The 116,694-nt window shown below is 49.6% G+C and overlaps 1 long non-coding RNA gene and 1 pseudogene across 1 annotated transcript; one reads left to right on the forward strand and one right to left on the reverse strand.

Moving 5' to 3' along the window:
• The first annotated feature begins 43,391 nt into the window (after positions 1-43,391).
• LOC149428977 (uncharacterized) lies at positions 43,392-108,492 on the forward strand. Its single transcript, XR_016310651.1, has 3 exons — positions 43,392-43,496; positions 58,674-58,735; positions 108,359-108,492. It is a non-coding gene; the product is annotated as an uncharacterized LOC149428977 (long non-coding RNA).
• LOC149428978 (U2 spliceosomal RNA) lies at positions 70,657-70,772 on the reverse strand (annotated as a pseudogene).
• Positions 108,493-116,694: the final 8,202 nt, after the last annotated feature.

The following is a 116,694-nucleotide window of genomic DNA, read 5'->3' on the forward strand; positions in this document are numbered from 1 at the left end:
ACGGCATCCGACGCTTTGCATTGCACTTGGTGATGGAAGGCTTGGATGCAGCTGCTCGGCCATGGAAACCCATTCCATGAAGCTCTCTACGCACTGTTGTTGGGCTCATCTGAAGGCCACACCAAGTTTGGAGGTCTTTAGCTATTGACTCTGCAGACAGTTGGTGACTTCTGCGCACTGTGCGCTTCAGCATGCGCTGACCCCGCCCTGTCATGTGACGTGGCCTACCACTTGGTGGCTGAGTGGCTGTTGTTCCCAGTGGCTTCCACTTTGTTATAATCCCACTAACAGTTGAGCGTGGAATATTTAGTAGCCAGGAAATGTCATGGATGGACTTATTGCCCAGCTGGCCACCTATCACGGGACCACGCTTGGAGTCACTGAGCTCCTGAGAGCGACCCATTCTTTCACCGATGTTTGTAGAAGCAGTCTGCATGCCTAGGGGATGGATTGTATACACCTGTGGCCCCATTTATTCTCTCCTTAGTACAGTGCAGTCGTCCTGTCCCCTTCACAGAAAAGCACCCCCAAAGAATGATGTTATCACCCCCATGCTTCCCAGTAGGGATGGTGTTCTTGGGATGCAACTCATCCCTTCTTTTTCCTCCAAACACGACGCGTGAAGTTTAGACCAAAATGTTCTACTTTGGTCTCATCTGACCACATGACTTTCTCCCATGCCTCCTCTGGATCATCCAGATGGTCATTGGCAAACTTCAGACGGGCCTGGACATGTGATGACTGGAGCAGGTGAACCTTCCATGCAATGCATGATTGGAAACCATGACGGCGTAGTGTTCTACCGACAGTGACGTGTGAAACTGTGGTCCCAGATCTCTTCATGTCATTGACCAGCTCCTCCTTGTAGTTCTGGGCTGATTCCTCACCTTTCTTCTCATCAGTGATACCCCACGAGGTGACATCTTGCATGGAGCCCCAGTCCCAGGGAGACTGACAGTCGTCTTTAGCCTCTTCCATTCTCTAACAATTGCTCCAACAGTTGATCTATTTTCACCAAGCTGCTTGGCAATTGCCCCGTAGCCCTTTCCAGCCTTGTGGAGGTCCACCATTTTGTCTCTGGTGTCTTTTGACAGGTCTTGCCCATGGTAGTAGTTGGCATCTGACTGACTGCAGGGTGGACAGGTGTCTTTAAAGAGCTCAGACAGGTGATACTAAGTGAGATGAATGAGTGGAGTAGAGGGGGACTTTATAAAGGTGCAGTAACAGGTCTTTGAGAGCCAGAATTCTTGCTGTTTCTCAGGGGTTCAAATACTTCTGTTCAGCCGTGCGAGACAAATACATTCTTTACAAATCATTACAATGTGATCTCCTGAATTCTGTCCTCAGAGTGGGAATCCCCTGCAATGTGAATGTCAGACCCTCCATGATGGAGAAGTGGGAGAACTTGCAGAATCGCAGGGGGTTCAAATACTTCTGTTCCTCACTGTATATAGATATGGAGGTCTCCAGCCAGATCATGGCTCATCCTGTTCTCAGACCTCCATTGTCCTGACACTGGACAGGTTTCTGCTGCATTTTCCTCCCAGGTTTCTCTCAACCATATGCTAATCCCCGGGAGACTTCAACCCCCCCCCCCCCCCCTTTTGCTCGGCGAGCAGAACGATGGAAATTAAATATATGTTGAGGAATCAGGGCAGAAGGAGCTGACATAACAATGACCAATTAACCTTATTGTCCTCTCCCGTATTATTGAACATCGGCCTTCTGAGGACTCCGGGGATCCGATAATGAGCAGCTGAAAGATATCATCACTTTATTTACACCTTTAGAAATGTATTAATATCACTTAAAGGATCCGTCCACCCAGCAGTGACATCTCAGGTATAGGTGGGTCTTAGGGACTCGTCATCCATCGTTCCTCGCTCGGTTCCCGCCTAACCCCGAAGTTTCAAGAATGTTCCCACTTTTCTCTTCTACTGACCATCCAACAGGGAGAATGGAACCAACTGGTGACGTCTGTGTACAGACCAGGGAAGACTAATACGGGGGATCTGGACCTCAAAGGTTCCTCATTCCTACTGTTACCCTATTTTGGACTTTCTTGGTACCAGAACAAGTCATTATCGATGTGTAGCGCTAACCTCTTGAGGGCCACTGGATTTGTTTGGGTTCCCCTTAAGCTCTGCGCAGCCAGGCAACACGCAGTTTCCACATTTTCTCTCTGAAGCAGTAAAACAATCCTTGAGCTTATTTTTGTTGTTTTTATTAAAGGGTTAAGAACATGGATGGGGTCTAGGCCAGGGGCAGACTGACCATTCGGGCACTCGGGTAATGCCCGAGGGCCCGGGGTCAGTAGGGGGCCCCATGATATGCCCCTGGTACCTTTAATTGGCTTTTTCATAGGCTTTTTTTTGGGTGTGGGCAAGGACACAGGGGCCCCATGATCCCCTATTGCCCCATGAATTGTCAGTCCGCTCCTGGTCTAGGCGTATGTAGGATGCCCAAGGAACTGTAGAACGTAAGGACAACATCTTAGCAACTGTGTACAACGTGTGCAGAAAAATCAACGACTGTCTCTTTTAAGGAGCCCTGAGTCCCCTTTGGTGTACCTCCTCAGACCCCGGATGAAGCTCTCCTCATCCAACAGGCTGTCCTGGGGGTGTCCCTGGGCAAGGGTTTCCAGAATCTTGCATTGAGCAGTCCCAGATGAAAGCTAGCTGGGCATTGCACCTCACCGCCCTCTCTCTTTTGTGGCACAGGGGGTGTAGAAGCACTCACACTGTCCTTCCCTGTAGCTTGATGGGTTGCAGTTGCTTTGGTTGGTTGGGTTGCAGTTGCTTCCAGCCCTTGTGCTGGGCTGGCTCCTTCCCTGCTGACAAGACATCTTTCCTAGGAGACTGTTGGGCAGTGGAGATCCTTCTGTCTGCTCCAGCCTGTAGGTAAGCCCCCCTCCTTGGGGCCCCATCCCAGGCTCCACGCTCAATCTTCCACCCGACTCCAAGAAGAAGCCCAGCAACAGTTCAGGCTCTTCCACATTTAAGGGTGGCTTTCAGCCACCATGCCTGGCCTCCTGCCTAAGGGATTGGCCAAGTTCCCCTAAACATGCAACTCCAGGCTTCTTCCCCTCTTCTAGAAAGTTCTTCCTGTTTCTAGAAGGGCATAGACCAACAAAAAGTGACGCATAATTGTGAAGTGGAAGGAAAATGAGAAATGTTTTTTCAAAATTATTTACAAATGAAGATCTGAAAAATGTGGCGTCTTTGTATTCAGCCCCCTTTATTCTGATACCCTTAACTAAAATCTAGTGGAACCAATTGCCTTCAGAAGTCCCCTAATTAGTACATAGAGCCCCCCTGTGTGTCATGTGATCTCAGTATAAATCCAGCTGTTCTGTGAAGCCCTCAGAGGTTTGTTAGAGAACATTAGTGAACAAACAGCATCATAAAGGACAAGGAACACACCAGACAGGTCAGGGATAAAGTTGTGGAGAAGTATAAAGCAGGATTAGGTTCCTGCAGCAGCGGAACGCTTGGATGTGAATGAAGACTAACATTTTATCTCTGCTGGGGAGAGTCGCCGTCTCTATTCATCCCGATGGTACTTGTGGTTCCACCACAGCTGCCTTCTCCAGTCTATGGCTCTGTGCTAAGAAATGACAGATCCCAGCACACCATGAAAACCTGGTTGTATACATGTAGCACAGGGCCACTGGGGGAGCTGGGACTTGTAGTACCACAATGGAAGTCTTCCATAGTCTGTGGCTCTCCAGGTAGTGGGCAACTACAGGTCCCAGCACATCATGACAGCCAGGTTGTATACGTATAGCACAGGGCCACTGGGGGAGCTGGGACTTGTAGTACCACAATGGAAGTCTTCCATAGTCTGTGGCTCTCCAGGTAGTGGGCAACTACAGGTCCCAGCACATCATGACAGCCAGGTTGTATACGTATAGCACAGGGCCACTGGGGGAGCTGGGACTTGTAGTACCACAATGGAAGTCTTCCATAGTCTGTGGCTCTCCAGGTAGTGGGCAAATACAGGTCCCAGCTCACCTTTCCAGCAATTTGAGCTCCATTAACTCTTAGATCGGACTACACGGACCAGCCTTCCCTCCCCACCTCCATCAATGAGCATGCCCTCCCCACCTCCATCAATGAGCCTTCCCTCCCCACCTCCATCAATGAGCCTCCCCCCCCCCCACCTCCATTAATGAGCCTTTTTTCCCCCACCTCCATCAGTGAGCCTTCCCTCCCCACCTCCATGAGTGAGCTTTTCCCCCCACCTCTATCAATGAGCCTTCCCTCCCTACCTTCATCAATGAGCCTTCTCCCCTCCTCTATCAATGAGCCTTCCCTCCCCATCTCCATCAATGAGCCTTCCCTCCCCACCTCCATCAACGAGCCTTCCCTCCCCACTTACATCAATGAGTCTCCCCCCCATCTCCATCAATCAGCCTTCCCTCCCCATCTCCATCAATGAGCCTTCCCTCCCCATCTCCATCAATGAGCCTTCCCTCCCCACCTTAATCAACGAGCCTTTTCTCCCCACTTCCATCAATGAGTCCCCCCCCACTTCCATCATTGAGCCTCCCCTGCATCTCCATTAGTGAGCCTTCCCTCCCTATCTCCATCAATGAGCCTTTCCTCCCCACCCCCACCTCCATCAATGAGCCTTTCCTCCCCACCTCCCCCCACCTCCATCAATGAGCCTTTCCTCCCCACTCCTACCTCCATCAATGATCCTTTCCTCCCCACCTCCATCAATGAGCTTTCTTTCCCCCCACCTCCATCAATGAGCCTTTACTTCCCATCTCCATCAATGAGCCCCCCCTGCCCCCATCTCCATCAATGAGCCTTTCCTCCCCACTTCTATCAATGAGTTCACACCCCACACCCCCATCTCCATCAATGAGCCTTACCTCCCCACCTCCATCAATGAACCTTCCCTCCCCACCCCCATCAATGAGCCCTCCCTCCCCATCTCCATCAATGAGCCTTCCCTCCCCACCTCCATCAATGAGCATTCCCTCCCCACCTCCATCAATGAACCTTCCCACCCCACCCCCATCAATGAGCCTTCCCTCCCCATCTCCATCAATGAGCCTTCCCTCCCACCTCCATAAATGAGCTTTCCCTCCCCAGCTTCATCAATGAGCCTTCCCTCCCCACCTCTATTAATGATCCCCCTTATCACACAGTCCTCCCTCACAGTGCCCCCCAATTACACAGTTCCCCCCTCGCAGAGTCCCCTCAATCACACTGTTCCCCCTCACAGAGCCCCTCAATAACACTGTCCCCCATCACAAAGCCCCCCATTCACACAGTCCCCCATCAAAGAAACCCCCAATAACACAGTCCCCCAATCACACAGTCCTGCATCACAGAGCCCTCCAATCACACATTCCCCCGTCACAGAGCCCCCCAATCACACAGTCCCTCATCACAGAGCCCTCCAATCACACAGCCCCCATCACAGAGCCCCCCGATTACACAGTCCCCCATCACAGAGCCCTCCAATCACACAGTCCCCCATCACAGAGCTCCCCAATCACACAGACCCTCATCACAGAGCCCCCCAATCACAAGACCCTTTACAAGCCGTGATCCAGGGCAAACTGGGTCATGTGCTCACACCACCCCGGGGAACCCAAACAGCACCCTGGTCGGGAAGCCAAGGAATTTGCTGCTGTAAATGCTGCCTAATTTCCAATGTACATGCCAGCGATTGAGGGACCCCACACCATCATGGGACTCCCCTAAAATACATCCCAGCCCTTTATATGGGTGCGCAAAAATGCCTTGGCCCCCACAGGCCCCCTGACAAAGCACCTTTTCCCCATGTGGATGAAGATTTGGGTAAGAGTCTCTTTTCTATTACCATGGTCTGGTGGTTGTGGGGGGCTGTAGATGGGGGGCCTATCGGGATCTGGAAGCCAACTTTCACAATAAGGGGGGCCCCAGATACAGCCCTTTCATGTGAATTCATGAAAAAAAGAAAAGTAAATAAAAAACATAATTTTTGACAAATCCTTTATAAAAAAAGAAAAGTCCAATCCTGTTGCTGACTATCACCAAATGACAGCTCCCAGGCAAGTACACAAAGGGGTGGAGTCTCCCACGTGGCAACACCAAATATGCCACGGCCATAGTGGGTCAATGTCATTGCCCAAATATGGTCATGTGGCTATATTTGGACAGTGATGTCACGGTATCCCCACCCCTTTGTTTACATGGCCAGGGATTTATTTGTTTACCTGGCTGGGAATTCAAGGTTCAGTCCATGTTTGGGACTGCCAGTCACTGATCTGTGTAATCTAATCGGTGGGATCGATATTTCACCTTTTCACCTGACACGGCTCTGAGCGATCCCGCCGCTCCCTCCGCTCAGATTCTTCATGTTTGAGAGAAAAAAAATCCACTGGAATCCAGAACTGATTTTACCCGAGCGAGAATCCACCATCATGTGCTGTCCAGGACCGATGGAATCCGGGACCATCCAAGGTCCCTCCAAGGACAACCAGTGCTTACATATACTTCCTGAAAGAGGACCTTCACTCTCAGAGGGCTCCTTCAGACATTATACTGTCCCATGTAGTCACCCACCACGGGGTTACCTGCAGTTAGGGGTACACTCTAATGTCCCCTCCCCCATAGTCATATCAGTCTCTGTACCAGAGGAGCTTACACTCTAGTGTCCCCTCCCCCACAGTCCCATCAGTCTCAGCACCAGAGGAGCTTACACTCTGCACCAGAGAGGTTGTGCTGCAGGTGCTCTCCCTCTCCAGACACTAGGGGGCCAGGCCTGCTCGCCTGGCCCCAGAAACATGGCCTCTTCTGGGCTAGGCTCAGACCATGCTCCCCCTGAGGGACCCAGCTTGCCTTCCCATACTTTACCAGCACCTGAAGACCTTGGCTGTGGCCCTAAAAGTGGGGAATCCCTCCCTGTCTTTAGAGAGCGGGTTGCTGATTATCTGGTGAGAATCGCAAAGGAGGAGGAAAAGTTGGTGAGTCTGAAAACTGACTACAAGAAAAAGAAAGTTCTCCATGACAAGTCATGGAGCAGCAAGAGGCAGAGCATGAAGCCGGAGATGAAGGGTCTGGAGGACGTCATGGAGCAGCAAGAGGCAGAGCATGAAGCCGGAGATGAAGGGTTTGGAGGTCGCCATTAAGAAGCAGCAGAATCTGGTAAAGACGCTGAAGGAGAAGAGCGGAGCTTTCAGAGAAAAGTTCCGGAATGAGGAAAGGTTCAGGAAGATGAAGGGAGACTCCGGTAAGGATCCAGCATCGGAGGTGGCAGTACGGGTGGAGAGTGAGGAGGGGGTCCTGGATGCTGCCCCTGCTATCCCATCCACCTCAGGATCTGCTTCCCTGGAGGAAATGTCAGCCTCTGCTTCCCTCCCTCCCTCCACAGCAAGCTGGAGGATCAGCACAGGAGGTAGAGGAATATGGCGGAGGACTGCTAAAGTACATTGAGGAATTGGAGTCTTCCCTAATTGGAAGAACTTTCCGCTTTTCTGAGGACTCTGAGGATGAAGATGACGGTGAGGACTCTGTACCTGGTCCTGTAAAGGAGAAAAAAACAGAAAAGCTGCGCTTTATTAAAAGTGCCAGTTTGGACTCCAGTGTGGACAGCCATGTGCACTGCAGTGTTTTGGAGGGAAATCCTCCTGTGTGTGCACAGAGCTCTGCAGGGAAGATGGCTGCTGTGCCTGCAGGACTGCACTCTGCTGGGACTGAGGACTCTGATACCAGGAACCCTGGGACTGTGGACTCTGCTGGGGGGAAGGTAAAGGGGGGATCTGACACACTTGCTGGACAATCCCTGCTGATGGCTGCAAATGCAGCAGAAAATGGTGGGAGGGAAATTGTCAGCAGCACTCTGAAAGGTGTTGCTGAAACCCAGGGGAGAGTGACCAGGAGTGGAAGGCTTTTGCCTAAGAGGAGTATGTTGGGGGAGGGGGAGACAGGAGCATCTGGTGTGAGTGGGCCTGCTGGGAGCAGTAGTGCCACGAGTGAAAGGAAACATATGGATAAGAGTGCTTGCAATGCTGGAAAGGGGAATGCCTGTGTGTTGGTGGATGGAGTGACTGCTGCTGCCTCTGATGGTGGTTTGCAGAGCGGGGGCTCTGAGGTTCCTGCAACCAATGGGCGGGGTGCAGCTTTAAGGTCCACTACATCTAATGCTGCAAATAAGACCTATGCTGGGGCTCTGGCTGGGAGGAGGGGGTCACATCATGCTGTCAGCTCTGGGGGGAGGTCTGCTGCAGGTCTGCCATCTGCACCCCTGTCCTTCAGGAGGAGGAATTTGGTGCAGCTCAGATGGGAAGGTGGGGGTGCTCCCCCGGTCAGGATGTCGGTGGTGGACAGGATTTTGGAGATGGGGTTTAGGGCGGATGACATCTTCGCCTTGATCAGCCCTGTAGGATCCTCTGAATATGATCTGTCCTTTGTGCGCCCCGAGTCTCTGGATATATTCTGGGAGAAGTATGAACACATGTATAAGGGTCTGCCGGAGTGGAGGGGACTTGTCCCAAAGGTTGTCTCACGCCAACCTCTAGTGAAGACGGTCACCATTCTAGTACGGAATGAGTCCATTCCTTCGGCTGACTTGGCTGTCTGGCTGAGGAGATTTGGGGAGCTACTTGCACCCCTGAAGAAGATTGTGGATGAGAGAGGGATATGGACTGGTGGGTGGTCGGTGCAGATGAGGTTGTATGTGTGTGGGAATGTGGTCCAGCATCTGCCCTCCTCAGCCTTCATTGGGAAGGACAGGATTGTGGTGTTCTACCCTGGACAGCCCAAGCTCTGCAATAAATGCGGTTCTCGGGGTCACTTCGCCTCCTCATGTCCAGAGATGAAGTGCTCCCTATGTCAGGATCTGGGGCATCTGGTTCTCGGGGTCACTTGGCCTCCTCATGCCCAGAGATGAAGTGCTCCCTATGTCAGGATCTGGGGCATCTGGTTCTCGGGGTCACTTCGCCTCCTCATGCCCAGAGATGAAGTGCTCCCTATGTCAGGATCTGGGGCATCTGGTTCTCGGGGTCACTTCGCCTCCTCATGCCCAGAGATGAAGTGCTCCCTATGTCAGGATCTGGGGCACCTGGCTAAGGATTGTAATATCATCAGGTGCAATCTGTGTGATAAGGTTGGCCATTCGTACAACCGGTGCCCTGAGGCCATGCACAACCAGTCAGCTTTGGTGGAAGAGTTTTTTCGTCTGGACATGGAGGAGGCAGAGGAGAGGGAGGCTGTGCCAGGGGTCCCCAATGTCTCTGTCCCTGTGGTCCCAGTGTCTGATGGTCCCTCTAATGTGTCATCTCCTTGTGTTGTGCCCCCTGAGTCAGTGTCCGTGGATGTTGTGTCTGATCCTCCTGTGTCAGTTTCCCCAGAGGTAGTGGGGGCTGTGGAGGGAACTGGACCAATGTGTATGGTTGCACCGACCCCCCCCTCCCCGGCGTCGGAGGGTCAGAGCGTGTGAGGCGCTGGGGGGTGGAGTGAAGGATGGTGGGGGTATTGGGGTGAAGGTTGGGGGGACTGCTGTGGTGAGTGGAGAGAGTGGGGTGGATGATGTTGGTGATGGTGGAAGGGAAGGGGAGGGGGCTTTGCGGTCCGGTCTATCAAATGATGATATGGAGTGGTTGGAGGCAAAAAGGAAGTCTGGGAAGAAGAAGCGGAAGAAGGATGTGCCTGTACCTGACCCTGGGAGGGTGGAGGTGTCAAACACATTTGAAGTGTTATCTGAGGTGGAGGATGAGGGATCTTCAGGGGATGAGTCTCTGGTTTCCATGGAAGAGGAATCACAGAGGACTATGAAGCGTGTAGGGTCTCCAAGTAGGGAGGGGGGTAAGCAGGCTAAGAAACGGGTACCTCGATCATCCTGATGGCGGTTCCCACTCCTTTGAAGGTGGCGACCATTAATGTCGCCAGCATAAAATCAGTAAGCGCTCGTAACATGGCCTTATTTTTGCTCAGCAGGTTTGATGCTGACATTTTCTTTTTGCAGGAGACCAGGTTGTCCAGTTTGGGGGATGTTCATATGGCGAAGAAGGAGTGGAGGCGCGGCCCCTCCTTCTGGTCTCTTGCGGCCGAACCTTACACTGGAGTTGCGGTACTGTTTTCCGGCATGGTAACCTGTCGGCGGATTATTGAGGTAGAAATGGGGAGATGCATGGTCTTAGACGTCTCCATGGGGGGGCAGGACCTGCGCCTGATTAACATCTATGGGCCCCAGACAAAATGGGACAGGAAATGCCTCTTCATGAAGATCAAGCCTTTCCTTTTTACAGCCCAGCAAGTTGTCTTCGGTGGTGACTTTAACACCGTCACTAGGACTAAGGACAGGAGAGGGACCGGAGTCAGGCTAGACTGTGACGGCTAGAGAGGCAGGTCTGGTTGATGTGCACATTCATTGCTGCCCAGACGACACGGGATTCACTTTTCAGCGAGGTTCTAGTCAGAGCAGAATAGATAGGTTTTTTTTAAAGGGGAACTCCGCCTTCTCGGCACCAGTGTGTCAGGCGGTAGAGTTTTCCGATCACTGTATTCTGTCTGTGACTCTGAGTGGCCCCGATACACCACCTAAGGGGAGGGGTACCTGGAAGCTGAATTCGGCACTCCTGGACGATGAGAAGGTGAGTCAATCCTTTGAGGATTTTTTTCAGGCACAGGTATCAATCATGGACGTTTGCAGCAGTAAGTCCGAGTGGTGGGAGCTTACAAAACGAAGGATCGTTGGGTTTTTCAAGGCCATAGGAAGGAATAAACAGCTTGATAAGTATGTCACCTACCAGCGTCTGCGGAGGAAGCTCGATCGGCTTGTCTCGAATAATGGAGATCCAGAAGCGATCTCTGAGGTTAAACTCTTGCTCAGGCAGTGTCAATATGACAGGCATGCCTCTTTGGTTCTGGAGAGGGATTATGGGAAATATCACTCTCCCGACCCTTACCAGAACTGCAAACAAGGTAGAGCAGTTAAGTCAGTTGTAGGCCTGGTTGACAGTACGGGTTCCCTGACAAAGTCCAAGTCAGGGATCCTGGAAACCTCCAGGTCATATTATGCTGACCTCCCGGGTAGGAGGGACCTCGATCGGGCGAGCATGTCGGGTTTTCTGGACTCTACTCCAGGACTGGGAAATGGCAGTTCTCTTGTGGGTTTGACAGAGGACATCACGGCAGATGAGGTGGTGAAAGCTATTGATCAGCTTGCCATGAAGAAGTCGCCTGGGCCAGACGGATTGACAGCCGAGTTTTATAAGCACTTTAAGGTGACTCTGGCCCCATATTTGGTGGAGGTGTTTAATGGCCGTCTGAGAGAGGGTTCGCTCTCTCCCTCCATGCGACAATCTGCAGTGATTCTTCTGTCAAAGGGTAAGGATTCCTCGAGAATTGAGAATTGGCGGCCCATTAGCCTTCTCAATGTTGATAGGAAGATATTGGCAAAAATTATTTTCTGGCGTTTATCGTCTGTTGCGGGCAATTTACTTTCTCGCCATCAGCACTGTTCGGTTCAGGGAAGAAGCACTTTTTCAGCGGTGTTAGCTGTCCGGGAGGCCCTGGAGCGGTGCAGGGCTGCAGGCTGGGGAAAGTTCCTGCTGGCATTGGATCAGGCCAAAGCTTTTGATCGAGTCCATCATGAGTACCTATGGCTGCTTCTTGGCAAGTATGGCCTGGAGGGGGGCTTTATCGATTGGCTAAAGACCTTATACAGAGGGGCTGAAAGCTTCATGCTTGTGAATGGTTGGATTGGACGGCCCTTTGAGGTTGGCTCAGGTGTGCGTCAGGGGTGTCCTTTGAGTCCTCTGCTATATGCGTTTGTAATCGATCCCTTCATTCGGAGGTTAGAGAGCGGACCGTTGTGTGGAGTTCCTTTGGGCATTCCTGGGGAGCCCCCTCTGAGGGTCGTGGCCTATGCTGATGACGTGTCTGTTTTCATCTCCGGGACGCAGGAGGCAGAGGAGGTGGTCTCTGTGATGGAACAGTATGCTGAGGCAGGAGGTGGAGGAGGTGGTCTCGGTGATGGAACAGTATGCTGAGGCAGGAGGCGGAGGAGGTGGTCTCGGTGATGGAACGGTATGCTGAGGCAGGAGGTGGAGGAGGTGGTCTCGGTGATGGAACAGTATGCTGAGGCAGGAGGCGGAGGAGGTGGTCTCGGTGATGGAACAGTATGCTGAGGCATCTGGCTCAAAATCAGGATAAGAGTGAGGTTTTCTGGATGGGAGAGGAAGGCGAAGGCTTTACCCTTCCGGACGCCTTCCCAGAGCCCCAGCAGGAAATTAAAGTATTAGGCATCAGATTTGGTCCCGGTGATTACGGCCTTGCAAATTGGGTAAGCAGGCTACAAGATGCCGATGCCAAGGTGGCCAGCTGGAAGGATTGGAAACTCTCTTACAGGGAAAGGATTGACCTGATTAAAACTTACCTGATCCCGGTATTTCTGTATGTCAGCTTTGTCTGTGTTTTGCCAGTGTCTCTCTATGCGAGGATCTACAGTTGTTTCTTCCAGCTGTTATGGGGGCACAAACTGAACCTCATTAAGAGGTCTGTAACCTACCTTCCCAGGCGGATGGGTGGCCTAGGTATGGTCAACCCGGTGGTTTTCTTTTCTCTGATGTTTTTGAAACATAATTTTGGTAGCATGCTGGCAGAGGAACCGCCTGGGTGGGTTGGTATTTTTCAGTCCTGGTTTAGGCCTTTTCTACGGAGCTGGGAGAATGGTGGGCCAGTGAAAAGCCTGAGGGTCCAACATGGTAAGCTCCCGGCTTATGTTGCCCCGTGTCTGAAAATGCTTCGGCAATGGCGAGTGACGGCGGAGGAAATTAAATCTCTTCCTAGGAAGGCCCTGGAGAGGAGGGTTGTTGAATCTGCCTTTAGCGAGCCATTGGCCTTGAGGGATTGCCCAGGCCCGGTTATGAGGGAGGGTCTGCGTTTGATGAATCTGGAGAGAATCCCTTTAAAGTTTCGGGATTTGGCCTGGCTCTCGTTCCATGGCAGACTCTATGTGAAGGGCAACCTGAAGCATCGCTTTACGGAGAACCGTGGTTGTCCAAGAGTGGAGTGTGGTGGAGTGGAGGAGACGATGGACCATTTCTTGCTTCAGTGCCCCTTCAATATAGAAGTCTACAAGCGGGTGGGTGGGGCTCTGGGGATCCCTTCCTTTCCCGCTTGAGTTACGCGGAGTGGTCTTACGGAGCCTTTCAGACTCTCCGGGACTTTGATTTTGAGACACTTTTTCTAGTTAGCTTAGTAGTCCGTTACCACACGTGGAATGCACGGTGTCAGGTTTCCATTCGCAAAAAAGTCCTTCCTGTCGAGGTGGTGGTGAACAACATTCTGGGTGAGGTTGGGAAGATTCGGGGTCTTGAGAAGGACAGGTGGCGGCCGGGAGCCTGGACAAAGGCATGGAGGAATGTCAGGTCCCCGTAGCTGCTGTCTGTCAGTCTCTGGGGGCGTGGCTTCTCTTTCTGTCCTTTCACGTCCCCTAGATTTTGTAACATCAGATTTTTGAAGAAAGGCTGCATGCATGGGATCGATGTATGGGATGAATGTGTGGGATCGATGTGTGGGGTGAATGTGTGGGGTGAATGTTTCATCCTTTCTTACCCTGAGGGGGTGTTTAGGTGACGGTCAGGATTTGTTATTTTGCTGAAGTAAGCTGGTTTTGTTTAATTATACATATTTTATTCTGTATATATGGAAATATGATTTTTATGATGTTTTTTGTTTGCAAGATTTTAATAAACAAAAATTTACACTCTAATGTCCCCTCCCCCACAGTCACATCAGTCTCTGTACCAGAGGAGCTTACGCTCTAATGCCCCCTCCCCCACAATCCCATCAGTCTCTGCACCAGAGGAGCTTACGCTCTAATGCCCCCTCCCCCACAATCCCATCAGTCTCTGTACCAGAGGAGCTTACGCTCTAATGTCCCCTCCCCCACAATCCCATCAGTCTCTGCACCAGAGGAGCTTACGCTCTAATGCCCCCTCCCCCACAGTCCCATCAGTCTCTGTACCAGAGGAGCTTACGCTCTAATGCCCCCTCCCCCACGGTCCCATCAGTCTCTGCACCAGAGGAGCTTACGCTCTAATGTCCCCTCCCCCACAGTCACATCAGTCTCTGCACCAGAGGAGCTTACGCTCTAATGCCCCCTCCCCCACGGTCCCATCAGTCTCTGCACCAGAGGAGCTTACACTCTAATGTCCCCTCCCCCACAGTCATATCAGTCTGTACCAGAGGAGCTGACACTCTAATTACTATCATACATGTATATCCCGGATCTATGTTCAGGATTATTACATAAATTTTGGCGAATCTCCCTCTGATCTCCCCCCCTCTCCCCCCCCCCCCTATATTTCCTCCTCGCTGGCGGTCTGACGCTCCGGGGGGGAGGAGCTCCGGGATCTGTAAACTTTGATCCAGTTGGCAGCCACAACGGCCATCTCCGCCATCAATACAATGTACACAAGGCGGAGCTTCCCTGCCTGCAGAGATCACAGAGACACCATCCAGGTATCAGTGCCATGTACACTGGGGGTCTCCCCTCCCCCGGTGATCAGACTGTACATTGTAACTTTGTAGAAGGAGGAGGCGGCATTCCCTCAGTCTCCCCTCCCCCGGTGATCAGACTGTGCATTGTAACTTTGTAGAAGGAGGAGGAGGCATTTCCTCAGCCTTCCCTCCCCCAGTGATCAGACTGTACATTGTAACTTTGTAGAAGGAGGAGGCGGCATTCCCTCAGTCTCCCCTCCCCCGGTGATCAGACTGTACATTGTAACTTTGTAGAAGGAGGAGGAGGCATTTCCTCAGCCTTCCCTCCCCCAGTGATCAGACTGTACATTGTAACTTTGTAGAAGGAGGAGGAGTCATTTCCTCAGTCTCCCCTCCCCCAGTGATCAGACTGTACATTGTAACTTTGTAGAAGGAGGAGGAGGCATTTCCCAGGAACAGTGGATTGTTTCAGAACAGATCTGGATATATTCCTGAATGCACCCAATATATCTGGATATTACATTTATAAATTTATAGGTGACACCAGAGATCCGGGGAATGTCTGATTGTCTCCGGGGGGGGGGGAAGGGGGGGTGGTGGATAAGGGAGGAATTACCCCCCCCCCTCCCCCCACTGCAGCCAATTTATTGGGTTTTTGTGCCTTCCTCTGGTCAGCTGTAGGATTGTGGATTTGGAGGTTTTCTATTGGTTGAATTGGGTGGATTTGTGTCTTTTTTTTATATGTAGCCATGTGATGCCGACAATACATTGTGCCACCTTTAGGATCAGCCCAGGACCTGACGTAGGAGCAGAACGTGGACCCTGTGCCTGTGGTGTGGCTGTCTTCTTGGACCGATGCCGAGAGATTGGAGCCGTCCGAATGTCTGATCCGTGTTTTATATGATACTTGTTGTGGGTTTCCTCCTCCTCGGTCAGCCATGGTCTCCTCCATCCCAGATCTGAGAGTTCACCTTCTGTCCAGAATACACGTCACCCACCAATCACAAAGCTCTACCGCCGGGGTAAGGATCTCTATGTACCGATGGGGGCTGGGATGTACAATTCCCTATAGGTGTGTTGGGGGGCGCTGGGCTCCAAGGACGGAGAAGAACGGACCTGAAATCTAAATGAAAGCGGCGGCTCTATGGCCAACGGGGGAACCTTGGGGGTCCTTGGGGGTCCCCGGAGAAACGAGAAGAATTTCATTGACAGACGAGAGTGTCAGAGGTCTGACCAAAGTCTCGAAGGCCAGCAAGTCTTTACAGTGCAAGACTGAAGGTCAGAAGAGAACGCCAACACATTTCAGGGGTCAGAAATCCCACCTCATCGGGGCTTTAACTCCTCTCTGCCAACCCCTCCACTCAATGTCCTCCACCCCCCTCTGCCAATCCCTCCACTGGCCTCCACTCAGTGTCCTCCACCCCCCACTCAGTGTCCTCCACCCCTCTCTGCCAATCCCTCCACTGGCCTCCACTCAGTGTCCTCCACCCCCCTCTGCCAACCCCTCCACTGGCTTCCATTCAGTGTCCTCCACCCCTCTCTAGCAATCCCACCACTGGCCTCCACTCAGTGTCCTCCACCCCTGTCTGCCAATCCCTCCACTCAGTGTCCTCCACCCCTCTCTACCAATCCCCGCACTGGCCTCCAATCAGTGTCCTCCACCCCTGTCTGCCAATCTCTCCACTGGCCTCCAATCAGTGTCCTCCACCCCTCTCTACCAATCCCCGCACTGGCCTCCACTCAGTGTCCTCCACCCCTCTCTACCAATCCCCGCACTGGCCTGCACTCAGTGTCCTCCACCCATGGCTGCCAATACCACCACTGGCTTCCATTCAGTGTCTGCTACCCCTCTCTGCCAATCCCCCCAACTGGCCTCCATTAAATGTCCTCCACCCCCATCTGCAAATCCCTCCACTAACTTCCATTCAGTGTCCTCCATCCTCATCTGCCAATCCCCTCACTGGCCTCCATTCAGTGTCCTCCACCCCCATATGCCAATCCTCCCACTGGCTTCCATTCAGTGTCCTCCACCCCTCTCTGCCAATCCCTCCATTGGCTTTCACTCCATGTCCTCCACCCCTCTCTGCCAATCCTTCCACTGGCCTCCACTCAGTGTCCTCCACCCCCGTCTGCCAATCCCTACAACCGTGGCAGAATGATGGCACCAGAAATCTCAAGAGACATAGCCGTGCACTGGAGCGATTGTGGCGTAAAACCAAATCCCAGCAAGCATTCACCCGATATAAATCTGCTTTCTTCACATACAATTCCTCCCTCCATTTTGCGAAACAAGCTGACTTTGTCACTCTCATCAATAGCTTGTCATCCAGTCCTCATCGTCTCTTCTCTACTTTTAACTCTCTACTTTCTCCACCTCCACCCAGCACCTCACTCACTGCTCATGAGATTGAAAATCATTTCAAAAACAATATTGATGCAATCCATAGGGACATCTCCACTGCACAGACATCCATCCCACTTACCTTATACTAAACCTCCCTCAACACTTTCCTCTTCTGACCTTCTACTACCGAAGAGGTCACTAAGGTTCTCTCAGAAGCCCGTCTCACCACCTGCCCCCTGGATCCTGTCCCCTCACAACTACTACGGTCACCCTCTTCTTCCATCCTATGCTCCCTCACTCACATCTTCAATCTCTCCCTCTCTACTGGCACCTTCCCCTCCCCTCTAAAGCATGTGCACATCTCTCCCATACTTACAAAGCCCTCCCTGGACCCCACCAACCTGAACTACTTAAGACCCATCTCCCTGCATCCATTTACCTCTAAACTCCTAGAACACTTAGTCTACGATCGCCTGAGCTCCTCCCTCACCGAAAACAACCTTCTCGACCCTTTACAGTCTGACTTCCGCTCTCTACACTCCACTGAAACTGCCCTACTAAACCTCACTAAAGATCTCCAACAGATAAAACCAATGGCCACTACTCCGTACTCATCCCAACCAATGGCCACTACTCCGTACTCATCCCAACCAATGGCCACTACTCCGTACTCATCCCAACCAATGGCTACTACTCCGTACTCATCCCAACCAATGGCCACTACTCCGTACTCATCCCAACCAATGGCCACTACTCCGTACTCATCCCAACCAATGACCACTACTCCGTACTCATCCCAACCAATGGCCACTACTCCGTACTAATCCCAACCAATGGCCACTACTCCGTACTCATCCCAACCAATGACCACTACTCCGTACTCATCCCAACCAATGGCCACTACTCTGTATTCATCCCAACCAATGGCCACTGCTCCGTACTCATCCCAACCAATTGCCACTACTCCGTACTCATCCCAACCAATGGCTACTACTCCATACTCATCCCAACCAATGGCCACTACTCCGTACTCCTCCCAACCAATGGCCACTACTCCGTACTCCTCCCAATCAATGGCCACTACTCCGTACTCCTCCCAACCAATGGCCACAACTCCGTACTCATCCCAACCAATGGCCACTACTCCGTACTCATCCCAACCAATGGCCACTGCTCCGTACTAATCCCAACCAATGGCCACTACTCCGTACTCATCCCAACCAACGGCCACTACTCCGTACTAATCCCAACCAATGGCCACTACTCCGTACTCATCCCACCCAACGGCCACTACTCCGTACTCATCCCACCCAATGGCCACTACTCCGTACTCATCCCACCCAACGGCCGCTACTCCGTACTCATCACAACCAATGGCCACTACTCCATACTTATCACAACCAATGGCCGCTACTCCGTACTCAGTCCAACCAATGGGCACTACTCCGTACTCAGTCCAACCAATGGCCACTACTCCGTACTCATCCCAACCAATGGCCACTACTCCATACTAATTCCAACCAATGACCACTACTCCATACTCATCCCAACCAATGACCACTACTCCATACTCATCCCAACCAATGGCCACTACTCCATACTCATCCCAACCAATGGCCACTACTCTATACTCATCCCAACCAATGGCCACTACTCCGTACTAATCCCAACCAATGGCCACTACTCCGTACTAATCCCAACCAATGGCCACTACTCCATACTAATCCCAACCAATGGCCACTACTCCATACTCATCCCAACCAATGACCACTACTCCGTACTAATCCAAACCAATGCCCGCTACTCCGTACTCATCACAACCAATGGCCACTACTCCGTACTCATCCCAACCAATGACCACTACTCCTTACTAATCCAAACCAATGCCCGCTACTCCGTTCTCATCACAACCAATGGCCACTACTCCGTACTCATCCCAACCAATGGCCACTACTCCATACTCATCCCAACCAATGGCCAATACTCCGTACTCATCCCAACCAATGGCCAATACTCCGTACTCATCCCAACCAATGGCCACTACTCCGTACGCATCCCAACCAATGGCCACTACTCCGTACTAATCCCAACCAATGGCCACTACTCCATACTAATCCCAACCAATGGCCACTACTCCATACTCATCCCAACCAATGACCACTACTCCGTACTAATCCAAACCAATGCCCGCTACTCCGTACTCATCACAACCAATGGCCACTACTCCGTACTCATCCCAACCAATGACCACTACTCCTTACTAATCCAAACCAATGCCCGCTACTCCGTTCTCATCACAACCAATGGCCACTACTCCGTACTCATCCCAACCAATGGCCACTACTCCATACTCATCCCAACCAATGGCCAATACTCCGTACTCATCCCAACCAATGGCCAATACTCCGTACTCATCCCAACCAATGGCCACTACTCCGTACGCATCCCAACCAATGGCCACTACTCCGTACTCATCCCAACCAATGGCCACTACTCCGTACTCATCCCAACCAATGGTCACTACTCCGTACTCTTGACTGCTCCACGGCTTTTGATACTGTTGACCATCCCTTCCTCCTCAAAAAAACTCCACTCTTTTGGCCTCCAAGACTCTGCTCTCTCCTTGTTCTCCTCCTACCTATCGTAGCACTCCTTCAGCGTTACCTATAACTCTGTCTCCTCCAATCCACTTCCTCTTTCTGTTGGGGTCCCTCAAAGTTCTGTCCTTGGACCCCTTCTCTTCTCCATCTACATCTCCTCCCTCAGTCACTTGATAACCTCCCATGGCTTTAAGTACCATCTCTATGCTTATGACATACAAATCTATCTTTTTACTCCTCACCTCACCCCTTCAGTCTCCTCCTCACCTCACCCCTTCAGTCTCCTCCTCACCTCACCACTTCAGTCTCCTCCACACCTCACCACTTCAGTCTCCTCTCGCATTACTAACCTACTAAGTGACATATCGGCATGGATGTCACTCCACTTCCTCAAACTCAATCTTTCCAAAACTGAGCTCTTAGTGTTCCCTCCAGCCTGTAGCCCCTCCCCCGACTTCTCCATCAAGATCAAAAACACAGCCATCAGTCCCTCCCCTCATGCCAGGGTACTAGGTGTCATCCTAGACTCCCATCTGTCCTTCCAGCCCCAAATCTAATCACTGTCCAAATCTTGTAGACTTCACCTCCGCAACATCTCCAACATCCGCAACATCTCCAAGATACGGCCGTTCCTAACCTTGGAAACCACTAAGCAACTTAACTACTCCCTTGTTATATCTCGCCTTGACTATTGCAACTCCCTCCTCATTGGCCAACCTCATCGCAGGCTATCCCCTCTTCAGTCTATCATGAATGCTGCTGCCAGACTCATCCACCTTACTAACCATTCTGTATCTGCCACCCCTCTCTGCCAATCTCTCCACTGGCCTCCACTCAGTGTCCTCCACCCCTCTTTGCCAATCCCTCCACTGGCTTCCACTCAGTGTCCTCCACCCCTCTCTGCCAATCCCTCCACTGGCCTCCATTCAGTGTCCTCCACCCCTCTCTGCCAATCCTTCCACTGGCCTCCACTCTGTGTCCTCCACCCCTCTCTGCCAATCCCTCCACTGGCCTCCATTCAGTGTCCTCCACCCCTCTCTGACAATCCCTCCACTGGCCTCCATTCAGTGTCCTCCACCTCTCTCTGACAATCCCTCCACTAGCTTCCCATTGTCCAAGGAATAAAATTCAAAACATTAACAATAACATATAAAGCCATGTATAACTCCGCACCAAATTACATCACCAATCTTGTCTCCAAGTATCCTCCAAACCGTCCTCTCCGCTCCTCCCACAACCTCCTGCTCTCTAGCTCCCTTGTCTCCTCCTCCCATGCTCGTCTCCAGTACTTCTCCAATGCCTCCCCTGGAACTCTGGTGTCATTCTGGAATCCAACCTATCCTTCCAGCCCCAAGTCCAATCTTTAACAAACTCGTGCAGACTCCACCTCCACAACATGCAGACTCCACCTCCGCAACATGCAGACTCCACCTCCGCAACATCGCCAAAATCCGCACGTTCCTAACCCCAGAAACCACTAAACAGCTCATCCACTCCCTCATCATATCACGACTCGACTATTGCAACTCCCTCCTCACTGGCCTGCCTCGCCGCTGGCTATCCCCCCTTCAGTCCTTCCTGAATACGGCTGCCAGACTCATCCACCTTTCCAACCGCTTTGTTTCCGCCACCCCCCTCTGCCAATCCATTCCACTGGCCTCCACTCAGTGTCCTCCACCCCTCTCTGCCAATCCCTTCACTGGCCTCCATTCAGTGTCCTCCACCCCTCTCTGCCAATCCCTCCACTGGCCTCCACTCAGTGTCCTCCACCAACCTCTGCCAATCCCTCCACTGGCCTCCACTCAGTGTCCTCCACTCCTCTCTGCCAAGCCCTCCACTGGCTTCCACTCAGTGTCCTCCACCCCTCTCTGCCAATCCCTCCACTGGCCTCCATTCAGTGTCCTCCACCCCCCTCTGCCAATCCCTCCACTGGCTTCCGATTGCGCAACGGATCAAATTCAAAATCCTAACCCTGACGTACAAAGCCGTCCACCATACTGCCCCGAACTATATCACCGGCCTAATATCCAAGTACCGCCCAACACGCACAGTCCGTTCCTCACAAGACCTCCTTCTCTCTAGTTCCCTGGTCTCCTCCTCCCATGCCCGCCTCCAGGACTTCTCCAGGGTGTCACCCATCCTCTGGAACTTTCTGCCCCAACCCATCAGATTATCACCTACTCTCCTCTCCTTTAGGCGCACCCTGAAAACCCACCTCTTCAGGGAAGCCTACCCCACCCCCTGCTAACTTGCCGATCTCCTCCACTCTTCCTACCACTCCATCCCCCACAACTATCTCCTCCTGTACCACCATCCCCTCCCTCCTAGATTGTAGGCTCCAAGGAGCAGGGCCCTCGATCCCCTCGTGTTTTGCATTGTATTGGTATTGTTCTGTCACATGTTCTGTCCCCCTTTGTAATGTACAGCGCTGAGCGAACTATCGGCGCTTTATAAATACTGTATAATAATAATAATAATAATTAACACTCTCATTACCGCATTAACAATCACAATACCTGATACTCACAATACCGCATTAACACTCTCATTATCGCATCGCAAAGGTGTGTTTCAGGCTTAAAAGGTTTGCATAGATTTTTTTTTCAACAACATATCTTTCCTGCAGATGAAGTTTCCCGAGTCGTGGGTGATTTTGTATCTTCTACTGATAAGCAATAGTTTTCATATTGGTATTGATCCGGCCGTAGTGGTCGAGTCAGACAGAACCATTGATTGGTATTCCTTCCCATTAAGGTGCCATGTTGTCCTTGGTATCACAGGAGGCTTTGATTGTCCTCATTAATCTCCATTCACATTTGTCTGACTTTCTAACTTGGACACCAATTATGGACTTTTTGGTTATGGATGACCCAACCCCGCAGTGATTTCTCTTCTAGCCATCTTCATTGTACGCCCCCCCCCCCCCCCCCCCCGCCTTGTCCAGGTCTACATGTATTTCTTATAGGAATGCTAGTCACTCTTCTGGTGGAATCCTACAAATGTGGTGACACCGACCTTCACCCCCGGGGGGTCGAACCTTCTGGTCCCATCAATCCTCCATAGAATGGGTAATGACATACCATTCCGACTTTCTACTATGTGGAAGGGGGGCACCAACATATTTGGGCAATGGAAACATTATTTATTTATTCATTTTTAATCATTTACTTATAGCAGACATTTTGATATCACCGCCAGTCTACACAGCTTTTTTTTTAATATTTCTCTATGAAAAACCCTTCACTGAGCTCCGACCAATACATCCTTGCTTGTGCATTGCAGGAACTGTTGCCTCCACACATGGCAATGATCTCCTCTATGTGCAGAATCCCAACACATTGTACAATGGAGCCCAATGCACGGCACTCAGTAAATCCTGCATCGTGGTGCGCCATGTTGTGTAAAAAGAGTTGTGCGCATTTTTTACATCTGTTTTAGTACGTTGGCAGGCCACTTGCAATGAATGAGCTGCCTTAAGGCTGAAGTTTTATGTCTGGAAATGTCTACATTGTTGCAGCTTGGACCATTGTAAGTATGGATGTGCCATATCTGTGGGATCCCAGTGGAAGCTGTAAATCTGTAGTAGGTAGGTACCACTACTACAGGGATCTCCACCAACTTCCAGGTCCTGTGCTGAGTGGCTGCCAGAGGTGGACTGACCATTCGGGCACTGCCCGAGGGCCCGGGGTCAGTAGGGAGCCCCATGAGATGCCCCTGGTACCTTTCATAGACTTTTTGGGGTGTGGTTTGAGTGTGGGTGAGGACACAGGGGCCCCATGATCCCCTATTGCCCGGGGGCCCCATGAGTTGTCAGTCTGCCCCTGGTGGCTGCCCTGGTGTTTCGTGAACATAGAAGGTCACTTGCTCAGCATGCGCACCATTTCGTAAACACTTTGCATTTTTCTCAACAAAGCTTTCTCTGATTGGACGAGGGTGAGATTGTGATGTCACCACCCTGTCTCTCCAGCTCATCCAATCAGAGAATGCCGTGCATTCATTGGGAAAGTGTAACGTTTTACCCAAATGGTACCCATATTGAGCAAGCAACCTCCTGTGTTCACAATGCAGTAGGGCAGCCTTAATGCACTTTAACCCGCTGCAGTGGAACATTTAAAGGGGAGCTTCAGCAGCCCATTTCTGGCTGCTCAGATCCCCCCTCCTGCACCACTATTATGGTGTGTGTGCAGATATGCCAAAAGGACCCTTCCGAGCCATCAGGTCCTGACAGAGCCCCGTGGTATATATGTGCATGCACCAGATTTTTCCCAACATGCGTGCAAGGATGGCGAAGTTTTGGGACTTCCATGCTACTCGTCTTTGTGCAAGCGCAGGAGAACCACACTTGCGCTTATGTGATGCAGGGTTGTTGAGACCCAAAGCCATGCAGCACGACTGTGCATGTGCAGAATGTGGAAGGGGGGTCCAAATATAAGTCCTGCCTAGGTGAAAAATTCAAAAGTGCTTTCTGGTTGCAAAATAAAGCTTTAAAAAAAGGGGGAGGGGAGGGGCAGGGCAAGTGGAGAATAAGTTTAGAGTGCAAGTGTGAAAGTGATGGAATGGGGAAAGGCCTAAGAAGAAGGATGGAATGGGGAAGGATCTAGGAAGAAGGATAGAGTGGGGAAGGGTCTAGGAAGAAGGATGGACAGAGGAAGGTCTGGGAAGGAGGATGGAATGAGAAAAAGTCTAGAAGGAAGGATGGAATAGGGAAGGGTCTAGAAGGAAGGATGGAATAGGGAGGGTCTAGAAAGAAGGATAGACTGGGGAAGGGTCTAGGAAGAAGGATGGAATGGGGAAGGGTCTAGGAAGAAGAATGGCATGGGGAAGGGTCTAGGAAGAAGTATGGAATGGGGAAGGGTCTGGGAAGAAGGATGGAATAGGGAAGGGTCTAGGAAGAATGATGGAATGGGGAAGGGTCTAGGAAGACGGATGGAATGGGAAAGGGTCTAGGAAGAAGGATGGAAAAAGGAAGGGTCTAGGAGGAAGAATGCAATGGGGAAGGGTCTAGGAGGAAGGGTGGAACAGGGAAGGGTCTAGGAAGAAGGATGGAATGGGGAAAGGTCTAGGAAGAGGGATGGAAAGGGGAAGGGTCTAGGAAGAAGGATAGAATGGGGAAGGGTTGAGGAAGAAGGGTGAAACAGGGAAGGGTCTAGGAAGAAGAATGGAGCGGGGAAGGGTCTAGGAAGAAGGATGGAATGGGGAAGGGTTTAGGAAGAGGGATGGACAGGGAAGGGTCTAGGAAGAAGGATAGAATGGGGAAGGGTCTAAGAAGAAGGATAGAATGGGGAAGGGTCTAGGAAGAAGGATGGAATGGGGAAGGGTCTAGGAAGAAGAATAGAACCTGGAAGGGTCTAGGAAGAAGGATGAAATAGGGAAGGGTCTGGGAAGAAGGATGGAATGGGGAAGGGACTAGAAAGAAGAATGGAACCTGGAAGGGTCTAGGAAGAAGTATGGAATGGGGAAGGGTCTAGAAAGAACGATGGAATGGGGAAGGGTCTAGGAAGAATGATGGAATGGGGAAGGGTCTAGGAAGACAGATGGAATGGGGAAGGGTCTAGGAAGAAGGATGGAAAAAGGAAGGGTCTAAGAGGAAGAATGCAATGGGGAAGGGTCTAGGTGGAAGGGTGGAACAGGGAAGGGTCTAGGAAGAAGGATGGAATGGGAAGGGTCTAGGAAGAAGGTTGGAATGAGGAAGGGTCTAGAAGGAAGGATGGAATAGGGAAGGGTCTAGAAAGAATGATACAACAAACAAACAGTGTGCAGAGGGTCCTTCAGAATTTCTAGAAAGAATGATAGACTGGGGAAGGGTCTAGGACAGTGGTTCTTAACCTTGTTGGAGTTACTGAACCCCACCAGTTTCATATGCGCATTCACCGAACCCTTCTTAATTGGAAAAATAAAATATGATTTTTAAAATTCAAAACATAGGTATATATTTATACATAGGTGCACAAAATGAACAAAACCATTAAAACATGATTTTCACACAAAAACAAAAACATAATAATGAATATTTACTGCACAAATCATATGAGTCGGGTGTGGGTCTTCACCTCCGCCGAACCCCCGAGACTGACTCACCGAACCCCTGGGGTTCGATCGAACCCAGGTTAAGAACCACTGGTCTAGGAAGAAGGATGGCATGCGGAAGGGTCTAGGAAGAAGTATGGAATGGGGAGGGGTCTGGGAAGAAGGATGGAATAGGGAAGGGTCTAGGAAGAATGATGGAATGAGGAAGGGTCTAGGAAGACGGATGGAATGGGGAAGGGTCTAGGAAGAAGGATGGAAAGAGGAAGGGTCTAGGAGGAAGAATGCAATGGGGAAGGGTCTAGGAGGAAGGGTGGAACAGGGAATGGTCTAGGAAGAAGGATGGAATGGGGAAGGGTCTAGGAAGAGGGATGGAAAGGGGAAGGGTCTAGGAAGAAGGATAGAATGGGGAAGGGTTTAGGAAGAAGGGTGAAACAGGGAAGGGTCTAGGAAGAAGAATGGAGCGGGGAAGGGTCTAGGAAGAAGGATGGAATGGGGAAGGGTCTAAGAAGAAGGATAGAATGGGGAAGGGTCTAGGAAGAAGGATGGAATGGGGAAGGGTCTAGGAAGAAAGATGAAACCTGGAAGGGTCTAGGAAGAAGAATGGAACCTGGAAGGGTCTAGGAAGAAGTATGAAATAGGGAAGGGTCTGGGAAGAAGGATGGAATGGGGAAGGGTCTAAGAAGAAGGATAGAATGGGGAAGGGTCTAGGAAGAAGGATGGAATGGGGAAGGGTCTAGGAAGAAAGATGAAACCTGGAAGGGTCTAGGAAGAAGAATGGAACCTGGAAGGGTCTAGGAAGAAGTATGAAATAGGGAAGGGTCTGGGAAGAAGGATGGAATGGGGAAGGGTCTAGAAAGAAGAATGGAACCTGGAAGGGTCTAGGAAGAAGTATGGAATGGGGAAGGGTCTGGGAAAAAGGATGGAATAGGGAAGGGTCTAGGAAGAATGATGGAATGGGGAAGGGTCTAGAAGAATGATGGAATGGGGAAGGGTCTAGGAAGACGGATGGAATGGGGAAGGGTCTAGGAAGAATGATGGAATGGGGAAGGGTCTAGGACGACGGATGGAATGGGGAAGGGTCTAGGAAGAAGGATGGAAAAAGGAAGGGTCTAGATGGAAGAATGCAATGGGGAAGGGTCTAGGTGGAAGGGTGGAACAGGGAAGGGTTTAGGAAGAAGAATAGAACAGGGAAGGGTCTAGGAAGAAGGTTGGAATGAGGAAGGGTCTAGAAAGAAAGATAGAATGGGGAAGGGTCTAGTTTTGAATACTATTTCCCCTTTGGAGATATTTTCTCACCTCCTGTTCTCTTTCACACCTGTCAGATAGAAAACACGTAATGGGGATAAAGAAGGCAATAAAAACTCAGCAAGGGTTCTATAACTCTTCCCCATTCAATCCAGGCTGAAAAAAATGTTTTCCTGCAGTTGCACTTTAACTTCTAGGTGGAAGCAATTTCCACCCCCTCTAAATATATGGTGATATAGAGATCACTTTATTACATTTAGAACAACATTAATAACAATAAAATAGTGCTTCTGATGAGTCACTCCGGATATTAGTAGGTCGGTTGGTTGTGGTGACCCATGACCCTGATCTTTCCAAGTGGTTAAAAAAAGCTCTAGAACAAGTCCTGCCGGATTTGTGAGTGTGGCGCGCACCTCCGTTCAGTCTGTCCTCCGCTGTATTATGTACAGGGCTGGTGATCAGGCTGGGTGGCATAGTTGGGGGCTGTGTATATTGCAGATACCTCATGGAACATTCGGGGCTATGCCCACAGCAGACAATTCTTCATATTTGCATAAAACTCATTAAAGTCCTGGTATCTGTCCTGCAGATCTCACCGTGATATTTACATGGAGATCACTGCACTCCTCCTCGACGGTGTTCACAGCCAAGATAGATTGATCGGTGACTTCTGCTCTGGGATTAGAGCCAGCATTGACTGTAGACATAAACCCCAACACTATCCGGATATCGAACACGGCCTTTACAATTGGCTCTATCAACTGTAAAATGATTTTTTAAAAAAAAACAACTTACATGAAATACATGAACAATGGACTTTAAAAACTACCCGTGCAGCGGGACCCGGAGGAACTTTACCAACTTCCAATACTCAACCAAATCTAAGCAGAGCCTCCACAAAGCCTCGACCCGACTGACAGAAGAGACTAAACCACACAACTTACAGGACAATTATCATGGGAGGGGAGGAGTTGTAGGCCTCCCCCAGTAGTTTGTGTCTCTGCCCCTCCTACAATGGGGAGATTTCCCCCCCAGTAGTTTGTGTCTCTGCCCCTCCCACAATGGGGAGATTTCCCTGCAGTAGTTTGTGTCTCTGCCCCTCCCACAATGGGGAGATTTCCCCCCCAGTAGTTTGTGTCTCTACCCCTCCCACAATGGGGAGATTTCCCCCCAGTAGTTTGTGTTTCTGCCCCTCCCACAATGGGGATATTTCCCCCCAGTAGTTTGTGTCTCTGCCCCTCCCACAATGGGGAGATTTCCCCCCCAGTAGTTTGTGTTTCTACCCCTCCCAAAATGGGGAGATTTCCCTGCAGTAGTTTGTGTCTCTGCCCCTCCCACAATGGGGAGATTTCCCCCCCAGTAGTTTGTGTCTCTACCCCTCCCACAATGGGGAGATTTCCCCCCAGTAGTTTGTGTTTCTGCCCCTCCCACAATGGGGAGATTTCCCTGCAGTAGTTTGTGTCTCTGCCCCTCCCACAATGGGGAGATTTCCCCCCCGTAGTTTGTGTTTCTGCCCCTCCCACAATGGGGAGATTTCTCTGCAGTAGTTTGTGTCTCTGCCCCTCCCACATGGATGAGATTTCCACTCAGTAGTTTGTGTCTCTGCCCCTCCCACAATGGGGAGATTTCCCCTCCGTAGTTTGTGTCTCTGCCCCTCCCACAATAGGGAGATTTCCCCCCAGTAGTTTGTGTTTCTGCCCCTCCCACAATGGGGAGATTTCCCTGCAGTAGTTTGTGTCTCTGCCCCTCCCACAATGGGGAGATTTCCCTGCAGTAGTTTGTGTCTCTGCCCCTGCCACAATAGGGAGATTTCCACTCAGTAGTTTGTGTCTCTGCCCCTCCCACAATGGGGAGATTTCCCCCCAGTAGTTTGTGTCTCTGCCCCTCCCACATAGGGAGATTTCCACTCAGTAGTTTGTGTCTCTGCCCCTCCCACAATGGGTAGATTTCCCCCCAGTAGTTTGTGTCTCTGCCCCTCCCTCATAGGGGAGCTTTCCCCCCAGTAGTTTGTGTCTCTGCTCCTCCCACAATGGGGAGATTTCCCCCCAGTAGTTTGTGTCTCTGCCCCTCCCACATAGGGGAGATTTCCCCCCAGTAGTCTGTGTCTCTGCCCCTCCCACATAGGGGAGATTTCCCCCCAGTAGTCTGTGTCTCTGCCCCTCCCACATAGGGGAGATTTCCCCCCAGTAGTCTGTGTCTCTGCCCCTCCCACATAGGGGAGATTTCCCCCCAGTAGTTTGTGTCTCTGCCCCTCCCACATAGGGGAGATTTCCCCCCAGTAGTCTGTGTCTCTGCCCCTCCCACAATGGGGAGATTTCCCCCCTGTAGTCTGTGTCTCTGCCCCTCCCACATAGGGGAGATTTCCCCCCAGTAGTCTGTGTCTCTGCCCCTCCCACATAGGGGAGATTTCCCCCCAGTAGTTTGTGTCTCTGCCCCTCCCACAATGGGGAGATTTCCACTCAGTAGTTTGTGTCTCTGCCCCTGTGGTGGGAAGATCTCACCTCCAACTTCTCCAAAAGATACAATAAACCAGCTTATCACCATATTAGCTGCCAAAGGTATACTGGCACTTCAGGTTTGGGTGGAGTTAGTCTTTACCGGGTTTTGTTTTTGATCAATGTGAGGACAGCCACTGCCTATCCCAGCCAAGGCTTCCAATCAGTGCTGAAATGTGCCATGATCCTATTCCCACAGGCTGCCATCGCCATGTTCCTGGAGGCTACCATTGCCCTGTTCCTGGAGGCTGCCATTGCCCTCTTCCTGAAAGCTGCCATCGTCCTATTCCTGGAGGCTGCCATTGCTCTGTTCCGGGAGGCTGCCATCATCCTATTCCCACAGGCTGCCATTGCCCTGTTCCTGGAGGCTGCCATCATCCTGTTCCTGGAGGCTGCCATTGCCCTCTTCCTGAAAGCTGCCATCGTCCTATTCCTGGAGGCTGCCATTGTCCTATTCCCAGAGGATGCCATTGCCCTCTTCTTGGAGGCTGCCATTGCCCTGTTCCTGGAGGCTGCCATTGCCCTACTCTGGAGGCTACCATTGCCCTGTTCCTGGAAGCTACCATTGTCCTGTTCCTGAAGGCTGCCACCGTCCTATTTTTAGAGGCTGCCATCATCCTATTCCTGAAGGCTGCCATTGCCCTGTTCCTGAAGGCTGCCACCATCCTATTTTTAGAGGCTGCCATCGTCCTATTCCTAGAGGCTGTCATTGCCTAATTCCTGGAGGCTGTCATCGTCCTATTTTTGGAGGTTGCCATTTCTCTATTTTTTTTTTGGGGGGGGGGGGGTGCTGTAGCCGTTTCCCTATATTTGGAGGCTTCCATTGCTCTATTCCTGTAGACTTCGATTGTCCTATGTCCTGGGGTCTACCATTGCCCCTGTTCCTGGAGACTGCCATTGTCCTGTTCCTAGAGGCTCCCATTGCCCTGTTCCTGGAGGCTCCCATTGCCCTGTTCCTACCAGCTGCCATTGTCCTGATTCTGTAGGCAGTAGTTGCCCTCTTCCTGGAGGCTGCCGTTATCCTATTTTTGGAGGTTGCCATTTCTCTATGTTTTTTTTGGTGGGGGGGGGATACTGCAGCTGCTCTATTCCTGTAGACTTCTATTGCTCCTTCTGGAGGCTGCCATTGCTCCTATTCCTGGAGACCGTTCTGTCCCTATCCCTGAGAAGGGGTCCCTCAGAAATATGACAAATATGAGTTGTAGGTTGGGGAGTTAAATCTTGAATGTGAATGCTGCAGGCATCACAGACAGTTCTCATTGCAGACTCTGACTGGGGGCTACCATCACCAACTCCTGGAATCCGGGCAGACCTCTGCCATATCCCTCGTGCTGGTCCGGGAACTAGCACCAGTTCTGGTAGTCTCCAGTGCCGGATGAGACCACCAACTCTGACACCCACGAGTCGTCTTTACAGGTTCCCTTCTCTTATCTGCAGCTCATGACTCCGGTGTGTCTGTCCGCCAAGTTCTCACCTCCTACAGGTGATCCACAAAACGTGTCTGACTTGGTGCCTTGGTCCTTCCAGTAGTTTGTGTCTCTGCCCAGGGGCAGACTGATGACTCATGGGGCCCCCAGGCAATAGGGGATCATTGGGCCCCTGTGTCCTTGCCCATACTCAAATCACACGCAAAAAAGCATATAAAAGGTACCTGGGGCATTTCATGGGGCCCCCTACTGACCCCGGGCCCTCGGGCAGTGCCCAAGTGCTCAAATGGTCAGTCCGCCCCTGTCTCTGCCCCTCCCACAGTGGTGAGATTCCCCCCCAAGTAGTTTGTGTCTCTGCCCCTCCCACAATGGTGAGATTCCCCCCCAGTAGTTCATGCCTCTGCCCCTCCCACAATGGTGAGATTCCCCCACAGTAGTTTGTGTCTCTGCCCCTCCCACAATGGTGAGATTCCCCCCCAGTAGTTCATGCCTCTGCCCCTCCCACAATGGTGAGATTCCCCCACAGTAGTTTGTGTCTCTGCCCCTCTCACAACGGTGAGATTTCCCCCCAGTAGTTTGTGTCTCTGCCCCTCCCACAGTGGGGAGATTTCCCTGCAGTAGTTTGTGTCTCTGCCCCTCCCACAATGGGGAGATTCCCCCCCCAGTAGTTTGTGTCTCTGCCCCTCCCACAATGGGGAGATTCCCCCCCCAGTAGTTTGTGTCTCTGCCCCTTCCACAATGGGGAGGTTTCCCCCCAGTAGTTGGTGTCTCTGCCCCTCCCACAATGGGGAGATTCCCCCCCAGTAGTTCGTGCCTCTGCCCCTCCCACAGTGGTGAGATTTCCCTACAGTAGTTTGTGTCTCTGCCCCTCCCACAATGGGGAGATTCCCCCCCCCCAGTAGTTTGTGTCTCTGCCCCTCCCACAATGGCGAGGTTTCCCCTCAGTAGTTGGTGTCTCTGCCCCTCCCACAATGGGGAGGTTTCCCCTCAGTAGTTGGTGTCTCTGCCCCTCCCACATTGGTAAGATTTCCCCCCAGTAGTTGGTGTCTCTGCCCCTCCCACAATGGGGAGAGTCTCCCCCAGTAGTTCCTGCCTCTGCCCCTCCCACAGTGGTGAGATTTCCCCCCAGTAGTTTGTGTCTCTGCCCCTCCCACAATGGAGAGATTTCCCTTCAGTAGTTTGTGTCTCTGCCCCTCCCACAATGGGAGGTTTCCCCCCCAGTAGTTGGTGTCCCTGCCCCTCCCACAATGGGAGGTTTCCCCCCAGTAGTTGGTGTCTCTGCCCCTCTGCGGTGGTCCTTCCTCCCTCCACTGAGTACCTGTGAATTCTGCAAGGTCTTCCACGGTCACATTGGATTCCAGCACTGACACGGCGGGGTTATTTACTAACACGGCGCGGTGAAGAATCTGGTGCAGTTCATGGTAACCAATCGGCTTTCAGGTTTTATTGCCAAAGCTTCATGGAACAAGCTGAAGGTAGAAGCTGATTGGCTCCCATGCAAAGCTGCACCAGATTCTGAGTGCTCCAGTTTTAGTAAATCTTAGTGGGTAGTACAGATATTCACTGACACGGCAGTCACCCGGGGCAACCAAACTGCGGCAACTGAATGCCTGCCATCACTCGCCGCACTTTGTCACCAAATAGCCCCCCCAATCCATCCTACAAGGTGGGAGTTCAGTATAAAGATCTCCGAATGTCCCCATGAGTGCTGCCCATAGTCATTGAAACTTCTGTTCTCCATTCATTCATTCTGCATTCATTCTCCACTCATTCATTCTCCACTCATTCTCCATTCATTCTCCATTCATTCTCCTTTCATTCATTCTCCACTCATTCATTCTCCACTCATTCTTCATTCATTCTCCATTCATTCATTCTCCACTCATTCATTCTCCTTTCATTCATTCTCCACTCATTCTTCATTCATTCTCCATTCATTCATTCTCCATTCATTCCCCCACAGAGAATGGAGACGTACAGTGGGTAAGTGATCATCTCCTTCAGGACAGTTTGATATGTGATCCTCAGCCCATACCGGGACATGGATCGCATACATTGATCGCAGAATTCCGGCTCTCAGCAGCTTCATACTTATAACACATTTCTAGCATAAGACAGGAATTTACAATAAAAAACAAACGATCGTTTCCACCAAAATTCAACAGAAAATTTGGAAATTTCAGCAAAATTTGCCAAATTGCATTGGAATCGATGGAAAAGGTGAAATCAAGACCGTGGTCGGTGGACTTCAAGGGTACGACTGGCTTTGTGGAGCCAACAATAGACCTTTATTTCAACGTGGTTTTGGTGCACCTAACATTTAAAGGAGACGTACAGCCAAAGCTTTTTTTGGCTGTACTTTCCCCTGTGGATCACAGGAGTGCGGTTCATTCTGCACTCCTGTGACCAGGGGCGGGCTGACCATTCGGACACTTGGGCATTGCCCGAGGGCCCAGGGTCAGTAGGGGGCCCCATGAGTTGCCCCTGGTACCTTTCATAGGCTATTTTGGGTGTGGTTTGAGTGTGGGTGAGGACACAGGGGCCCAATGATCCCCTATTGCCCAGGGGCCCCATGAGTTGTCAGTCCACCCCTGCTTGTGCCCTCTTTTCAGCTGACAGCGGGCTCAAGTCTACTGTCTGATGAGGTCACTCAGCCGGTCCAGGCTGGGGAAAGATCCCAACTTCAAAGTCGGGATCCACCCCAGAGTCTGGAGCGGCACCAAGCGCAAGTTGCTGAGAGCCCGAGCCAGCTTCTCCCTCCCCTTCTACAGCCGAGTGCTGGGGGAGGGGCTGAGCAGAGAGCGGTGACTGACAGTCGTCACTCTCTGCTTAAAGTGGAGAGGTGAACTCGATAATCGGTGGTCATGTGATCGCTGAGTTCTCACCCTTAGAGCCGGTGGGGGAAAGATGCAGCATCCACCTAGGTGAGTACAAAAAAGAAAGAAAAACCTACTTCTCTGTTAACTCGTAGCAGGGCTGCTGTTAGAAACCACGGGGCCCCATACAGCCAACCTGACAGGGCCCCCACCCCCTCAAAAAAAAAAACACAGTTTGCTATGGGGCAGTTATGAATGAACACAGCGAATGATTGGTACTCATTGTAATCATCACAATGATGACAAATCACGGCTTGAACTATTTTGCTTTGCATGTAATGAGTCTCATATTAGTTTCACCTTTTAAGTTGTTGCACTGAAATAAATGCACTTTTCACCAGATTCTCATTTTTCCAGTTTCACCTGTAGATATATACAGTTGTGTTGAAAATACTAGCCATCAGACATCACTAACCGGATCAATCACTCTTTTTGGTGGAAATGATATTCCTACATGGCAAATAATTTCCTAGCAGGTGTAGTAGAGTCATAGAAATCCAACAGACCCGACAGTCATGACATGCATGCTGCTGATTCTGTGTCATTGATTCACTCATTGAAAGGGGCGTGTTCACAATAATAGCAGGGTGGAGTTCTATTAGTGACGTCATTCATTCTTTGATAAACAGGTGGCAATTATTGCCCTTATTTAAGGAAGGAAGGCAGCAAATGTTGGACATGCTGGTTACAGTGCATTTCTCTCCGAAATTCTGAGGAAAATGGGTCGTTCCAGACATTGTTCAGAAGAACAGCGTACCTTGATTAAAAAGTGGATTGGAGGGGAAAACATATAAAGAAGTGCAGAAAATGATCGGCTGCTCAGCTAAAATGATGGCAAATGCTTTAAAATGGCAACCAAAACCTGAAAGACGTGGAAGAAAGCGAAAAACTACCATTGGAATGGATAGAAGAATAGCCAACATGGGGCGGACTCAGCCAACAATCAGCTCCAGGAAGATGAAAGAAGGTGTGACGTTCCCTGTGAGGACTCAGCCAACAATCAGCTCCAGGAAGATGAAAGAAGGTGTGACGTTCCCTGTGAGGACTGTTACAATTAGAAGACGCCGATGTGAAGCCAAGCTATCTGCAAGAAGTCCCCGCAAAGTCCCACTGTTGGGAAAAAGACGTGCTGAAGAGGTTACAATCTGCCAAAGAGCACATTGACTGGCCTAAAGAGAAATGGGGCAACATTTTGTGGACTGATGGAAGTAAGATTGTTCTTTTTGGGTCTAGTGGGCGGAGACAGTTTGTCAGACAACCCCCAAACACTGAATTCAAGCCACAGTACACTGTGAAGACCGTGAAGCATGGTGGTGCAAGCATCATGATATGGGGATGTTTCTCATACTACGGTGTTGGGCCTATTTATCGCATACCAGGGATCATGGATCAGTTTGAATCCATCAGAATACTTGAAGAGGTCATGCTGCCTTATACTGAAGAGGAAATGCCCTTGAAATGGGTGTTCCAACAAGACAACGACCCCAAACACACCAGTAAACGTGCAACATCTTGGTTCCAGACCAACAAGATGGACGTTATGGAGTGGCCAGCCCAATCCCCGGATCTTCATCCAATAGAAACTTGTGGGGTGACATCAAAAATGCCGTTTCTGAGGCAAAACCAAGAAATAGAGAAGAACTGTGGGATGCGGTCCAATCATCCTGGGCTGGAATACCTGATCACAGGGGCCAGAAGTTGGGGGACTCCATGCAACACAGATGTACAGCAGTTCTCAGAAACAGTGCGACTACAACCAAATATTCATGAAGTCATTCAAAGGAAAGCAAAATCTTCAAACATTTCTCAGTTTATATAGTGAATGTTGGAGTTTGTAAAGAAGAATACAAACACTGCGATTTTTTTGAACCGTCTAATATTCACTTTTCTTCCATTTTTTTAGAGGAACGACACAAATTTGATGTATTTTTCTTCATGTTGTGATTTGGAATAGAATGTGTCGTGTTCCCAATGCATTTGTGTGGATGGAAATAAAAGGATTAGAAGGATTTGCAGCTTTAGTCACTTTTATCATCACACGGATATTATTCTGAACACAACTGTATATATATATATTGTATGTTGAAATGCGTTTTTATTACAAAATATGTAAAAAATATTTTTAAAAATATGTTTCAAATATACCGCATGTCTTGAAAAGTACAAATCTACATTTTTCGGAATGCATTTACAAATATATGTTAAAAAAAAATCTGAAGAATGTATCGGTATTTTAAAAATATACATTTTTAAAAATATATATATATTTTTAAATATATTCTTCATATTTTTTAACATATAAACCTATTTCCTATTGTGTTCTGAGAGTGGGGGGGCTTCTCTGCCAGAAGATAAGTAGACCCCCCCCCCCAAACGTTATATATCTCTGAAAGCAGAGACCCTGGAGAATAAAATGACAGGAGTTACAATTTTTTGTGTCACACAATATTAGCACAACTATTTATCAAACCCATATTTTTTTTAATAAAAAAAAACACAAAAAACGCTAAAGTTAATTTTATTGCATGCAAACACAATAATATACCCATGTCACGGATTCCCCACACACACCGGCAGCGACTAACTAACCGGGGCACGCACGTGCGGCCGTGACTTGGGGTAAGAGGGAATAAAGGGGACATAAGTTTGAATATATAAAACCGTATATAAGACCGGCCGTGATATACTTTCACAGCCCGCACTACCTCTGGCCACCACCGGAGGGAGACTCCACTCCAATCCAGATGGCTGACCACACACACTGGCAGATACAAATCTTATATACAATCTGGTGCACTGATTAGAGTTGAGGAGCAGCTTAGCAATCACAAGCCTTCTAGGATCCCTCCAGCTAGAACCCCGGTGATAATCACTCTTCCACTGTCTACACCCCCCCACACCAGACACACCACAAAAGGTAGCCTGCCAACACCCAACAGTTTATCCGCAGAACGGTCTGCTGGGACACCCCACACACACACAGTTCTCCGTCTGGCAGATCTGTTACCCTTACAATCTGCACGCAATCTGCCAATACGAAGTGAAATTGCATACAGATTGACAATGAACTTGACCGAGCGTATAAAGACACTAAAATACAATGCAATCTAATCTCTCCGGAGATCTGAGCCTGAGCTTAAATACACAGAAGTCGCTTATTCATTTTAAGATTTAATATCCCTAAAGTGGGCGGAGCATAAAATATGTACAAAGTATAAAAAGTTACAGAAAATACAAAAATACGAGAAGACACACAAATGACTATTCACTATAAAATAAAAGGAAATAAAACTTTTACCGAGATCTATCCTGCGACTGGAGCAAGTCAGAGCGTCAGCAATCCGTCAGTCAAATAGAAACGGCTCCATACGAATCACGTCCATATCTCCAGTCCTCAATTTATGGGAATATGGACGTGGGCTGGACATGAGTCCTGGGCCAATTGCCTCTGGGGGGTGTTCCTGTACCCGCCCACAGGATGTCCTGGGTGCTGACCTGCCCCAAGTCAATTGGAGCAAGACCGGCTTGAATCACCAAGTCGGGGATTGAATTTCCGACACCAGCGCATCAGTCCGATCGCGACAGTACCAATCACTGTTCCGCTGTCGCCCTCCAGCGCCACATAACCATTTCCTGGCATTCTACCTAAACCACAAATATAGTTTTTATATGTCGATGCAGCCCACAGAGTGCCCCATCAGAAGGAAGTATTTTCATCTCTCTGCAACTAATATTTTAGCTTTTATGAGGGATGAAACATTCTCCTTTGATGTATGGATATAATTTAAAGCTCTGGTCTCCCACTGTCATGAAGCCAACCTGTCTCCAGCCGTTTCCTCTTTTACTTCAGGAAGGTGGCAAAGTCTGATTATAGACAAATCTTATTGGCACTTAGGTGTCACATCCGGAGGAAGCTAGATCACTTCAGATGCTAATTAGTGACCATCTGTCTCTGCACACCTCTGACTGAATATTTCTTTAATGACAAAGCATGCAACTACATTTATGATTACATATTGCTACAGGTCACATCTTATCTACTCAAATCTGTACATTTATGTCACATTTATGTCACATTTATGTCCCAACCCATCTTTTTGGTAAAATATAAAAGATGATGTCATGTTGAGTAAATAGATACCCAACATTTCAAGCCGTAAAATGGTGCTTACCGCGATACGTAACATGAACAGCCATTGGTTTGATTTATAGGTGCAACCAATTGATGCGTTTACATATATGTGTGAATGTATATAGGGGCGGGGGCGGGGCTTTGCATGTTTTTACTGTTTGTTACTTTAATTTTTTAAGCTTTTCTTTTTTTATGTAATTATATTGCTATTGCAGCCAACGCATGTGATCGCATATCGCAAATGACAGGCCCTCTTTATGGATACAAAAGGGACTCTAAACACTCTCCTGCCCAGTCCTAGGAGAGGGTCTTTATGAGGGGGGGGGGGTGTTGATTGGCTGTCCCACCAGCTACCGATGACAAGACATGACAAATTTGAACCTATCTGATCTGCCAGGTCCAGGGACTTAAACACAGGTGCTGGGTGCAGGACTGGAAATAGAGGTGGTGAGTGCAGGGACTGGTAATAGAGGTGCTGGGTACAGAGACTGGTAATAGGGGTGCTGGGTGCAGGGACTGGTAATAGAGGTGCTGGGTGCAGGGACTGGTAATAGGGGTGCTGGGTGCAGGGACTGGTAATAGAGGTTATAGGTGCAGGGACTGGTAATAGAGGTGGTGAGTGCAGGGACTGGTAATAGAGGTTATAGGTGCAGGGACTGGTAATAGAGGTGCTGGGTACAGGGACTGGTAATAGAGGTGCTGGGTACAGAGACTAGTAATAGGGGTGCTGGGTGCAGGGACTGGTAATAGAGGTGCTGGGTGCAGGGACTGGTAATAGGGGTGCTGGGTGCAGGGACTGGTAATAGAGGTGCTGGGTGCGGGGACTGGTAATAGAGGTTCTGGGTGCAGGGACTGGTAATAGGGGTGCTGGGTGCAGGACTGGTAATAGAGGTTCTGGGTGCAGGGACTGGTAATAGAGGTTCTGGGTGCAGGACTGGTAATAGGGGTGCTGGGTGCAGGACTGGTAATAGAGGTTCTGGGTGCAGGGACTGGCATTTTAGATGCTGAGTGTAGGGAGAGATGGTGGTGCAAGGACTGATAGTACAGGTGCTGCTTTCAGGAACTGGTAATCTGGGCTCTGTGTGCTGGGATTTGTAGTCTGGGTGCTGGATGCAGGGACTAGTAATCTGGGTGCTGTGTACTGGGACTGGTAGTCTGGGTGCTGTGTGCTGGGATTGGTAGTCTGGGTGCTGGAATGCTGGGACTGGTAATCCGGGTGCTGGGACTGGTAATTTGGGTGCTGTGTGCTGGGACTTGTAGTTTGAGTTTTGTATGCTGGGACTGGTAATCTGGGTTCTGTACGCTGGGACTTCTAGTTTGGGCTCTGTATGCTGGGACTGTTAATCTGGGAGCTGTCTGCTGGGACTTTTAGTTTGGGTTCTGTATGCTGGGACTGGTAATCCGGGTTCTGTATGCTGGGACTGGTAATCTGGGTTCTGTGTGCTGGGACTTGTAGTTTGGGTTCTGTATGCTGGGACTGATAATCCGGGTTCTGTATGCTGGGACTGGAAATCTGGGAGCTGTGTGCTGGGACTGTTAATAGGGTGCTGGGACTGGTAATCCGGGTTCTGTATGCTGGGACTTGTAGTTTGGGTTCTGTATGCTGGGACTGGTAATCTGTGTGTTGGATTCTGGGACTGTTAATAGGGGTGCTGGGTGCAGGGACATGTAAACAGGTTTTGGGTGTCGGACCTATAATACAGGTACTAGGTGCATGGACTGGGAATGAAGGTCCTGGGTGTGGGGACTGCCAGGCATGTTGGGGGATGGAGGACCGGTTGCAGGGACAGTTTGTTGATTTACGGTCTGAGACAAGGAGGAGTCCCCAGCAGCACTGAGCACTTTGTATTCCGCACACACTGTCCCTACAATGGACGGACGGCTCTGACTCCAGGCATGTGGCAGGGACTGAGGAAAGGTTGCCAGGACTGCTAGAATATTGTAGGTGCCGGGGGCAGGGACTGTTATTAGGGGGGCAGGGACTGTTATTAGGGGGGCAGGGACTGTTATTAGGGGGGCAGGGACTGTTATTGGATTGTCAGACTTTGTATTCCGCACACGCTGTCGGTACAATGGACGGACGGCTCTGACTATCAGGTATGTTGGGGGATAGGGACAGGTGTCAGGGACCGGTATTGGGGTGCAGGGCCCGGTATTGGGGTGCAGGGCCCTGTGTTGGGGTGCAGGGACTGGTATTAGGGTGCAGGGCCCAGTGTTGGGGTGCAGGGACTGGTATTGGGGGGCAGGGACTGGTAGTAGGGTGCAGGGACCGGTGTTGGGGTGCAGGGACGGGGACCAGTCTGGGGGATGGGACTTTGTCGGTACAATGGACGGACGGCTCTGACTCTCAGGTATGTTGGGGGGATAGGGACAGGTGTCAGGGACTAGTATTGGGGTGCAGGGTCCAGTGTTGGGGTGCAGGGACGGAGACCAGTTTGGGGGATGGGACTGGTACAATGGATGGACGGCTCTATCAGGTATGTTGGGGGATAGGGACAGGTGTCAGGGCCCGGTGTTGGGGTGCAGGGCCCGGTGTTGGGGTGCAGGGACTAGTATTGGGGTGCAGGGCCTGGTGTTAGGGTGCAGGGACGGGGACCAGTCTGGGGGATGGGACTGGTACAATGGACGGACGGCTCTGACTCTCAGGTATGTTGGGGTGCAGGGCCCGGTATTGGGGTGCAGGGACTAGTATTTGGGTTCAGGGCCCGGTGTTGGGGTGCAGGGACTAGTATTGGGGTGCAGGGCCCGGTGTTGGGGTGCAGGGACGGGGACCAGTCTGGGGGATGGTACAATGGACGGACGGCTCTGGCTCTCAGATATGTTGGGGGGATAGGGACAGGTATTGGGGTGCAGGGCCCGGTGTTGGGGTGCAGGGTCCGGTATTGGGGTGCAGGGCCCGGTGTTGGGGTGCAGGGACGGGGACCAGTCTGGGGGATGGTACAATGGACGGACGGCTCTGACTCTCAGGTATGTTGGGGTGCAGGGCCCGGTGTTGGGGTGCAGGGTCCGGTATTGGGGTGCAGGGCCCGGTGTTGGGGTGCAGGGCCCGGTATTGGGGTGCAGGGACGGGGACCAGTCTGGGGGATGGTACAATGGACGGACGGCTCTGGCTCTCAGGTATGTTGGGGTGCAGGGCCCGGTATTGGGGTGCAGGGACGGGGACCAGTCTGGGGGATGGTACAATGGACGGACGGCTCTGGCTCTCAGGTATGTTGGGGTGCAGGGCCCGGTGTTGGGGTGCAGGGACTAGTATTGGGGTGCAGGGTCCGGTATTGGGGTGCAGGGCCCGGTGTTGGGGTGCAGGGCCCGGTGTTGAGGTGCAGGGACGGGGACCAGTCTGGGGGATGGTACAATGGACGGACGGCTCTGGCTCTCAGGTATGTTGGGGTGCAGGGCCCGGTATTGGGGTGCAGGGACGGGGACCAGTCTGGGGGATGGTACAATGGACGGACGGCTCTGGCTCTCAGGTATGTTGGGGTGCAGGGTCCGGTATTGGGGTGCAGGGTCCGGTATTGGGGTGCAGGGCCCGGTATTGGGGTGCAGGGACGGGGACCAGTCTGGGGGATGGGACAATGGACGGACGGCTCTGGCTCTCAGGTATGTTGGGGTGCAGGGCCCGGTGTTGGGGTGCAGGGACGGGGACCAGTCTGGGGGATGGGACAATGGACGGACGGCTCTGACTCTCAGGTATGTTGGGGTGCAGGGCCCGGTGTTGGGGTGCAGGGCCCGGTGTTGGGGTGCAGGGACGGGGACCAGTCTGGGGGATGGGACAATGGACGGACGGCTCTGGCTCTCAGGTATGTTGGGGGGATAGGGACAGGTATTGGGGTGCAGGGTCCGGTATTGGGGTGCAGGGCCCGGTGTTGGGGTGCAGGGCCCGGTGTTGGGGTGCAGGGACGGGGACCAGTCTGGGGGATGGGACAATGGACGGACGGCTCTGGCTCTCAGGTATGTTGGGGTGCAGGGCCCGGTGTTGGGGTGCAGGGCCCGGTGTTGGGGTGCAGGGACTAGTATTGGGGTGCAGGGCCCGGTGTTGGGGTGCAGGGACGGGGACCAGTCTGGGGGATGGGACAATGGACGGACGGCTCTGGCTCTCAGGTATGTTGGGGTGCAGGGCCCGGTGTTGGGGTGCAGGGCCCGGTGTTGGGGTGCAGGGACTAGTATTGGGGTGCAGGGCCCGGTGTTGGGGTGCAGGGACGGGGACCAGTCTGGGGGATGGGACAATGGACGGACGGCTCTGGCTCTCAGGTATGTTGGGGTGCAGGGCCCGGTATTGGGGTGCAGGGACGGGGACCAGTCTGGGGGATGGTACAATGGACGGACGGCTCTGGCTCTCAGGTATGTTGGGGTGCAGGGCCCGGTGTTGGGGTGCAGGGCCCAGTGTTGGGGTGCAGGGCCCGGTGTTGGGGTGCAGGGACGGGGACCAGTCTGGGGGATGGTACAATGGACGGACGGCTCTGGCTCTCAGGTATGTTGGGGTGCAGGGACTAGTATTGGGGTGCAGGGCCCGGTGTTGGGGTGCAGGGCCCGGTATTGGGGTGCAGGGACGGGGACCAGTCTGGGGGATGGTACAATGGACGGACGGCTCTGGCTCTCAGGTATGTTGGGGTGCAGGGACTAGTATTGGGGTGCAGGGCCCGGTGTTGGGGTGCAGGGCCCGGTATTGGGGTGCAGGGACGGGGACCAGTCTGGGGGATGGGACAATGGACGGACGGCTCTGACTCTCAGGTATGTTGGGGTGCAGGGCCCGGTGTTGGGGTGCAGGGCCCGGTGTTGGGGTGCAGGGACGGGGACCAGTCTGGGGGATGGGACAATGGACGGACGGCTCTGGCTCTCAGGTATGTTGGGGTGCAGGGCCCGGTGTTGGGGTGCAGGGCGTGGTATTGGGGTGCAGGGTCCGGTGTTGGGGTGCAGGGCCCGGTGTTGGGGTGCAGGGCCCGGTGTTGGGGTGCAGGGACGGGGACCAGTCTGGGGGATGGGACAATGGACGGACGGCTCTGGCTCTCAGGTATGTTGGGGTGCAGGGACTAGTATTGGGGTGCAGGGCCCGGTGTTGGGGTGCAGGGACGGGGACCAGTCTGGGGGATGGTACAATGGACGGACGGCTCTGGCTCTCAGGTATGTTGGGGGGATAGGGACAGGTATTGGGGTGCAGGGCCCGGTGTTGGGGTGCAGGGCCCGGTGTTGGGGTGCAGGGCCCGGTATTGGGGTGCAGGGACGGGGACCAGTCTGGGGGATGGGACAATGGACGGACGGCTCTGGCTCTCAGGTATGTTGGGGTGCAGGGTCCGGTATTGGGGTGCAGGGCCCGGTGTTGGAGTGCAGGGTCCGGTATTGGGGTGCAGGGCCCGGTATTGGGGTGCAGGGACGGGGACCAGTCTGGGGGATGGTACAATGGACGGACGGCTCTGGCTCTCAGGTATGTTGGGGGGATAGGGACAGGTATTGGGGTGCAGGGCCCGGTGTTGGAGTGCAGGGCCCGGTGTTGGGGTGCAGGGCCCGGTGTTGGGGTGCAGGGCCCGGTATTGGGGTGCAGGGACGGGGACCAGTCTGGGGGATGGTACAATGGACGGACGGCTCTGGCTCTCAGGTATGTTGGGGGGATAGGGACAGGTATTGGGGTGCAGGGCCCGGTGTTGGGGTGCAGGGCCCGGTGTTGGGGTGCAGGGCCCGGTGTTGGGGTGCAGGGACGGGGACCAGTCTGGGGGATGGGACAATGGACGGACGGCTCTGGCTCTCAGTGACAGAAGCAGGAGGAGCTCGGAGGGGGGGGAGGAACTCCTTCACACGGGGCCGTCCTTGCTGCTGGATGATGCAACTTTGCCTTTAAGAAATAGCAGCTCAGTGACAGTTCGGGGCCAGTGAGAGCTCCGGAGTGCTGAGGACGGGGCCACTGCAGCATGGTAAGGGGCCACCTTCCTGTCACCCCCCATGTGAGAGCCGCACATTGTCTCCATCTCCGCAGAGATCCATCCGAATGCCAGACATCAGAGGGACCTGTGGACTGTTCTCCTCCAACAGACCCACAACTACTGCACCGGGGTCAGAGCCAGGACCTGCCGGGACTGGGGGGTGCACACTGTGTGGGGTGTCAGTCTGGGGGGGGTCACACTATGTGGGGTGTCAGTCTGGGGGGTGCACACTGTGGGGGGTGTCAGTCTAGGGGGTGCACACTGTGTGGGGTGTCAGTCTGGGGGGTGCACACTGTGTGAGGTGTCAGTCTGGGGGGGGGGGTCACACTATGTGGGGTGTTAGTCTGGGGGGTGAACAGTGTGTAAGGTGTCAGTCTGGGGGGATGCTCACTGTGTGGGGTGTCAGCCTGGGGGTCACATCATGTGGGGTGTTAGTCTGGGGTGTGCACACTGTATTAGGTGTCAGTCTGGGGGGTGCACACTGTGTGGGGTGTCAACCTGGGGGGTGAACACTGTGGTGTCAGTCTGGGGGGTGAACACTGTGGTGTCAGTCTGGGGGGTGAACACTGTGGTGTCAGTCTGGAGGGGTGCACAATGTGTGAGGTGTCAATCTGGGGGGTGAACAATGTGTGGTGTGTCAGCCTGGGGGGTGCACACTGTGTGAGGTGTCAGTCTGGGGGGTGCATATTGTGTAAGGTGTCAGTCTGGGGGGGTATATACTGTCCGGGATGTAATTCTGTGAGGGGGGCACATTTTGTGAGGTGTCTGGGGTCTGCACACTGTGTGAGGTGTCAGTCTGGGGTCCGCACGCTGTTTGGGGGTCAGTCTGGGATCTGCACGCTGTTCGGGGTGTCAGTCTGGGGTCTGCACACTGTTTGGGGTGTCATTCTGGGGTCTGAGTGCTGTTTGGGGGGTCAGTCAGGGGTCTTCACGCTGTGTGAGGTGTCAGTCTGGGGTCTGCACACTGGGGGTCAGTCTGGGGTCTGCACACTGGGGGTCAGTCTGGGGTCTGCACACTGGGGGTCAGTCTGGGGTCTGCACGTTGTTTGGGGTGTCAGTTTGGGGTCCGCATGCTGTGTGAGGTGTCAACCTGGGGTCCTCACGCTGTTCGGGGTGTCAGTCTGAGGTCCTCACGCTGTTCGAGGTGTCAGTCTGGGGTCCTCACACTGTTCGGGGTGTCAGTCTGGGGTCCTCACGCTGTTCGGGGTGTCAGTCTGGGGTCCTCACGCTGTTCGGGGTGTCAGTCTGGGGTCCTCACGCTGTTCGGGGTCAGTCTGGGGTCCGCACACTATGTGAGGTGTCACTCTGGGGTCCTCATGCTGTGTGAGGTGTCAGTCTGGGGTCCTCACGCTGTTCGGGGTGTCAGTCTGGGGTCTGCACATTATTTAGGATGTCAGTCTGGGGTCCGCACGCCGTTTGGGTGTCAGTCTGGGGTCCGCACACTGTTTGGGTGTCAGTCTGGGGTCTGTACGCTGTTTGGGGTGTCAGTCTGGGGTCTGTACGCTGTTTGGGGTGTCAGTCTGGGGTCTGTACGCTGTTTGGGGTGTCAGTCTGGGGTCTGTACGCTGTTTGGGGTGTCAGTCTGGGGTCCTAATGCTGTTCGGGGTGTCAGTCTGGGGTCCTCATGCTGTTCGGGGTGTCAGTCTGGGGTCCGCACGCTGTTTGGGGTGTCAGTCTGGGGTCCGCACGCTGTTCAGGGTGTCAGTCTGGGGTCTGCACGCTGTTCGGGGTGTCAGTCTGGGGTCTGCATGGTTGCAGTGCTGGGCTCTCCAGTGTCCCTGGCAGTGCTGGGCTCTCCAGTGTCCCTGGCAGTGCTGGGCTCTCCAGTGTCCCTGGCAGTGCTGGGCTCTCCCCTATCCCTGGCAGTGCTGGGCTCTCCCCTATCCCTGGCAGTGCTGGGCTCTCCCCTATCCCTGGCAGTGCTGGGCTCTCCCCTATCCCTGGCAGTGCTGGGCTCTCCCCTGTCCCTGGCAGTGCTGGTCTCTCTTGTGTCCCTGGCAGTGCTGGTCTCTCTTGTGTCCCTGGCAGTGCTGGGCTCTCCTGTGTCCCTGGCAGTGCTGGGCTCTCCTGTGTCCCTGGCAGTGCTGGGCTCTCCTGTGTCCCTGGCAGTGCTGGGCTCTCTTGTGTCCCTGGCAGTGCTGGGCTCTCCCCTGTCCCTGGCAGTGCTGGGCTCTCCCCTGTCCCTGGCAGTGCTGGGCTCTCCCCTGTCCCTGGCAGTGCTGGGCTCTCCCCTGTCCCTGGCAGTGCTGGGCTCTCCCCTGTCCCTGGCAGTGCTGGGCTCTCCCCTGTCCCTGGCAGTGCCGGGCTCTCCCCTGTCCCTGGCAGTGCCGGGCTCTCTTGTGTCCCTGGCAGTGCCGGGCTCTCTTGTGTCCCTGGCAGTGCCGGGCTCTCTTGTGTCCCTGGCAGTGCCGGGCTCTCTTGTGTCCCTGGCAGTGCCGGGCTCTCTTGTGTCCCTGGCAGTGCCGGGCTCTCTTGTGTCCCTGGCAGTGCCGGGCTCTCCCGTGTCCCTGGCAGTGCCGGGCTCTCCCGTGTCCCTGGCAGTGCCGGGCTCTCCCTTGTCCCTGGCAGTGCTGGGCTCTCCCTTGTCCCTGGCAGTGCTGGGCTCTCCCGTGTCCCTGGCAGTGCCGGGCTCTCCCGTGTCCCTGGCAGTGCCGGGCTCTCGCGTGTCCCTGGCAGTGCCGGGCTCTCGCGTGTCCCTGGCAGTGCCGGGCTCTCGCGTGTCCCTGGCAGTGCCGGGCTCTCGCGTGTCCCTGGCAGTGCCGGGCTCTCGCGTGTCCCTGGCAGTGCCGGGCTCTCGCGTGTCCCTGGCAGTGCCGGGCTCTCGCGTGTCCCTGGCAGTGCTGGGCTCTCGCGTGTCCCTGGCAGTGCTGGGCTCTCCATCCCCCTCTGTTGTTGTTGCCCCCCTCTTCTCCCAGTAATTTTCCATACCATGTGTAGTGGGCGGGGTCTGTCAGCACAACAGGAGCACCACGTGGCAGCTGATGTAACTCGCAGTGCCTGACAGACGGAGCCACTGACATCCCCTCACTGATACATTGTAACACGCACTGACATCCCCTCACTGATACATTGTAACACGCACTGACATCCCCTCACTGATACATTGTAACACGCACTGACATCCCCTCACTGATACATTGTAACATGCACTGACATCCCCTCACTGATACATTGTAACACACACTGACATCCCCTCACTGATACATTGTAACACACACTGACATCCCCTCACTGATACATTGTAACATGCACTGACATCCCCTCACTGATACATTGTAACATGCACTGACATCCCCTCACTGATACATTGTAACACGCACTGACATCCCCTCACTGATACATTGTAACATGCACTGACATCCCCAGCACTGATACATTGTAACATGCACTGACATCCCCTCACTGATACATTGTAACACACACTGACATCCCCTCACTGATACATTGTAACACACACTGACATCCCCTCACTGATACATTGTAACACACTCTGACATCCCCTCACTGATACATTGTAACATGCACTGACATCCCCTCACTGATACATTGTAACATGCACTGACATCCCCTCACTGATACATTGTAACATGCACTGACATCCCCTCACTGATACATTGTAACATGCACTGACATCCCCTCACTGATACATTGTAACATGCACTGACATCCCCTCACTGATACATTGTAACATGCACTGACATCCCCAGCACTGATACATTGTAACACGCACTGACATCCCCTCACTGATACATTGTAACACGCACTGACATCCCCTCACTGATACATTGTAACATGCACTGACATCCCCTCACTGATACATTGTAACACGCACTGACATCCCCTCACTGATACATTGTAACATGCACTGACATCCCAGCACTGATACATTGTAACACGCACTGACATCCCCTCACTGATACATTGTAACACGCACTGACATCCCCTCACTGATACATTGTAACACGCACTGACATCCCATCACTGATACATTGTAACACGCACTGACATCCCCAGCACTGATACATTGTAACACGCACTGACATCCCCAGCACTGATACATTGTAACACGCACTGACATCCCCAGCACTGATACATTGTAACACGCAGTGACATCCCCAGCACTGATACATTGTAACATGTACTGATATCCGGAGCACTGAGACATTGTAACACGCACTGACATCCCCTCACTGATACATTGTAACACGCACTGACATCCCCAGCACTGATACATTGTAACATGTACTGATATCCGGAGCACTGAGACATTGTAACATGCACTTACATCCCCGGATCAGTGCTGTCCGTAGAGGGGATTAGTGCTGTCCGTAGAGATATCAGTGCTGTCTGTAGAGGGGATCAGTGCTGTCTGTAGAGGGGATCAGTGCTGTCTGTAGAGGGGATCAGTGCTGTCTGTAGAGGGGATCAGTGCTGTCTGTAGAGGGGATCAGTGCTGTCCGTAGAGATATCAGTGCTGTCCAAAGAGATATCAGTGCTGTCCAAAGAGATATCAGTGCTGTCCATAGAGATATCAGTGCTGTCCATAGAGATATCAGTGCTGTCCGTAGAGGGGATCAGTGCTGTTTGTAGAGATATCAGTGGTGTTTGTAGAGATATCAGTGCTGTTTGTAGAGGGGATCAGCGCTGTCCGTAGAGGGGATCAGCGCTGTCCGTAGAGGGGATCAGCGCTGTCCGTAGAGGGGATCAGTGCTGTCCGTAGAGGGGATCAGTGCTGTCCGTAGGGGGGATCAGTGCTGTCCGTAGGGGGGATCAGTGCTGTCCGTAGAGGGGATCAGTGCTGTCCGTAGAGGGGATCAGTGCTGTCTGTAGAGGGGATCAGTGCTGTCCATAGAGATATAAGTGCTGTCCGTAGAGGGGATCAGTGCTGTCCGTGGAGGGGATCAGCGCTGTCCGTGGAGGGGATCAGCGCTGTCCGTAGAGGGGATCATTGGTGTCCGTAGAGGGGATCATTGGTGTCCGTAGAGGGGATCATTGGTGTCCGTAGAGGGGATCAGTGCTGTCCGTAGAGGGGATCAGTGCTGTCCGTAGAGGGGATCAGTGCTGTCCGTAGAGGGGATCAGTGCTGTCCGTAGAGGGGATCAGTGCTGTCCGTAGAGGGGATCAGTGCTGTCCGTAGAGGGGATCAGTGCTGTCCGTAGAGGGGATCAGTGCTGTCCGTAGAGATATCAGTGCTGTCCGTGGAGATATCAGTGCTGTCCGTGGAGATATCAGTGCTGTCTGTGGAGATATCAGTGCTGTCTGTGGAGATATCAGTGCTGTCTGTGTAGGGGATTAGTGCTGTCTGTAGAGTGGATTAGTGCTGTCCATAGAGATATCAGTGCTGTCCGTGGAGGGGATCAGTGCTGTCCGTAGAGGGGATCAGTGCTGTCCGTAGAGGGGATCAGTGCTGTCCGTAGAGGGGATCAGTGCTGTCCGTAGAGGGGATCAGTGCTGTCCGTAGAGGGGATCAGTGCTGTCCGTAGAGATATCAGTGCTGTCTGTGGAGATATCAGTGCTGTCTGTGGAGATATCAGTGCTGTCTGTGGAGATATCAGTGCTGTCTGTGGAGATATCAGTGCTGTCTGTGGAGATATCAGTGCTGTCTGTGTAGGGGATTAGTGCTGTCTGTAGAGTGGATTAGTGCTGTCCATAGAGATATCAGTGCTGTCCGTGGAGGGGATCAGTGCTGTCTGTAGAGGGGATCAGTGCTGTTCGTAGAGGGGATCAGTGCTGTCCGTAGAGGGGATCAGTGCTGTCCGTAGAGGGGATCAGTGCTGTCCGTAGAGATATCAGTGCTGTCCGTGGAGGGGATCAGTGCTGTCCGTAGAGGGGATCAGTGCTGTCCGTAGAGGGGATCAGTGCTGTCCGTAGAGGGGATCAGTGCTGTCCGTAGAGGGGATCAGTGCTGTCCGTAGAGGGGATCAGTGCTGTCCGTAGAGGGGATCAGTGCTGTCCGTAGAGATATCAGTGCTGTCCGTAGAGATATCAGTGCTGTCCGTGGAGATATCAGTGCTGTCTGTGGAGATATCAGTGCTGTCTGTGGAGATATCAGTGCTGTCTGTGTAGGGGATTAGTGCTGTCTGTAGAGTGGATTAGTGCTGTCCATAGAGATATCAGTGCTGTCCGTGGAGGGGATCAGTGCTGTCCGTAGAGGGGATCAGTGCTGTCCGTAGAGGGGATCAGTGCTGTCCGTAGAGGGGATCAGTGCTGTCCGTAGAGGGGATCAGTGCTGTCCGTAGAGGGGATCAGTGCTGTCCGTAGAGGGGATCAGTGCTGTCCGTAGAGGGGATCAGTGCTGTCCGTAGAGGGGATCAGTGCTGTCCGTAGAGATATCAGTGCTGTCTGTGGAGATATCAGTGCTGTCTGTGGAGATATCAGTGCTGTCTGTGGAGATATCAGTGCTGTCTGTGGAGATATCAGTGCTGTCTGTGGAGATATCAGTGCTGTCTGTGTAGGGGATTAGTGCTGTCTGTAGAGTGGATTAGTGCTGTCCATAGAGATATCAGTGCTGTCCGTGGAGGGGATCAGTGCTGTCTGTAGAGGGGATCAGTGCTGTCTGTAGAGGGGATCAGTGCTGTCCGTAGAGGGGATCAGTGCTGTCCGTAGAGGGGATCAGTGCTGTCCGTAGAGGGGATCAGTGCTGTCCGTAGAGATATCAGTGCTGTCTGTGGAGATATCAGTGCTGTCTGTGGAGATATCAGTGCTGTCTGTGGAGATATCAGTGCTGTCTGTGGAGATATCAGTGCTGTCTGTGGAGATATCAGTGCTGTCTGTGGAGATATCAGTGCTGTCTGTGGAGATATCAGTGCTGTCTGTGTAGGGGATTAGTGCTGTCTGTAGAGTGGATTAGTGCTGTCCATAGAGATATCAGTGCTGTCCGTGGAGGGGATCAGTGCTGTCTGTAGAGGGGATCAGTGCTGTCCATAGAGATATAAGTGCTGTCCGTGGAGGGGATCAGCGCTGTCCGTAGAGGGGATCAGCGCTGTCCGTAGAGGGGATCAGCGCTGTCCGTAGAGGGGATCAGCGCTGTCCGTGGAGGGGATCAGCGCTGTCCGTGGAGGGGATCAGCGCTGTCCGTGGAGGGGATCAGCGCTGTCCGTGGAGGGGATCAGCGCTGTCCGTGGAGGGGATCAGCGCTGTCCGTGGAGGGGATCAGCGCTGTCCGTGGAGATATCAGTGCTGTCCGTAGAGGGGATCAGTGCTGTCTGTAGAGGGGATCAGTGCTGTCCATAGAGATATAAGCGCTGTCTGTGGAGGGGATCATTGGTGTCCGTAGAGGGGATCAGTGCTGTCCGTAGAGGGGATCAGTGCTGTCCGTAGAGGGGATCAGTGCTGTCTGTAGAGATATCAGTGCTGTCTGTAGAGATATCAGTGCTGTCTGTAGAGATATCAGTGCTGTCCGTAGAGATATCAGTGCTGTCTGTAGAGTGGATTAGTGCTGTCCATAGAGATATATCAGTGCTGTCCGTAGAGGGGATCAGCGCTGTCCGTAGAGGGGATCAGCGCTGTCCGTAGAGGGGATCAGCGCTGTCCGTGGAGGGGATCAGTGCTGTCTGTAGAGGGGATCAGTGCTGTCCATAGAGATATAAGTGCTGTCCGTAGAGGGGATCAGCGCTGTCCGTGGAGGGGATCAGCGCTGTCCGTGGAGGGGATCAGCGCTGTCCGTAGAGGGGATCAGCGCTGTCCGTAGAGGGGATCAGCGCTGTCCGTAGAGGGGATCAGCGCTGTCCGTGGAGGGGATCAGTGCTGTCTGTAGAGGGGATCAGTGCTGTCCATAGAGATATAAGTGCTGTCCGTAGAGGGGATCAGCGCTGTCCGTAGAGGGGATCAGCGCTGTCCGTAGAGGGGATCAGCGCTGTCCGTGGAGGGGATCAGCGCTGTCCGTGGAGGGGATCAGCGCTGTCCGTGGAGGGGATCAGCGCTGTCCGTGGAGGGGATCAGCGCTGTCCGTGGAGGGGATCAGCGCTGTCCGTGGAGGGGATCAGCGCTGTCCGTGGAGGGGATCAGCGCTGTCCGTAGAGGGGATCAGCGCTGTCCGTAGAGGGGATCAGCGCTGTCCGTAGAGGGGATCAGCGCTGTCCGTGGAGGGGATCAGCGCTGTCCGTAGAGGGGATCAGTGCTGTCCGTGGAGGGGATCAGTGCTGTCCGTAGAGGGGATCAGTGCTGTCCGTAGAGGGGATCAGTGCTGTCCGTGGAGGGGATCAGTGCTGTCCGTAGAGGGGATCAGTGCTGTCCGTAGAGGGGATCAGTGCTGTCCGTAGAGGGGATCAGTGCAGATTTTTAAAGCAGGTTTGGTGCTGTAAAAAACTGCACCATAAACTCACCTCCTCATTGAAATCAATGAAAAACACAGCAAAGACGCATCAAAAATGCACCCATATTGCGTTCTGGTGCGGTTTTTGAGTCACATGCTCTGTAAAAAAAATGTGGTAAAAACGTGGCAAAAAAGCACATGCGTTTTTGCTGCAGCTCAGTGTGGAAGTCGCCTATGAGAGTCCTTTATACATCTATTTGTAACATTCAGATCATGGATTGTATTTATTTGTAACATTTCTATTCTTCCATTTCCTCATTATAATGTCAGGAATGTAGCGAATGTTTGTTTGTTTGTTTATTGATAATGTTGTTGTTTTTCCATTTATTTGTTACAATAATAATCTGACGGATTTCTTTTAGTATTTGTATCTCTTTATATAACATTCCCGGAATTCTAATAATATATTTATATTAGGAGACAGATTTAGCGCGCGGTCATATCAGGTGCCAATTGGCATGCGGTGTGAGTTTCAAATCGCTCGGCAAGTCGCATCCGCAATTAAGGCTCCATTCACACTCATGCGACTTGTCATCATGTGACTTTGGGGTCCAAAGTCACATGACAAGCCGCTGCCCCCCCCCATGTTTCCCAATGGGTACCATTCATATCTGTGCGACTTCAAGTCACAACGACTTCAGAGTAGTTCCTGCACTACTCTGGTCTGATTTCATGCGACTTGAGGGCCATAGACTTCAATGTAAACCCTCCAAAGTCGCATGAAATTCGCACCTGAATGTTGTACATGTGACTTGTGTGCGACTTTGTCCAGCAGAGACAGTTATCCTCTGTCAAAGCCAAAGTCACCCCAAAGTCACACTCATCCAAAGTCGCCCCAAAGTTGCACTCATCCAAAGTCGCCCCAAAGTTGCACTCATCCAAAGTCGCCCCAAAGTTGCACTCATCCAAAGTCGCCTCAAAGTTGCACTCATCCAAAGTCGCCCCAAAGTCGCACTCATCCAAAGTCGCACTCACCCAAAGTCACATCAAAGTCGCACTGTAAAGTTGCAATGAAAAATCGTACGATTTTGAAGTTGCACAAGTGTGAATGGAGCCTTATGCGACTTGTCACGTGGCTTTGGGCTCCAAAGTAACATGACAAGTCACCCCCCTTATTTCCCAATGGGTATCATTCATATCTGTGCGACTTAAAATTAATTCCTGTCAGGGGCGGACTGACAACTCATGGGGCCCCCGGGCAATAGGGGATCATGGGGCCCCTTTGTCCTTGCCCAAACTCAAAAAAGCCTGTGAAAAAGGTACCAGGGGCATCTCATGGGGCCCCCTACTGACCCCGGGCCCTCGGGCAGTGCCTGAGTTTCCAAATGGTCAGTCCGCTCCTGGTTCCTGCACTACTTTGGTCCGACTTTCATGCGACTTGAGGGCCATAGACTTCAATGTAAACCCTCCAAAGTCCCATGAAAGTCGCACCTGAATGTTGTACATGCGACTTGTGTGCGACTTTGTGCAGCAGAAACAATTATCCTCAGTCAAAGCCAAAGTCACATCAAAGTTGCATCGAGTCGCACTGTAAAGTCGCAAAGAAAATCGCACGGTTTTGAAGTCGCATGAGTGTGAATGGAGCCTAAAGCGGTCATGTTGGAGCGATTCCGACTTGGTTTCTAAGGTAGTGCGTGCGCAGCTTCAGGCAGACATCCTTGTGGAGGTAAGTCGCAGATGTCTTGCAAGTCGCACCTGAAGTCGGAATGACATCTGACTTTGAAATCGCCGTCTTCACTGGAAGTCGCAGGATTTCAGCGTCGTGTCCTTCCTCTGATCAGCGCAGCGACAACAAAAAATAAAAGCGACTTTCCAAACTTTGAGTGAAAATCTGTCGCAGAGGGGCGTGTCCATCGCCCGAGCGCCGGGGTCACATTAAAGGAGAGGACTAATTTGTCGCTAATTTGCGTGCCAAGTGTTCCGTGTCCCGTTTTCCGTGTCCCGTGTGGCAGGCAGAGAGATGTTAAATACGGAACGCCGTTTGGTCTCTCGTGGCAATAAACTGACTGATGTGCGCTGCGAACAAATCTAAATACATTTCTGTCTACAGAAGATGCGGAAACAACAGCAGAATAACAACTAGAAACAGGAAATAATAATAATAATAATATTTGTAATAATAGTAATAATAATACTAATATTAATAGCAATAATAATCTAAATGCTGAAAATTATTAATAATAATAATAATAATAATAATATTTGTATTTGTAATAATAATAATAATAGTAATAATAATACCAATAAAAATCTAAATGCTGTAAAATAATAATAATAATAATAATAATAATAATAATATTTGTATTTGTAATAATAATAATAATACCAATAAAAATCTAAATGCTGTAAAATAATAATAATAATAATATTTGTAATAATAGTAATAATAATAATACTAATAATAATACCAATAAAAATCTAAATGCTGTAAAATAATAATAATAATAATATTTGTAATAATAATAATATTAATACTAATATTAGTAATAATAATAATATTAATAACAATAATAATCGAAATGCTGTAAAATAATAATAATAATAATATTTGTATTTGTAATAATAATAATAATAATAATAATAATACCAATAAAAATCTAAATGCTGTAAAATAATAATAATAATAATATTTGTATTTGTAATAATAATAGTAATAATAATACCAATAAAAATCTAAATGCTGTAAAATAATAATAATAATAATATTTGTAATAATAGTAATAATACTAATATTAATACCAATAATAATCTAAATGCTGAAAATTAATAATAATAATAATAATAATAATAATATTTGTATTTGTAATAATAATAATAGTAATAATAATACCAATAAAAATCTAAATGCTGTAAAATAATAATAATAATATTTGTAATAATAGTAATATTAATACTAATATTAGTAATAATAATAATATTAATACCAATAATAATCTAAATGCTGTAAAATAATAATAATAATAATATTTGTAATAATAATAATAGTAATATTAATACCAATAATAATCTAAATGCTGTAAAATAATAATAATATTTGTATTTGTAATAATAATAATAATAATACCAATAAAAATCTAAATGCTGTAAAATAATAATAATAATAATATTTGTAATAATAGTAATAATAATACTAATATTAATACCAATAATAATCTAAATGCTGAAAATTATTAAAATAATAATAATAATATTTGTATTTGTAATAATAATAATAGTAATAATAATACCAATAAAAATCTAAATGCTGTAAAATAATAATAATAATAATATTTGTAATAATAGTAATATTAATACTAATATTAGTAATAATAATAATATTAATACCAATAATAATCTAAATGCTGTAAAATAATAATAATAATAATATTTGTATTTGTAATAATAATAGTAATAATAATACCAATAAAAATCTAAATGCTGTAAAATAATAATAATAATATTTGTAATAATAGTAATATTAATACTAATATTAGTAATAATAATAATATTAATACCAATAATAATCTAAATGCTGTAAAATAATAATAATAATAATATTTGTATTTGTAATAATAATAATAGTAATATTAATACCAATAATAATATAAATGCTGTAAAATAATAATAATAATATTTGTATTTGTAATAATAATAGTAATAATAATACCAATAAAAATCTAAATGCTGTAAAATAATAATAATAATATTTGTAATAATAGTAATAATACTAATATTAATACCAATAATAATCTAAATGCTGAAAATTATTATTAATAATAATAATAATAATAATAATATTTGTATTTGTAATAATAATAATAATAGTAATAATAATACCAATAAAAATCTAAATGCTGTAAAATAATAATAATAATAATAATATTTGTAATAATAGTAATATTAATACTAATATTATTAATAATAATAATATTAATACCAATAATAATCTAAATGCTGTAAAATAATAATAATAATAATATTTGTATTTGTAATAATAATAATAATACCAATAAAAATCTAAATGCTGTAAAATAATAATAATAATATTTGTAATAATAGTATTAATAATACTAATATTAATACCAATAATAATCTAAATGCTGAAAATTATTATTAATAATAATAATAATAATAATAATATTTGTATTTGTAATAATAATAGTAATAATAATACCAATAAAAATCTAAATGCTGTAAAAAAATAATAATAATAATATTAGTAATAATAGTAATATTAATACTAATATTAGTAATAATAATAATATTAATAACAATTATAATCTAAATGCTGTAAAATAATAATAATAATAATATTTGTATTTGTAATAATAATAATAATAATAATACCAATAAAAATCTAAATGCTGTAAAATAATAATAATAATAATATTTGTAATAATAGTAATAATAATACTAATATTAATACCAATAATAATCTAAATGCTGAAAATTATTAATATAATAATAATAATAATAATAATATTTGTATTTGTAATAATAATAGTAATAATAATACCAATAAAAATCTAAATGCTGTAAAATAATAATAATAATAATATTTGTAATAATAGTAATAATACTAATATTAATACCAATAATAATCTAAATGCTGAAAATTAATAATAATAATAATAATATTTGTATTTGTAATAATAATAGTAATAATAATACCAATAAAAATCTAAATGCTGTAAAATAATAATATTTGTAATAATAGTAATATTAATACTAATAGTAATAAAAATAATAATATTAATACCAATAATAATCAAAATGCCGTAAAATAATAATAATAATAACAGTTGTAATAATAATAATACTAATATTAGTAATAATATCAATACCAATAATTTAAATGCTTTAAAATAATACTAATATTTGTAATAGTAATAATAATAATAACAATAAAAACAATAGTAATAATACTAATATTAGTAGTAATAATAATAATAATAATACCAATAAAAATCTAAATGCTGTAGAATAATAATAATAAAATTCATAATAATAATAATAATAAAGATAGTAATAAAAAATAATAATAATAATACAACCAAAGTGTGGAAAGTGAGGCCACGACGTCAAATACCTTCGCAGCACTGATGTTTTGGTCTCACTTTCCACACATTTTTCCAATTTTTTTATTTTTTTTTTTAGATACTTGATTGCGCTTTCCTAGTTCTGTATTGTGCGGTTGTTATGTTATTATTTATGTAGTTTATATCGCTGGACAAATACTTCTACATTTTGTGTCATATTTCTAATAATGTATTTGATACAATAATTAATTTATAATTGACTTGACGTAATAATGATGTCATTGTTTATGATTTTATAACAATTTCCCGCGATTGGTGTCAGTGCGGCGCGTTGGTTCATCAGCTGCTTCTGGTATTCTGTATTTCAGTGGACGAGGGAAGTGCGGGAAATGTATTTATTGGTCCTGTGTGATGCTGTACCTCCTGTATACAGCTCCCCCAGTTCAACCCCTCCCCCCCTCCCCCCAATCCAAACCCCCCCCCCCCCACTTTTCAGGGCAATCAACCGACTTTTTCCTTTTCTTTTCTAACCTTCCTTAGCAACATGAAAAGGGGAAGTTGGTTGGTGGCTAGGAGGAAGCTCAGACAGTTTGCCTTTCATACATTTCCCACACTGAGAGTGTTGTTGCTGCAAGAACATCTGATATACAGTATACCCGGGGCCCCAAGCTTTCTAAACAAAGGGTAATTTTAGGGGCCTCCAGATTTAAGGGGGGCACTGTGTCCAGTGATAGCAGATATAACCATGGGCTTGGTGGTTAGTAGGAGATGGAATAGCGCCCCATCATTGGTGTCAGTGGGGGGAATAGTGTCCCATCATTGGTGTCAGTGGGAGGAATAGTGCCCCATCATTGGTGTCAGTGGGGGGAATAGTACCCCATCATTGGTGTCAGTGGGAGGAATAGTGCCCCATCATTGGTGTCAGTGGGCGGAATAGTGCCCCATCATTGGTGTCAGTGGGGGGAATAGTGCCCCATCATTGGTGTCAGTGGGAGGAATAGTGCCCCATCATTGGTGTCAGTGGGAGGAATAGTGCCCCATCATTGGTGTCAGTGGGAGGAATAGTTCCCCATCATTGGTGTCATTGGGAGGAATAGTGCCCCATTGTTGGTGTCAGTGGGAGGAATAGTGCCCCATCATTGGTGTCAGTGGGAGGAATAGTGCCCCATCATTGGTGTCAGTGGGAGGAATAGTGCCCCATCATTGGTGTCAGTGGGAGGAATAGTGCCCCATCATTGGTGTCAGTGGGAGGAATAGTGCCCCATCATTGGTGTCAGTGGGAGGAATAGTGCCCCATCATTGGTGTCAGTGGGAGGAATAGTGCCCCATTGTTAGTGTCAGTGCCCGATTGTTGGTATTAGAGGTGTCAGTGAGAGGAATGGGGCCCCATCATTGGTGTCAGTGGGAGGAATGGGGCCCCAAGGGTTGGATAAAGATCAGCAAAGGGCCTCAGTTGGGAGAGTACTGCAGTATACGAGTCGGTGGGGGAATTGGCTGCTCACATTGTAAGAGACGTTCCCGTGGCTCAGTGAATGTGGCGATGGATCCTTAATGACAATCGAGGGAAAAAAAACCCAAAAACAATTGCTTGCACCTGATTGGACGAGGAACGTTGGTGGAGCTCCGCCTTATTCACTAAGCTATTGGAAAATTCCCTGCAAAGTGAAACAGCCAATCGCCTTCCATAAATCGTCCCCCCCGGCTCCGCCTCCGTCATTGCTAGTGATGTATGGGGGATGCATGCTGAACAGCGACTGAGCCCTTCCGGGTGTTCTCGTCCTGGCGGGTCGGTCAGATCGCTCTCATCGTTCATGACGATCTCTTTTCCTTTTCTAGTTTCCTGGAGAATCTTCATTCAGATGAGAGGCGGCTGGCGGACGGATCCTCGCTCTGTTCAGGTAGAGGAGTCGTCCAATCATTTATCGTCCAATCATTTCCCATCCAATCATACGTCATCCAATCATTTCCCATCCAATCATATGTCATCCAATCATTTCTCATCCAATCATTTCTCATCCAATCATTTCTCATCCAATCATTTCTCATCCAATCATTTCGCATCCAATCATATCTCATCCAATCATTTCTGTGTATCTCTTCATTAGTATCTGCTTCTTATTTCTACTCACTGCCCCTGACAGACTGATTTCAGATTGCACAATGATTGGGCGGACCCCCCATATCATGTGAGCAGTATTAGGGTGACCCCCCCCCCAAAACATGTGAGCAGTATTAGGATGACCCCCCCATATCATGTGAGCAGTATTGGGGGGACCCCCCCATATTATGTGAGCAGTATTGGGATGACCCCCATATCATGTGAGCAGTATTGGGATGACCCCCATATTATGTGAGCAGTATTGGGGTGACCCCCCCCATATTATGTGAGCAGTATTGAGGCGACCCCCCATATCATGTGAGCAGTATTGGGATGACCCCCATATTATGTGAGCAGTATTGGGGTGACCCCCCCCCATATTATGTGAGCAGTATTGAGGCAACCTCCCCATATCATGTGAGCAGTATCGGGGTGACCCTCCATATTATGTGAGCAGTATTGGGGTGACCCCCCCCATATTATGTGAGCAGTATTGAGGCGACCCCCCATATCATGTGAGTAGTATCGGGGTGACCCTCCATATTATGTGAGCAGTATTGGGGTGACCCCCCCCATATTATGTGAGCAGTATTGAGGCAACCCCCCCATATCATGTGAGCAGTATCGGGGTGACCCTCCATATTATGTGAGCAGTATTGGGGTGACCCCCCCCATATTATGTGAGCAGTATTGAGGCAACCCCCCCATATCATGTGAGCAGTATCGGGGTGACCCTCCATATTATGTGAGCAGTATTGGGGTGACCCCCCCATATTATGTGAGCAGTATTGAGGCGACCCCCCATATCATGTGAGCAGTATCGGGGTGACCCTTCATATTATGTGAGCAGTATTGGGGTGACCCCCCCATATTATGTGAGCAGTATTGAGGCGACCCCCCCATATCATGTGAGCAGCATTGGGATGACCCCCTATATCATGTGAGCAGTATCAGGGTGACCCCCCCAATATTATGTGCGCAGTATTGAGGCGCCCCCCCATATCATGTAAGCAGTATCGGGGTGACCCCCCCATATTATGTGAGCAGTATTGGGGTGACCCCCCCATATTATGTGAGCAGTATCGGGGTGACCCCCCCATATTATGTGAGCAGTATCGGGGTGACCCCCCCATATCATGTGAGCAGTATCGGGGTGACCCCCCCATATCATGTAAGCAGTATCGGGGTGACCCCCTATATTATGTGAGCAGTATTGAGGCGACCCCCCATATCATGTGAGCAGTATTGGGATGACCCCCATATCATGTGATCAGTATTGGGGCAACCCCCCCCCCCATATCATATGAGCAGTATTGGGATGACCCCCCCCCCCATATCATGTGAGCAGTATTGGGGTGACCCCCCCCCTTTGCCTTCTTCTAGGTAGACTTGCACCCAGTGCCGGAACTCGGCAGGTAGGTTGTTCTCTCGGAGGACTAAGCCCAGATCTTCTGTGGACATCGGCCGCCTCCAATCCTTCTGTCTCTTCAAGTCATCCCAGACAGGCTCCATGATGGGGAGATCGGGGCTCTGTGGGGGCCAAACCATCCCTTCCAGGACTCCTTGTTCTTCTGTACCCCGAAGATAGTTCATAATGACATTGGCTGTATGTTTGGGGGGGTTGCTGCAGAATAAATTTGGGGCCTATCACACGCCTCCCTGATGGTATGATATGATGGAGAAGTATCTCCTTGTATCTCTCAGCATTGAGGACACCAATGATCCCGGACAAATCTCAATGGGCAGAAACGCAGCCCCAACCTTGCATGGAACCTCCACCATGCTTCACAGTTGGCTGCAGACACTCATTATTGAACGGCCCTTCCCCCAACAAACTGCCTCCCGCTACAGCCAAATATTTCACATTTTGACTCTTCAGTCCAGACCACCTGCTGCCATGTTTCCGCCCCCCCCCCCCCCCCCCCCGTTCCGTTGTTGTCATGAATAGTCCAGTGGCTTAGCCTAGTTTCCACATCTGAGGTTCTTCCATGAAGACCACTTCTGGTCAGATGTCTCCGGACAGTAGGTGGGTGACCCGGGTCCCACTGGTTTCTGCCAGTTCTGATGGCACTGCTGGACAACTTCTGATGCCAAAGGGGAGTAAGCATGATGTGTCTACTGCATCTACGGTCCTCAACATTACCCAACCACTGCATCTACGGTCCTCAACGTTACCCAACCACTGCATCTACGGTCCTCAACATTACCCAACCACTGCATCTACGGTCCTCAACATTACCCAATCACTGCGTCTACGGTGCTCAACGTTACCCAGCCACTGCATCTATGGTCCTCAACGTTACCCAGCCACTGCGTCTACGGTCCTCAACGTTACCCAACCACTGCGTCTACGGTCCTCAACATTACTTAACCACTGCATCTATGGTCCTCAACGTTACCCAGCCACTGCATCTACGGTCCTCAACGTTACCCAGCCACTGCATCTACGGTCCTCAACATTACCCAACCACTGCATCTACGGTCCTCAACATTACCCAATCACTGCGTCTACGGTCCTCAACGTTACCCAGCCACTGCATCTATGGTCCTCAACGTTACCCAGCCACTGCGTCTACGGTCCTCAACATTACCCAGCCACTGCGTCTACGGTCCTCAACATTACCCAGCCACTGCATCTATGGTCCTCAACGTTACCCAGCCACTGCGTCTATGGTCCTCAACATTACCCAGCCACTGCATCTATGGTCCTCAACGTTACCCAGCCACTGCATCTATGGTGCTCAACATTACCCAGCCACTGCATCTATGGTCCTCAACGTTACCCAACCACTGTATCTACGGTCCTGTGAGTTAACCGACCACTGCATCTACGGTCCTCAACATTACTCGCCCACTGCGTCTATGGTCCTCTGAGTTAACCGACCACTGCCTCCAGGAGGCGTGTGATTGGCCCCACAATATTTCTGCAGCAGGACGACCACCGCAAACATCCATTCAAAGCCATTAAGAACTATCTTCAGGGTACAGAAGAACAAGGGGCCCTGGAAGTGATGGTTTGGCCCCCACAGAGCCCCGATCTCCCCATCATGTAGTCTGTCTGGGATGAGATGAAGACACAGAAGATCTGGGCTTAGTCCTACGAGATGTACATCGAACAACCTACCTGCCGAGATCCTTCACTGGGTGCAAGTCTACCTAGAAGGCGGGGGGGGGGGGTCACCCCAATACTGCTCACATGATATGGGGGGTCTCCCCAAACTGCTCACATGATATGGGGGTCTCCCCAGTACTGCTCACATGATATGCGGGGGTTCACCCCAATACTTCTCACATGATATGGGGGGTTCACCCCAATACTGCTCACATGATATGGGGGGTCTCCCCAATACTGCTCACATAATATGGGGGGGTTCACCCCAATACTGCTCACATGATATGGGGGGTCTCTCCAATACTGCTCACATGATATGGGGGTTCACCCCAATACTGCTCACATGATATGGGGGGTCTCTCCAATACTGCTCACATGATATGGGGGTTCACCCCAATACTGCTCACATGATATGGGGGGGTCACCCCAAATATTGATTGGATTTCTCTTCATTTACTTTCCATTTTGTTCATTGATGACAAATGACCGATGAACCCTTCGATTTCAGGTTCTTCACACCTGCCTAAAACTTTTGCACAGCTCTGTAGGTAGGTGAACACCAAAAGATGGCAGCGAGTGATACTGAAATCGTTCCGCCGATCAAAGCGAAACAAGACGGGCAGTTTTTTGGTCACGTGACTAAAAACCACTGGCACCAGTCAGCTGACGACTCTCCAGCTTTTGCCTGGCGAGGAATGGAATTTACTGATTGCTGATTGCAGGCGGCGCGGAGAGATGAACTAAAAACAAATTCTCCAAACAGCTTGGTTATCCCATCGCCTGCGCCGTCTGTGCGCCGCCCCCCCACCCCCCCCCCCCCTGCCCTGTGCATTCTAAATATATTCGTCCGTTTCTGGACGGGCAGCTGCGTTCGTCATGTTGACTCTGAACGATCCACTGACTCCTCTGATTAGCCGCAAAAAAAAAAAAAAGGAAAACGGGATTTAATTAATAAGCTAGGTCAGCCGTTAACAGGCAAGGTAAACCCACAGCTGTCTGTTGACGTGCGTCCGCCGCCTTTTCCTATCGCAGCGTCTTTCTCTGTCTCGCAGGCAAACGCCGGACGCCGGCTGCGGAGCGATGGGGGCGGGCGCTTATTTATTTTTAACCCACCTTGGCTCTGTTCACCATTCTGGGATGTAAGAAATGACGTTCGTGGTGGGGGAGGGGAAGTAGGGGGCTCATTTGATGACAATAAGGGTTCATTTAGACTTGCGATTGGGGAGAGTGTAAAAAAAAAAACACGTGGCTGAGCCACGTTTTTATCACCCATCGACTGCCCACACTTGAGCCACGATGGTAGCGGGCAGGAGTGTTCACATGCCGCCGCCATGATGCTCCGCTTTGCGCCCGCGGCAAAGATTATCCAACATATTATGCTCAGCGCGGACTCACCGCCTGACAAACAGCTATGAACAGCGCTCTGCATGTGGATCACTTTTCAGGGGATCGGTGGTTTATACAAAGATCTAGGCTTGGGGGCTCATTCACACCAGGGAGCTGCGTTGGAAGTGACTCCCCATAGCACCCGTATCGCAGCGCACTGTGTCATGCAGTAAGGCAGTGCCATGTGATGCGCCGTGCTGCGACACGAGAAATACCGCGTCCGATTTTATGTATAATAGGAAACATTCTACTGTGTTCCCAGCTCTGCCCTCTCCGTGTGCAGGGGGACTGGTCTGGTCTCCGCCCCCTCCTGTAGTTTTCTGTAGTGGGTGGAGCCTGCCAGACCCCTCCCACAGCTCTGCCCTCTCCCTCTCCATGTGCAGGGGGACTGGTCTTGTCTCTGCCCCCTCCTGTAGTGGGTGGAGCCTGTCAGGCCCCTCCCACAGCTCTGGTCTCTCTCCTTGTGCAGGGGGACTGGTCTGGTCTCCGCCCCCTCCTGTAGTTTTCTGTAGTGGGTGGAGCCTGCCAGACCCCTCCCACAGCTCTGCCCTCTCCCTCTCCGTGTGCAGGGGGACTGGTCTGGTCTCCGCCCCCTCCTGTAGTTTTCTGTAGTGGGTGGAGCCTGATGGGCCCCTCCCACAGCTCTGCCCTTTCTCTTTGTGCAGGGTGACTGGTCTTGTCTCCATCCCCTCATGTAGTTTTTTGTAGTGGGTGGAGCCTGATGGGCCCCTCCCACAGCTCTGCCCTTTCTCCTTGTGCAGGGTGACTGGTCTTGTCTCCATCCCCTCCTGTAGTTTTCTGTAGTGGGTGGAGCGTGCTAGACCCCTCCCACTGCTCTGCCCTCTTTTTCTCCTTGTGCAGGGGGACTGGTCTGATCGCCCCCTCCTGTAGTTCTCTGCAGTGGGTGGAGCCTTCTGGGCCCCGCCCACAGTTCTACTCTCTCCATGCGCAGGGTGACTGGTCTTGTCTCCGCCCCCTCCTGTAGTTTTCTGTATTGGGTGGATCCTGCCAGGCCCCTCCCACAGCTCTGGTCTCTCTCCTTGTGCAGGGGGACTGGTCTGGTCTCCACCCCCTCCTGTAGTTTTCTGTAGTGGGTGGAGCCTGCCAGACCCCTCCCACAGCTCTGCCCTCTCCCTCTCCGTGTGCAGGGGGACTGGTCTGGTCTCCGCCCCCTCCTGTAGTTTTCTGTAGTGGGTGGAGCGTGCTAGACCCCTCCCACTGCTCTGCCCTCTTTTTCTCCTTGTGCAGGGGGACTGGTCTGATCGCCCCCTCCTGTAGTTCTCTGCAGTGGGTGGAGCCTTCTGGGCCCCGCCCACAGTTCTACTCTCTCCATGCGCAGGGTGACTGGTCTTGTCTCCGCCCCTCCCTGTATTTTCTGTAAGGGGTGGAGTCTGCTGGGCCCTCCCACAGCTCTGCTCTGTGCACAGGCTATGTACAGCCCAGTCACTGCTACTTTTAGAAGGTAATATCTGGGTTTGCAGAGGCATTTAGTGCTCACAAAGTGGCTATCGAGGAATATATATTCAAATGAAAGTTTCTGTCCCGGAGTTCAGCTTTAAAACAAGAAAGAACATTTAGTGTGAGTGTAATGAGAAGTATGAATGGGCCATGTGAGGGGTAGAGGCTGTAACACACACAAGGTCCGGCCATCCAATGAGAACGGGGGATTCCTTTTATCAGGGTCGGCCATACATACTATCGTCTCCGTAAGATCTGGACGTCAGCTGAACGACTTCTGTACTGTGAAGATAACAGGACGGCTGGAGGAAGTCTTCATAGAATCTGAACATATCCATTCCTTGCCTCACACAGACGACTGATTTACTAAAGGAGTCGAAAATCTTCACTCAATAAATCGCGTGACTATTCACTTCAATCATCCAATCAGGTTAAAGGCAAATTCCTGCTCCCTCGGAATAGCCGATCATCATCAGCTGAAAGAAATAATCAGGAATTGTCCTTCCGCTGGGCTGGATGATTGAAGTGATCAGTCGTGCGATTTACTAACACCGTTACTAAATCATCCCCGATGTGCCGCTACGTGGCCACTGGCCACCATTAAGGATCAGCTCGGGCTGCCTCCGAAGTTGGGCTCAGATTGAACCCAGAAGAAAGTTGTCACTCCTTCCCACCCCGCCCAATCATCTGCAACCAGGACATTCCCGGCCCCGCAGACAAAGGGGTGGAAAGGTCTGTGACATAGATGTATAATGTGGCCACATGGCCATATTAGGTCAATGTCATTGGCCACATATCCATCGTACAGTAGATCAATGTCACTGGCCACAGATCCATCCTACAGTAGATCAATGTCACTGGCCACAGATCCATCCTACAGTAGATCAATGTCATTGGCCACATATCCATCCTACAGTAGATCAATGTCACTGGCCACATATCCATCGTACAGTAGATCAATGTCATTGGCCACATATCCATCGTACAGTAGATCAATCTCATTGGCCACATATCCATCGTACAGTAGATCAATGTCATTGGCCACATATCCATCGTACAGTAGATCAATGTCACTGGCCACAGATCCATCCTACAGTAGATCAATGTCATTGGCCACATATCCATCGTAGAGTAGATCAATGTCACTGGCCACAGATCCATCCTACAGTAGATCAATGTCATTGGCCACATATCCATCGTACAGTAGATCAATGTCATTGGCCACATATCCATCGTACAGTAGATCAATGTCACTGGCCACATATCCATCCTACAGTAGATCAATGTCATTGGCCACATATCCATCCTACAGTAGATCAATGTCATTGGCCACATATCCATCGTACAGTAGATCAATGTCACTGGCCACATATCCATCCTACAGTAGATCAATGTCATTGGCCACATATCCATCCTACAGTAGATCAATGTCATTGGCCACATATCCATCGTACAGTAGATCAATGTCATTGGCCACATATCCATCGTACAGTAGATCAATGTCATTGACCACATATCCATCGTACAGTAGATCAATGTCACTGGCCACATGGCCATGTTACGTCAATGTCTTTGCCCACATGGCTATATTAGGTCAATGTCATTGGCCACATATCCATCGTACAGTAGATCAATGTCATTGACCACATATCCATCGCACAGTAGATCAATGTCATTGACCACATATCCATCGCACAGTAGATCAATGTCATTGACCACATATCCATCGCACAGTAGATCAATGTCATTGACCACATATCCATCGCACAGTAGATCAATGTCATTGGCCACATGGCTATAAAAGGTCAATGTCATTGGCCACATGGCTATAAAAGGTCAATGTCATTGGCCACATGGCTATAAAAGGTGAATTTCTTTGGCCACATGGCTATATTAAGTCAATGTCAGCAGCCATATGGCTATATATGGTCAATGTCATTGGCCACATATCTATCGTACAGTAGAATAAGGTCATTGGCCACATGGCCGTATTAGGTCAATGTCCTTAGCCACATGGCTATATTAAGTCAATGTCAGCAGCCATATGGCTATATTTGGTCAATGTCATTGGCCACATATCCATCGTACAGTAGAATAAGGTCATTGGCCACATGGCCATATTAGGTCAATGTCCTTAGCCACATGGCCATATTAGGTCAATGTCATTGGCCACATATCTATTGTACAATAGATCAATGTCATTGGCCACTTGGCCATATTAGGTCACTATCATTGTCCGCATGGCTATATTAGGTCAATATCATTGGCCACATATCCATCATACAGTAGATCAATGTCATTGGCCACTTGGCTATATTAGGTCACTATCATTGGCCCCATGGTCATAGTAGGTCAGCATCAGTGGCCACATGGTCATAGTAGGTCAGCATCAGTGGCCACGTGGCCATATTAGATCAATGATGTCACAAGGATGCCTGTTACTTTGTGTATCTGCATGGTGGCGACTGCCCCAACCACAGTTGATTGGAGGCAGAGGGGAGGAGCGACAGATTCCTTCGGTCCAAACCTGAGCTCGCCCTTGGTCCCGGAGTCTCGGTGTAGTAGATTTTAGTACTCTTGCTACCCTGTGTGCCCTGTAATCCCAAACAAGTGTCCGTGGGAATTGAATCTGTAAGTGCAGAAACCGCTGGGTCCCACAACGAACAGTCACACGGCCTAGGCATTTGGTCATGTGATCTTTGCTGAAAGGGGTGATCATGACTTCACCTTCATCGGAGAGCTCATATCTGGATGGTGTTGGGTGCATTGTAGATATCTTGTATCTGCTTTTTGTGTCATTTCGGATGTGGGGTGTGCAGGGTAGTCAGAGGACTTCTTTTCCTTGGCAAAGTGTCTATCACACTCTTTGGAGGTTTAGGTAGACATGGATGGACACCAGGGGGGGACTGACAACTCATGGGGCCCCCTACTGACCTCGGGCCCTCGGTCAGTGCCTGAGTTCCCAAATGGTCAGTCCGCCCCTGATGGACACACACACACAACGTCCACCAGCCACAAGGCCAGGAGGTAGAAGCTGCTCACTGCTGATCCAGTCCTCTGCTGAGTTCCTCTGGGGCGGTGCAGTCATTGTACCCACATTTGTATGTCCTCTGTGAACAGTCGTTGTGCATGGCTTACATAAACCGACCCCCCGTGGTATCGATATGTGTGACCCCCACGTTCCCTGCAAAGGTGATATATTGTTAAAGTGTATCCAAACCAGGGGCGGACTGACCATTCCAGCACTCAGGCACTGCCCGAGGGCCCAGGGTCAGTAGGGGGCCCCATGAAATGCCCCTGGTAACTTTTATAGGCTTTTTTGGGTGTGCTTTGAGTGTGGGCAAGGACACAGGGGCCCCATGATCCCCTATTGCCTGGGGGCCCCATGCATTTTCAGTCCGGCCCTGATCCAAACCCCGAACGCTGTAACTAAATAAGTGGTTGGAAATGTTTCCGTAAAGTCAAAAAGTTTAATTTGTTCCGTTTTCAATGAAATCAGGAAGGTGTACCCATGTTATTTACTCTCTTGTCACCCTTTCCTGAGCACTGCTCAGAGCAGCTGCATGTTGTCCAACCCAGCAGTGCTCATGAAAGGGTGACACCGCCAAGTCTAAAATGAGAAAGCGTTGTCACCTCCTGCAGCAGGGGAACCTCACACACCGAGGTGACTATGACGCAAAGGGCCAGCGCAGTGTGCGTTCAAAACAGCTGCATGTAATCCAGCCTAGCAGTGCTCAGGAAAGGGTGACAACGCCGAGGCTAAAATGAGAAAGCGTTGTCACCCTTTCCTGAGCACTGTTCAAAACAGCTGCATGTAGTCCAACTCAGCAGTGCTCATGAAAGGGTGACACCGCCAAGGCTAAAATGAGAAAGCGTTGTCACCCTTTCCTGAGCACTGCTAGGCTGGATTATATGCAGCAGTTTTGAATGCACACTGCGCTGGCCCGTTGCGTCATAGTCACCGCGGTGTGTGAGGTTCCCCTGCTGCAGGAGCGTGCACACTTCCACCGGAAGTTCAATGAATGAGTCTTCAGCAGGGGCCAGCAACCTCAGGACTCCAGCTGTGCTGAAACTACAAATCCCATCACTCCTCTGCGTCTGGGAGTCATGCCTGTGGCTGGTAGTATCCTGCATTGCCTCATGGGACTTGTAGTTCCACAGCAGCTGTGTGTGCCAAAGGTGCATACTACCCCTGGCCTATAGGATGTGCACATGGAGAGAAAACCTGTGCAAGGCCATGGAGACAAGTGAGGCAATCTCGCTTTACTTCCCGAGCTCCGCAGGACAAGGTCTGCTTTTGTTTCTTTTGTGAGGGTTTAGTTCTGCTTCAACAAGCCAAAGAAACACTCGACATTTCCTGGCCGGGTTTTATTGAACTTGTTTGCAAAAAGAAAACGTTGTGTTCAGAGTGGAGGAATAGAATGGAGACGTTCAGACAGACGCTGATTGCAGATCCAGGGAGTCTGTTTATTAATGGGAGATGGCAGCTGGGAATAAGTCAGTACACTGGATCGGAAATTGTGAACGGAGAAGTCGGTGTGTCAGTCGGTCCACATCGTACATTGTATGATCTCCCCCCACCTGGGACTAGTGTTTGGTGAGCAGTGCGATGAAATGGCAGACGTGGTCAGAATAGCACCAGTGGCACAGCTCCCGACACAGGACGATGTCTTTTGGTACACTGACTTATGAAGGTCGGTGCTCCCTGTGACTGTGCGTGCAGCCTTGTGCTGCCATCTGTTGGTGTTTTACAGAACTAGTCTCAAAACTTTTTGTTACCCCCTCATATACTGTAAGTCTGATCTTAGTGAGCATAGGCTGCATGCACCTCAAAAATCCCTCTTAGATAAAGAAGGATCTTGGGTTGGGGAGACGCCGCACGTTAAACACAGAATTTACTCTTTTTTTTTTTTTTAAGTCCGCAAACGTGCAAACTACAACGAAAAACCCGTAAGTGATCACAAAAAATGTGCAAGTGCGAACACCACACGAAAAAGTGCACTTAGGGGTGTGTTTGTCCTACCCCCGAAAGGGTTGGACCGTTCGCCTGATCCCCCGGGGCACGAAGCTCCTGACAGGGACAAGGTTCCCATTTGGTCCTCCTGGCCAAAAGGCCTGGTGGACCACCGTTCCTTATGCCCAGCCGAAGCCGGACATCCAGTACTAGGCCAGGGGGTTCTCCCGAAGAGAAAACCCCCTAGGGATCAGGGGAGGAAGGAACCGTAGGGCCACACATCCTCCCCCTAGACTTCAGGTAAGGCCCGAGGACCCACACCCTCCATCCGTGAAAAACACACACATAAGTAAAGTAAAAAGTGACAAAACGTGGGAAGTGCATAATAAATAAGATAAAAGATAAAGTAAAGAAAAAAATAAAAAAGTGGTTCCGTGCCGAATAGTGCACAGACCGGGCCCTGAGGCCCGTAGCAAAAATTGCCCTGGACTTAGCCAAAAGGCCTGGTCCTTAGGGCGCTGTGCAAAAAGAGGTGAAAAACAGTGGCCATGTGTCATCTTCACACCGTGGGGTCCCACACCCAAGTGTTACTAGTGACACCCCTGAGAGCGTCTTCCCCAGGGGGCACTGAGTTTGCGGACTTTTTGCGTCCCCAGCCCCTGGCCAGACCAAGGTAGATCCGTTCAAATCAGGAGGTACTGGGTCTTTCCAGTCTTCTCAGAGGAATTACTCCCGGGGCCCCAGCTTAACTCGTGGCGCTCCCCGGTTTCTGTCCCTCCGGTACTAGCCTTCCGGACCCCCATCATTCCAGTGAGGGTACTATACAACAGCCATCCCCGCAAAGCTAGAATGGCCGGGAGCACCCCCACTGGACACTGATAAGAACAGATACTACACTTGATCTTAGCCAAAAGGCCGAGAAGCGATCTGCCGAAACAATTCAGTTGGTAGTTCTGTCATTTTGAAATTTAGTTGACACTTTGATAGCACTTCCTGCAGAGGTGACACCCAGTGACACCCAGTGAGGTCAGGTCTCCGGGTCTCCTCTATCGATCAGTGGCGGTGAGTTCGCTAGGCGTGTTCTCAGCCGGTTTGTAACCTTCACTCCTCATTGGAGGGAATCTGACATACGGATTTGTAACGTCTCATTTTTTCTCCCTTTAACTACATAAAATGAGAAGAATCCGGAGTATTCTATGTTGGGAGGTTCTGATGAAAGCAGCAAATTGAAGGTATACAAATAAGATAGAAGAAGCCTCCTGCACTTAAATGGAGTCCTGCCCCCAAAAGCTGCTGACACTAACCTTATACCCAATAAGTAAATAAATCAATAAAAATAAACAGTGTAGCGCTATCAAACTAGAACAAATGAATAAGTGATTAAAATACATAAAGTAAATACATAAAGAAGCGTCCCCTTAGTATACACATCGGGGAAGGAATACAAAATGAAATCAATCAATAGTGTCATGCGTGAATTCCCTCTCACAGGGAATATTCAGTGCACAGGGGGAAATGTGCAGCCCTAATTCAATAAAGTGAAAAAAACACAATAGTGCACATCAACTGTGAAAAAAATAAGTTCCAAGATTTAAAAAAAAAACGATGCTTAAAGCGGTCCTCCCACTTCACTCTTCATGCAAATATCGTGCTGTGTACGTGATCCACACGTGACAATCCTGCAATATCCGAAATGCATTTCGGATATTGCAGGATTGTCGCGTGTGGATCACGTACACAGCTCCTCCCCTTCAGTCTTGCATAGGTGTACCGGCTCCTCCCCTTCAGTCTTGCCCAGGTGTGCCAGCTCCTCCCCTTCAGTCTTGCATAGGTGTACCGGCTCCTCCCCTTCAGTCTTGCACAGGTGTACCGGCTCCTCCCCTTCAGTCTTGCACAGGTGTACCAGCTCCTCCCCTTCAGTCTTGCACAGGTGTATCGGCTCCTCCCCTTCAGTCTTGCACAGGTGTATCGGCTCCTCCCCTTCAGTCTTGCACAGGTGTATCGGCTCCTCCCCTTCAGTCTTGCATAGGTGTACCAGCTCCTCCCCTTCAGTCTTGCATAGGTTTACTGGCCCCTCCCCTTCAGTCTTGCACAGGTGTACCGGCTCCTCCCCTTCAGTCTTGCACAGGTATACCTGCTCCTCCCCTCCAGTCTTGCACAGGTATACCTGCTCCTCCCCTCCAGTCTTGCACAGGTGTACCGGCTCCTCCCCTTCAGTCTTGCACAGTAGTATCGGCTCCTCCCCTTCAGTCTTGCATAGGTGTACCAGCTCCTCCCCTTCAGTCTTGCATAGGTTTACTGGCCCCTCCCCTTCAGTCTTGCACAGGTGTACCGGCTCCTCCCCTCCAGTCTTGCACAGGTGTACCTGCTCCTCCCCTCCAGTCTTGCACAGGTGTACGGCTCCTCCCCTTCAGTCTTGCACAGGTGTACCAGCTCCTCCCCTTCAGTCTTGCACAGGTGTACCAGCTCCTCCCCTTCAGTCTTGCACAGGTGTACCAGCTCCTCCCCTTCAGTCTTGCACAGGTGTAGCGGCTCCTCTTCTGGACTGAAATGTCTTCCTCTCATTTCACCGCACACTGGAAGCTTCTCACAAGGTGCATTAGAAGCTGTAGCAAGTCAGGTAGAGCTCCTCCTCATTTCCTGGCTGTAGAACATCCAGCATCATCTAGCTCTTTCCCCCTCCAGCCCCTCTGTCCCTGACCCCACCCCCTTCATTCATTGGATTTCGGTTCATGCAATCCTGTAGGTTTAGCATCACTTGTGGGTGTTACCTAAGCAGGTTTGATATTTGCATAACTCCTCCCAAGAGCCAGCCCACTGCTTGCATTGGGTACAGAACTCAGATAATTGTTCGTCAGAGCATTCGATGATGTCATCGCTGTCAGATCATGTCTGTTTCTTCAGAAATCATTGAAAGATGAATGCAAAGGAAACATCATGTAGATGTATAAGTATTGTGTATATAGAAGTATATAGATATGACCTGTATACCGTGGGGGTTGATTTACTGAAGGCGAATAGACTGTGCACTTTGAAAGTGCAGTTTCTCCAGACCGTAGTAAATGAGGTGGAGCTCATCCAATCACATGCAAGAAAAATTAGCAAAAAAAAGACAACAGCATTTTTGCTTGCACATGATTGGAGGATGGAAGTCAGCAGAGCTTCCCCCTATTTACTAAGCCCTGAAGCAACTGCAAAGTGCACGGTCTATTTGCCTTTAGTAAACCAACCCCTGTATGTTCACCAGCCGATGGGATTGTATTAGATAGACAGCCTGTGAGCTGCTCAGAGTCCTCCATCCCTGGTTCCCCCTCTTTCTGCTCCTCATCCTTCTCTAACTACAACTCCCAGCATCCCCAGCATCTTAGGGGGGTGGGGGGGGTGTCCAGATGGAGCCGAAGTTTGGAGTTGCGAGTGGTGGTTGCAGCACAGGGCACTTTAGAAGAACTCTGGTGGGCGCAGTCCCTCAAGGTGAGGCTTTCTTCAGAAACTCTGAAAATGGGAACAGCTCAGATATGACCAGTGGGGGGCGCTATGTGTTGGGGGGGGGTGCACATTGAGGATTAGTGGGGGGGATATAGAGTGTAAGTCACATGGGGAGCAGGGGGTACAGAGTGTGAGAAAGGCAGGGTGCAGTCAATGCAGAGGGTACACCCCGGACCAGGGGCGGACTGACAACTCATGGGGCCCCCCGGGCAATAGGGGATCATGGGGCTCCTGTGTCCTTGCCCAAACTCAAAAAAGCCTATGAAAAAGGTACCAGGGGCATCTCATGGGGCCCCCTACTGACCCCGGGCCCTTGGGCTGTGCCTGAGTTTCCAAATGGTCAGTCCGCCCCTGCATGGGAGTACAGGAAGGGCAAAGTAGGCTCACCAGAGAGAATGAAGGTCCACTTTAACCTGAATAGAGTCCTACAGAATCCGTCCCTAGGACCCGTTCCCTGCATCCTTGGACCTGTACTGAGGAGCGCCTGGTACAAAAAGGTCATTTCACTTAAAGATCTTTTTGAAACATTTAATGGCCGACGTGTTTCAGGGGAAAGGCTCGCCCTTCTTCAGGGCTTCAGTAGTTCTCGTTATTAGGAATGGTGATGGAATGTATAGGGGACCTGTGAGAAGGATTGATGAAGATCATGTAGAATCGCAGACTTCATCTCATCAAAGAGATGCCAGCTGTGATCTGATTGGCTGCTGTGGCCAAGATGTGAATTATAAGGCCGATGTGTATTGCCAGTTTTCCGGACACCAAGGCAATATTTTCGGCGGCAATATTTTCGGCACACGTGTGTTATGTTCAGCTTGGCCTTTGTAAGGTGTCATCAACGAGCCCCCCGAGCCATCCTTCGGGAAGGAAAGCTTTCTTGGAAGTGGAGACTTGATTCGATGTAGGAAGGGGATTCCTCCCTTTTCATGCGCTTGGGGTGATTGGAGCCGTATTAGTGCATTTGCGACAGGAACAATGGAGTACTGCTCAGACTTGAAGAAGGAACATTCCCCAAAAGCCCCGAAAGTATCACGGACAGGACTCCATTGTTTCTGTCCCTTTTCATGGAAAGTTATAAATGTAACACTTCTCGTTTTTTTTATTTGTTTCATTGTAATGAGCTGTACAGGATTTTGATTTGTTCTGCTTTTTATATTCCTTTGTTAAAGTGCGGATTTAGGCTGCTTTCACATGGCAGAACTTCTAAGATGCACCAAATGCTTTTTAAAAAACGCACAGAACATGTGAAATGCATTGCTTTACAGCGCATAGCAGTGAATAGCTGGTTGTTGAGGACGGCGCGGCGTGCCGGCTAGTCATTGGTTGTTAAGGACGCTGGCGGGTGGTTGTTATGGAGTCAGAACCCATCGGCATCCTTAGCAACCAGCAATAATGCCTCCCCCTACCTCCATAGGGGCCAGCATGTTCCTGCACCTCTTCTGCAGGAGCAATGCTACCACGGGAGAGGGAGGAGACACAGTAGGAAAGCCAGTGGCATCAGCTCCCAGAATGCAAGGGGAGGAGAGGGGGGCCTGCTGGACTAACTGGTGCACAAGGCACAATGGTGAACCTCATGTGTATTTGGGGGGGGGAGTGCAGGGGGGCATTGTGTATATATCCGCTGATTATTAAGGAAGCCGACACGTGCCGGCTCCTTAACAATAAGCTATTCACTGGTTGTTAAGGACACTGGCGGGTGCCCACTCTGTAACAACCAGCATTACTTTGCCATGTGACCCCAAAACAGGTCTGAACAGGTCTGAACAGGTGGTAGTCAGTAGCTGAGGGGACAGACAGCAGGTAAGGTAGCAGTCATAGTCAGAACAGGAGGTCAAACCAGGAATCAGCAGAGACCAGTCATAGTCAGGATCTAGCCAAGATAAAACTGGGAAGCAGCAGAGACCAGCCATGGTCAGGAACTAGCCCAGGTCAGTCTGGGACTCAGCAGAGACCAGCCATGGTCAGGAACTAGCCCAGGTCAGTCTGGGACTCAGCAGAGACAAGCTGTGGTCAAGAACCAGCCAAGGTCAATCTGGGAATCAGCAGAGACAAGCTGTGGTCAAGAACCAGCCAAGGTCAATCTGGGAATCAGCAGAGACAAGCCATGGTCAGGAACTAGCCCAGGTCAATCTGGGAATCAGCAGAGACAAGCCATGGTCAGGAACTAGCCCAGGTCAATCTGGGAATCAGCAGAGACAAGCCATGGTCAGGAACTAGCCAAGGTCAATCTGGGACTCAGCAGAGACAAGCTGTGATCAGGAACTAGCCGAGGCCAAACCATCAGTCAGCAGAGATGAGCCATGGTCAGGATCTAGCCAAGGTCAATCTGGGACTCAGCAGAGACAAGCTATGGTGAGGAACTAGTCGAGGCCAAACCAGGAATCAGCAGACAAGCCGTGGTCAGAAACTAGCCAAGGTCAACCTGAGAATCAGCAGAGACAAGTCATGGTCAGGAATTAGCCAAGGTCAAATGAATCAGCAGAGACAAGGGCAGGACAGGTCAGCAATGGCAAAACAGGTTCTGGGTTCAAGTCGCAGAGCATCATCTGAAGATCATCCAACAACTTTCTGGTTCAGCTCTGTTCCTTAATTAGGCCATCTGGTGCCAAGACTGGGATTAGGTGTGTACCTATCTGCCCATACGTCCATGCTGTGCGCCTGCATGTATTAGGGGATCGGTTGCAGTAATTGGCCCCCCACGCCGTGCCCATCACCCTCCCTGCCCACATCCGATTCACCCAGCTACCTGGGTCACCCCTGCTAGCCTGGGACTGGTGGTACCCCCTTATGCATGGCCCTGCTCCATCATTGGTGTCAATTGGTGGAAGAATGCCCCATGGTCCAGATAAAGGCAATCAAAGGGCCACAATTTGGTTCTATGGGTTCTCAGGTGGGTAATGTACTGATAGGATGAAAGGAGATCAAAGGCCTATTAGAGAACTGAATGGAAGGGGTGCCCGGTGTGGTGTGTCTGAGGATATGTCAGAGTGATGAACCTCAAAAAGCTTCATTTCACCAAAAACGCATTTCCTGGCTAAAGCTCAGCGCTTCCTCCGTTTACGGTGATACATAAATGTTTGACATTTCTCGGTTTACTCTTCCACCCGAGTGTGTCTGTGTGACATGGATACACTCGGGTGGAAGAGTAAACCCAGAAATGTCAAACATTTATGCAACACCATAAACAGTGGAAGTGCTGAGCTTTAGCCAGGAAACACGTCTTTTGTTGAAATGAAGCTTTTCTGAGGTTCATCAGACTTGATGACTTTGACCCGTCCTTAGACCCACCACTCCAGGCATCACCAACGGGCTTTTCTCCTCTCTTCCTACCAGTACATTACTCACCTATTGTAGTGGTGAGTTATGGCCACGAAAGGCGCCTTTTGGTGAAATAAAGCTGCTGGAGGTTCTTCAAACCTAATGATTCCAGCCCATCTTTAGACACAGCACTCCGGGCCCCTCTGCCATTCGGTTCACCGATGGGCGTTTCTCCTCCTCTCATCCTACTAGTTCAATACCTATTTATTGCAGTGGTGAGTTATAGCCACGAAACGTGTCTTTAGGTGAAACAAAGCTGTAACGGAACCGGACCCCGACTGCACTCGGGTATTTCCGTTAGACTCCCGCTTCCCTGTCCGAACACAGATCCCCGGACACCACCGCTGACCATACAAGACGAAACCGCACCAGACTTGTATTAACACAGGAAATGGATTGCTTTATTTTAACACAGACACAAGATATATACACAGGGCGGGGCAAAACATTTAGTAACAAGACACACAGCAGACTCCTCCCACCGAGCCAATACACATAAACACATACATCCCATAATAGTCTGCTGGCAAGCAAGACACAATAGAACAATGGGACCACGTGGCATTAAACAATGAACAACCCCCACACCCCACCTATACATGTCTACTCAATAGCAGGACATTTCACTCTGTACCCCTAACAGGCACAGGGTGACTTACACATAATAGGGATATGGGGAGCTGAGACAGGGGTCTCCCCACCTCTCCAAAGGGGGCTGTGTTCCATGGGCCCCCCACCCAAAGTCACTCCCGTCACAAAAGCTATTTGGTGTTCATTAAACATAATGATTCTGGCCCATCTTTAGAACTATGGCCGGGACAAGTAGTGGGAAGGAGTGTGCAATGATCTACTGTAGGGATGGGGGCTATTTCCTTTTGTTACAAGGCTGACAGGAGTAGTGACAACGGCACCACTACTCCTGTCAGCCCAGTGCTGGGAGCAGCAAGGAGAAGAGGAGAGAGCCGGGACGTGGTGCAGGCTGTGTTCTCACCCCCCCCCCCTTTCTGCCAGTGCAGTGCTCCTGTATTAAAAAGCAGGCGGAGGTGATCAGAGACACACAGGAGCTGCACTGACAGGAAGGAGGTGGGGGAGAGAGCACAGCCTGCACCACTGAGCGCAGAAGTGTCCAGGAGAGAGCTGGGAGTGGAGATCCTTCAACTTAAGCATGTGCCCAGTGTTAAAACTGAGCTGCACAGTGATTATGACAAGCAGGTGACTGCTGGGTGTAGGATGCCATAAACTTGCACATCATGAATGGGGGGGGGGGGGGGGGCAGTTTGGCATCTTTGCCCTGGGCTCTGGATGACTTTGTCCCGGCACCATTTAAAACACCCCACAATGGGCACCTCTGCCTATTGGTTCACCGACGGGCTTTTCCCCTCCTCTCAACCTGCCACACGCGGCATGCATTTTGACCCCCGGTTCACATCTATGCGGGTGGTGCCATTCCACACGAAAATCCGTGCACCTGCACCACCCGCACAGAGAATTGCGGACTCACGGGCGGGTGCCATTAGTTCTAATGGCACGCCGCCCGCAATGGGAAACGGAACCGTACTGGGGACCTCGGCTGTGTTTTCCAAACTAGTGCAGGGACTTCTTTCCCTGCGTGCCTGCGCAAAACGCAGCCCGCATGGCCACATAGGTGTGAACCTAGGGTTAAACTTGCCACTTCGGCACCACGTCTGCTCGTAGGTGGGCGGCCAGGCAAGAGGTTTTGGAAAAATACGGATCAACTGCCTAATTTTACCAACCCCCCCTTACTGGATGCGATTGGGAAAGGAACCTAAAATTTCAGTAAAGTTTTTCCATATCAGTATATTTGCAGGAAAATCTATTTCACTGAAATCCTTCCCTCTTTCATACTCTCTATGCTGTGCGTCAGGCAAGATGGCGGCACACAATGGAACGGTAACCAGGTCTCTGCGGACAGGCCGGAGAAGAGTTCTTGTTCACTTGTTGTTCATTGTGAGTTGTACAGATGTGGAATATCTTCCATTTGGCGGCAGTTCCTGTACACGGTGGAGGAAGGCGTATTACGGGTTGATGTATCCATGCCTACGGAAGGAGGTGACATTTATTGCACAAGGCGCTGCGCACTTTTATTGGCTGCGGTCTCAGAGAGCGCCGAGTTTGATAGAGTGTTGATTTGTCCCAGAATGCCGCGTTCAGCCGCGTGGAGATACAATCACATATCGCTCTGATCAAACACAATTGCGATGTTCTCATTTCCTGCGCTGGGCGGTGATGGCGGCCGTCTCCCTTGAACGCCGCGCTCAGGAATGTTGCGTCCCGCCGATTGTTGGTGACATTACAATAAAAGTGCTTTTCACGATTGTTCCAGCCTTTATAACACACAGTGGTCACTTTGCGCCATTATGTGGAGGGGGGGGGGGTGACTGACCGCCATGAGGACAATGACTCTAGACTGGAGGGACTTTTTTCAAGCAGGCAGGTCATAGACGGGTCGAAATCTGAAAGTTCTGTCGAGCAAAAAACTAAGTCAGCGGATACGGTTCTGCCATCAATTGTTTCATTTTTAAAAATAAAAATCCGTCGTGTTGGACTGGGCACTTGTGATGGCGGCACGAAAATCACATGTCGCCAGGTCCTTTCTTTCTCAGAGAATAGGTGCAGGAACTGCCCTTTTACACTGTCCTTTGGTTCCACCCCCTACTTACTTCCAAGCACCGTTCCTTGGTACCACCCCCTACCCAACTCCAAGCACCGTTCCTTGGTACCACCCCCTACCCACCTCCAAGCACCATTCCTTGGTTCCACCCCCTACCCAACTCCGAGCACCATTCCTTGGTTCCACCCCCTACCCACCTCCGAGCACCATTCCTTGGTACCACCCCCTACCCAACTCCAAGCACCGTTCCTTGGTACCACCCCCTACCCAACTCCAAGCACCATTCCTTGGTTCCACTCCTACCCACCTCTGAGTACCACTCTTTGGTTCCACCCTCTACCCACCTCCGAGCACCATTCCTTGGTTCCACTCCTACCCACCTCTGAGTACCACTCTTTGGTTCCACCCTCTACCCACCTCCGAGCACCATTCCTTGGTTCCACCCTCTACCCAACTCCGAGCACCATTCCTTGGTTCCACCCTCTACCCAACTCTGAGCACCATTCCTTGGTTCCACTCCCTACCCACCTCCGAGTACCGTTCCTTGGTTCCATCCCCTACCCACCTCCGAGCACCATTCCTTGGTACCACCCCCTACCCAACTCCGAGCACCATTCCTTGGTTCCACTCCCTACCCACCTCCGAGTACCGCTCTTTGGTTCCACCCTCTACCCACTTCCGAGTACCGTTCCTTGGTTCCACCCCATACCTACCTCTGAGCATCGTTCCTTGGTTCCACCCCATACCTACCTCTGAGCATCGTTCCTTGGTTCCACCCCATACCCACCTCCAAGCACCATTCCTTGGTTGCACCCCCTACCCACCTCCAAGCACCATTCCTTGGTTCCACCCTCTACCCACCTCCAAGCTCCGCTCTTTGATTCCACCCCCTACCCACCTCCGTGCACCATTCCTTGATTCCACCCCCTACCCACCTCCGAGCACCGTTCCTTGGTTCCACCCCCTACCCACCTCCAAGCACCGCTCTTTGATTCCACCCCCTACCCACCTCCGTGCACCGTTCCTTGATTCCACCCCCTACCCACCTCCGTGCACCACTCCTTGATTCCACCCCCTACCCACCTCCAAGCACCATTCTTTGGTCCTACCCCCTACCCACCTCCAAGCACCATTCTTTGGTCCCACCCCCTACCCAGCTGTCAGTGCCACCCTTTAGAGAATACAGAAACAATACAGTTTGCATGGAATTTGTTATTAATGACAAAAAAAGCAGTAAAATCGATCCTCTGCGACCAGCAACAATAGACCCCCCCAGCAACTAAATACCCTCCCAGCAACAACAGACCCCAGGAAGCAACAACAGATCTGCCCGCAGCTAGCATCAGTAGGCGCTCCAGCAACAAAAGACCCCTCTCCTAACAGTAGATTACTCCAAGCAACAACTGACCCCGCCAGCAATAGATCCCCACCAGCAACAATAGACCTCCCCAACATCAAAAGACCCCCTCAAAAAATGGACCCCCTCCAGCGACAATAGATCTCCCAGCAGGCAGCATCAATGGACCCTGTAGTACACCCCAGCACCCCTTGTCATTACATACATTAAGTGCTGGAGGTGCTGGAACTGCTTTCCCGCTGCCGAAAACCCCCGTGTGACGCAGCTGGCAAACTAATGATGAAAAAACGAACGATTCAAATTTCTCATTCGGTTTTCGCGTCGTCTATTTCCGGCTTTACTATGTATCTATGTAACTATTTTCTTAACCACTTCCAGTCCCCCCCCCCCCCCCCCCGGACACTTTCCCCCCCCTTCCAGTCCGGACACTTTCCCCCCCCTTCCAGTCCGGACACTTTCCCCCCCTTCCAGTCCGGACACTTTCCCCCCCTTCCAGTCCAGACGCTTTCACCCCCTTCCAGTCCGGACGCTTTCCCCCCTTCCAGTCCGGACACTTTCCCCCCCTTCCAGTCCAGACGCTTTCACCCCCTTCCAGTCCGGACGCTTTCCCCCCTTCCAGTCCGGACACTTTCCCCCCTTCCAGTCCGGACACTTTCCCCCCCTTCCAGTCCAGACGCTTTCACCCCCTTCCAGTCCGGACGCTTTCCCCCCTTCCAGTCCGGACACTTTCCCCCCTTCCAGTCCGGACACTTTCCCCCCCTTCCAGTCCGGACGCTTTCCCCCCCTTCCAGTCCAGACGCTTTCCCCCCCTTCCAGTCCAGACGCTTTCCCCCCCTTCCAGTCCGGACACTTTCCCCCCTTCCAGTCCGGACACTTTCCCCCCTTCCAGTCCGGACGCTTTCACCCCCTTCCAGTCCGGACACTTTCACCCCCTTCCAGTCTGGACACTTTCCCCCCCTTCCAGTCCGGACACTTTCACCCCCCCTTCCAGTCCGGACACTTTCACCCCCTTCCAGTCCGGACACTTTCAACCCCCTTCCAGTCCAGACACTTTCACCCCCTTCCAGTCCGGACACTTTCACCCCCTTCCAGTCCGGACGCTTTCCCCCCCTTCCAGTCCGGACACTTTCACCCCCTTCCAGTCTGGACACTTTCCCCCCCTTCCAGTCCGGACACTTTCACCCCCCCTTCCAGTCCGGACACTTTCACCCCCCCTTCCAGTCCGGACACTTTCCCCCCCTTCCAGTCCGGACACTTTCCCCCCCTTCCAGTCCGGACACTTTCCCCCCCTTCCAGTCCGGACACTTTCACCCCCTTCCAGTCCGGACACTTTCCCCCCCTTCCAGTCCGGACACTTTCCCCCCCTTCCAGTCCGGACACTTTCCCCCCTTCCAGTCCGGACACTTTCACCTCCTTCCGGTCCGGACACTTTCACCTCCTTCCGGTCCGGACACTTTCACCTCCTTCCGGTCCGGACACTTTCACCTCCTTCCGGTCCGGACACTTTCCCCCCCTTCCAGTCCGGACACTTCCCCCCCCTTCCAGTCCAGACACTTTCACCCCCTTCCAGTCCGGACACTTTCCCCCCTTCCAGTCCGGACACTTTCCCCCCCCTTCCAGTCCGGAAACTCCCCCCCCCCCCCCCCCCCAGGCCAATTTTCAGCTTTCATCGCTATCACACTCTGAATGACAATTGCGCGGTCATGCAACACTGTACCCATATGAATTTTTTAGCATTTTTTTGAGACAGATAAAGCTTTATTTTGGTGATATTTATTCACCGCTGGGAGTTTTATTTTTTTTGCTATATAAATGAAAATGTCCAAAAATTTTGAAAAAAAGTGTTTTTCTTATAAAATTTTGCAAATAAATAATATTTCATCATAAATCTTGGCCAAAATTTATTCTGTTATCTTTTGAGTAAAAAAAAAAATAACCCAAATGAGTTTATAACCAAAAATTATAATTTTTAAAAACATTTTTTACATTATTATTTTATTTTTTTATATTATTATTTGTGGGTTTTTTTTTTTACATACTGTCACCCTATCAGTACAGTGTTACCATGGTGACACTGTACTACTTGTGGGGGGTGATGAAGATTTTTTTTTTACACTGATTGCTTTTACACCCATAAAGGCTGTAAGAGGAATCATTTCTCCGCTCTGGCTGCATTCCTGCAGCCATTGAGAAATACTGTGTGAGCTGTGATTGGTCACAGCTTGTCACATGGTACAAGGCTGTTGTAAATGGCCCTGTACCATGTGATCTCTGTGATCATTCACAGATTTCACACATAGTAAGCAATGATGTCAGAAGTGACATCTTGCTTACTACTCTGCATGTGATCACTGATTGGCCAATCAGTGATCACATGATCGGGACCTCGGACAGAGGGTCTCGTACAGCGATTGGTGTTCCACTGTGTCTGGAGGACACAGCGGGCACCGGAACGCGGTGCTGCGCGCTCCCAGGGAGCGCATACAAGCAGGGGGCGGGGAGGCCGTTTACAAACGGCCACCCGACTCTGCACTGCCACCCTCTGGCCGTTTATATACAATGGCCGGACGAGAAGTGGTTAAAATCTGGACGCGCGATGAGAATACCAGACAAATAATCGTCCATTTTTTTTTTGCATGTTAGTCTCACATCAAAAATGAAGGGGTTACTAGAGGTTAGAATATTCTCGTATGACAGAATACACATTGGGGCGTGATGTCACACATTGTAATGTATTTCTGTTGTATTTTTGGACAAAAACTGTACAAGTTAAATGGAAATCGTACGATCTGGTATCCTAGGAGAAAATGTTTGTGCCTTTGAATAATTTCACACGATATCTGTGTACTAATGATCAGATTGCCGTACGATCGTCCGATATTCTGATCAGGTGTACTAGGCTTTAAAGCAGGGATCTCCAAACTGCGGCCCGTGGGCTGAATGTGGCCCTTTGCTTGCTTTTATACGGCCCTTGGGGCACTTTTCCTTTCACTGATACGAATCACCCTTCCTTCCACTGACACCAATGATGGGGCACCATTCCTTCCACCGACACCAGTGATGGGGCACTATTCCTCCCACCGGCACCAATGATGGGGCACTATTCCTCCCACTGACACCAATGATGGGGCACTATTCCTCCCACTGACACCAATGACGGGGAACTATTCCTCCCACTGACACCAATGACGGGGAACTATTCCTCCCACTGACACCAGTGATGGGGCACTATTCCTCCCACCGGCACCAATGATGGGGCACTATTCCTCCCACCGGCACCAATGATGGGGCACTATTCCTCCCACCGGCACCAATGATGGGGCACTATTCCTCCCACTGACACCAATGACGGGGAACTATTCCTCCCACTGACACCAGTGATGGGGCACTATTCCTCCCACTGACACCAATGATGGGGCACTATTCCTCCCACTGACACCAATGACGGGGAACTATTCCTCCCACTGACACCAATGATGGGGCACTATTCCTCCCACTGACACCAATGATGGGGCACTATTCCTCCCACTGACACCAATGATGGGGCACTATTCCCCCACTGGCACCAATGATGGGGCACTATTCCTCCCACTGATACCAATGATGGGGCACTATTCCTCCCACTGACACCAATGACGGGGAACTATTCCTCCCACTGACACCAGTGATGGGGCACTATTCCTCCCACTGATACCAATGATGGGGCACTATTCCTCCCGCTGACACCAATGACGGGGAACTATTCCTCCCACTGATACCAATGATGGGGCACTATTCCTCCCACTGACACCAATGATGGGGCACTATTCCTCCCACTGACACCAATGATGGGGCACTATTCCTCCCACTGACACCAATGATGGGGCACTATTCCTCCCACTGACACCAATGATGGAGCACTATTCCTCCCACTGACACCAATGATGGGGCACTATTCCTCCCGCTGACACCAATGATGGGGCACTATTCCTCCCACTGACACCAACGATGGGGCACTATTCCTCCCGCTGACACCAATGATGGGGCACTATTCCTCCCACTGACACCAATGATGGGACACTATTCCTCCCACTGACACCAATGATGGGGCACTATTCCCCTCACTGACACCAATGATGGGGCACTATTCCTCCCACTGACACCAATGATGGGGCACTATTCCTCCCACTGATAGCAGAAATGGGGAACTAATCAGCTTTCAGGTTTTTATTGCCAAAGCTTCATTGAAGAAGCTGAAGCTAGAAGCTGATTGGCTGCCATGCACAGCTGCACCAGATCCCGGGTGCTCCAGTTTTAGTAAACCCCCCCATCCTGTCTTGGGGTGACAACACTCACTATCTATGGAGGAGCAATGTTGTCACCCCAGGGCACTACAAACACCTGCCCCTGTCCTCATCTCCATAACATAGGTGGGAGGTGTTCTGTAGTCCACACTGACAGGAGTGCAGCACAGGAAGCTGTCCTCTCTCTGGAGTTCTGGCGGGATCAAAAAGATATAACGAATCACTTTTAATTGTAACCGTAACAAACAGACCAAAAAGTGCGACTACGAAATAAACTGGGAACCCTCTTCTCTGCGCTGCGCCCCTGATTGGACGATTACCTACTGGCGCACTTCATCCGCCCTCTGAAATCAAAATAAAAGAACTCATCAGCGGAGAGGCCGAGCGGAGTCTGCTGAACGCTGGGAGCATTGTGCGCTGCCCGCGGACGGCAATCACGGCTGCCATGGTAACGCGCCACTCCACAAACACACATTTTGTTCCAAAAACTGCAGAAATGTTTGCGCTGATGTTCGTTCCCAGACTGCAGAGCGGCGAGAGAGACGGGAGGCACAACGCCATCCGCCGCTTCCCACGGCCAGTAACGCGGGATTTTATTACCTGGCAAGGGGGGAGGGGGGGTCAGGTGCGTGATCTGGAATCGCACGTCGCTTGTCTGATGTCGGTTATTCTGCTCGCTGCAATTCTGTGTTTTATGACATTCGCTACAATTATTATTATTATTATTATTATTATACAGGATTTATATATTATTATTATTATTATTATTATCATACAGGATTTATATATTATTATTATTATTATTATTATTATTATTATCATACAGGATTTATATATTATTATTATTATTATTATTATACAGGATTTATATATTATTATTATTATTATTATTATTATTATTATTATACAGGATTTATATATTATTATTATTATACAGGATTTATATAATATTATTATTATTATTATACAGGATTTATATTATTATTATTATTATACAGGATTTATATATTATTATTATTATTATTATTATACAGGATTTATATATTATTATTATTATTATACAGGATTTATATATTATTATTATTATTATTATTATTATTATTATCATACAGGATTTATATATTATTATTATTATTATACAGGATTTATATATTATTATTATTATTATTATCATACAGGATTTATATATTATTATTATTATTATTATACAGGATTTATATATTATTATTATTATTATTATTATTATTATCATGCAGGATTTATATATTATTATTATTATCATACAGGATTTATATATTATTATTATTATTATTATTATACAGGATTTATATATTATTATTATTATTATTATACAGGATTTATATATTATTATTATTATACAGGATTTATGGCGCCAACAGTTTGCTCAGCGCTGTACAATTTAGGAAGTTACAATGTATTTATATTATATACAGTATATATTACATTAATGACTCTGTATTTACTTTAGAGTGTAAGCTCCCAGGATCAGCCCCTCCCTCCTAGATTGTAAGCTCCCAGGATCAGGGCCCTCCTATCCCTCTTGTATTGAACTGTATTGTTGCTGTATTGTCTCCCATTATATTGTACAGTGCTGAGCACACTGTTGGCACCATAAATCCTGTATAATAATAATATAAATCCTGTATAATAATAATAATAATAATATAATAATAATACAGTATATATTACATTAGTTACTTTGTATTTATTTTATATATGATATTTTCTACTCTGTATAGATAGTAATTATACAGATACCTGGGGGGGATAGACTTGCTCCTTGTGTGCAGAGCCTCTACTTTCTGCTTTGTAAATGACACCAATAATTTGGGGGGTTCTTCCTACACTGACACCATTAAAGTGAAGGGGGGGGGTATTCTCCCATTGATACCAATAATTTGGGGGCTCTTCTTCTATTGAAAGCAATAAAGTGGGGGGAGGCTACTCTCCCACTGCCACCAATAATTTGGGGGGGATATCCCACTGATGCAAATAATTTGGGGGGATATTCTCCCACTGACACCAATAATTTGGGGGGATATTCTCCCACTGACACAAATAATTTTGGGGGATATTCTCCCACTGATACCAATAATTTGGGGGGCTCTTCTTCCATTGAAACCAATAAAGTGGAGGGAGGCTATTCTACCACTGACACCAATAATTTGGGGGGATATTCTCCCACTGACACCAATAATTTGGGGGGATATTCTCCCACTGACACCAATAATTTGGGGGGATAGTCTCCCACTGATACCAATGATTTGGGGGGATATTCTCCCACTGACACCAATAATTTGGGGGGATAGTCTCCCACTGATACCAATGATTTGGGGGGATATTCTCCGACTGACACCTATTATTTGGGGGGATATTCTCCCACTGACACCTAATATTTGGGGGGATATTCTCCCACTGACACCTAATATTTGGGGGGATATTCTCCCACTGACACTAATAATTTGGGGGGATATTCTCCCACTGATACCAATAATTTGGGGGATATTCTCCCACTGACAATATTTTGGAGTCTTTTCTCCTACTGAGGGCTGTGCATTATCCTACTGACACCAATGAATTGGGAAGTCATACTCCCACTGAGGGCCATGATTCCACTGACACCAATGAATTGGGAAGTTATACTCCCACTGAGGGCCATGATTCCACTGACACCAATGAATTGGGAAGTTATACTCCCACCGAGGGCCATGATTCCACTGACACCGACGGTATAGTTTATTTTTGCACCCACTGACTCCTATAATAGAACTGATGTTCAGCACTGACTCACCAGCACTGTAGGGGGCACTGCGCCCTACTCCTGACTCCTGCACTACATGACACACTGATAGTGTTGCTGACTGCTCAGTATTCCCCGGTGAAGCTCCTCCTGAAGGTCGGGTGAAGCTCCTCCTGCAGGTCGGCTCAGACTTATCTCTCCATCTCTAGTCAGTGTGCAGAAATGGAAGGGAAGAGTCTCACTTCTGATGTCCTGAGGAGGACACGTTGGTGTCAGTGAGCTGGGGTCAGTTATTCCCGAGGATTTTTTTGGAATGTGAGTACACCCAGACTCTGCGTATCTTGGTCCACCTACCACCTCGCCGCACTCAGGTGTCTCTCCCGGGAGGTATGTACTATGGGATGTTGTATTATGGGATATTGGGAGGTGACTGAACTCAGCGATGGTTACATTGTACAATGTCTGGTTGCAGTTTTGTTACCGACTCCCCTACAGGGGCAATTTTTTCATTGCCAAATTTGCATTTTCTGCTAGAAATTACTTTACCCCCCCAAACAAGTATATACACTATATTGCCCAAAGTATTGGCCCCACCCTCCAAATCATGTGATTCAGGTGTCCCAATCCCCTCCATATCATGTGATTCAGGTGTTCCAATCCCCTCCCAATCATGTGATTCAGGTGTTCCAATCCCCTCCCAATCATGTGATTCAGGTGCTCCAATCCCCTCCCAATCATGTGATTCAGATGTTCCAATCCCCTTCATATCATGTGATTCAGGTGTTCCAATCCCCTCCATATCATGTGCTTCAGGTGTTCTAATCTCCTCCCAATCATGTGATTCAGGTGTTCCCATCCCCTCCATATCATGTGATTCAGGTGTTCCAATCCCCTCCCAATCATGTGATTCAGATGTTCCAATCCCCTTCATAACATGTGATTCAGATGTTCCAATCCCCTTCATATCATGTGATTCAGATGTTCCAATCCCCTTCATATCATGTGATTCAGGTGTTCCAATCCCCTTCATATCATGTGATTCAGGTGTTCCAATCCCCTTCATATCATGTGATTCAGGTGTTCAAGTCCCCTCCCTATCATGTGATTCAGGTGTTCCTATCCCCTCCCTATCATGTGATTCAGGTGTTCCAATCCCCTCCATGGACTCAGGTGTATACAATCCATCCCCTAGGCATGCAGACGGCTTCTACAAACATTGGTGAAAGAATGGGTCGCTCTCAGGAGCTCAGTGACTCCAAGAGTGGTCCCGTGATAGGTGGCCACCTGGGCAATAAGTCCATCCGTGACATTTCCTGGCTACTAAATATTCCACGTTCCACTGTTAGTGGGATTATAACAAAGTGGAAGCCACTGGGAACAACAGCAACTCAGCCACCAAGTGGTAGGCCACGTCACATGACAGGGCGGGGTCAGCGCATGCTGAAGCGCACAGTGCGCAGAAGTCGCCAACTGTCTGCAGAGTCAATAGCTAAAGACCTCCAAACTTGGTGTGGCCTTCAGATGAGCCCAACAACAGTGCGTAGAGAGCTTCATGGAATGGGTTTCCATGGCCGAGCAGCTGCATCCAAGCCTTCCATCACCAAGTGCAATGCAAAGCGTCGGATGCCGTGGTGTAAAGCACACCGCCACTGGACTCTAGAGCAGTGGAGACGTGTTCTCTGGAGGGACCAATCACACTTCTCTGTCTGGCAGTCTGATGACCATGTCTGGGTTTGGCAGTTGCCAGGAGAACAGTACTTGCCTGACTGCATTGTGCCAAGTGTAAAGTTTGGTGGAGGGGGGATTATGGGGTGGGGTTATTTTTCAGGGGTTGGGCTTGACCCCTAGTTCCCAGTGAAGGGAACTCTAAAGGCGACATTTTGGACAATTTCATGCTCCTAACTTTGTGGGAGGAGTTTGGGGATGGCCCCTTCCTGTTCCAACATGACTGCCCGCCAGTGCACAAAGCAAGGTCCATAAAGACATGGAGGAGCCAGTTTGGGGTGGAGGAACTTGACTGTCCTGCACAGAGTCCTGACCTCAACCCCATAGAACACCTTTTTACCCAGTTTGTTGGTAAAATACGAGGTTACATCGAGTAAAAAGATACCAAACATATCAAGCTTTATATTTCGGCATGCCTGTTCAGTCGCAGAAAACGACCCATATTAGGTGATGCTTTAAAAGCTTTTATGGGTTATCATTATAGAGATGACTGTGAATTATCCTCGAATTATGGATCTCTCACCGACATTCATGTTGAAATTTGTATTTATTTTATGTAATCCTTTTTTTTTACACTTTTTTTTTTACTGTATTGCTATAGCAAGGGGCTAACAAGCCCTGGATGTGATAGAGTGAGCAGGTGACAGGTCCTCTTTATGGTCTATTATACCCCCAATGTTCCCCCGTCCTCCAGTGCAGCTAATCAAGCACAGATCATGCTTGAATAGCTGCATCCTGGCATGGCCCCTGAATCCATTTATGACACCAATAGGACCAGCATGGCCCCTGCGTACATCTCTGATACCAATAAGACTGCCAAAGTCCTTGCATCCATCTCTGACACCAATAGGACCAGCATGGCCCCTGCGTCCATCTCTGACACCAGTAGGACTGGCATGGCCCCTGCATCCATCTCTGACACCAATAGGACCAGCATGGCCCCTGCGTCCATCTCTGACACCAATAGGACCAGCATGGCCCCTGCGTCCATCTCTGACACCAATAGGACCGGCATGGCCCCTGCGTCCATCTCTGACACCAATAGGACCGGCATGGCCCCTGCATCCATCTCTGACACCAATAGGACCAGCATGGCCCCTGCGTCCATCTCTGACACCAATAGGACCAGCATGGCCCCTGCTTCCATCTCTGACACCAATAGGACCAGCATGGCCCCTGCGTCCATCTCTGACACCAATAGGACCAGCATGGCCCCTGCTTCCATCTCTGACACCAATAGGACCAGCATGGCCCCTGCGTCCATCTCTGACACCAATACGACCAGCATGGCCCCTGCGTACATCTCTGATACCAATAAGACTGGCATAGTCCCTGCGTCCATCTCTGATACCAATAAGACTGGCATAGTCCCTGCGTCCATCTCTGACACCAATAGGACCAGCATGGCCCCTGCTTCCATCTCTGACACCAATAGGACCGGCATGGCCCCTGCGTCCAGCTCTGACACCAATAGGACCAGCATGGCCCCTGCTTCCATCTCTGACACCAATAGGACCGGCATGGCCCCTGCTTCCATCTCTGACACCAATAGGACCGGCATGGCCCCTGCTTCCATCTCTGACACCAATAGGACCGGCATGGCCCCTGCGTCCAGCTCTGACACCAATAGGACCAGCATGGCCCCTGCGTCCATCTCTGACACCATTGATGGTGATTTTCTATCTCAGTCCTAGACGTGGATTATTGTGTGATTAGCCTTCTATCTGCTGGTGACTTCCCTGACACCACGAAGGCGGGGAGGTGAAGGATTGGAGGTGAAGGATTGGAGGTGAAGGATTGGAGGTGAAGATTCAAGGTGAAGGATTGGAGGTGAAGGAATGAAGGTGAAGGATTCGAGGTGAAGGATTCGAGGTGAAGGATTCGAGGTGAAGGATTCGAGGTGAAGGATTCGAGGTGAAGATTCGAGGTGAAGGATTGGAGGTGAAGATTCGAGGTGAAGGATTGGAGGTGAAGGATTGGAGGTGAAGGAATGAAGGTGAAGGATTCGAGGTGAAGGATTCAAGGTGAAGGATTGGAGGTGAAAGATTCGAGGTGAAGATTTGATGTGAAGGATTGGAGGTGAAGGAATGAAGGTGAAGGATTGGAGGTGAAGGATTCGAGGTGAAGATTTGAGGTGAAGATTTGATGTGAAGGATTGGAGGTGAAGGATTGGAGGTGAAGGATTGGAGGTGAAGGATTGGAGGTGAAGATTGGAGGTGAAGGATTCGAGGTGAAGGAATGAGGGTGAAGGATTCGAGGTGAAGATTCGAGGTGAAGGATTGGAGGTGAAGGATTGGAGGTGAAGATTCGAGGTGAAGGATTGGAGGTGAAGGATTCGATGTGAAGGACTTGAGGTGAAGGATTCGATGTGAAGGAATGAAGGTGAAGGATTGGAGGTGAAGATTCGAGGTGAAGATTCGATGTGAAGGATTGGAGGTGAAGGATTGGAGGTGAAGGAATGAAGGTGAAGGAATGAAGGTGAAGGATTCGAGGTGAAGATTGGAGGTGAAGATTGGAGGTGAAGATTCGAGGTGAAGGATTGGAGGTGAAGATTCGAGGTGAAGGATTGGAGGTGAAGGATTCGAGGTGAAGATTCGAGGTGAAGGATTCGAGGTGAAGGATTCGAGGTGAAGGATTCGTCATGTTTGGACGGTTGGGAGTGACATTGTGTGACATGGAATTCCCCTTTTATTCCGGAGTGATGAAGGTGTCAGGTGACCGCACGGTCACGGTGTGTGCCGAGCCGCTCACTTCACTTGCATACCAACTGAGTCCATGTGTATGTATGGCCTGCGCCTTCGTTTTATACGGTCACGTCTCACCTTCACTCTCCCAGCCTTTCATTTCCTCTGCGGATGTTCGGGGAGACACAGGAGATCGATGTGATTGTGTCTTCAATAACATCTCCGCCTGCCGACTGGATCTGAAAGTTTCATTCTACCTCCCCCCTCATCACCACGGTAACACAACTTTGAAATACAAGTTTTCCATATTCATGTCATTACTGGGTCTCTGTGCATCTCTATGCAATGTGGGCAGATCGTGGATGGTGGGAGGGGCTGGAAAGGTGCTGTACTTGGCTCCCTGAAAACATCAGAGCACCCTGCCTCAGTACTCCGCTCAGGAGCCCACAGCCCTGGTGCAAGTAGTAGGAGGAGTTATGCCTGCTTGTCTGAAGCCGGTTGTATTTGCATAAGTAACGCCCACATGTGATACTGAGTCTCCATGATTGAAAGAACTGAAATCCAATAAATAAAAGGGGCGGGGTCAGGGGTTGTCAGGCTGGGGAGGAAAGTGCTAGATGATGCTGGACGTCCCCCAGCCTGGAAATGAGGCGGAGCTCTATCTAACTGGCTGCAGCTTCTAATGCACATTGTGAGAACCTCCCAGTGTGCCGTTACATCCGAGTAACCAGGGGAGGAGCCGGTACACCTGTGCAAGACTGAAGGGGAGGAGCCGGTACACCTGTGCAAGACTGAAGGGGAGGAGCCGATACACCTGTGCAAGACTGAAGGAGAGGAGCCAGTACACCTGTGCAAGACTGAAGGGGAGGAGCCGGTACACCTGTGCAAGACTGAAGGGGAGGAGCCGGTACACCTGTGCAAGACTGAAGGGGAGGTGCCGCTACACCTGTTCAAGACTGAAGGGGAGGAGCCAGTACACCTGTGCAAGACTGAAGGGGGGGATTTAGGTTAGTTTTTATTTGAATAGAGAGGAAGATATTGAGGGCATCACACAGCAGGCCTGGATCTAGGGGGGTTCTGGAGTGGGTGGGGTCCCCCCTCCCCCCCAGATTTCAGGGATATGATGTATGGGGGACTCTGATAGGGACTATGATGTATGGGGGACTCTGATAGGGACTGTGATGTATGGGGGGCTCTGATAGGGACTATGATGTATAGGGGGCTCTGATAGGGACTGTGATGTATGGGGGGCTCTGATAGGGACTGTGATGAATGGGGGGCTCAGATAGGGACTATGATGTATGGGGGACTCTGATAGGGACTGTGATGTATGGGGGACTCTGATAGGGACTGTGATGTATGGGGGGCTCTGATAGGGACTATGATGTATGGGGGGCTCTGATAGGGACTGTGATGTATGGGGGGCTCTGATAGGGACTGTGATGAATGGGGTGCTCAGATAGGGACTATGATGTATGGGGGACTCTGATAGGGACTGTGATGTATGGGGGACTCTGATAGGGACTGTGATGTATGGGGGACTCTGATAGGGACTGTGATGTATGGGGGACTCTGATAGGGACTGTGATGTATGGGGGACTCTGATAGGGACTGTGATGTATGGGGGGCTCTGATAGGGACTGTGATGTATAGGGGACTCTGATAGGGACTATGATGTATGGGGGGCTCTGATAGGGACTGTGATGTATGGGGGGCTCTGATAGGGACTGTGATGAATGGGGGGCTCAGATAGGGACTGTGATGTATGGGGGACTCTGATAGGGACTGTGATGTATGGGGGGCTCTGATAGGGACTGTGATGTATGGGGGACTCTGATAGGGACTGTGATGTATGGGGGGCTATGATGTACAGAAGTATGTAGTCTGCTCCACCTTTATCTGTATAGGGAAGGGAGGTCTCCCCACATATGTAGTCTGCTCCACCTTTATATGGAGAGGGAAGGGAGATCTCCCCCACATATGTAGTCTGCTCCACCTTTATATGGAGAGGGAAGGGAGATCTCCCCCACATATGTAGTCTGCTCCACCTTTATGTGGAGAGGGAAGGGAGGTCTCCCCACATATGTAGTCTGCTCCACCTTTATATGGAGAGGGAAGGGAGATCTCCCCCACATATGTAGTCTGCTCCACCTTTATCTGTGTAGGGAAGGGAGGTCTCCCCACATATGTAGTCTGCTCCACCTTTATCTGTATAGGGAAGGGAGGTCTCCCCACATATGTAGTCTGCTCCACCTTTATATGGAGAGGGAAGGGAGGTCTCCCCCACGTATGTAGTCTGCTCCACCTTTATATGGAGAGGGAAGGGAGGTCTCCCCACATATGTAGTCTGCTCCACCTTTATCTGTGTAGGGAAGGGAGGTCTCCCCACATATGTAGTCTGCTCCACCTTTATCTGTATAGGGAAGGGAGGTCTCCCCACATATGTAGTCTGCTCCACCTTTATCTGTATAGGGAAGGGAGGTCTCCCCCACGTATGTAGTCTGCTCCACCTTTATATGGAGAGGGAAGGGAGGTCTCCCCCACATATGTAGTCTGCTCCACCTTCATGTGGCTCGGGGGTCCCATGGGTACACGGGAGGTTTGGGGTCGATCTAGGACGGTTTCTCGTTCTTCGTTTGTTCTGGAAGCCATCAGAGATGAGCCGGGTGGCTGATTCTTGGCTCCGGCTCCGCCTTTGTCCGATGTTCTTCTCTCGGCGTGCTGCTCAGTCCCATCCTTATCTCCTGCAGGGACTGGAATGTTTGGCCCCTTGTGGTCCCATGTGGCCCTCTGTGCTTGGCTCCTCTTGTGTGTTTGATGTGTGTCCAGTTCCCTCCATCTCCCTCCCGTACAATGGCTCCTCTCAGATCTCATATTTTGGGGCCCGTCCCTGTATTCTGCCTTCAGGTGGCCCCCGAGCTCCAGGCACAGGGTCATCTTTGTTTTCTCGGCTCTCAGTGTTCGGATGAAGAAGTCGGCGTTGCTTGTAGGAATGTTCTTTGTTGTTGTTGTTGTTGTCCCCCCCCCCGGCCGCCATCGTCCTCCCGCCAATTTCTGGGACATCTTACTCACCTCTTCCTGAAGAATTGGGTTGTTTGTGAGCCCCCTGATGCTGGTATTGTACCTCAGACACAGCGGTCCTCCCTGACCCCGGGGACCCCCATCTGCCGGGAATCTCAGCTGTGTCAGCAGCATGTCCCCTCCAGAACTTTCATAGAGAAAAAACAGTTTTGGGCGGAACTCCTACAGGAAAGTTTCAACTTTTTATCCATTTAATGAGATCTAATGATTTCTGAAAAGTGGTTGTAAAGCTCAGACATGAAATATGAACAGAGCACATCCCTCTATAGTGTGTCCCTGTCTCAGTCCAGAGCACTGAGTGTCATTTCTGTCTGCTGCCTCCTTCCTCTGCTATCAGCATGAGTCACTTCTGACAAGCTTTCCTGACACCAAGAAATACATGGTGACAGGGGAGGGAGCTCCGGCACACAGCCTGTGATTGACAGCCTCAGCCCTGTGAGCTGTATGAAGGGGGTGTGTCCCTTCCCTCCAATCAGCTCCCAGAGCTCTCCTCAGTAAGCTCTGCAGGTCAGCTCCCCGACCCCTTTTTTCTGACCTCGCAGATAAGCTTTTTAAATTCAGCAAGTTGGATGTAACAGGACTAACCGTCCACCAAGGGCAGGACTGACAACTCATGGGGCCCTCAGGTAATAGGGGATCATGGGGCCCCTGTGTCCTTGCCCAAACTCAAAAAGGCCTATGAAAAAGGTACCAGGGGCATCTCATGGGGCCCCCTGCTGACCCTGGGCCCTAGTTTCCAAATGGTCAGTCCGCCCATGCCATCCACACTCAAAATTGGTGTTCCCCTCAGATGATGTGCGGGTGCACGAAACGCGTAAGGAGGAGCCAATAATGCCATGACGTCACGCCGCCGGACCAACGTGGAGCTCCGGCGGCCATCTTTGAGTGTGGACGGTTAGTCCTGTTGGATATCTTTGCACAGCTATTGTTTGCATTTACCTGAATGCTTTTATACATTCAATGACTACACTATGGGCATCTCTGCTTTAACTCCCCTGGGGGGCATTGATTTTCAGACCCCCCAGTATCCAGTCTCCAGAGAGGGAGCCCCCTGTACACCCTGTGAGCTCCATCCATCCCTTAAGGGGAACTCTGGTGTTTTTCTGATCATCATTTAAAAGACCCATACACCCTGTGAGGGATTGAACCCGCTCCTGTCCTTTCATAGATGACCTTTGATGACCTCAGGATTTATTATACAAACGCGCCTTTTATTATGCGTTCCGGTGAGTGCGCATTTCTTCTACATCTGATTATACAATCACCGAATTCAGGAGAACGCAGGATTCCTATGAGCACCTAAAGTATGAACATTTCTCAGGATTTTATCCTCTTAGGATTCATGATATTTATTCACTTGTACCTTTTTTATTGAATTTAATATTTTTAGCGCTGCACATTTTTGTATTTATTGCATTTTTAGAAGTGCAGGGACTTCTTCCCTTCATGTCACGGGCACGGGAGTCCATTCAAATGTACCGGCTCCTCCCCTTCAGTCTTGCACAGGTGTACCAGCTCCTCCCCTCCAGTCTTGCACAGGTGTACCAGCTCCTCCCCTCCAGTCTTGCACAGGTGTACCAGCTCCTCCCCTTCAGTCTTGCACAGGTGTACCAGCTCCTCCCCTTCAGTCTTGCACAGGTGTACCAGCTCCTCCCCTTCAGTCTTGCACAGGTGTACCAGCTCCTCCCCTCCAGTCTTGCACAGGTGTACCAGCTCCTCCCCTGGACTGAAACGCCTTCCTCTGATGTCACTGCACACTGGGATCTTCTCACAGGTGTACTGGCTCCTCCCCTTCAGTCTTGCACAGGTGTACTGGCTCCTCCCCTTCAGTCTTGCAGAAGTGTACCGGCTCCTCCCCTTCAGTCTTACACAGGCCTACCGGCTCCTCCCCTTCAGTCTTGCACAGGTGTACCGGCTCCTCCCCTTCAGGCTTGCACAGGCGTACCGGCTCCTCCCCTTCAGTATTACACAGGCGTACCGGCTCCTCCCCTTCAGTCTTGCACAGGCATATCGGCTCCTCCCCTACAGCCTTGCACAGGTGTACCAGCTCCTCCCCTTCAGTCTTGCACAGGTGTACAGGCTCCTCCCCTTAGTCTTGCACAAGTGTACCGGCTCCTCCCCTTCAGTCTTACACAGGTGTACCGGCTCCTCCCCTTCAGTCTTGCATAGGTGTGCTAGCTCCTCCCCTTCAGTCCTGCACAGGTATACTGGCTCCTCCCCTTCAGTCTTGCACAGGTGTATTGGCTCCTTCCCTTCAGTCTTGCACAGGTGTACTGGCTCCTCCCCTTCAGTCTTGCACAGGTGTACTGGCTCCTCCCCTTCAGTCTTGCACAGGTGTATCGGCTCCTCCCCTGGACTGACACGGCTTCCTCTGATGTCACTGCACACTGGGATCTTCTCACAATGTGCATTAGAAGCTGCAGCAAGTCAGGTAGAGCTCCGCCCCATTTCCAGGATGGAGGACGTCCAGCATCATCTAGCACTTTCCTCCGCAGCCTGACTGTCCCTGGCCTTTTAATTGGATTTCAGTTCTTTGGATCATGGAGGCTCAGCATCATTATGTACTGCAATGAATTCTGATTGGTGGCGCTTAAAGTGGCACAAAACATCGTATTCCAGTCTGTATTCTGTCCTTCAGCCTCCAAATCTACAAAGTCCTTCTATTACTGTGATGTGACTTCCTGTCAGAGGGCGGGTCCTTCTCCATGGACCCCCCCGTTCCTTCTCCATGGTCCCCCCGTCCCTTCTCCATGGTCCCCCCATCCCTTCTCCATGGTCCCCCCGCCCCTTCTCCATGGTCCCCCCATCCCTTCTCCATGGTCCCCCCGCCCCTTCTCCATGGTCCCCCCCATCCCTTCTCCATGGTCCCCCCCGTCCCTTCTCCATGGTCCCTCCCGTCCCTTCTCCATGGTCCCCCCCGTCCCTTCTCCATGGTCCCCCTGTCCCTTCTCCATGTTCCCCCCCGCCCCTTCTCCTTGGTCCCCCCCGTCCCTTCTCCATGGTCCCCCCGTCCCTTCTCCATGGTCCCCCCATCCCTTCTCCATGGACACCCCGTCCCTTCTCCATGGTCCCCCCGTCCCTTCTCCATGGTCCCCCCGTATGTAGGGACCGTCACCCTCTCTTACCTGCTGCTTGGCCATGGACTATGGGATGTAGACTATGCATTATATACAATGGACTATGAGACTAGGGACTATAGACTATGGGACCTTGCATTATGGACTATGAGACTAGGGACTATAGACTATGGGACCTTGCATTATGGACTATGAGACTAGGGACTATAGACTATGGGATTATGGACTATGAGACTAGGGACTATAGAATATGGGACCTTGCATTATGGACTATGAGATTTGGGACTATAGACTATGGGATTATGGACTGAGACTAGGGACTATATACTAGGACTATAGATTTGGGACTATAGACTATGGGACTATGCATTATGGACAATGGGATTATGGACTATGGACCATCAATTTGGGAGTATGGACTGTTGGAGATGGGACTAGGGACTATAGATTATGGACTATGAACTGTGAGACTAAGAATTATGCAATATGAACTATGGGACTAGGGACTATCAGACTATTGACTATGCTTTATGGACTATGGGATTATGGACTATGGGACTAGGGACTACAGACTATGGACTATGTATTATGAACTATGGAACTAGGGACTATAGAACTATAGACTATGCATTATGGGCTATGGGACTATTGACTATGAAATATGGACCTGTGAACTATTCATTATGGATGATGGACTGTGAACCATGGACAATGCACTACGGACTATAGGACTACGGACTATGGGACTACGGACTATGGGACTACGGACTATGGGACTACGGACTATGGGACTACGGACTATGGGACTACGGACTATGGGACTACGGACTATGGGACTACGGACTATGGGACTACGGACTATGGGACTACGGACTATGGGACTACGGACTATGGGACTACGGACTATGGGACTACGGACTATGGACTATGGGACTACGGACTATGGGACTACGGACTATGGGACTACGGACTATGGACTATGGGACTACGGACTATGGACTATGGGACTACGGACTATGGGACTACGGACTATGGGACTACGGACTATGGGACTACGGACTATGGGACTATGGACTATGGGACTATGGACTATGGGACTATGGACTATGGGACTATGGACTATGGGGCTACGGACTATGGGGCTACGGACTATGGGGCTACGGACTATGGGGCTACGGACTATGGGGCTACGGACTATGGGGCTACGGACTTTGGACTACGGGCTACGGACTACGGACTACGGGCTACGGACTACGGGCTACGGACTACGGGCTACGGACTATGGACTACGGGCCATGGACTACAGACTATGGACTACAGACTACGAACTATGGACTACGGAACTGTGGACTATGCATTAGGGACTATAGGAATGTTGGACTATGGACCGTGAACTATGGACTATCAACTATGGGACTAGGGACTATAGACTAAGCATAATCGACTATGGGACTATTGATTATGAACTATGAACCTGTGAACTATGGACTATACACTGTGGGACTATAGATTATGGGCTAGGAGACTAGAGACTGTAGACTATGGAAGGTGGTCTGTGGATGGTGGGCTGTGGTCTATGGGACTATAGATTATGGACTATGGGACTAAGGACTATGCCTTATGGACTATGAGACTAGGGACTGTAGACTATGGACCATGAACTGTGGACTATGGGACTATAGATTATGTACTATGAGACTAGGGACTGTGGATGGTGGACTGTGGACTATGGGACTATGGATGGTGGACTATGGACTTTGGGACTGTGGATGGTGGACTATGGGACTGTGGATGATGGACTAAGGGACTGTGGATGGTGGGCTGTAGACTATGATAGGTGGACTGTGGATGGTGGACTATGGGACTGTGGATGGTGGGCTGTGGACTATGATAGGTGGACTGTGGATGGTGGACTATGGGACTGTGGATGGTGGGCTGTGGACTATGGAAGGTGGACTGTGGACTATGGGACTGTGGATGGTGGGCTGTGGACTATGGGACTGTGGATGGTGGACTGTGGACTATGATAGGTGGACTGTGGATGGTGGGCTGTGGACTATGGAAGGTGGACTGTGGACTATGGGACTGTGGGACTATGGATTATGGGACTGTGGATGGTGGACTGTGGACTATGGAAGGTGGACTGTGGATGGTGAACTATGGGACTGTGGATGGTGGACTGTGGGACTGTGGATTATAGGACTGTGGATGGTGGACTATGGGACTGTGGATTATGGGACTGTGGATGGTGGACTGTGGATGGTGGACTGTGGATTATGGGACTGTGGATGGTGGGCTGTGGATGGTGGGCTGTGGATTATGGGACTGTGGATGGTGGGCTGTGGACTATGGAAGGTGGACTGTGAATGGTGAACTGTGGGACTGTGGATTATGGGACTGTTGAGAGTCTTGGGAGCTCCCAGGGGATAATACAAGGAGGCAGAAAGTCCCGGAAGGGACTTGTTTACATTTATGGCAGTGAAAGCCGTCGGTTGATCCATGGTTTTACAACCCAGACTAGAGCCCCCCCCCCCCCCCCCCGCTCTGGGCGGTACACGGTGCGCGGCGGCGATGCTTTGCACCCACAATGAAACGCCATGTCATTCACCGATCTCTCCCCATCCCACAGGGTGCAATGCTTGAGGTGGTGGCGGCTGGGGGGGGGGGGGGTTGTCATTAATGCATGCAGCGGGGAGGTGACATCCCGCCTCTTTGCTGTCCGTCAAACGCTCTCTGAAAAGCGATCCACCATGGTTGCTGTTCAGAGGGGCAGTATAGCTGCGAGTGTGAATGAGCCCTACCAATCAATGAAAGCTTCTTTTAGCCGTCGGTACAACCGGAAGCTGCTTTTTGATTGGCCGCTGTGTGACAGTCTCCGCTGCACTAGGCCTCCGCTGTATTATACTCCCTCCAGGTGGATGCTGCAGGCCGGCGCAGCGATTTACATTCCTGGGAAGTTTCTGCACTCCTTATACAAGTCCCAACCTGAGGAGTTCCAACGTAAATCATTCGGTGACACCAACTCGGATTGGAACCAACAAGTGAGCAGCGACCTCAGCGACCCGACAGGCGGGCTGGTTATAGGTGGTATAATGGAGGGCAGAGGACTCCTCTGATTGGGTGGATGTTGGGTATCCATCAGCAGGAATGTGCGCTCGGCCCCGGGGAGTCCAGAATGAATGTCACAGCTGTACGGCCGCGTTCAGATCCTGCGACTCGCGTTCCTGCGGTCCCACTTGTGATTTTTAAAGTGCGATTTACGCACGTGTCGCGCGTGCCACAGCCTGTTCACTTCAGCGGTCCGCCCTACATGCCTTTGTCACCCAAAAGAAACGTTTTTTTGGTTTTCATGTCACGACGCTTCGCTTTTGTGTCCTCAGCAGAGTCGACCTGACAGGCAGCAAGGCCGCCGAACGCTACACATGCAAGTAAATGGGGAAGCCACGCAAATGCGACAAAAAGCTCACGCAATGCTTGCAGTTGCAGCGCGATCGCCAGAAAAACTGGGGTTATAACAGGCGGTGAGGAGGCGTCGCATCGCTTCCTCGCACAGATCTGCAAAGGAGATTTGGATGCGCCTCTAAATCTACCCTGAAGGATGAAAAATGTAACAAATTTTTAAAGTGCGATTTACACGCATGTCGCTCATACCGCAGCCTGTTCACTTCACCTGCCCGCCCTACATGCCTTCGTCGCCCAAAAGAAACTCCTGCTGCTTTTTTGGGCGCCTTGCTCTGAGCTATTTTTAAATGCACGAGACACCCGCAGCAAAATCACACCCTGTTTGTGGTGCCATTAGGAATAGATCGGAGTTGTAGTGTTTCCTCCGGCGACTCCAAATCGCCAAGTGTGAGCGCAGCCTAGGGCCTTGTTTAGACTAGCGGCTGGATGGCGGTAGAAATATGCGGTTGAACAGCGTTTTTGTCACCTGACAACCGCCCCGCCTTAAGCTGCAATAGGCAGCAGACGGCTGTTGTTTTCATGCCGCGACGCTTCGCAGCTGCAGCAGAGTCGACCCGACATGACACCGGGCAGCAAGGCCGCCGAACGCTACACATGCAAGTCAATGGTGAAGCGCCGCAAATGCTACGGAAAGCTCATGCAATGCTTGAGGTTGCAGCGCGATCGCCAGCAAAAATGGGGTTAAAACAGGCAGTGAGGAGGCGTCGCATCGCTTCTGGAGTGCGAATTAAATGCACGTTTTGCCGTGCGATTCTGTCACAAGACACCCGCGGCAAAATCACACCTTGTTTGGGGTGCCATTAGGAATAGATCAGAGTTGTAGTGTTTCCTCCGGCGACTCCAAATCGCCAAGTGTGAGCGCGGTCTAGGGCCTCGTTTGGACTAGCGGTTGGATGGCAGTAGAAATGTGCGGTTGAATGTTTTGTCGTCTGACAACCGCTCCGCCTTAAGCTGCAATAGGCAGCGGATGGCGGTTGTTTTCATACCACGATGCTTTGCTTCGTGGCTGCAGCAGAGTCGACCCGACATGTCACCGGGCAGCAAGGCCGCCGAACGCTACACATGCAAGTCAATAGGGAAGCCGCGCAAATGCTACGAAAAGCTCATGCAATGCTTTCGATTGCAGCACAATCGCCAGAAAAAATGGGGTTAAAACACACGGTGAGGAGGTGTCGCATCGCTTCAACGCCCGCTCTCAGTAGCCTCTGGAGTGCAATCCTAACACAGATCTGCAAAAGAGATTTGGATGCACCTCTAAATCTACCCTGCTGCTTTTTTGGGTGACATGCTTTACGACATTTTTAAACGCACATTTTGCTGCATGTTTCTGTAACAAGACAGCCGCGCCAAAATCACACCTTGTTTGGGGTACCATTAGGAATAGATCAGAGTTGTAGTGTTTCCTCTGGCTACTCCAAATCGCCAGGTGTGAGCGCAGTCTAGGGCCTTGTTTTAGACTAGCGGTTGGATGGCGGTAGAAATGTGCGGTCGAGCAGCGTTTTTGTCACCTGACAACCGCCCCGCCTTAAGCTGCAATAGGCAGCGGATGTGGGGGGGTTTTCATGCCACGACACTCTGCTTCGTGGCCTCAGCAGAGTTCACCCAACGTGTATCATTCACCGGGCAGCAAGGCCGCTGAACGCTACACATGGGGAAGCGTCGCAAAAAACGGAAACCTCGTTCAGTGCTTGCGGTTGCAGTGCGATCGCCAGCAAAAATGGAGTTCAAATAGGAGGTGTTGCATCGCTTCCTCGCCGGCCCTTAGCAGCCTCTGGAGTGCGATCCTAACACAGATCTGCAAAGGAGATTTGGATATTCCTCGAAATCTACTCTGAAGGATGAAAAATGTAACAAATTGTAACAAGTGCAAATTATTATTGTTATACAGGATTTATATGGCGCTGACAGTCTGCGCAGCGCTGTACAACATGAGGGCAGAAGGTACAATTACAATCCAATTTCATATAGGAGGAATCAGGTCTTTAGAGCTTACAATCTAAGAGGGGAGGGGTCAAGTGATACAAAAGGTAATAACTGTGGGGGATGGGCTGATGGTGAAAATACATGTTCAGTTGTTGGGTGGAGGGCAGGATAGGTTTCTTTGAAGAGAAAAGTTTTCAGGGATCGCCGAAAAGTGAACAGAGTAGGAGATAGTCGGACAGATTGGGGTAAGGAATTCCATAGGATGGGAGAGGCTCGGGGGAAGTCCTGTAGGCAAGCATGGGTGGAGGTGACAAGGGAACTAGAGAGCAGGAGGTCTTGGGAGGAAGGAGAATGATTTGGTTGCTATTTATGGACTAGGTTAGTGATGTAGGTGTAGGCTAGTGGAGGGATTGGCAGAGAGGGGTGGAAGACACTGAATGGAAGCCAGTGGAGAGATCAGCAGAGAGGGTTGGAGGACACTGAATGGAGGCCAATGGAGAGATCGGCAGAGATTGGTGGAGGACACTGAATGGAAGCCAGTGGAGGGATCGGCAGAGAGGGGTGCAGGACACAGAATGGAGGCCAATGGAGGGATTGCCAGAGTGGGGGACACTGAATGGAGGCCAGTGGGGAGATTGGCAGAGAGGGGTGGAGGACACTGAATGGAGGCCAGTGGAGGGATTGGCATAGAGAGGGGTGGAGGACACTGAATGGAGGCCAGTGGAGGGATTGGTAGAGAGGGGTGAAGGACACTGAATGGAAGCCAGTGGAGGGATCGGCAGAGAGGGGTGGAGGACACAGAATGGAGGCCAATGGAAGGATTTCAAGAGTGGGGTGGGGGACACTGAATAGAGGCCAGTGGAGGGATCAACAGAGAAGGGTGGAGGACACTGAATGCAGGCCAGTGGAGGGATTGGCAGAGAGGGGTGGAGGACACTGAATGGAGGCCAGTGGAGGGATTGGCAGAGAGGGGTGAAGGACACTGAATGGAGACCAGTGGAGGGATTGGCAGAGAGGGATGGAGGACACTGAATGGATACCAGTGGAGGGATTGGCAGAGAGGGGTGTTGGACACTGAATGGAGGCCAGTGGAGGGATTGGCAGAGAGGGGTGGCAGATACAGAACGGTTAGTAAGGTGGATGAGTCTGGCAGCAGCATTCATGATAGACTGAAGAGGGGATAGCCTGCGATGAGGTCGGCCAATGAGGAGGGAGTTACAATAGTCAAGGTCAAAGATAACAAGGGAGGGAATAAGTTGCTTAGTGGTTTCCGAGGTTAGCAACGGGCGTATCTTGGAGGTTTTACGGAGGTTGGAGATGTTGCGGAGGTTGGAGATGCTGCAGAGGTTGGAGATGTTGCGGAGGTTGGAGATGTTGCGGAGGGTTGGAGATGTTGCGGAGGTTGGAGATGTTGCAGAGGTTGGAGGTGTTGCGGAGGGTTGGAGGTGTTGCGGAGGTTGGAGGTGTTGCGGAGGTTGGAGGTGTTGCGGAGGATGGAGATGTTGCGGAGGTTGGAGGTTTTGCCGTGGTTGGAGGTGTTGCAGCAGTCCAGGTGGGAGATGACCAGGGAGTGGATTAGGAGCTTTGTGGTGTCATTGGTTAGGAAGGGGCGTATCTCAGATGTCACGGAGGTTGAGGTGGCAAGACAGTGATTGGATGTGGGGCCAAAAAGTTAGTTCAGAGTCCAGGATTAGACCTAGAACCCTGGCATGTTTGGACGGGTTGATGGTTGTGCCATCGATCTTGACAGAGAGGTTGGGGGAAGGGGCACATGGGGGAGGAAACATCAAAAGCTCAGTTTTGGATAGATTTAGCTTTAGAAAGTGGTGTGACTCCAGATTGATAGGTTAGTGATACGGAAGGAGACTGATGTTGTGAGCTGAGGTGTAAACAGATAGATTTGAGTGTCCTCAGCGTAGATATTGGAAGCTATGGGAGGCAATTCATTGACCCAGGGAGGAGGTGTAGATGGAGAATAGAACAGAACCTTGGGGAACCTCAACAGAGGAAGGAAGAGGAGGAGAGGAAGTAGAATTCTAAGTGGCACTGAAGGTGCGGTGGGATCAGTAGGATGAGAACCAACCTAGAGCACGGTCATGGAGACCAAAGGAGTTATGTCTTTGAGGAGGGGGTGGGGTGGTCAACCGTATCAAAGGCAGATGAAAGGTCCAGGAGTAGGAGTACAGGATGGCGTCCATTGGTTTTAGCCGTTAGTAAATCGTTTGTGAGTTTCAGGAGAGCCGTTTCTGTGGTGTGTGGAGGGCGCAGTCCAGACTGAAGGGGATCGAGAAGGATATTCCTAATGAGGTGGTCAATCGGTAGCTTGTAGACCCAGCCGCTCAAGGAGTTTGGAGGAAAAGGGGAGCCAGGAGATGGGGCGTAGGTTGTTAAGAATGGTGGGTCCAAGGAAGGTTTTTTAAATATGGTGGTGACTAGGGCATGTTCTAGAGTGTTGGGGAAGCTGCCAGGAGAGAGGGAGAGATTGAAGATGTGATTTGGAGAGTGTAAGGCAGAGCCAGAGGGTGACCGCAGTATTTGAGAGGGAACGGGGTCCAGGGGCAGGTGGTTAACAAATCCATCATTTCCCGGGATTTACATGACGATGCCGCCATCATCACCTGCCGTCTGCTGATCATAGTCAGGGGGTTGCTGGGTACTTCCCATCCGGTCCTAGAATTTCCCTTCCATTAGAATGAGTCCTGTAAATGCATTTTATGTCACCAGATCCATCCCGCCGCCTCAGCCACTGGATGACCACAGGCCATTTGTAAACATCTTGGAACTCGGGGTTACAACTGCAGCCAATTCCTCCTCCAGCTAAGAGACCCCTGATGTCTCCCCAAAGAGGACCTGTCACCTGGCCATCCCATGGGGGGAACCCCTGCCCACCCTTTGTCCCAGCCCTGGATTTGATACACAGCTGTGCAAATCGCATGCAACAAAAACAAATTGCAGCTGCCACCATTTTATTCTACAGGGCCTCTGCCTTCAGGATTTCTAGCAATAAATGCAAATGTTAACGTGTGCAAAAAATATTTTATTAAGGCGCAAAGAGGTTAAACTGCAAGCAGAGCCGATTTTTTTATTTTGTTTTTTTTTTTTGGATGGAGTGGTGAGGGGTTAGATCCACCCTCTCTATTTGCATGGTGAGGCAAGAGGAGATGAAAGGGATGGGAGTTGTCGCCAGAACAGGAACAAGGGGGAATCTTCCAAGGGTGATGCCTGTCTAAAAAAGGGATTATCGGGATTCCCCCTCACTCTCTTCGAGACAAGAAGTTCAGGGAATTCTCTCCACCGGAACACAGAAATATATTTTTTTTCATTAAATAAACCATCAACCCTTCTCTACCCTATCCAAAAGTAATAGGCAAAAAATTGGCTGTGTGCTAACAAAAAAAAAAATTATATATATATATATATATATAAAAATGTATTATTATTAATATTATTATTAATATTATTTTATTATTATTATTATTATTATTATTTATTTTTTAATTCAGTTTATCTTTCTTATTTTTTTTTTAGTGCTAGCCAATTTTTTTGTTCATTATTTTTGGGTAGGGAAGGGAATTATTTAATTCATTAAAATTTTTATTTCAGTAAAATGGAACAGTATAAATATATATATATATATATATATATATATATATATTGTATATGTATACATATATATATACTGTATATGTATATATATATATATACACACTGTATATGTTCTCATATATATATACTATATATATATATATATATATATATATATGTATGTGTGTGTGTGTGTGTATATATATATATATATATATATATATATATATATATATATATATATATATACATTATTTATTTATTTAGACGGTTCTGTTTTACTGAAATAAAAATTTAAATGAATTAAATTATTCCCTTCCCTACCCTATCTAAAACTAATAGACAAAAAATTTACTTCCACTAAAAATAAAAAATTTATTTTATAAATAAACAAATAAAGTAATAATTTAAAAATGTGTGTGTGTGTGTATATATATATATATATATATATATATATATATATATATATATATATATATATATACACACATTTTTAAATTATTGTTATTTATTTATTTATTAATTGATTGATTTTTTTTTTCTGGTTTAGTGCAAGCCAACTTTTTGTTTATTAGTTTTGGATAGGGTAGGGAAGGGAATAATTTAATTAATTTAAATTTTTATTTCAGTAAAATGGAACCATATAAATAAATATATATATATATATATATATATATATATATATATATATATATATATATATATATATAAAAGTATTTTTATTTATATCTGTATATGTATATATATATATACACTATTTTTTTATTTCAGGAACTTATATAGCGCCGTCATTTTCCGCAGCACTTTACATATATATATATATACATTCCCATCAGTCCCGAGTACTATATATATATATTCTGTTCTCAGAATAGCCCCAAGCCGTGGCCTGCAGTGCATGCTGGGACCTTTAGTCCTCTCCTGGCCCCATCTCACCCCATGCTGAGTGCAGGAGGTCAGCAGCCATCGCACACACTCACCATCTTATCTCTGCATTGTCAGACACATCCACTGAAATCACAGTTGCGGAAGTGTCCGTTGCTCGTGTACAATCGTTGCTTGTGTACGATCGTTCCTCATGCTGACGCTTTCGCTGTTCTCATTTTCCATTTAATTTTAAAACTTTTTTCTTTCTATTGCAGCCCAGAAAATCCCAGGACTGAGAACAAGCAGCGACGCTCCCGGGCTGCCGGCACGTGGACGATCCTTGTAGCTGCTCATCTCATCCCGCTGTAGGAGAAGGAAGATGGCGGAGAAGTGCGGAGACGGCGTGCTGGTAGGACGCGTTTTCATTAGTAACAGGCGCACTGCTCTCCATGGTGATGTTTGTCGATGTGTTCTTGTATTTTCTTGTTGTTGCATAAGAGGCAGTGAAGGAAGTATAAGTCGTCTGCCGTGATCGAGCAGCTCTAATAATGGTGGCCGTACCACCATCGCACATCCAAACATAGAAAGCAGAACATAGAAAGTCCAGATTTGATTTTATCCGACACGTGTCGGGGTGCTGAGTCCCCCTTCATCAGGGTTGGATCCTGCTGGACGCAGTGTGTACAGGACTGATAGAACCGGAGGGACCCTGAGGATGAAGGTCCTTGTCAGTCGTCTTCTATCTACCCCTAAAGTTTCATTGAATGTAGAGATGTCATATGACCCACCCCAGTGCCATGTTCACTGCAGTCTCGGTAATCCCGGGACTCCCTCTTTGGCTGAGACAGCAGTGAAATCCATTGGCTCCCACTGCTGTCAATCACAGCCAGTGAGCCAACGAAAAGAAAGAGGGGGCGGGGCTGAGCTGCAGCTCCGTGTGTGAATGGACACACGGAGCAACGGCTGGGGAGTGCACATGTTCGGGTGCCCCCATAGCAAACTGCTTTGTGGGGGCACCCGACAGGAGGGAGGGGCCAGGAGCGCCGGCGGAGGGACCGAAAAGAGGAGGATCCGGGGTGCTCTGTGCAAAACCATTACAATTTAATGTCCTCAGTGACCCCATTACTGTCGTCAGTCCCCCTAATTACTGTTCTCAGTCTCTCCTCATCACTGCCCCCCCCCAACAGCACCCAATTACTGTCGTCAGCTCCCTCCCCCCACAGTACCCCATTACTGTCCTCAGCCCCCCCCAAAGCAACTCATTACTGTCCTCAGCTTCCCCCAAAGCAACTCATTACTGTCCTCAGCCCCCCCCAAAGCAACTCATTACTGTCCTCAGCTTCCCCCCCCCCCCCCCACAGTGCCCTATTACTGTCCTCAATTTCCCCCACAGCACCCCATTACTGGCCTCAACACTCCCTTCCCAGAGTACCCCTTTACTGTCCTTAGCTCCCCCCATCCCCAAAGCGCCCCATTACTGTCCTCAATTCCCCCTACCCCACAGCACTTCATTACTGGCCTCTCTCAGCTCCCCCCCCCCACAGAACCCCATTACTGTCCTTAGCTCCCCCCCCCCACAGTGCCACATTACTGGCCTCAGCTTCCCCCGTCCCCACAGCACCCCATTAATGTCCTTAGCTTCCCCCACAGTGCCCCATTACTGGCCTCAGATCCCCCCATCACCCCGTTACTGTCCTCAGAGCCCCCCACAGTGCCCCATTACTGGCCTCAGCTTCCCCCATCCCCACAGCACCCCATTACTGTCCTCAGATCCCCCCCACATCGGCCCCATTACTGTCCTCAGACCCCCCCACATCGGCCCCATTACTGTCCTCAGATCCCCCCACATCGGCCCATTACTGTCCTCAGATCCCCCCCCACAGCGCCCCATTACTGTTCTCAGATCCCCCCCACAGCGCCCCATTACTGTCCTCAGATCCCCCCACATCGGCCCATTACTGTCCTCAGATTCCCCCCCCCCCCACAGCGCCCCATTACTGTCCTCAGATCCCCCCCACAGCGCCCCATTACTGTCCTCAGACCCCCCCACATCGGCCCCATTACTGTCCTCAGATCCCCTATCGGCCCCACTACTGTCCTCAGATCCCCCCCACAGCACCCCATTATTGTCCTCAGATCCCCCCACATCGGCCCCATTACTGTCCTCAGATCCCCCCACATTGGCCCCATTACTGTCCTCAGATCCCCTGTCGGCCCCATTACTGTCCTCAGATCCCCTGTCGGCCCCATTACTGTCCTCAGATCCCCCCACATTGGCCCCATTACTGTCCTCAGATCCCCTGTCGGCCCCATTACTGTCCTCAGATCCCCCCCACAGCACCCCATTATTGTCCTCAGATCCCCTATCGGCCCCATTACTGTCCTCAGATCCCCTGTCGGCCCCATTACTGTCCTCAGATCCCCTGTCGGCCCCATTACTGTCCTCAGATCCCCTGTCGGCCCCATTACTGTCCTCAGATCCCCTGTCGGCCCCATTACTGTCCTCAGATCCCCTGTCGGCCCCATTACTGTCCTCAGATCCCCTGTCGGCCCCATTACTGTCCTCAGATCCCCTGTCGGCCCCATTACTGTCCTCAGATCCCCCCCACATCACCCCTCCTCCTGTCTCACCTTACACAGACCGTGCAGAGGGCTGGAGACACAGCGAGTCTGGACAGAGGGCGGAAGCTGCAAGCTGATGATTGGTTGCTAGGACTGCCCTGCATCCTAACAACCAATCACCTGCTGTAACTTGGGCAGCCCTGCTTTCTATCTGGAGTTATCCTGCCTCCCGCAGACGGCTCCTAGAGAATGATATCGGCGGCTCGTAAATGGCAGGACTAGTGTCACCCTTCTGGTGGGTCCACACCACCCCCATAGCGATGCCACTGGATGGCGGAATGTGTGTATCCAGCTTAGAGTGGCCGTAACCCTCCATATCCCCAGTGAGGTGACCGGCCTCAGGTGATATCCAGAGATGAAACAAATCCTCCTACATAAGTTGTACCTGTTTATCTGTAGCATTCTGTCCCCTACATCTGTTCAAAGTGCTGAATTTTTAAAGCTCATCTGAGAGTTCAGAAAAAGGGGGCGGAGAGCTGAGATTACACTCTGCAGAGCTCAGTGAGGAACGTTCTGAGAGCTGATTGGTCAGAAGAGACACACACCCCTTCACACAGCTCACAGGAACAGAGCTGAGGCTATCAATCAACTGGATGTCCCTCCCCTGTCACCATTTATCTCTTGGTGTCAGGAAAACCTGTCAGAAGTGAGTCATGCTGATAGCAGAGGAAGGAGGCAGCAGACAGAAATGATACTCAGTGCTCTGAGCTGAGACAAGGACACACTATGGAGGGATGTGCTTTGTTCATGTTTCATGTCTGAGCTTACAACCGCTTTAAGCCTCACCATCAGGGAAGTTTGCGTTTTTCTTCTGCGTTGCAAAGAGGAGTTTGCAGAGAAGAGTGGTTCAGACACAAAAATGCATAGAAAACCCTTGTGTCATGCATTTACAGGTGCTTCCTTTGAATTTCATGGGGCCAAAGCGTGTGACACCATGAAGAGCTCATGTGTCGCTCTGAGTGGCTGAGCGCAGAGATGTGAGCGGCTTGTATTGGAAAGAATGGGATTCCTATTACACATAGACACTCCGGAGTGAATGAGGGCTGAACGCGGCCACACCGCTCTCCCCATCCTTCACTGTGATTGGCTCCAGGACTGAGCAGAGAGCCTGGCCCCCCCTGTATGCCGGTCTACATTGGGGCCCCAAGTGAGATCTGAAGTTATGTCAGCTGTGTACAATATACAGGGCGTTCACTAATGTATACATCGGGGGCGGCTCATGTGTAACCCTTCCAGTGCAGAATGTGATAGCGAAGGAAAGTGTTGTCCTCCATCTGCACTATAAGTAGAATCGTCATAACTAGAGATGAGCGAATCGAACCAGGCGAAGTGGAATTCGTTTCGAATTTCAGGAAAAATTCGATTCGCGTCGAATCCGAATATTAGCATAATTCGGGTGCGCGAATCGGATTTTTCCCGATCAGCCGGCAAAAGTGTCCCTGCAGAGAGCTCCGCTATTTCTGACAGTTCTCTGACAGTTCCTTCACATGTACAGCGGTTGAAACATTGTATCTATTTGTTTCCATTTAGGATACAGATGTTTTTATTTGGAAATAGATACAATGTTTCAACCGCTGTAAATGTGAAGGAACTGTCAGAGAACTGTCAGAAATAGCGGAGCTCTCTGCAGGGACACTTTTTGCTGTACTGGAATACTTCTTCTTTTCATTCTTCTTTTCATTCTTCTTTTTATTCTTCTTCTCATTCTTCTTTTCATTCTTCTTCTTCTTTTCATTCTTTTCATTCTTCTCATTCTTCTTTTCTTCTTCATGAGAAGAAGAATGAGAAGAAGAATGAGAAGAAGAATGAGAAGAATGAAAAGAAGAATGAGAAGAATGAAAAGAAGAAGAAGAAGAAGAATGAAAAGAAGAATGAAAAGAAGAAGAAGAATCTTTTCATTCTTCTCATTCTTCTTTTCATTCTTCTTCTTCTTTTCATTCTTCTTCTTCTTTTCATTCTTCTCATTCTTCTTTTCATTCTTCTTCTTCTTTTCATTCTTCTTCTTCTTCTTTTCATTCTTCTTCTTCTTTTCATTCTTCTTCTTTTCATTCTTCTTCTTCTTTTCATTCTTCTCATTCTTCTTTTCATTCTTCTCATTCTTCTTTTCATTCTTCTTCTTTTCATTCTTCTTTTCATTCTTCTCATTCTTCTTTTCTTCTTCATGAAAAGAAGAATGAGAAGAAGAATGAAAAGAAGAATGAAAAGAAGAAGAAGAATGAAAAGAAGAATGAGAAGAATGAGAAGAAGAAGAATGAAAAGAAGAATGAGAAGAAGAATGAGAAGAATGAAAAGAAGAAGAAGAAGAATGAAAAGAAGAAGAAGAATGAATGAAAAGAAGAATGAAAAGAGAATGAAAAGAAGAATGAGAAGAATGAAAAGAAGAAGAAGAATGAGAAGAAGAATGAAAAGAAGAATGAAAAGAAGAAGAAGAATGAAAAGAAGAATGAAAAGAAGAAGAAGAATCTTTTCATTCTTCTCATTCTTCTTTTCATTCTTCTTCTTCTTTTCATTCTTCTTCTTCTTTTCATTCTTCTTTTCATTCTTCTTCTTCTTCTTTTCATTCTTCTTCTTCTTCTGAGGATGAAGAAGAAGAAGAAGAAGAAGTAGCATGAAAATAAGAAGAATTCCAAGCCGGCAAAAAGTGTATCTGCAAAGCTCCGCTAAGTGTATCTGCAGAGCTCCGCTAAGAAATAGCGGAGCTCTGCAGATACACTTTTTGCCGGCTTGGAATTCTCCTTCTTCTCATCCTTCTTCTTCTTCTCATCCTTCTTCTTCTTCTCATCCTTCTCCTTCTTCTCATCCTTCTTCTTCTTCTCATCCTTCTTCTTCTTCTCATCCTTCTCCTTCTTCTCATCCTTCTTCTTCTTCTCATCCTTCTTCTTCTTCTCATCCTTCTTCTTCTTCTTATTCTCATCCTTCTCCTTCTTCTCATCCTTCTTCTTCTTCTCATCCTTCTTCTTCTTCTTATTCTCATCCTTCTCCTTCTTCTCATCCTTCTTCTCATCCTTCTCCTTCTTCTCATCCTTCTTCTCATCCTTCTCCTTCTTCTCATCCTTCTTCTCATCCTTCTCCTTCTTCTCATCCTTCTCCTTCTCCTTCTTCTCATCCTTCTCCTTCTCCTTCTTCTCATCCTTCTCCTTCTTCTCATCCTTCTCCTTCTTCTCATCCTTCTCCTTCTCCTTCTTCTCATCCTTCTCCTTCTTCTCATCCTTCTCCTTCTCCTTCTCCTTCTTCTCATCCTTCTCCTTCTTCTCATCCTTCTCCTGCTTCTCATCCTTCTCCTTCTTCTCATCCTTCTTCTTCTCATCCTTCTCCTTCTCCTTCTTCTCATCCTTCTCCTTCTCCTTCTTCTCATCCTTCTCCTTCTCCTTCTCCTTCCTCATCTCCAAGGGCATTTAAATTAAAGGTACAGTGTTCTGCACTAATTTAAAGGCTCTCTGAAGCCTAGAAACCCTTTTTATAAGTTAAATTCGTAGCGAATAAATTCGCATCGAATCGAATTTCTTCCTCAAATTCGGCGAATCAGCCGAATCGAATTTTTGAATAATTCGCTCATCTCTAGTCATAACACCTCATCTGGAATATGCAGCTCAGATTTGGGCTTTGAGTGTCGGAGAACCGATTGTAATACAGATCAATTCATCGTTTTGGAATAGATTGTTTATAGACTTGTAATTGGTAGATGTTCATTTCCATCTCTTTGCGTAGCCCCTCCCTCTGCCTTCCTCATCTCTTTCCCTGGAGAAGCCACTTCACCTTATGGCAGCTAATCAGCCCTTAGATTTTCATTGCTCTGATTGCTGTAAAAATTGGACTACTTTTGAAAGTCGGGGCATGGAGTTCTCGGTCTCTACAGGCTCAGGGTCTGTCCATCTTTGTGGGGTCTTGTAGTACCACAAATTATGGGGCCAGTTTGTAGTCTTTCTGCAGTGACCGGGAAGTAGTTCATTTTTGGAGTAGGCCATTGCATTTCTCCATTCTCCATCATATTTTTAATTTGCAATCGTTCATTTTGACATTTTTTTTTCCATGTCAGTCCGCATTGTTGGGAGTTTTGGATGGACAAGGCACTGATGAGTTATTGTAGGCCTCGTGGTTTGGAATGGTCCTTGTTAACCTGTAGGACTTTATGATGGTATGAGTTGGGCTGCTATTCTATAGGTGGCCCCAGTATGATGGAATCTGCTCAGTTCAGTCCACATTGTTGGGAGTTTTGGATGGACAAGGCACTGATGAGTTGTTGTAGACCTCAAGGTTTGGAATGGTCCTTGTTAACCTGTAGGACTTTATGATGGTATGAGTTGGGCTGCTATTATATAGGTGGCCCCAGTATGATGGAATCTGCTCAGTTCAGTCCACATTGTTGGGAGTTTTGGATGGACAAGGCACTGATGAGTTATTGTAGGCCTCGTGGTTTGGACTAGCCCTTGTAGACCAGTAAAGCGTTTATGATGGTATGAGTTGGGTGCTGTTCTATAGGTGGCCCCTGTATGATGGCACCCCTCTTCTTTAAAAGGAATTTGCTCAGTTCAGTCCACATTGTTGGGATGGACAAGGCACTGATGAGTTGTTGTAGACCTCATGGTTTGGAATGGTCCTTGTTTACCAGTAAGGCTTTATGGTGGTATGAGTTGGGCTGCTGTTCTATAGGTGGTCCGAGTATGATGGCACCCTCTTTTTTAAAAGGAATTTGCTCATCTCAGTGCACATTGTTGGGAGTTTTGAATGGACAAGGCACTGATGAACTAATGTAGGCTTCGTGGTTTGCACTGGTCCTTGTTGACCAGTAAGGCTTTATGGTGGTATGAGTTGGGGTAGCTGTTCTATAGGTAGCCCTCTACGATGGCACCTTCTTTTGTAAAAGGAATCTGCTCAGCTCAGTCCACATTGTTGGGAGGTTTGAATGGACAAGGCACTGATGAGTTATTGTAGGCCTCGTGGTTTGGACTAATCCTTTTAGACCAGTAAGGCTTTACGGTGGTATGAGCTGGGGTGCTGTTCTGTAGGTGGCCCCAGTATGATGTTCAGTCCACATTGTTGGGAGTTTTGGATGGACAAGGCACTGATGAATTGTAGGCCTCGTGGTTTGGACTGGTCCTTGTTGACCAGTAAAGCTTGATGGTGGTATGAGTTGGGGTGCTGTTGTATAGGTGGTTCCAGTATGGTGGCACCTACTTCTGTAAAAGGAATCTGCTCAGTTCAGTCCACATTGTTGGGAGTTTTGGGTTGACAAGGCACTGATGAGTTATTGTAGGCCTCGTGGTTTGGACTAGCCCTTTTAGACCAGTAAGGCTTTACGGTGGTATGAGCTGGGGTGCTGTTCTGTAGGTGGCCCCAGTATGATGTTCAGTCCACATTGTTGGGAGTTTTGGATGGACAAGGCACTGATGAATTGTAGGCCTCGTGGTTTGGACTGGTCCTTGTTGACCAGTAAAGCTTGATGGTGGTATGAGTTGGGGTGCTGTTGTATAGGTGGTTCCGGTATGGTGGCACCTACTTCTGTAAAAGGAATCTGCTCAGTTCAGTCCACATTGTTGGGAGTTTTGGATGGACAAGGCACTGATGAATTGTAGGCCTCGTGGTTTGGACTGGTCTTTGTTGGCTAGTAGGACTTTATGATGGTATGAGGGGTGCTGTCCTACATATGGGCTGCTGTCCTATATGTGACCCCAGTATAATGGCACCCTCTTCTGTAAATGGATTCTGCTCAGCTCATTCCAGCAATTACTGTTGGAGGTACTCTAATGGATTTGGAGGAGGTATTTACAGAATTCCATGTACAATATTCCTGTTGGGGTAGACTCTCATTCCAGTAAGTCTGTCTTTCTCTGTCCCCCTCCCCCTATTTCTCCATTCTCCTTTTTCTCTCTTTTTCTATATCTGATAATAGTCAGAGCAGCCGAAGCATTGATGTCTCCATTGTACAGTCACCTCCTTGTGTGGTGTACCAGAAGATCCTGCTGAGTGAGTCGGTTTGAATTGTACGAAT

This window comes from Staurois parvus, unplaced genomic scaffold (genome assembly GCF_062004578.1).
Source record: "Staurois parvus isolate SC_StPar_1 unplaced genomic scaffold, SC_StPar_1.0 ptg002881l, whole genome shotgun sequence".
Taxonomy (NCBI): Eukaryota; Metazoa; Chordata; class Amphibia; order Anura; family Ranidae; genus Staurois; species Staurois parvus.